This window comes from Abrus precatorius, unplaced genomic scaffold (genome assembly GCF_003935025.1).
Source record: "Abrus precatorius isolate BTA unplaced genomic scaffold, Abrus_2018 Scaffold2, whole genome shotgun sequence".
Lineage (NCBI taxonomy): Eukaryota > Viridiplantae > Streptophyta > Magnoliopsida > Fabales > Fabaceae > Abrus > Abrus precatorius.
In genome coordinates, this window is record NW_020874362.1 from 23,657,090 (window position 1) to 23,801,268 (window position 144,179).

At 29.7% G+C, this 144,179-nt stretch overlaps 7 protein-coding genes across 9 annotated transcripts; 2 read left to right on the forward strand and 5 right to left on the reverse strand.

Moving 5' to 3' along the window:
* Positions 1–5,830: 5,830 nt before the first annotated feature.
* Positions 5,831–7,952, reverse strand: LOC113858349 (protein PHYTOCHROME KINASE SUBSTRATE 1-like). Its single transcript, XM_027490959.1, has one exon. It carries the CDS (start codon positions 7,665–7,667, stop codon positions 6,201–6,203), a length of 1,467 nt encoding a protein of 488 aa, XP_027346760.1. The 5' UTR covers positions 7,668–7,952; the 3' UTR covers positions 5,831–6,200.
* A 19,682-nt stretch (positions 7,953–27,634) lies between these two features.
* LOC113858271 lies at positions 27,635–32,623 on the forward strand. 2 transcript variants are annotated; one of them, XM_027490820.1, is made up of 10 exons: positions 27,635–27,938; positions 28,067–28,158; positions 28,288–28,395; positions 29,033–29,115; positions 29,331–29,464; positions 29,953–30,002; positions 30,271–30,363; positions 31,712–31,803; positions 32,097–32,203; positions 32,328–32,623. In XM_027490820.1, the coding sequence occupies exons 1-10, from the start codon at positions 27,738–27,740 to the stop codon at positions 32,367–32,369; spliced, it is 1,002 nt and encodes a 333-aa protein (XP_027346621.1). In that variant the 5' UTR covers positions 27,635–27,737; the 3' UTR covers positions 32,370–32,623. The 2 variants fall into 2 exon arrangements, with proteins under 2 accessions (XP_027346621.1, XP_027346622.1); XM_027490821.1 differs by lacking the exon at positions 28,288–28,395 and having other exon boundaries at positions 27,660–27,938; positions 32,328–32,532.
* A 5,569-nt stretch (positions 32,624–38,192) lies between these two features.
* Positions 38,193–40,255, forward strand: LOC113859113 (putative NAC domain-containing protein 94). The gene is made up of 3 exons (XM_027491928.1): positions 38,193–38,373; positions 38,656–38,960; positions 39,524–40,255. The coding sequence occupies exons 1-3, from the start codon at positions 38,193–38,195 to the stop codon at positions 40,253–40,255; spliced, it is 1,218 nt and encodes a 405-aa protein (XP_027347729.1).
* A 17,221-nt stretch (positions 40,256–57,476) lies between these two features.
* LOC113858280 (TMV resistance protein N-like) lies at positions 57,477–69,138 on the reverse strand. Of its 2 annotated transcripts, none has more exons than XM_027490838.1 (6): positions 68,940–69,138; positions 67,658–68,243; positions 66,218–67,319; positions 60,601–60,879; positions 59,710–60,489; positions 57,477–58,655 (listed from the first exon to the last, which is right to left on the reverse strand). In XM_027490838.1, the coding sequence occupies exons 2-6, from the start codon at positions 68,149–68,151 to the stop codon at positions 57,609–57,611; spliced, it is 3,702 nt and encodes a 1,233-aa protein (XP_027346639.1). In that variant the 5' UTR covers positions 68,152–68,243; positions 68,940–69,138; the 3' UTR covers positions 57,477–57,608. The 2 variants fall into 2 exon arrangements, with proteins under 2 accessions (XP_027346639.1, XP_027346638.1); XM_027490837.1 differs by having other exon boundaries at positions 57,515–58,655; positions 68,905–69,020.
* Positions 69,139–79,153: 10,015 nt separating this feature from the next.
* LOC113858003 (60S ribosomal protein L34-like) lies at positions 79,154–81,595 on the reverse strand. The gene is made up of 4 exons (XM_027490392.1): positions 81,433–81,595; positions 81,263–81,342; positions 80,184–80,293; positions 79,154–80,087 (listed from the first exon to the last, which is right to left on the reverse strand). Exons 1-4 carry the CDS (start codon positions 81,509–81,511, stop codon positions 79,994–79,996), a joined length of 363 nt encoding a protein of 120 aa, XP_027346193.1. The 5' UTR covers positions 81,512–81,595; the 3' UTR covers positions 79,154–79,993.
* Positions 81,596–87,642: 6,047 nt separating this feature from the next.
* Positions 87,643–92,083, reverse strand: LOC113858218. The gene is made up of 5 exons (XM_027490744.1): positions 91,702–92,083; positions 90,251–91,599; positions 88,642–89,055; positions 88,156–88,382; positions 87,643–88,065 (listed from the first exon to the last, which is right to left on the reverse strand). The coding sequence occupies exons 1-5, from the start codon at positions 91,869–91,871 to the stop codon at positions 87,808–87,810; spliced, it is 2,418 nt and encodes an 805-aa protein (XP_027346545.1). The 5' UTR covers positions 91,872–92,083; the 3' UTR covers positions 87,643–87,807.
* A 26,968-nt stretch (positions 92,084–119,051) lies between these two features.
* LOC113858939 (zinc-finger homeodomain protein 11-like) lies at positions 119,052–120,484 on the reverse strand. The gene has a single exon (XM_027491747.1). The coding sequence runs from the start codon at positions 120,271–120,273 to the stop codon at positions 119,191–119,193; it is 1,083 nt and encodes a 360-aa protein (XP_027347548.1). The 5' UTR covers positions 120,274–120,484; the 3' UTR covers positions 119,052–119,190.
* Positions 120,485–144,179: the final 23,695 nt, after the last annotated feature.

The window sequence follows — 144,179 nt, forward strand, 5'->3', positions numbered from 1 at the left end:
TAATTGAATCTTGTATTAAATTCAATTGTAGAATTCATTGACTTAGTGAATACTAGTTTGTTTGATTAATATATTTTTGTGATTAGATTAAGGTTATTTTAAACTTGGGTTAAGGGTTAACTCAATTTCAAAAGTAAGTTGATAAGATGAAGATTTCTTTTAATCTTTATGTAAAATGTTGAATCTGATTCATGAAATACTAAAATAACTAGAGGTATGTAATTTATTTAGATGCAAATTCAGTTCTGTGACTAAACTGTGTAGTCAATATATTTTGCATCTTTACTTAAGTGAAATTTTTTTTATTTAAATGAGAGTGTAATATTTTATTTGACTGAACCATCCTGTCTAACGAGACTAGATCCGAATCCAATTCATTTTAGGTGTAATGATGAAATTTTCTTTGGACTCTGATGCGTCAGGTAAGATGCACCGAAGGTGTTGCTTTTAAGAACTATAATGGCGCCATATTCTCTATCTATTTTGAGTCAAAGTAGAATATCTTAATACATTCCTTCTTATCTCTAGAACTGGATATCTGAAGTTTGAAATCTGTAACGAGTGAATCAATATTCAAGTTAGATATTTATCAAATTTTTTTAGCTATAATACTTATTCAAGTTGAACATCCTAACAGGTGTAATATAAAAAATTCTACCTTGGTAGGTTGTAACATAAGTAAAGACACTTCAATCTAAGAACTGAAGTAAAGACCCAAAATGCTTGAAGCTATAAGTTGAAGTCCATACTAAAAAAAAAGTTTAAAAATTGAACTTGAAGGGAAATATTAAGATATATAAAGGTTATGTACTTACATATTTAACGGTAAATAAGCAATGGAACTTCAATATAAAATTGTTTAATTATTTTTGATAAAATGTCTTTCAAACTTATAATATAAACACTTTCCTTCGCTGTTAGATTGAACCCATATTAAAATCTTAAGTTTGAGCTGATTGAAACTTGCATTTTTTTTTAATTTTTTTATTAGTGTGAACTTGTAACTTCAAGTTTTTATTGGAATTTTTATCGCTTAAGTTTGAACACATTTTTTTAATGCTACAAGTCTATTTTTTTTTCAACTTTTTTTGTTCATTTGAGATTTTCATATTTTTTTGTTTTTAAATTTGAGCTTTGGTATCATATAATATTTTTAATATATACTCAATTTAATGGTGAGAAAGTGTCTTAACTTATCTTATGTTTTTCTTTTTCTTAGTATATTGCTTTAGCTTGAGAAACATCTTTGTCTAAAATGCTTTAAGTAATTTTAGAGTAAAATTTTTTATGTACTCTTTTACATGTTTGTAACCCACTGATGTAAAACTTTATATTTTAACAGTAAGTATTAACAATCAAAGTTTTTTAAATTAAAAGTAGAATTTTTTTTATTAAAACGTTTATTTTTGCTTAATTACTTAAAGTTAACTATAAGAATAGATGGTAGCAAAACCAAAAATCAAAATGATGCAGAGATAGCTTCTTTCTGGCTTTTGATAAAATATATTCATCACTCACTAAATATGTGGATAGTTTTATGTTTTATATTAGTACGTCAAAAATGTTTGAAAATTATGACTGCATATAGATGGTGAAATCTCAATTTGGTCCTTGGTATTGTATAAGTGACAGGTGGTGATAAGAAAAACACTACCAATCAGAATGTTTTTCATCCTCTTCTGCTTCAGCACTAAAATGGTTCATTGCCATATGGTTGTAGTGCCTTATTCTTTTTGGAGGATTCTTTTGAATTTCTCCAGAATAGCCCTACTGAGGGGTTTCTTCTTGGCAATGTCGGTGGGGCTAATTTGTCTTTCCATGCTTCTGCTATGACTCCACATGTCACAGTCTTCTTCTTCTCCTTCGCAACCATTAAAACTGTGGATGACTCCACAAGCCTTTCTATAAGAACACTGCTTAATTAATAACTATGATGTGCACCATCAGTTCCATGGCAGCAAGAACAGCTTCATATCGGATCCATTGTTAAGTACTTGCATGCCTCACCCTTGTCAAAATTCCATGGATGTTTAACTTTTTGTAAAGGAAAATACTTACATTGAATGTCTTCCATGTTTTTTATGTTCTTATTTAAATTGAAATTTCACATTCCTTAATTCTAACTTCTAATATGGATTTTTTATATTTATTACTGTAATAAAATTCTAATTTTATTGTTAAATAACATAAAAAATACATATATAATACATTATTATTCTTTTAAAAAAGGTTAATAACACATTTTATTATATATTTTTAATTAATTTTACAAATTTATGCATGTAAAACATTCACAATTTATTGAAAGATAAAATTTAAGTGTAATTCTTTATATATTTTGTATTACTTTTAATCAAAACTAAAATTTTATTCTAATAAAAATTTATATTTAAGATTGTTTGTACATTAGTCTAATTTTAATTAAAAAATAACATACTTAAAAAACTACACTTATATATATATATTTTTTCTTTTAGCGATTCTTTCACATAATTTTGGCCAATAATAAAAATTTGTTGAAAAAAATGTTTATAAATGTCATTATGACATTCTTTTTCACCTTTTAGTTTGACAATCTGTGTTTGCGCTAGTATTATTTTTCTTGTCAAGACTTGAGCTGTCGCGTGTTCGATATTTTTCTTTACCTTTTTTCCATACTATGTATGATTTTAGATTTTCAGAAATTGAGGAGTTGGCTATGTATCTACAATGGTGTCCTCTTACTCTCGCATTGCTGGCTTCTGATGGTACACATCTTGCATAGTTCTATTGTTTAGGTTGTGATTTTTACTTCCAAATTTTTCGATTGATATTGCATACTTTGTCTCAGGTTCATTTTGAGAAAGTTTAAATCATGTCCAAACAAAGGTTATGAAGATGGTTGTTGTACCTTTTTATCTTGGAGCCCACAACTAGTTATGATTCAAGGACATGGATGTATCCATTTACCATTTGTATTCTATTCCAGGCCCCTTGTTGATTATTGTGGTGGTTCATGTACGGAGAAAATGTCAAAATTGCAGGGGGGGGGGGCCCTGTATGCAGGATGTTCCCAACGACACTGACATGTATTTAGAAGACTGCACACAAAACAAAAATAGTTATTTATGAATGAAGATCTAGTTATAAGAGAGGAAAAAGAAAAAAGAAAATTTATAAACACATACACTTTCTAAAACAAATATTAAGTTTTTTATTTATTAAAAAAAGAAAATATACACTTTTTGGCTGTAGAAGAATATATACACTTTTTAAATTGGTTATAACGAAACCTTTTATATCAGTTGCTAACTGTAGTAAATTGTTTCTACTTACTATATCATTTATTTTTCATCGATTTTTAACTTACATGAAAACTTGTTTTTAATTGATGTAATAAGATAATAAGTTTTTTCAACTAAACTTTTAATTTAGTCTTTGAAAGAGTTTGAGTTTAATATTTTAATTTTTGATAAATTTAAAATGTCATGTTTAGTCTTCAACTTTCTTTTTCGTTATTTATTTTAGTCTCTAATCGAATATCATATTAAGAAATAGTAACAAAAAATTAACTTGGCACATTAAGTACCATGTTATAAGCTTATTTGACAAAAACAACGTTGTTTTGGTAACTAAACATGACAAAATATCTTTAATTGTCAAAAACGGCATCATTCTACAAAATTTTGATCTAAGCATCCCTTTGCCCAAATATATTAGCATATATGTTATAGGTTATGTGCCTCTAGTCTTCCAATGTTAAGGTTTTTGGTTGTCAACTAAGTTGAAAATGGCATTTGAAAAAATTGTAGAACTGAAGAAAGAAATTTTTTGCTACAAAATCTTGAACAATTAGAGGAGAAGACTGTCATGCTTAGGGCAAAATTGTTCATAGTAGTTAAGAAAAGAAAGGGGCTGGTTCAAGATAGGAACAATCTAAAAGGCCTTCTAAATGAAAAGAACTCAAAGATTAAATAGTTGAAAGTTGATTTGCAAAAATAAGATTCTACAGTTTCTGAATACATGGTGAGATCAATAGATTGTCTAGTGACTTGGTGGAAAGCATTCCTAAGCTAGAGGTTAATTTGTTGAAAATGAATATGTTATAGGTTGTTCATCATCCCAAAAAGTATAAAGTTAGGATTCATCGTTCTCAAAATAGAAAATGACTCACTAGGTGATTAAAATTTTTTGTTTTTACCAAATTCTCTATCTGGTTTTAATTCTTCCACTATAACAAACTTTAATTTCTAAATATTCCACTACCAAACATAACTTTGAAGATGAATTTAAGTGAGATTCTGCATATACACTTAGACTCCTAAAAATGATGTCGTTTCTGCCAACTAAGCTTTTGACATGACACTTAACGTGACAAGTTAGCTTTCTATTACTGTTTCTTAAAAGAGTTTGAGATTATAGACTAAAATGAATGACAAAGAAGAAAGTTAAAGACTAACGTAATATTTTAAATTTTTTAGAGATTAAAATGCTACATTCAAACTTTTTTAGGACTAAAATAAGGGTTTAGTCAAGTTTTTTTTCTGTAGCAGTAGTACTATTTAAGTAGTATAAAAGTAAAAAAAAAAATTACTAAGAAATAAATTAATCAATTTAATAATTAATTCTAATTAAATAATTACATTTTTTTTATAAAAATAAATAAATAAAGTGAAGATAATATTAAATATCTCGCCATTCATCTAAATCAACTGTCAAAACCCTTTAATGTATAGCAAGAATGTGTGGTTATACTTTTAATAGGTAGGACAAATATACCTTCATAAATTTCATGGCTCATAATGAAGATATTATATAATACTAGAATAAGACCCCACGGCAAACATTTCATGTCAGTATTTTTCAACTGTTGTACCATTGCCAGTTTAGAGGTTAGTTTAGCTCCACGGAAGGCTAAATCAGAGCTTAAATTAATGCCATCATCTCTAGTCAATATTCAACAATTATGCACATATTTCTAACAAGATGAACAATGTTAGCCTTGCAATGTCGGATACATAATTGGTACTATTAGGGTTATTGACTATGCCACGAAAAATAATATATTATTAGCTTGACGGGTACCACCTTATTTAAGAGGTGGTTTAGAATTTAATATAGTAGACAAAGTTCCTTGGTGCTCATATATCGGTGTCGCTATTGTTAGTTGCATGTCACTGTAACGACATTCTATTCTTGATGCATCAAGGTTCTCTATTGAACGGGTGTATGATCGATATGCTTATCATTTGTAGTCTTCATATTATCAATGGAAGACCAATAAACATATACTGCAACACCTTTTATCTGGATTTTTTAGAGCCGAATTTGAAAGAGTTCATGGAGAATTTGTGAAAATAATTTTTAATTTTCAAAAATTATTTTTAATATATTTAAATAACTTTTTCAGTATAATTCATTAAAAGAAGCTTTTCATAATTTATTTAATAAATTTTATAGTAAAAATAACGATAGAAATTTATGTAAAAATACTTAATTAAAATGTAAACAAAATGACTATTATGATCAGATAACTGAAATGAGCTCCTTGAATATATTGCGTTTCAGTTCAGCAGATTCAGAGCTAAAAATGAAAAATGCAAGTGCCTATGCCTTTTTCATGTAAATTTATAATTTCCTTTTGTCGTCTTTGTTGATTGGATGTACTATTTCAAATGGCCGACAAAACAGTGAGAAATTTGGCAAGGTATACTATTGTTTTACACGTGGATATAATATTTCAAAAGTGAAAAAGGAAAACTGTTGCAAATCCATGCTAAATGAACTATGACATGGTTCTCATCCCAGGATCAGATCCAGCAGAAGGCATACTAACAAAGCTATGCAATAATAGGCTTGTGTCCCAGGGAGTGGCATTTTTCTCATGTACGTGTTCACGGTACGAGGTCACTTTTCACATCCCTTTCTTTATATGAAATCAAATGCATCACTACAAAGCATCCATTTTCTTCCCATTATGATAAACCAGAAACTGCAAATACCGAATGGAAATATATATGATATCAAAGCCAACAGAAAAGTACAAGAAGATTACTATGAGCGATAGGTAGTAAGTAGTACACAAGAGACACCTTAACCTTACTTTTGAGATGGGATTTTGAAGCCGATGCTCCCTTTCCCTTTGACACTCCCGTTATCCTTATACATAACTGAACAAAATTCCCAAACCAAAAGAAAGAAACAAAAAAAATTTCATATTCCTAAATGTATAGTAGTTTTGAAGCATGTGGTGAGTGAGAGTGCTGCAGTGTTGGTGTGGCATAAGCATGATGTTGTCCATGCCTTGCACCAAAATTTCCAAGTTTTGTCTCTGAAGGAAACCTTGCCAACTGAGAGGAATTAGTCTTATTACGAAATTGTGGGGTTGAACTTGTTTTCTCATAGGTTATGAAGGCATCACCAGCAACTCTAACAGCTTTGTGGCTCTTGCAACCCAACAACACGCTAGGGCGCCTTCTCTGAACCTCTTTATTGGCTTTTGCTTTTACATTTGAGGGAGTGAATGATGTTTTTATTGGACTCCTTATGGTTTCCTCAGACATTTGATCTTCACAATCTGACATGACTGCAGCACTGGCTGTGGCCACACTCCACTCTATGCTTGCTTCACTTGGTGCATAATTTGTGGGGCTGACACAGCTTGAAGCTACATCTGATGCTTGCCTTGCAAGGAAAGGGTTGGTTTTTCCTTTGATGCTTTCAATCTCAAACAAGTCTGAACTTGCATCACTGGCAGCATCATTGTAGCATGCTTCAATCTCTTCCACTTTAGGTGCAGCATCTCTTACGGGCATTATCAACCTTTTATCAAAGCTCAAAGAATTTCTCTTGTTTCTCAATATTGGGGAGCCAAACACCTCTAGTGATTTCCTTGGTTGCTCTTCTTCCTCTGGTGTAAGTTGTTGCATTTTGACATGGTTTTGGTTTCCTAAGCCAGGACTCATGGTTGAGAATGCTATACTGTTTTTTTCTGTGTTCTCTTGCTTCTGGAAGTAAACATCTCTACTGATTTTCAAAAGTTCTGCATTAGGCTTACTTACTTTAATTGAATGAGAAGCATCTAGAGCAGCAATATCAATGAGCTTTCTTGGTGTTGTTTTGCCATGAACTGCACCATAAGAAGCAGTTTTGTTAAAACTGATTTCACCTGCATCAACAGAATCTTTATCAGAACAAGAGCACTTGAAACCAAGACCAGCTAGAACACTCTTGGCCTGTCCCTTCTCTTTTCTGCTCTTTAAAGAATTCCTCATTCCACCATGCAACAACACACTTTGGCTGTTGCAAGTTGTTGATTCAGATAGAATGCTTGGAGTTCCATACTGAATTGTGTGCTTTCTAGTTGCTACAACCATGTTTTCATCTCTCTGGTGAAGGTACCTTGTAGCAACTATGTTGGCAGCTCTTGGGGTGTTAACTTCTCCTCCATTGAAGTACTTTTCAGCCCCAAACACTCCAATTTCTCCATTTTCTTCCTTCTTTTCTGGATGGTTAAGTGGAGACTTTTTGTTGCTGTTAAAACGACCAAGTTTTTGGCTTGGTTCAGTCCCTTCTTTGTCATTTAAGTATAGTGAGAAAATGGCATCACTGAGGTGAGTTTTGCTCTCTGAGTTGAAAGTTCGCAACTCATGGAAGGTGCTGTTCGTGGAGGATGATATGGTAACCATAGTTGAATGATATTAAGTTGTAGGTAAATGACAGAGAAAATAAAACTTGTTTGTTAATAGAAGAATAGGCAAGAACAAAATGAAAAAAGAAAAAGAAAATGATGAAGACAAGACAGTACAATTCTTGAAAATAAAACAGTAGATGTTATTGAGAAGTTTGAGTATTGAAAGGGCTAGGAGAATAAGGAACAATTCCCTCTGTTTAAGGATCAAACATGAATTAAGGGAAAACTTTTTTTATGTGATGGAAAAGCTAAAGCTAGACAGAGGGAAGAGAGCATATGAATGGATGCCTTGCCAATTTAGGAGTCGGTCTATAAGTAGGCTAGTGGAATATGCAAAATGTCACATAGGTCGGGCCATGTGTTGTTAGCTTAATTGACGTTTCATCCATAGTTTTCAAGCTAAAATTACTTTGAATTACATTTCATCTATAGTTTTCATGTGAAAATTACTTTGAATTCAAAGCAATATGACAATTTTATTATTAGTTTTTTACTCTATTTTTATTTTACTTTTTATGTTTCTATGTTTTATCTTTATTTTATTCCTCATTCAAACTTACTCTAATAAATAAATAAATAAATTTGGTAATGTTAGCAGTAAATCGGGTAGTATTTCTCCCATACTCATATCTGTTTGTACTAGCAAATATTTATACAGAAAATAAGTATTTAAAAATATTTAACATTTTAAAAATCATAAAAAACTGTTGTATATTATTTATTAATTTAAATTTTTTATAAAATTAAAATAATATGTTAAATTTATTTATATATTTTTAAATAATTAATTTACGAAAAAATTATTATATAAATAATGATGATGGTAACTTTTATTGTGATGTGTTTATTTATTATAATTTCCTTTGTAAAATAATGAAAAATAACAATTTTATCTCATCTTAAAATAATAAAAATTTCATTACTATATTTAAATAAATAAATAAATTCTATAAATAGGCGAGTGTTTGCAAGTTAGGCATTATGATATCCATATTTATTTAATAAATATCAAACTCTCATCTTGTTGTGGATAATTTGTAAGAGTATCTATGAGTGGAAATATTTTTTATCATTCTTTCTTTCACGACATAAATAAAAAATACGTTGTTAAATTAACAATTTTTTATTTTGTTAAAATTATATTTCAGATAACATTTTTTTTAATCTTTTTTCCATCACATGAACCATTTTATTATATATTTTTCTTTCTTATCTTTTTATCTTTTTTTTACAATATAAACATTATACAAATATAATTTCCTTATCTCTTGTATATCGAAAAAAACCCTATGATTTGTCTCTTTTCAGGAGAAAATGTGACAACTACTAAATAGAAGCTGATAAATGTATTGACTTTTTTCCTCTTCATTGTTGCAGATAAGGCAGCGACTATTTCATCCTAGTTTAGTACACCTTAAGCAGACCAAATAATCAGAGGTGCTGGTGAGTTTTAATTGAGCAAAGTTCAAAGAATGTGTATAAGGTGCGGTCCACAAAAGAACCGATTGGTAAAGCTCCTTAAATTAAGTTCTTAGTGATTTTTTGGGTCATTATATGAATATAATTAAATACAAATCAATTTTTAAAATAAATCAAAATATACTAACTGAAATAAAGAGATAAAATTAACGAAAAAACAAACATAAAAATAAAAAAAAATATTCAATCTTAAAAATCACTTAATATCAAAAGAAGGTGAACTAATGCTTAAAATACTTTAGTTTGAAAATGCTTTTAAAAACAATATCGTTTAAAAATTTATATTTACAAATTATATGTAAAAATTTAATTGATAATTTTATACTACAAGAATTAATGTTAAAGTATTTTTAATTAATACAAAAGGATTTACACCGTAAACCAATTAAAATATATGATAAATAAAAGTTATATAATAATTCTAACCAGTATAAAAGTGCATTCTAATAAATTCACACAATTGTGCGTATGTATAAAAATTATCATTTGCATAGATTAAATAAAATAGGTGAATCATTCTTACACTTAAAAATTTAAATTGACTTTATATAATTTTTCTTTGTTGTTTAGTTACATGGTTAGTAAAATATTCTTACTAGGAATACACTCTCTGTTACACTTTTTTAATCATATTTTTTATTATTAATTAAAATTTATTAAAAATTATAAAAATTAAGTGAATTTTACTTTTTTTTCATTTTTAAAATAATTTTTTTCTCATTTTTTTTTGTTTTCAATACATTTAAATCAATAATAAAAATGTGTTAAAAATGTTTTTTTTCATATTTTTTAGTTTTTGATAAATTTTAATTAAAAATAAAAAGTGTATTAGAAATAATATATTATGTGAAAGTGTTTCTGAAAGAAAATATGGACAAAGTATGTAGTGTCAGCCCTACCCCATCTCATTTATTTGGATCGATGAATGGAATGGCGAAAACCACAAAATCCAGTTCTTTGCTATAATTAGAATATAGACAAAGCTTGAGGCTGGAAGCATTACACGATCTCATCAATTTTAATGTCTGGAATGCAAAAATAGAAAATAAAAAATAAATTACTTCACAACATGAGTACATATCCCTGCCTTAAAGAGTCAATTTTCGTCTTTTAATTTACTTTTTAAAAATATTTAGAGTATGTTTAGGAAGAAGTTTTTAAAGCGGAAGAGAAGAGAGAATATATTTTTTAATTTTAAATTAAAAAATATATTATTTATGATAACAAATATATTAAATTTTTTAATATATTTTTTTAAATATTAATTTTAAATATATTTATTTAAAATATAAATTTTGTTTTCTCTTTCCTCTCTCTTTCTCAAACAACTCCTTAATCAAGAAGATAAATTACTATTTTTAAGCCAAAAAAACTTCATTAAATAGAGTATTGGGAATGTCCTAACCCAAAACAAAGTTCAGAACACAATGCAAGAGTAGACAACAGCATGAGGGTACTATACTAATTGCCTAACACAAACCAATGGATTGTTTTTGCCAGGCACCACTTCCATCATCTGACTTTCTTTCAGCTCAGTGAAGTCACAAAGGAACTGTTTATAGTTAATTAATTCACCTATTTAAATATGTAAAATTATGTTAGCACTTAATTTTTTTTTTCCTTTTTAATAAAACTAGCACAAGAGACCTTGTTTAAAAAGAAAAGAAAAGAAAATGAAACTTCATCACTTAAATCCCTAAACATTGGTATCATCATGTTTATCTGATTAAGAAACATGCTGTCCACCCAAAGTTGACTGCTTTGACGTACATTAGGAACAAACATTTTCTTCTATAATAGAATTTAATTAATTTATTTGTAAATATAATTTAAATTATTATAATTAAGATTATATATTAGTTTGGATTTTTTTTTTTAAATTTTGATAATTGTTTATGTATATTCAACAAATTTATTGAAATACATCAATACAAATTTAAATTAATTCATCAAAATAAACATAACTTCAAACAAATTTACTAAGATATATATAAAAAAATTTAATTTCAAAATATAATTCTAAATTAATTTTGAACTTCATAATATATGTCTAAATTTAAGAGAACTAATTAAATAATAAAAAAAGAGTGTTTAACCTATTTAAATAAACCTTTTCTTACTAATACACATTAATTTTTCATTTTATTTTTTTAGTCCTTAAATTATAGATATTAATCTAACGAAAATGCTAATTATTATGAAAGTAATACTCACGAATTCTACGAATTCACATATGCTAGTTTCATTGAAATCAGTTTTATATTCTTAATTGAATAGTGTATAATTATCTTTCCACATTAACCATTAATTTATATATATACATGAGAATGATGTTTTTGTACTTAGTGTAAATCTAAATATTCTTACTCGCCGTACTCTAACAGCGAGTGAAGTAATAAATTATAATTTGTTAAATGTAAGTTAAATAAAAATGTCAAATTTAGTGTAAGAGTTTTTTACTTCCACCAGTATAAGAAAATTTTATCCATATATATATATATATATATACTATGCAGCAGTTCTGTTAATCTAATATCGTACATAATATAAAATTATATACACACAATTTCAAAATAATTAGATTAATTTTAAAATTTGAATTTGAAATTGATTAAATTTATTTTTATTTTTTATTTTTTCAACTCAATTTGTTTTGAATTTTGATTACATGTAGTTTGGTTTTGAAAATCCCTTAAAACGGTTATGTTCAATGCTAATGGCATTAAATTGGCCATGCACTTCAAGCATATAAGACTCAATAGCACATAAATATTGACTTAGACTCCATAGTGTTTTGTTTTACACCACATTATAATAAAAAATCAAATCAAGGGTGGATAAGAAAGGGGTTCTCTCAACTAGGTTTGGATGAGTTGGGTGGTGCTTTTTTTCTTTAGAACAAAGTATTTTGTATTTATTGCTAGAGGCAATCCTCCAAAAGTAAAATGAGTATAAATTAACAATATAAACACATCTATCAAATATTAATATACAATTTTAATATTCATATTAATATCTTTTGTCAATAAATAATTTCTTTTATCATTAAGACATGGTTCCAATCACTTTTTTCAAGTGGTGGATGAGGAAATGAATGTGATTTGAAGTGAGATAGAAATTAAGTTGATAACGAATGATAAATTTGGCACGCATGACACGATTTATCAGCCTAGCACATCAAACCGAAAAGCTCAGAGAGTATAAATTTAAGCTTAGTTGATTAAATATGAGTTGCATGTAAACTTTAAACTGAACGTAACTCGAATGAAGAATTAGTTTTTGTTTCCCCATTCATGTCTTATTAAGCATGTTATGACCTAGCCATGCCTAACGCGCGTGAATTGTAATTCCAATCACTTGATTCAAATGGTGGGTCATTTGTGAAGTAATGAATGCCATTTGATGTGAAATATCAAGTTGATAACAAATTGATGAACTTGGTACGCATAATACCATTCAAGACTCTTTAATTAATATCTTTAATTAAAATTTATGTTATCTATACGGTAAATTTTATGATAAAAATATATTACAATAATGTTTTAATAAAAACTTTTATTTTTAATTCTTTAATTAATACTCTTAAGACACTGGCTCATAAAGCCTAAAAGTATAGCCAGCTAATATAAGTTTAAGCCAAGTTCGTTAAACATCTTGTAAACTTAAAGCGACCTCGAATTAATCAAGATTTAGTAATGAATGTGATTTGATGTATGTGAGACAGAAATTAGGTTAATACAAATAAATTTGGTACCATGAGGTGATTTATCAGCCCAGTACATCAAACCTGATAACTCAACTAGTATAAATTCAAGTTTATTATTTTCTTAACGGGAGTGTTTTAAATAATTTATGAAAAATGATTTATTACTCTTATAAATTATTTTTAATTTTATTTTAATATGATTTTTTTTCCAGTCTACTACTTCATTTAAAGACAGTGAAAAATTCGTTCCCAAAACTCGTAATAGAGACTGCTTTTAGCTATTGTTCAAATTGAAAGATTGTTTGTTTGTGTTTGCTAAGAATTTAAAATTGTATCAAAGCTATAGACAACTGTTATTAGCGTGTTGATAGGATTAGACATAACTAGACAAAAGTTAAAATAGTAGGTATGAAGTTAGTTGCAAAGCACGTTAGCAACGAATATTTAATCCGTTGCTAAATTTATAAATTAGTGACTAATTATTTAATGATTAATGTTTTTTTTATTCAGTTGCTAATGTTAGTTGCAAATAGCATGATGGCAACGAAAATTCGTGACCAACTAGGTGATTGCAAATTTAGTTGCTAACAGGGATAGAAATAGGTCACAGGATCGGACGGGAGTATACGGCTTAACTCTTTCAAAGCTTAGTCTAACTTAATTTATTTAAGTAATAAATTTATTTAAAAGTTTAATTAATTAAATAGGTTAAATTTATTAGATTTATTAAAATTAGCTACTTAAAATATATAAAATTATTAATAATATATTAAATAATTTTATATTAAAATTATAATGTAATATTATATTAAATAAATTAAATTTTAAAATAAATAAAATCTTAAATTATAAATTCTAATTATTTTCATTGGAGTTAAATAATGTTCTTATTATATATTTTCTAAGAGAGAGTCTTATTTGTTAGAGTCTTTTAATCTAGTGTTGTTTGATCTGTTTTTTATGCATAATATTAATTTGCATTTGCACTATTTCAATTATGTATTTTGATAAAATAGAAATATATAATTTTATTATACATATTCAAAATGTTGAACTATTTTTTTATAATTTATTTAAATATAACATCTTATAGCATTTATAAAGATATACCTATTTATAAATAAGTTTAATAACCTGTAAAAGGTATCAATACAAAAATAAGTTTTTAAAAAGGCTAATAGATTAAAGCAGATTTAAAAAAAATGCTAAACTTAATAAAACAATATATGATAGATAATATGCTAGACCTAGACTTTAAAATTATTGAATAGGTTAGGTTTATTTTTGCAAAGTCTAACTTAGTTTAGCATATTTCCATCCCTAATTGCTAATTATTATAGACATATTGATAATAAATTTAGTTGTTAATTTTGTTCAAATCAGTGATTATTTCAGTTACTAACCATGTTAAAAGATTCGCTGCAAATTCAGTCACTGTTAAAAGTTTAGTTTTTAGTCACAAGTTTAGTTCCTAACATAGACGAATAATTTTAAAGTTTTTGTTTTACATCTTTATTTAACAAAACCTACTTATAATTTGAAAAAATAATGCTCCAAATTTCAATAATAATTAGAAATACATTAAAGCAATTTATCAAATTGAACTAATTTAATAATTAAGAGAAAAGTATCAACACTCAATCATTGAATCTAAAAATTGATAATATTCTAATTCGAGGGATTAAAACTTGAATATGAATGAAACCTCAATCCAAACTAGATTAATTGATGTCAATTTTATAATTACAATATTGTTGTGATATCTCTGTATTGTATTTGAAAAATTGAATAGACACTCACCCTTACACAATGTTGCAGCTAGTAAAGATGATGACACCTCTCGTGCGAATTAGTATAGTAGTTGTCCATGCTAGTAATAGATTAAATATGTTTTTAGATAATATAGACGTGCAATACATTTAAATTTTAGAGTGTATTTTGAGGAAGATCAAGAGTACACTTTAGAAGTGCTTTATAATTATGTAGTTCCTTTTGATTTCTCCACTAGTAGTCAAATTCATCAATCTCTTAGTTTTAATCTATACTAGAGGATGAAAAGGCCTTCTCAGATCATAAATAAAGTATTTACTTATCATGATCATGATTTGCTACGAAGGCCTAATAGCTATATATTTGAGAAATTCCTTAGTATAGAAATGGTGGCAGACTCTGGTGACATCTACTTTGGAGAGGATGATAAATTAACTGCTGAGGACTTAGCATAAATTGAGAGATAACATGATATAGATGAATAGTTTCATGTCTTTAGGAATGTAGGATGAGTATGAATTGTTGTATATTTTAAAATATATTAAATTGAAGGTTTGTAAATGTAATATTTTATTATGTAAATGAAATTTTGAGTATTTTAGTATAGATTTATAGTATATTTATGCAGTTATTTCTAATTTTTATGATTTCACACGTGATTTTAGTAATGTAAAGACTTCAATAAAAAAATTGATTATTTGGATGATGAAAGGTTAGTTATTTCTCATAACTCTTCATAAATTGACATATTTGAAATAAAAAAATATAGGGTGTTACAAGAAATATCATAAATGATAACCACCTAATCTCCTAGAACAAATTCTTAACTTGCTCCTTTACTTCAGCCTAGAATTTAAATTTGTTTGACTTCGTGATTTGAATATGAATTAAAGGCCTGGATGTTAGCTTTCAAATGTCACTAGAATAAGTTTAATTGGATATTTGTGGACTAAAATACGGCCCAAATATTGCATGCTAGTCAAGATCCATGTTTGCCTCCTTTCTCTTCTTGTTTAGGCTCAATTCTGGTTCTAGGCGTTAGGATTCAACATGTGATTCTTCATAAGAGTTGTAGACTCATATCTTAACTTTCCAACAAAATAAGAATAATATTAAAACAAAGTCTATATCCCAATTTTTACCTAAAATACTAAACAATATAAGAATATGCGCTATACTGAAATAATTAAATTAATGTCTAACTAAGACTAAAAAAATAAAAATAGTCCAAATTAATTCACTTATGTACCAAAGAAAGTTAATATACCAAATATGAGGGGAAATACATTCATATATATATATATATATATATAAATCCAATTCATCATTTATCCAAGTCAAATTATACAATCTCAATGTATGTGTCATCCACTAATTTTATATTAAGGTTAGTAATGATTCACTAATAGTTAAAACTAGAATCAAGTTTAGATTGCATACATTAAGAGGTTGAGGCCACAAACTCTTCACCTAATTCCTCTAATTAATAAACATGACCTTTCTTATTTTGTTCTCTAACAACTAAAACAAATGACATTGTCAGTAGGCACAAAATACTCACAAGAGGCATCCTTTTCATCATGATTGTCATCATCATATGTATAAGCTTTTGTTTGATGACAAAAAAATTTTCCTATAAAATAAAATTACATACTAGTCATTATTTATAATCAAAATAGATATAAAATTTGATATGAAAATTTGTCTTGAAAATGATATACATAATAACTTTTTGGCCCTGTTGTTCACCTATTATCTAGCCTTTTTCTTTATCTTTCTCACTATACTAAATTATGGGGGAATTTTCTTAGGGTCCAAACTCTACATAATTAATATTATAACTTTATATTTTTAATAATCAAAATTAAGAAAGGAAGAAAGAACATGTTGTAGATAATTATCATAACAATATAATACACAACAAAAGATACAAAGTTATTGGTGTATAAATATGGTCCACTATCCATAACTTGATTTTGTTTACCGATAATACTCTTGAAACTCTTCTCCAACCTAATGAATATCTAACTCCTTGTAACAACTGGACAGTCGCAACGGTACGACAAAAATATTTTTAAGAAAAATCAATAGAGTCACTACTAAAGTTTATTAAAGAAAACTTTGAAAAAACTTAAAATTTTGATCTTTGAAATCAAAAATAAATTCGAAAGTCATTTACGTGTAGAGAAGGTGTTAACACCCTATAACGTTCGTTTAAATAACTGTTACCTTAAATTAGTTGTGTAAATTTATTTTAATTTTAAAAAATATTTATTTAGCTCTTAAAAATAAATGTTGCTATTTTTATTTTAAAGAGGGAAAATTTATTTATTAGATTATTAAGTTATATCTTAGAAAAGAAAAGAAATATTTTTAAAAAGTGTTTTGACTCAAAGTCACGTAACTCTATATAAAAAATTATAGAATTATTTTATTAATTAGAAATTCATAAAATTTTAAAAGAGCTTGTTTTAAAATTAATTAGAAAATGAAATAAGAATCATTTATATATTTTAGGATACAAGATAGTACAACTACCCTACGATAAACAATATGAAAAGAGATGAAAAATTACACATTCATATTGTAAATCGTTGTAAAAAGTATAATAATTAAAATTAAATATTTTAATTTACAGCAAAGTATTTTTAATATATAATTTAATTCAAAAATTTTAATATTTGAAAAAATTTAAGATAGTATAAGCTATGCATAAATATCTCATGACTTATTCATGAATCGAAAGCAATGTAAATTGCATATTTATATTGCAAAATATTATATAATAAAATAGAGAAGTATACTTAAATAATCGAATATTAGGTTATTTAATTCATTAAAGTTAGAATCATGATTTAAAATTTTCAAACATGAAATTAATTGTATTTAATAAAAAATGTTTAAAGAGAATATATTAATATATTTAAATTAATTAGTAAAGATAGATGTTTAATTAAGGGAAGTTAAAATATATTTTTAATAAGTTTGTATTGTATGAGACTAAGATAATATTGGTATACAAAGGTCTCGATGATGTAAAATATACAAAGATAGAGATTCTACATAATGACGTTACAAACCACTAAACCAGATCAGTTAATAAATTAATTTCATAATTATTTATTGATTAAGAGCAGCAATTTTTTAAAAAAATATTTATTAATAAATCGATCATTTGCCGATTAAAATAAAAGTATTTGAAAGAATATAGTTTAAAAAGGTAAAATAATTAGTAAATATTATTTAACTTAACAAATTTATATTGCATGAAGTTAATGGTAATGTAGATACACATTAACTTCAATGATTTATAATGCATAAAGGTAGAGATGTTATACGTTAGTATTATAAATCATTGCATTAATTAAATAAATTAATTTTAATTTTATATAAAAATGATATATTTTGATTTACTAATAAGACGAGATAAATAATATATATATATATATATATATATACTTGAATTAATTAACAAATTATATAATTAAACACAGACACATGTTATTTTATTTTCAGAATAAATTTTTATATTATTTGATAATATGAGTGGAGAAGATTTCCAGGCATATACAAAATTAAATATTCATATAATTTATTAATTTTAGTAGTAAGATTTTTTAGATACATTAATAGTGTATACAATCTAAGATAATGTAAGTATACATAGGTCTTATCAATTTATAGTGTATGACAATAAAGAAGTTATACATCGTGTTATAAGTTAATGCAAATATTTCATTTATTTATTAATATGCAATTTTTAAATAAAATATAATTTACTAATCATAGAATAAAAAATTGGTATAAGAATTTATATTATATTTACTTTGTATATGATTAAAACAATAGTAACAATAAGAACATTAATAGATGAATAATCGGTGCATGATTGAATAATATAGCAACAATAAAAAATATTAGGCAAATTATAAAAAAAATTTAAAAATTTCACATTATTACTCTTTATTTGATTTAATTAATTTTTATTTACTATTTGTAAATCATAAAAATACCAAATCAATAAAGGACAAAAGAAAGAAATGAAAGAAAAAATAAAAGGTAAAAAAAAAAGAAAATCATGTATACATATATGAATGATAACAGTTTCATATAATAATGCTATGACAATATACTTACATATATATATATATATATATATAGTGTTATGACTAATATATAGGATTATGACAAATATGTATGGATGGCAACAGTGTTAAGATGTAACAACGCATATATGCAAAGCTATCTAACATGTTTTATATTATTATAAAAACAAAACTACAGTACATAGATGAAAAGTGTTAATGCATATTATTATAAAAGTAAAACTACGACATATAAGTAAAAAGGAAAGTATTGTAGAAGGTACCAGAGCTTCTTTGTAAACTAATTTAGAGGATATAGAGATGAAGAAATATATGATAAGGATGAGAAATTTGAGATACGGAGGCACGACGACATGATTGAAAATCTATTCGATATATTCTAACCCAACACCTTTCCAGGAACTTCCAAAACGAAGAAGAAGATCCTTTCTCCTTCTCCACTTGTAGATTTATTTCTCCCCCTTTTTCTTTCTCTGGTTGTTTTCCCTATTTCATTCTCTTACATTTCCAATATTCTTTCTCCGATTGCTCTGTATATATTTTTGTTGGTGCCTTTGCTCTTTCTTTGTTGCTCTCTTTTCTTCTTTTTTACCAATCTTTTTTGTTTTGGTGTCTCTCTATGTTTTTTGGTTGCTATATCTTCTCAATTACTCTCTTTTTCTCTTCTTTCCATCTCTTTTCCTGTTGTCTTCCTTTATGTTCTGTCATATGCTATTTTCACTTTCTGAATCACATCTCTTCTTCTTAGCTCAAACACTCCACTTCATTTCTTCTCAATTTCAAATCTGAACATATGTTTGCAGGTGACGGGAGCAGTTTGCGTGTTCCCTATGCTACAAATTCTCCATTTTTATTACATTTAATTAGGAAAAGAAAGAAAAATAAAAAATATGTATTCACACTCCTGCTTCATATTAGGAGTGATCTATAGGTTGTCTTTACCCTTGTAACTTACTTATTATGTTTTTTTAAAACAGAAAAGCTATGTACTAAAAAAAAATAGCTTTAATAGTAAGATTATGTTGAGAGAAATTTGTATGTTTTCTACACACATAAAATTATTCATAAAAAATAAAATATAATGTAAGTTACTTGAGAAATGATATAATTAAAATATGTATTTCAAATTCTTGAAACCACACATTCCTTATTTCCTATTGTACCTTGGTTCAAGTAGGCTAAGGACCATCAAACTTGGACTTGATTATTTTAAAAATAACCTTAGAAAAGTTAGGAGATAGATAACTATTGAAAAAAAATGATAAAATTAGATGATTATAAAAAAAATAATTTTATATAAAAAGTGTAAAAATAAATGAACTTATGTTTGACTTCTAAGATAAGATAAATCTTCCTTTTGTGGAATCTTTAGTTCCGGGCACCAATAATAATAGAAACGTACAATTATCATGTTGAGAGAGGTTGTGTGCTAGATGAAGGAGGTATGGGTAGTCATGGTAATGAAATTTTGAGGAGCAAATGAAATTGATTCACAATCTTCCATAGATGCTATTGAATCAATTGTTTCATTCATGTTTTACTAGTTAGTTGAAACTAGCAGTTGTATGGAAGATGTTAAACATAATCTCTACCATGACCTTGAAATCGACTTGAACTTATAGTTTTATTAGTGCTATTTGCCATTTGTTTGCTTGAAAATAACAAAGTTTTTATAAATACTATGCATATTAAAAAAGATGTCATATAATATAGAAATAATTACCTAAGGTCGCATGGTACAATTGAAGTTACTACCATCAACTTTGACACTACCATCACTAATATTTGCAAGACTATCATCCTAAAATATCAACATTAACATCAACATGCAAAATGACATGTAGCTTATGAATATCATGCACATCTTGATATGGACTTTCAATGTTGACTTGATCAAACAAGTTAGTATTTATTAAACTACATGGCTTACTCGTAATGATAACTAGTCAATCGTGATATCCTTTTAGATATAATGTGTAATAAACTTATTCAACTTGTTGTACAAAAATGAATAGGTTATACACTTTATTTCTCTGTGATTACCTGACATGAATAATTTCATATTGATTATCTACTTTTGCCCCTTTATTAAGAGTATTATCATACTAATCACAATTAAAAAGAACTAACTATTTCATGGGCATGTCTTCAATAATATCAATCAATATTTTGCAAAAGTCATTTTTTAATTGATCATGAGTGTTTCATATATATATATATATATATATATATATATATATATATATATATATATATATATATATATATATATGATGTAAATAGGCGATGATTCAACCATTCTTAATAGTCCTGCCAAAGAAATCAAGAGTTAATTTGAATGATTTTATGCATTTAGTACCCATTTATCAAATGTAAAATTATTAATTATTAAGAAAACATATAACTTAACTTGAATATTATATTACAAAAATATTTAACATACATATCTTTTGAAGTAATTAGGAAATTAAAAGGCAATCTCTTGGTCAATTTGATAGTTTGAAATGTTAGGTTTAAGCTTTTTTTAGGAATTCAATATAAATACTATAAATACAAAAAAAGGATAAGAAGAATAAATAAAAAATAGGTAAAATTAGTCTTTTTATCCCTTAACTTTAGGATAAAATTCGATTTCGTCCTCTAACTTTTTTTTTTATTTAATTTCATCCTCAAAGTATTGTTTTTTCTCACGTTAGTCCTTTCTATTAGCTCTGTTACATAATCTAACAGAGACGTACTATGTGATACTAAAATGACTTAACGTCATTTAGTTAATCTTATGTGGACCTTTTTTATTTAAAAAATTATTGAAAAATAGTAAAACTTTCCCTTTCCCCTCTCCTTCCTCCTTACATAGCTCCCCCACCCCCACCCTCTCCCCCTAACCCACTAGTCTTATCTCTCCCTCTCGCAGCCTCTTCTTTCCCTTTTCTACAACTTCTTCTCTGCTTCCACAACCCTAAACCCTTCATCCTCCTATGGGAATGCAAATGAGAGGAGAGAAGGAAGGCTTAAAAGAGTTGAAGGGGAACAAGAAAGGGAGGATGAAATGCAAGGCTTTGAGAGGAGAGGGGAAGTTGCAGGAAAGGGAAAAGAGGGGCTACGGGAATGAGAGATAGGGTTGGTGAGTTAGGGAAAGGGGTGGGGAGAGGAAGAAGAGGGAAAATGGAAAGCTTCACCATTTTTTAATAATTTTTTAAATAAAAAAAGTTCATGTAAGATTAAATAAATAGCGTTAAGCCACTTTAGCACCACATAGGACGTCTCTATTAGGTTATGTAACAGAGCTAAGAGAAAGGATTAACGTAAGAAAAAAATAATATTTTAAGAATAAAATTGAATAAAAAAAATTTAAAGCATAAAATCAAATTTTACTCTAAAGTTAAGGAACGAAAAGACTAATTTTGCTTATAAAATAAGTGACAATATCATACAATTAAAAAGTAAGATGTTCACCAACTTACTCTAAATATAGCTCCACTTCTTTCCAATTTTGTAGAATGTATAGATGAACAACTTTTAACTAACATTCCTCTAAGTAATATTGTTAAGATTTTGTCACAACTATATCTTGGATTATTAAAAATGTAGATAGGGAGACTAGATGAATAACTTTCCACTACACCATGTTATTTTATCACTTGATTAACTTCGGGACTAATATGATCCAAGATTATTTGCTCATGTTGGTTAAGTTGTTGTATTCACTCATTCTTACCATAATATGACTCTTCCACCATAGTACAAGGCGAGATGACACTCACTCAACATAATTTGTCTAATAGGAATAATTTGTCATGAATCCCTATTCACACAAATGTATCATTATATCATTCACATAATAGAACTTTCTACGTTGACACATTTCTTATAAAGACACCTTATTTTTAGATACTTTTAGAAGTTTTTTTTTTTACTAATTGCAAATTCATAAAATCATTAACTCTCTAAAAATTCAAGTTCCAAATGTCTATCATGATCCAACCTAGCATCTATCAATATTCAATTCTCAAGAATTTTCATTAATATTAACTATTATAGATGCAAAAGATTTGACATCATTAGAAAATCTAAATATTTTTAGTTTATAAGATGCATATAACCAGATAACATTTTGCGTAGTCTCTAACTGTTCACTTAGTTACCAAACCGTGAAAATATTTTTTCTTAAACTATCTAAGTTAGATAAATCAAGATTTTATACAATGATATGTTCACTCATTGTATTAAATCTCAAAATAGAAACTATAATTTCACTAAATTTGAATTTTTAAAAAAATATATGGGATCATAATCATAACCTTTATGTATGTTTTGCTAAGTATCATCAAACAACCATTATTTTACACATGCATAATCTAGTACATTATGATCTTCACACATGCTTTTACATATTCACATTAAGAAAACTAAGTTAATAAAAGATTGAGGAACTGAAAAGACATAAGATTATTAGAGCATATATATTGAAATATGCATGTGTAAAATCATGGTTGTTTGATGATACTTGGCAACAAAAAATAATTCAATGCATTAAACATGTGAATAATTATAAAGTACTCAACACAACTAGCATCTCACATCAACTTAAGTACAATCGCACTTTATTGATCATCGCTTCTTAATAACAAATACCAATTAATTATGTTAATTTTAAACTACTTAGCACATAGTAAGTACCTTGCATTAATTCGAGCAATATCACACTCAATAGAGCAATGTTCTCTGCTAACCAAAAAATAATTTAATATATCAAACAGAAACATAATCTTAAACTACTCAGTTATAACTAACATCCTATATTAATTTAAGTAAAACCACACTCTATTAACCTTTATTCTCCCCACTAATAAATAATAATGCAATACATCAAATACATGCATAATTATAAAGTACTCAACATATAATCAACATCGCACATAAACTTGTAAACCTTAAATTTAATTTTCAATAGATAATAAATTTTGCAAATTTTTGAAATAATAAAATTTCTATTTTAATTCAAGTTCATCAACCATTTCAAATAAAGAAAGGGGTTACAAATTATATCAAATAGACGTTACAGGACTTATTCTAATACAACAGTTTTCCAAAATAATGTCCTAAGTCCTATAGCAGTTCCATCCACCCCTTCACTGAGCCCGGTGCTGATCGTCTTAATTACCTGAAAAATGAATGTAAGGGTGAGTACTTTACACTACCCAAAACACATAGTCAACATAGAGTCTCATCTCCAGAACATTTCCAATACATTAACCAAGCACAAACACAAGCAATATTTCACATCCATAAGTGTAATTCATAAACCCAATGCATATGCACGCCAGCCACATTCATTGCAGCACTGTGATCACAGATTTACACCATGAATGGTCACCAGTTACCTCCACCTCACAGATACCACGTGGACAGTCACGGATCGCTTAGCAAAGGTAATAGTCAGAGGTCTAATCAAGAAGAGAGTGTGTGGCCCGTGGTGCACCCATTCCGCAGTCGGTGTCACCACCACTCCCTGTTTCCCAAGATATTTCTACCGTCCTCATCTTCCATACCTCCAGTGTATCGCTGAATCATTCACAGCACATTACAACGGCGCTAACACGCCCATTCACACATATTCTATTCACGCATGCAATAATCATGCCTACACACGGCACACAGCTCACATTACATTCAAATACACGGTACTAGGTGTACATTCATTTCACATTACACGACATATAGCCAACATTCATCTATATTACATGGCCCTCAGACCCACATTTATTCACACACTGCAATACATAGCAAAATTTCATCAACCACATATTCTCTCATCCATACACATAATATTCATATATCACTGCACATGGCCGACATCATATTTCACAGTAATTTCCTATCTTCTAATCAGCTACATCACAATATTCAACTAAATAACGATAAATCGCATGCAAAGAGTAGGGTAGAGTCTCCCCTTACCTCGAATTGATGTCCCACACGCTAAATCCACCAATAAGTACTCCCCCTCACAGATTTCGTCCTAAACACATAGAGAAACTCCATGAGAACCCAGGGAAACCACAGAAATAGAGAAAGGGGATGTAAAACTGAAACCATAACCATTAAAACTCACTTCCAAGTGTTCCCCACACAGATTCAACCTTTAATCAAGCTCCCGAACGGCTTTGGAGGTAATTTAATCGGTGAAAAGGGCTTTGGGCATGAGAGGATCAAAGGGAGAGGGAGAAATAACTCTTCCCGTATCTTAACCCCCTTTAAATCCTTTTTTGGTCGCGACATTCTCGCTACAACGAGATATTTTTGCTGTAGCGACACGCCCTCTCGTTACAGCGAAAAAATCAGAGAAAATTGCACTCTGGTTTCTACAAAATCTCGCTGCAGCGAGACCTTCTCGCTGCAGCGAGACTGCACCTAAAAATGCACTCCAAATTGTCGCTTTCTCGCTACAACGAGACGTCTCTCGCTACAGCGAGAAGGTGACAGTTTCAGTCCTTCCTCTCAGGGTCCTCTCGCTGCAGCGAGAACAGCTCAGTATCTCGCCATTTACTTAGGCACTTTGCCCATTTCAGCCCAACTAGTCATGCATACACACACACACACACACACATATATATATATATATATATATATATATACACACACACATACATATTCACAACATATATCTAAAAAAATACACACATAAATATATATTTATATTTATATAATTATCAATAATTAATATTACAAAATTCAGAGTGTTACAAAACTCAAATCAACTTAAGCATTATCACATATTATTACTCCTCACAAACAAATAACATATATAAATTTCTTGAATAATCAAATTATAAATAAATTATTGATAATCATAAAAAAATCAAACATTAAGGAAACACACACTGTAGATAATAAAAGTAGCAAAACCTGCAATTTAGGAAAGAAAAAAATTAGTTTACCGTAAAAAGTTTGTTTTTCTATTTACTACATAAACTTAACAACAAAGAAACAATTATATAAGTTAAAAATAGTTAAGTACAAAATAATTATTTACATAACTTCATTGTGAAACAAAAAATTGAACAACAAGTCACAAATAAATATTACTTTATTTTTTATTTGTAAATAAGTTTTTTCAAAGTGATTTAGAATTAAATGATTTAAAAGACGAGAGAGATTGTAGTAATAGGTGAAAGGTACTTAGTTTAATAAATAAAGTAAAATAACAAAGACTTTCCAAAAGAAGAACACGTTATGACCATGTTTCATGATATTCGATCATAAAATAAGTTATAAATAAATAAACTTTGAACTTGATTTTTTTACATCAAATAAGGTTTGCTCTACATGTAGTAATTTTTTTTCATTTAAAATATGGACTAATTAAGTTCGCTTGTTCAATGTTTTGGACATAACAACTAGGGTGCTATTGGCAGTTTTGTATATGATAGTTTAGCCTAGCCAAACACATTACTAAAAACATAGTTTTTTTTACCAGTTTATTTTTTGTGATTATGTTAATTGCCCCAAAATTATTAATTAGCATAGGTATTATCACTAATTATAATGTGACATTAGCAATTTACAAAAATTTACCGATGGTTCTAGAATATTGCACTAACAATATGAGCTTGTTTTTACAACAGTTTAGTCCATTAACATTTTAAAATGTAATCTCACATTTATTGAAATTTTTTTAAGAAAAGTTTAAGTATAATTTTTTAAGCATAAAAACTTCACTTTTATAAAGTAAAAATTATTTATTGAAAATTAGACCAATAAAAAAATCATGCATCTTAAAACAATTTTGTTTGTTTAAAGTTTTATGAAAGTTAATATATTTCAAGAGAACGAAAATATAACGAGACATTGTGTGCAAATGATGTCACAACAAAATAAAATAAAAAGTTATTAAAGAGAATGAAGACTTTTAATAATCATAGGATAGTCTTACAAGCGATAGATAGATGAGACATAAAATTGCCTAAAAAAATTAATCTTATAAACACATTTTCTTTTGTGTTATAAGTTGGTGAAAATATTAAAACTCAAGATAATATAACATATTATAAGAATATTTCAAGTAATAAGTCTATAAATTATATTACTACTATAAATAAAGAAAATAAGTTTTCATAAAAACTATGCTTGGGAGTTAGCTAATAAAACAATTCAAAGATTTGTAAAAATGTCTATAAAATAAAATAAAGGATCCCTTAAAACAAAAATGAATAAAAGTATTAAGATTTATTGTGAATCTAATTCACTTAATATAACTATTTTACATTATCTTTTCACTATAAATTATCGTGTATTCTAATTAGTTGAAAGTGATTTAATTGTAATATAAAATTTATAATATATTTAAATTAATTAATAATATAAAAAAATTATAGTAATAGTGCTATAAAATTGATCTTATTTATTATTCATTATTCATAAAAGTGTTAAAAAGTAAAATTACTTGAATTAATATAAATTTTAACAATTATTTTTAAAGAAATAAAAACTACTTTTATGACTTAAGGATAAACTAAATTATATATATATATATATATATATATATATATATTAATGCTATCTTAAGTAAAACTAAATTAAAGAGATAAAACTTTTAAAATTGAAGAAAAAATGATAGAAATAAAATTTTAAAATTAATACACATGATTTATTATGCATTTAATTTCTTTAATTTAGATTTTAATTTTTTAATAATTACATTTTTCAAATTTTAAAAATTATTGAATATTCTAAAAAACCTCACATGTTTAATAAAATTTTAAAAAAATATTAAAAATAGTCTTAAATTAGAGTAACGATTCAAATTTATATATATTACAAGTTAAAAAATGATTTTGTAGCATTTTTTGATAGATTTTGTTTTTGCTCTAAGGACACGAACTAATCCAAAACGGAGTGGAGTAAGCAGTGGCTACCAGCCTTATCCCCTGCTGCTTAGAGGGCACAGCAAAAACAGTGGCACTCACTAGTTTCTTCTTTTCCGAGTCGAACACATCACATAATGATTTCAAATTCAATGGTAGTGGCTTCTTCTCTGTTTTCCTCATCACCCTGCGCCCTCTTCACTTCCCATAAGCTTTCTCCTTCCTTCAAACAAAGGCATACACACTTGTCTCTCCCACGCTATTTCGTTTTCAGTTCCAAAAGGACTCTTTCTTCAGTTTGCTTCTCCAACGCTGGAGACAAATCTGACACCAACAAGGCACTCGCTTTTCATCACCTTTTTATTATTATTGTTCTATTGGTTTATTTCAGTCTTTAATTTTGTTTACAAGAAAATGTGAAAATAAATTGTATAAATTGCTTGCGTTGTTCTATTTATTATTTCAGGAATCTGGATTGCAATGGCCTATTCTCAGGCGATGGGAAGTGCCTTGGGAATGGCAAACAGTTTCGTTAACCTCTTTTGCTTGTGGATTGGGGTGTGTTTTGAATCATTTCGTATCATATAATGTTTCGTTTCAAACTTGTATTAATGCAAATAAACTTGGCAATATGTTATAGGTTTCTGATTGTGTTGTTTTTTGAGCCATTAATTTATTCCCAGGCAGTTTTGTGTTGACAGGTTTGGTTGAAGCAACTGCTCTACCGTATCTAGGGATTACACCTGATGTGCTAAGTATAGATGAGAAAGCAGAGATACTTTTTCTCGATCAGGGGTATGCAATTCCTTTCCACATTTTTCAGTATTACCCTTGTAATTCTGGAACATGGTTTGCATTTTCAGACTGTGAAGCAATTTCCATTTTTCAGTTCTGATTTGTCCTGCGTTGGCGGACGGGCCTGATTAAACCCATGAAAAAAAATAGATGTTGACTTTAAAATTTAGGTCAATTTTGAGTCCTTCTACCTAAACTATTTGAGCTTTTATTATTTGATTTGGGTCAGCCTGGTCTATTTTAGAGTGCATGGTATGCAATTCCATGCACTCATTTATATTGCAAGATCACAAGATGTTTGTGGCAGTGAATGATCGGCATTAAATTTTTAGGCGGTCATTTATTGCCTCATTTTCTGATTATTTTATTGCTCAAAACTCACATTCTTGTGAAATGTTTGAGTGCTTACTTTGTAGTATTTACTTTAAATTATAGGCCTCTGTCTTGTTAACTAGTTGCCTTGTGAGAATGGTAAGTATGGAGTCAACTAGATCCATCTAGAAACAATAAAGTATGAAACACCTTGGACCTTTCTACTTTTTGTACCTAATAATCATTCTAATTCTTTCTGGTATTAAAGTCAAATTACATACAGTTCTGGATGATACTCTTATTTTTCATATTATTGTTTTGGCAGCATCACAACTGCCGTTGTACTTGGAATCATATATCGTGTTGTCAACACTTTCGAGCCACTCCCTGAAGACTTCTTCAAATATGGTATTATCGTATAAGAACCTTTCGAGTATATGTAGGATAACGGCTAAAGGTTTCTATCATGAACAATACCTGTGTGAGGCTGTGAACATAGTCCTATAGACAACAAATCAGAAGCTTAAGATAGCATTAAAATAACTTCAGCACTGGTTTCAATACATATTTCATCACTATTCACTGATGCTTATTTCATTTAAATGTTAAAAACATTGCTGCAGATTGGAGGGAACCTTTCAATCTTCAAAAGGGTTGGCTTTTGTGGGCTGGAGTTGGACTTGTTGGTGCCCTAATTGCCATTGCTTTGTTGGGAGTTGCTGTGTCTTTCTTCAATGGAGAACCCCCACAAAGAGAGGTTTGTGATTTATTTTTCGAATTTCACAGGTAGATGAAGATGTATTTCTTAGCTTCTATATATTAAAACTATTTTCTTCATAGTGTTGGAGGAAGCAATTTGGATTTTGATTGAGTTCAATGACATTATGTAATTTATGAAGTCCACCTCACTTGTAGGATAAGGCTTAGTAGTTGTTGTTTGTGTTGGCCGAGGCAATTTAGGGTCACAGATTTTCAAATAGCATTAGTACTACTACTCAATCCACTGATCTTAGATTTACTACACTGCTGTTTGTAGTATGTTGCCAACTTGCCATCATGATACGGATCATCCTTTCTAATTAGAGGCGATCAGATTAGCTTTATCTAATGATGGATATGAATCAACTATCCTTATGTACCTTAGCAGAGCTAATCTGTCTTGATAAGTTCTACTTTGTTTTGTTTAAGATTACCTTTTATTTTCTTGTGGATATCTCTTACTAGCTTGTATAAACTGCTTTTCAGACTGATGCTCTTGTTCGTTTGCTTCCATTAATTGGATCTTCAAATCTCAGGTGCTTTAAGATATCCCATTCCGATATTTTAAATTGTCCTGCAGTACCAGTTATGCTTTGATTACAGAAATTGCAGTCAAATGTGGCTTGTGTGGTAAAATAGCAGTTAAAGATGTATCTAAACCACAATATTGTAATGAAAATTGTGGTTTTAGACTTCAATTTAAAATCATAGTTCCTCTACCAATGAAAAAAAAAACTGCTAAAAGTTTCCATCTAGGTTCTGCATCCCAGATTCTTTAGTAAGTGATTGATTGTTTCATTGTAGCACTGCATGCTTGGTGGGCATCACAGGTGTTCTAGCTCCACTCCTTGAGGAGAATGTATTTAGAGGGTTTTTTATGACTTCCCTGACTAAGTGGTACTGGTTGCTTTCATCTCCTTTCCTTTCTGTTTAATTCCCTGTGATTTGTTGATCAACCTTTTGTCATTCTTTCTTTTTTATTCCCTTGCAGTGTTTTTATTGTTTTCATATATCATATTGGTTTTTGACCCAACTCAATGGCATTTTGTGATCTATGTAGCTGACTCCACCTAGTAGGATAAAACTTAGTTGTTATATATATCATAATAAAATGTGTAAGATAAAGAAACTGTGGCTTGCCTTAAAAGTGAAACTTTTCTTTTTGAACTCGATATTCAATGGCTATGTAATTGAACATAGCAGGTTTCAGCAAGTGTAGCTTCTGTTATGCTGTAGTCAGCTTATCCTTTAATGAGAAGTTGATTAGGATGCATAATGAAGTTTGCCTTGTGCTAGCTAATATCAATTTTCCCTTCGAGTTGCATTTCTGAGCATATTAGTGTTTTTGGACTCAAAATTTAGGTGGTAATTTTTCAATAAGCTTGGTGAGGTTTGATATATGTAATTTTACCTTCAGGAGATTCTATATAGCTTATATGCTGAGGACTGGGGAGGGTAGGTCTTTAGATATTTTGTAAGGTCCAACTTGTAGTTTATACACAAACTTGAGCTTTTAAAATCCTGCTTACACAAAAGCATACATGGGTTTCTATGATGAGACTGTATTTGTATATTATTATAATAAAAATATGTTATCTGATGCTGGTCCAGAGATATAGAAAGAAACAGCGAGAATTGGAAAGAGAGAAGAGAAATAGCAATATGACATGTGAGAAAAGAAGAATTTGTAACCGATTGATGGTTTCACAATTTCACTGCATAGTGCATATTAAAATTTGATTAAATTTTACTTTGGATCTTCTTACTTCTTACATAGATGGCCTGACAAAGTCAAAGCCCAGTTAATAAATATATAAAAGGGATAGATACACCAGATATAATTAAATCCCAAATAAAATCACGTAGTTAATTATTTTCATATGTGCTTAAAATATGCTTTACATTCTTCATTGGATTTTCAATTGTGGCAAATTCAATACTTGTGTATAACTGTATATTATTGATTAGTGATTTTGAGGAAAAATTATTATGGATTCTGATCAGTTCAAAGAACAGTATTATGATAAGATTATGATTTTGGTTTTTTTTTAATTTGTAAACTAGTGGTGCTTTGGTCTGAGTTATTTGGACTAGTAATGTTAGGCTAGATCAGAACTTGAACGTCTCTTATTTTTTCATATCAGTAAATATGTGTTCAAAATTTGTAGATTTGGTTTGTCTGAGATGGATCATGGATGATTATAACTTATACAAATTCTCTTATGCGTGATTACTCTCACTGCAGGGTTCCTACACCAGTTGCTGTCATCATTAGCGCTGCTGTTTTTGCCCTTGCCCATCTCACTCCTGGAGAATTTCCACAGTTGTTTGTTCTAGGTATTGTGTAAATACATGATCATATGATCTTCAGAAGTGGCAATAACGAAGTTTCTTTCATTCAAATTTTTAACTTGAACAAAGGGGAGAAAATGAAAATCTTAGAGCCTGTGGTTTGAGAAAATGTTATAATCACAAGAAACATCACTGGTACTTTTGTAATTATTTTTGGAAAAAAAAATAAAAATGGAAAACATTTTCTCAAACCAAAGGGACCTCAATATTCTCTTGAAATCTGCATTTACCTCTCCATCTACTGTGAAGAAAAGAACGGAAATTTGTGACATATGTAGGTACTGCTTTGGGGTTTTCATATGCTCAAACGCACAACCTTCTCACCCCCATCACTATCCATGCTTTTTGGAATTCAGGAGTTATACTACTTCTTACTTTTCTCCAGGTATTAACTCCATCGATGCGTTTTCATAGTGTAGTTTATGGTACCCCTGTGCAAATCCTGTTAGTTTTTACAATAAACATTTTATTCAAGCCTAAGAATTCTTCTTCTGTTTGTTCATATATAGCTTGAAGGGTACGATGTCAAAGAATTCTTGCAGACAAATTGATGGAAAATTCTCTCCTTTACATGGATGTGGAGCTTGTACAGTATAGAGTACCGATCCATTTATTTGCATATCTATGCTCCCTTTCCCCCTTTCCCCGTTGGAAAATATAATCAGGTTCTTGTTTCAAACAGTGAAGTAGGAAATCATTGTTTGATCATGCAAGTTAGAAGGTTGCCAAGAAATAAGACTCTTTGATCATTCTATTGTTTAGATTTTTTTGGAAAGCTTACAAAGTAGAGTGAGTTATCAATTTATTATTTCTATCTTCTTTTTTTATATGTTAATAACAAGAAGACCGTTCTTTTCTATATCCTTGAAATTGGTAAGGTAGGGACGGGGTGGCAGCAACTGCCTAAGTAAGTCTTCTAGTCTTCTGAGAATAAGAAAAGGACCCAACAAGATCGAAGTCAAAGATGGAAAACGAGTAAAAGAAAAAATTGAGAGGAAGGAGAGGATATGTGGACACGAGCTGAAGATGAAAGTTGTGGAAGGAGATTGGTGGTGTAAAAAATGGCGAGTATTTCTATAATAATATTAAAAACAAAAGCAAAAAAACAAAAAGTGTTTTTAAAAGTAAAAATGGATGGTGTCAAAAGTAATTCGCAAGTACTACCAATTAGTAGGTTAGCTTGTGGCAATGATTACCAAATTTATTTATTTTTTAATATCATAAATTAAAATTTTATTTATTATCATTAAATAGATAAGATCTACTAAGTGAACATTTTATATTTAATTTTTATTTTTATAAAAATAAAAAATATTTCTATTTTATTTTAACATTTTTCAAATAATAATAATAATAAAATAATTGAAGTTAGAAACCTATAAGTTGACCTGGATTATTTTAACTTGGATTAGATAAGTCTAGTAAAAAAATATTTAAGTAACATATAGGTTAATTTTTATTTATTTTTTCTATAATTTGACTCACTCAAAATTTACCAAATTGGTTCATGAGTAGAAACTCACTTTAAATACTTAATTGACTCATGAGTTGGAACAACTCACATTAACTATTTGGAGTGGTCCAAAAATGCATTAGAACAAGGTTAAATAATAAGTTACTATTTTTTTCTTAGTTATAAAAATAATAATCTTATTTTTTAATTATTAATAGAATACTTATAAATTTATGCTATATAATTAAATTTTATTATTTTTGATGAATTAATTAATTGTTTTATAAAAAATATTAAAATATGTATTGTTAGCTTTTATCGTTTGACATTACCGCTCTTCACTCTTGTAACTTGGCTGGCAACTTGCTTTCACATGCTCCCCATAGAGGATATTATTATATGGAAGTGATGAGTATAGTGATGACTTGGCGTGCTCTTAAAGATACCTGCTTCATGTTCTTACTAACATTAAACAAATCAAGTTGAAAACTTGTTGAACTATCAATGCTCCTGAAAAATAATATTTTCAGTTATATTTATAAAAGATAATTATTAATATTTTTTATAATTATAAAAATAAAATTATTTTTAATACATTAATTATTAATATTTTATATTTTTATTTATTATAAGATTTATGTTAATTAGATATTAATTCATTATTTATATAAAGGGATATATTCATTTATTTAATATACAATTTTATTAACTTCAATTATTAAAATGAGTATAAAATTTTAAAACTAGTAATTTTTTATTAAAAATATATCATTTATTATAATTTTATATTTTTAAGTAATAAATATTTTTTTAATAATCATTTTTAATACATAAGAAAATAATTTAACTATCTAATAATATGAGAATTTTTAAAATAGAATAGAGATTTATATTACATAATAATTTTTAATAAAATAAATATTTATTTTTATAAATAAGACATGAAGTTTTAACGCTAAAATGGAACCATCCACACTTGTTATTAAATAAACATTAATATGTGTATTGGAACAAACAAAGTAACAGTACAAGTTACTAATTGAATTTTGTTTCTAGATTATTCTTTTCCCTTCATTTTCCCTCGTAAGCCCGAGTACTAGTTAAAGAATTAACAGAAAATTGTTAAAGGACTATTTTCTTTTAGAGAGAACTAAAAGATACGAACATATGAACTATTTTCTTTTCTGTAGCAAGTGTTAAAGGAAATTGTTTGAAGAATTAAAAATATTTTTTATTACTAAATTTAGTAATATAATTTTATTATGAGTTAATATATTTTTAAAATTTTATATGCTTTTTATGTTTGCCTATTCAGGGGAATAAAGTACGGATAATTTTTTTCATAAGGTATTTTTTAACTAAGTTAAAAAATTCAATAAAAATAATTCAATTAATTATTTTTTGAGTTTTAAAAATGTATTATATACAACATGTTAATTTTATTCTCATTTAATATAATTGAACTTAATCTGCTATCAATATTTTAATTTTGAAAATTTGTTCCTTTCTAATTTTAATTTATTAAGGATAAATAATAATAATAGTAATAATAATAATAATAATAATAAATATTTAATAATATTTTAAAATATTATATAATAAAGACCCCTAAAATCTTCTAGATATGATCCCATTAAAAAGGACTAGAGGAAATAATCAATTTCCGTTATGTTAAAATTAATTACCTTTAACTTTCTAATACTCATTACTATATTATTTTTCATATGTTTACATAAGTGTATAAATTATTTCGAAATTAAGTAGAGATAACGGCATAATTACAAAGTTATTAATTAGTATTGTCTCAAATTTTAAGAAAATAGATAAATAAAAATACTTTTTAAAAGTGAAATAAAAATGGAGTAAATTATTAAAATTAAAAAATCAAGAACAGAATTATGTTGAATAATACTAAATAAAGAAGAATCAAATCAGTAGGGTGTAAAATTAAAATGGACATAAGAGAAAGAAAAGTGAGAGTAGTTAATGGAAAGAGTTGGTGTTATGTGGCATAGAAAGAGGTATAGACTTTGGTTACACGCTTGGGAAGAAAACCTAAGGTCAAGAAACAGGCAAAGGGTAGGCTATATTTTTGGGAGATTCACTGAATTAGGAGTCCCAAGTTTGCAATTTGATTTCACATTAATTAGTGGTACGGCATTGCCATCCAACCCGTAGACAAATATTTGGCCATGCTAATTGCCAAAAATTAATGTGAGAAAATCTATGTTACAGTAAGCAGGGGACCACCAAGGAAATTAATGAAAAAATAATTTACATCCATTAAACGATCATAAATTTTGAAGCAAAGAGATAGATAAAATAACAAGAAAACAAAAGATGCGATAAAAATAAAACACTTAATGATGAAAAATATATGCATAAGAACGTAAATGTAAAAACATAATAGTTGGAAAATTAAAACCCATTTTCAATTCCATTGTTGAAACCTAGCATTTGGTTCCACTAAAAGCAAGAAATTCAGAAATGGTATATACAGTATCTTTTTACCATATAATCCTTGGATGTTATATGTCGAGCTTTTTAACTACATAATTTTAAAAAAAAAATTAGAACTCATTTGTTTTAGTGTGCAAAAATTAATTCTTGTATTTTTAATAAAATAATAAATATTTTAATAAAAATATATAGTTCAAATTAATTAATGCATATATGTCAATTATATTTAATGAATTAAAATAAATTGTTATTAAAACTAATTTTGCTCAACTTTAAATCAAATGAGCACTTGATTTGTGATATTAAATTTATCAGTAATTTATATGATTTTTTTCATAATTATCCTTGAATTATTTGAGCACTATTCTCTTAATTTTTTAATCTAATTAATTAATGCATCTCTACTTAAGTAATGACTTTTTGGCTACTTCCTCTATCCTCATAAAAAGAGAGAGACCATGAAATTAATATGCCACATTTATTAATTATTAGCCAAAAAATTTGTTAAGATAATTGAAGGTAACGTATATAGTGAGATGATTTCTTTCATGTGAGAGTGTGAGAAATAAACTTTGATAATCAAATTTCATAATGAATTGCCATGATTAAATCATATAAATTTTGTAAATTTTTAGAAAAACTTTATAATCTTTTTAAGTGATTATATGAACTTTCAAATCTTATAACATGATCATTTATATATGCTTGTATGATTTAGATTTGTGTTTTTCACTCTAACATGAAAAACTCCTTTTATGTATATATACAAGAAATGTTTTTAGTAAGAAAAGCTTTTTTTTATGTAAGAGTGAGAGATATAAATATAAAATCATACATGGATGTTCAAAATTAAAAGTTTCAAAAACTCATGTGATCACGAATGGTAAGACTAAATATGCATGGCCTATTTTATTTTATGTTTTTTTTAATGTGTGATCAAGGATATGTACAATATCAACATACTAATTAAAAAAAATTATTTTCTCAAATAACTTTTAAGAAGTTATGAACAAAAAATATTTGTGTTCAAAAATTGGTACAAAATTATTGCATCTTAATTGGTAATCTTGAATTTAGTCCTGAGCTATATAATTGCAGAATCGGAACAGATAAAGATCATAGCAACATAATTTGTTTTACTTTCTTTGGTTTAAAATTTAGCGACACAATATGCAGCCAAGAAAAAGGTAGAATTAAGAAGTATCAGTAGGCTTTTCAGATAGAAAAGAAAGGTGAAATAGGGTAAAATGTAAAATATAGTATAATGCCACATTTCTTAGTTTTGACAATAGAAATATCGGTGGCAAAAAACAAATGGTTTTTGTTAGGGCTAACAATACTTCCATGTAATGGTAAAAGCGGTCCCCTTAACAACATTAGACTTTGATCACACGTCCACTTGTTATCTGAAATTTGACATTAAAGAAATGCTTAAGACTATTAATTAAACCGTTTCAAGCTGACAAAACCAGTGGAATAGAAGCTCTGGGGAATGGAATAGAAACGGGATTTTCGGACTCTGAGGAGCCTTGAAACCAATTATATAATCCTAAGTTGCTCTAACTGGAATTTTCCGTTGAATTATATATTTGATCTGTGTTTTGGAATCTGCTTCAGGCCCACGTTTCCAAATCATATTTCAAAAGTTTCAAACACAACGCATAAAATATATCATTTCTTGGAACTTTGCTTTCTCTTGGCTTGTAGCGGATTTAATCCTAAACTTTCATGAGATTAATATGTTGAAAGGGTAATTGAATATAAGATCGTAATCCCTAGATGCTGCTACTTTGGTGGTTTATTGAGATTCCACCTTTTGGGTCATAAACAAATCACACACACAAAAATAAAATAAAATTGTAAACACCTACTAAGGTGCTTAAATTAGGAATGAAAAAGAAATAAAAAATTGATAAATGAAATAGAAAATACCATGTGATAAAATATAAAATAGAAAACATTGAATGAATTTAATACTGTTTGAATGCTTATGAATGATAATTATATAAAAAAAATTTCCTTAAATAAGAGTTAGTACTATGCTATGATAAAAATCACAAAATCTCCATTCTCTTAATGACTTGGATTTCTTTGTTGGCATAGTTGTTCTCTTTTTAAGAGCTTTTCCTTTGCTTCTTCCTCTGTGTCTAAGCCAAACCATACCTCGCAAAATACGAACTCCTTTAAACGTCACCACAAAAGGCGGCTGAACCTTCGGAGGCAGATCCCTTCTCAGGAAGCATATAATGGCTTCACACATTGAGTGAACTTCACACATTGCTTCAAAGCCTTAAACCATTTATCTTTTTGAAAAGCAGCTTCCACTACTCTCATTGTTTTTGTGGTTGTTTGGTCAAAATCTTGAGGAAACACAATTAGGGTCTATCTCTCTCTCTCTCTCATTGAATGTAACAAGATTAGGTTAGGTTTTGCTTGTAGGAGAAAATAGTTAGTTCAAGAAATGGAAGGGAAAAATGATGGTGAGAAACTTGATGAGATTATGCTACCGGGGTTCAGGTTTCATCCAACAGATGAGGAGCTTGTTGGGTTTTACCTAAAGAGAAAGATTCAGCAGCGACCTCTGTCTATTGAGCTCATCAAGCAACTAGATATCTATAAGTATGATCCTTGGGATCTTCCAAGTAAGACAAACACACACTTGCTCGGTTCATGTATAAACTACAGTACCATTGTTTGAAGTTCTCTACTGCATGGTATCTAACATATAATGTTTACATATTTCTGACTTCTATAAATTTACACAATATTTTTACCTTATTTTTCCTTTTATTTCTCAAATTTTCTCACCTTACATCACCTATCATATTTGTTATGTTTTCTCTCTTCCTTTTATGTGTTTTACTTGTTAAGTATATACCCCTTGTCAGTATATAACAACCATTTTATGGTTCTATTGTGTGTAGAGCTGGCTTCCACGGGGGAGAAAGAGTGGTATTTCTACTGTCCCAGAGACAGAAAGTACAGGAACAGTGCAAGGCCTAATAGGGTAACAGGAGCTGGGTTCTGGAAAGCTACTGGGACTGATCGCCCTATCTACTCCTCAGAGGGTTCTAAGTGTATTGGCCTGAAGAAATCTTTGGTGTTCTACAAAGGTAGAGCTGCCAAAGGGGTCAAAACTGATTGGATGATGCATGAGTTTAGACTACCTTCCCTCACAGACTCATCTTCATCCCCCAAGAAGTACATAGACAAAACCATTCCTGCTAATGTGAGTAAAATTTCTCAAAGCTATATTTTGCTCAGCCAAGTTTTCATTTTGAGAAGAAAAATGTTTGTCTCGGTTCAATTATTTTCGTGTTCCTGTGATACCTTTTAGACAATGTCATAATTTATACATGATGAAAGGAGATAGTAAAACAAACTCCTTTTATAACCCTTTTTTTTTACTTATTCTTTTTATCTTTTTTATACATATGTATTTTAAAAATACACTTCAAAATAAAAAAAAATAAGAAGAAGCTTTTAGTGATATATAAATTTTTTAATATTGAAAGGTGATGTAAAATAATAAAGATTTGGTTAGATTAAGATGTTAATGAATCAGTCCAAATAATTTAGATTCTAACATTTATCATGACGGTAGGAATCAAGACTATTTTATATCACTTGTTTTTTACTCCTTCTCTTACCCCTGTTGAGAAAAATAAACAAATAAAACCTCCTCTCTAATTTTTTTTTTCTTGTCTTTGTGATGTAAACCTAATTTTTTCCTCGTTGTATATAAATATCATTTATTGACTTACTAATCTTAGGTTGATTTTGAACTTGCAGGAATCTTGGGCAATTTGCAGGATATTCAAGAAAACCAATGCTACAGCTCAAAGAGCTCTCTCTCAACCTTGGGTCTCTCCCTTACCTGAAACGACCACTTCTGATCATATGCTAACCAATGATAGAGACAGTAACCAATTTTGTCAACAAAACATGCCATTGACTAAGAAAACTAGCTTAACCAGCCAGTTTTGTGATGTTGACCACAATGACACACAAAACATAGCCACTGGGAATAGTGCTCCTTGTCCTCTAGATGTTGCCTCTTATAATAAATCCATTATTAATCCATTATTGCTTTACAAGCCCTTAGATCGGTTACCCATTTCAAATGGAGACCTCAGCACTGGCTTTATATTTTCATCTCCTCTTGGAACATCTTCAACTGGTGCTAAATCTTCAATGGATGCTTCGTCCTTGCTATTGAGTATGTCAACTTCTGTGCTTGGAGATTTTAGTACTAAGACCTCTGAGGGAACAACCACAAATTTTGGGGGGTTACTGGAGCATAGTAGTGGCTACCAAACACCATTACTACGTGACATGCAAGGGACCATTGGCAACCAAGATGATAATGTATTGGTAAAGATTCCTAATGTTAATGTGCATCGTGTTGATGACCAACAACAATTGGAGACATTACGATCCATTGGGTTTCCATCTATGCCTTTCAATATTGGTGATGCATGGAAGCCAAATCTGCTTTGGGATACTTCCTCTTTGTCATTGTGATAATACACCCTCATGTTCTTCTACAACCAAGTGTTATACTTAGGGTAAGTGTACGTAGATTAACTTTTAAACACGTATTTGTATAAAAATAAAAAAGTAAAATATACTAAATTTCTCTCATAAATTAAAATTTACTTAAAATTAGTCTTTTATTTCTTTTAAGCATCTTTATTTTTTTTCAAAAACCTGAGATATATAAATTTTAATTTATGAGAATAATTTTATTTATTTTATTTCTTTATTTTTTATCCTATATATATTTTGGTAGAAGCTTATTTAAAGCGTGTCTTGTTCCAATTCACATTTTTATAGTTTCTAATGTGCAGGTACTAGAGTAAGCGGGGCCTTTACTTTTCTTTTCATTTTTAACTCGGATTTCAGTTCATTTTTATAGTTTCTAATATGCATTTAGAATCTTTCTGTTAGAATTCCCAAGTTTTTGTAACTTGAGACAGGATGTGAACTCTCAAATTGTAGAAAGAATTTTGGAGGCAATGTTGAGGTTTCAAAACAAAAATGAAAAGGTTTATCCCAAAAAGAAAAAAAATGAAAGAGAAAGCAAATGACGCCAATATTTGCAGAGAGAGCTCTATTTCTGCTTGTACACATGATGAGCACTCCCAGCCATTTTAAAGTATGTCGCACGTATCCAGTGATCTAGATCGCATGTCCAACCATGCATTTTAAAGTTTTAATTTTTAACATTTTGTATAATAATTGTTGTGTGAATTTTATCAAACATATCACTACTTTTAATAATTTAAGTAAGTTTCTTCTCTAATGATGTAATTCTAACAAATTTATTAAATAAGTCCAACAAATTAATTAACTCATGAATATTTTTATATCTCATAAACATTTATTTCTACTTCAACTTAAAATTATTATCATGGTTTTAAACTAACAGTTATCATTTATAAAAGTTTAAACCAACCGATATCATCTGTTACCAAAAGCTGATAGCACTCTAAATTATTATTTTTTTTAATGCTATTATGTTATTTAATAGATATAGGTTAGTTGCTTTTGATCTTATTTAATTTGATAAAATAAAGGGAAAATCACAAACTAAATTGTATTGACAAAGTCGTAGTAAAAAAACATGATAAAAACACCATTTTTATGTGTCGTATAACAACACGAAATATAAACTTGTTTTCTATCCATAACAAAAATTTAAATAAAATCAAATAAGCAATCAATTTCATTAGAAACAAGTTGTCCCTCTTAAGGCCTTCACATATCAGTTCTTTCCACAATCAATGACAAGATCAATATCTGCGCAAGACAGAGAAAATTAATGGTAAAATTATTATTAAATTTTAAAACCATAATACATTTTCGTGCTTGTTTATCTTTCAAAACAATATGTTGGAATAAAATATTAGTGTTTTTTAATTAAGGTTCATGTTTGTTGTGGTTTGGTTTTATTTTAAATACTTTCCTTATGTAATCTTTATAGTACTATTTTGGTCATCTTTAAATTTAATTAAATAAGTAAAGATTATCATTTTATCTCTTTGGTTGCAACAACATCATGTTACTTTAGAGGTCATAGCTGGAAATGTTGGAAGAAATTATTGAAGATAACTTACGAACTCAATAATTAAAGTTATTTAAACATGATTTTGGACATTATTTGACTCGTTGTTACTTTAGTATGTTACTAATAATGTGATTCTAAGCTTATTTTATGCAAATTTTAGTTTTAAACATTGATTAATTAATTATAACCTTATGGTTAATCTTCAAAGGATTTTAAGTGTTCTTAAAGGTATTAATTAATAAAGTCTGAAGATTTCATTTTTGGGTCTGAGTCTCAAAAGAACATAGATGAATAATTTGTTTTTTGTCCACGAGAATGAATATTTTTAAATAATAAATGAATATGTCTAAGACATTACTTTTTGAAAAATCAACCGGTCTAAGGCAAAATAGCCTTCGTACGTGTAGAGGCATGCGCACAAGCCCAAAGGTTAAGCTATTTGATCTAACTTTTAGTTTTAATTCATTTTAAAATGAGAATTATATTTGACTAAGGAGAGCTTTTTTTAACATATTGTTACATATTTACAATATCTTTGAGTGGAGAGAGGAAAGATGGATTTTTCAAGGTCAAACTCATCTAAAAAAATTCAAATCAAGAAGTTGAAAGGAAGTGGTTAGATTTATTTTTTTTATTTTAGTTTATCATATTGTTAAATAAATTTTATATAATATAAAATTAATTTAATTTATTATTATTAATAATAAATTTTAGTATAATTTAATTTTTTTTCTTTTATTCATCCAAGTACAGTAAATCTTTTTATTTATTTAAAGAATATATTTTTTTTATTTTTAAGACATTTGTATTGGATAATTGTTGATATCCAAAGATATGATATTTTGTTTTGAATTTGTAGCAACAATATATGAATTTATTTATTTAATTAATTTATATTTTTAAAAAATAAAAAATGCACGTTAAAATTTAAAAAATATATATATTCTTTCTAATTTAACAATTAATAATAGTAAAATTTTATTTAAAAATATTTTTTTTATTTATATAACTTTAATGCAATGGATGTAATTTTTTTAATAAAAATTTGTCTCTTTTTTATGTTTAAACTCAACTTTAAAGATTAAGATTAATAAAATTTACTTTTATAAAGTCCATTTTTAAGACTTTTAGTGGTTTTTATTATAAAATTATTTATAAAATTTAAATATTAATAATTAGTAAGTTTTGGAAAAAATTTATTTTATATTCTTATTTTTTTGTTATGTGTAATTTATATAGATCTAAGTTTTTAAATTGTGTAACGCGATATCCTATATTTATTAAATTATGTGAAAGAGTGAATATGTTACTGAAACATTTAATTTGATTGTTTTTTTTTTTTGTTGGACATTTAATTTGATTACTAACTCTTCACATGCTTCTCACATGTGTAATTTGTTGAATATAAGTACCCTCGTTTTGAAAAGGAAGAAAATATGTTTTACATCTATACTTTTGGTCTTGTGCAATTTAGATTCTGACTTTTTAAATTCTACAACACAAATGTTTATACTTACTAAATTGTTTGAAAAAACTTTTTCGTTATTAAGACATTTAATTTTAGTATTAAGTCTTCATGTACTTCTCATGTCATATATTGTTGGACAAAAGGAGTGTGTTGATTGTTTGTTTGTGAGCAAGTGTATCCATCAAAAATTAATAAAAGATTCTAAAATAAGTTTCTGAAATATCATCCTACAAAGATTATTTTTAAGTATCACGAATATCTCAATTCAATTGTTTGAACTTAAGGGATGTAAAATTAAATAAAATAAGGATTCAAATATAAAAGTAATTAAGATGAATTAAGATAGCACAAATTATAACAATAAACTAATTAAGATGAATTCTTGAGCATATAGTTTTACCTTTATAATTCTCTATGTTCACTTTTAGATTAATTCTAATTACCATTTTCTTATGGTTGCCAATCATTTGTACTAAATTTATTAATACCTAATAGTTAATGCTAATAGTATTTTTTCTAAGCTATTACCCTCAATGGTTATGCAAGGTAAAAGAAAGGAAAAGTATGAAAAGCTTACGAGGTGTTAATTTAATAGCAGTGAAAAAACTGAGTTTGGTCCATCTAATCTTTTGCCTCGTTTTACTCTATAGATTCATTAACTATATATGATATGGTTGTCTACAATATAATAAATTATAGTATGTTTAAGAGTGTCAATTCTGAACATACAAATACAGCATAATAAGATAAATATCAATCAAGAAAAGAAACTAAAATTATTATCAAGCATAAAGATCACATAGAGTCATGCAAAAAAATCTACCATAGTTCTAGCAATGGATTTTAGCTAGACATAATGTAATAGAAAACTAAAACAATAATAAATCAATTTATAATAATTTAAAAAGTAAATGCAAACTAAAGAAGTTGACAATTGAGAAAAGATAGAGAGAATTCTTGATGTAAACATATAATGACCTTTTTCTAAAGACAAAAATATCCAATTTTTTTTACCCAAACTAAATTTATTCTTATTCTTAGTGAGTTATTCTCATATAGTCTGTTATATGTATAGTCCAATAAAACAAACACACTTTTAGTTACAAGTAACTTGTTAGACTTTCCTCCTTAGTAGTCCTAGAGACTAACTTAACATTCAAACAAGGCATAAGGCGTCTCATACTACTTTATACCTTGTACTCCAAGGATCTAATGCGTCCCATATCACATTAGTTCACAAGATAAATGTTAAATCCCTAACAAGGTAATTTTGCAACCATGATTTGGCTGACACAACTATGTTTTTAGATGTAGCAATTTTGCTAACAGAATCTTGTTATAATTCTCGAGTATATCTGTACCCTTAGACACAACATCGATAATTTGCAAAACAAGAATAAAAGAAAGGGGTGAGACTTTTCAAATACTTATAGAAGTAGTTAGGACTTGAAAGGAAGGAAAGAAATAAGAGAAAGTATAAACTTATATAAAATATTGATTTTCAAAAATTAACTTAACCAATATAATATAAATAATTTCATTCATTCATAAGCAGACACCTCATACATTTCCAATTCAATGCCAGACTATAATGCATAGGACTTTACATATGTTAACTTTTGGTTTGACCTTAAATCATTTGTTACGCTTATATGACTCTTAGATCCATTCCTATCATTGAATGTTGTTGGGAGTTTCACTAGCCAGCCTACATTTCACATGTATGGTGTATGTATAGTGGGGACTTAAACCTCCACCGACTAATTTAGCTCGACCAACATGATAAGTCTTGGGAGAAGGTCAAGATAAAAGGAGCATTGCGTGGAGACTCCCAGCCAAAGTTCTGGGACCTAGGACACTCGTAGGGCTATTGGTAAGTCACCCAACTCCATTAAATCTCCTAAATGTTGAAGTTCTTCCTGTCTTTTACCAACAACAATTATAAAATAATCTCGTGACTTCCTTCACAGAGGAGAGACATCCACACCCATTGTCATCTGAATAATTTATTTTTCTTTGGAGCTCAATATCCATATCACACACACGAGTGCCAATTTAAATCAAGATTAATATCTCATCTCATTTCATATCACGCACTCAAGCGTTAGTTTAAATCTAGGATTAGCATTCCATGTTCAACTTCAGATGATTTCTACAAGATATTGACATATACTTATACCATTGCTTTCAAGCAAATCCACTAAGGGTCCCTAGCTTACTAGCCTTGTCTCTTTCTTTAATTCCCAATTTTATCCATCTAGTTAGTTTAGTATTTATGATTGAAAAGATGTTAGATTTTCACAAACATTTTCTTTCCTTAATTCAATTGTTAAGGTTCCATTATGATGTCTAGGTCTAAGACAAGCAAGTGGCTAGATTCAATAGCATGACTATACTTACATGTCAATTCTTTCTAAACATTCTCATTAACGCATACATACCCATTCAGGATCTCATAATCACAATAGGAGGCCTCAGTTTACCTGCCTATGCATTTCTACATGCTTTCAACTAACTATAGATCATTAATTCACATAAGTCAAATCAGACTTTAAAATCATGCAATCATCACATTCTAGGGGTGTGCATGGATTGGATTGGAACAAAATCAATCCAAATCCATTTCAAATTCAATTATATGGATTGAATTTTAAATCCATTTATTTTATTTTTAAAAAAACTGATTTAAAACCAGTTTTAAAATTTAGATTTGGTTTAAAATTGATTTTAAATCCACGTTTAATTAAAACTAGTTTTAAATTCAGTTTTAGTTAAAACTGGTTTTAAATCCAGTTTTAATCAAAACCATCTTTATTTTTCTGAGCTTTTTTTTTTTTAACACAAATACTCTCCCTCATCCTTGTACAGAGTTGCTAACCCATACTAATAAACTTGTTTAGTGCAATTGCATAAAAGGAACAATTTAATTCAATCATGAGCATGCATGAAGTAAGTTTACGAATAATGCTTTCAATTTTTGATTTTACAAGTACACAAACTGAGCAAAAGTATAAAACACAAATACTGAAAGGAACAATAAGTGTCCCACAGTTTAATTGATACATTTCTTGGGGTTCTACACATTTTCTATCTTAAAAAATGAAAGCAACTAATTCTGATACTCGTGCCGTAACGAGTTGGAGTTTTGGAAGAGGAAACGGCAACACAACATGCATTAGTCATTCATTTATACTGCAACATTGATTGACAGATACCATTAGTAATGATTCTTCTAAGAACAGAATCATACATGCTTTCTACTATGCACTCTATTGTCTTACACTTCTCAGCTACCACCAGATTAAAGATTCTCTACAAATATAAAAATAATACCATACAATATATTAATAAAAACAGCCTGGCACAATGAGAATTTACACACAAACAAAAATTAGAATAAAAAGCTTAGCCAAAGAGGATCAATAAGACAGAACAAAGCATTTTAAAAGAAATCATAATTCCACAAAACATTATCCATAACCAGGAAATTTAAACATCAACACATCTTAACAATTACTACAACACTACCATTTTAATCATTATCAAGTGGCATAAAAGCTATAAAAGCAGTATCTTGTTGAGAAGTTATTTCTGCAAAATAAAAATTATATATAATTAGTAATTATTTATTAACTTTTAATATAGTTAATAACAACATAATGAGGGTTCTTACCTTGCTCAAAATTTTCAAGCTCTTCAAACTCCTCATCTGAAAGTAATGGTGAACAATATCCCTTAAGCCAATCTTGGGTGCAAATAAGTGCTTCTACCATTTTAGGTGTTAAGGAAGTACGGTAAGAATCGAGTACCCTTCCTCCAGTACTAAAGACAGATTCAGAGGGTACAATGGAGACAGGTATTGCCAACACCTCTCTTGCAATGCTAACAAGGACTAGAAAAATCGACTTGAGTTTAACTTCCACTAATTCAAGATATCAAAATTTTTCGAGCTTTCTAAAGTTTCTTCCAAGTACTTACTCAATTCATAATTTTTACTTCCACTTGATCGAAAAAATTGACTATATCCATAACGATCATCATTGCTACCCTGAAAAAATTCACTATAGCCATAACGATCATCATTTAATATTGTTTCTTGTGAATCACCTTGAGATCCTGCTTCCCTACCTTTGAATTCTTCAAAAAAACACTTCAAACAATTTTCTAATTTCTCATTCAATATCATTGTTTCACTAACACCAAAAGTTTGAGAAATCAACCATTTTATGAATTTCAATTTGTATCTAGGGTCCAACACAACCGCAATAAACAATAACATATTTAGATTGTTTGGATTTCCCCAATACTTATCATATTTTTTCTTCATTCTTGTAGCCATTTCTTTCATTCTTGCATCTTTGGATTGATGACACATTTGATTGATCTTCTTTCCAATTCCAAGAACCTCTAACATATACATGTTACCTGTCACATAAGATGAACCAGAAATGCACATAGTAGCTTCATAAAAAATCTTCAAAAATGGTAATATTAAGCGAACATAGTCTCAATCTTCACTTGTAGGAAGACCCTTTCCCTTGTTTAACTCTTCAGTATACTTCCTATCTTGCATTTCAAGCTCTTCAAATGTCTTTTGATGTTTTAAAGCACCTTTTAACATAAAAAAAAAAGGTTGAATTCCACCTAGTTTCAACATCTAGGCAAACAAGACCTTTGTATTCAATTTCTCATTCAATACATGCCTTAAACTTTGTCAATCTAGAAGGAGAAGATCTTATGTATTTCACTCCAGTACAAATTTTTAAAACAGAGTCATCAATCTCCTTTAAACCTTCTTTTACAATCAAATTCAAAATATGTGCACAACAACGTATATGAATATATTCTCCATCCAAAACTAAACTGCTCCAAGACAATAGCCTTTTTCTTAGATACTGAATACCAACATCATTTGATAAAGCATTATCAACTGTCAAACTTAAAACGCAATTCAGCACCCACCCATCCAAGCACTTCTCTATAGTCTTAGCAATAGTTTCTCCTAAATGACTAGTAATTTGACAAAAATTTAGAATCTTTTTTTGTAGCTTTCAGTTATTGTCAATAAAGTATCCAGTCATGCAAAGATAACTAAGATTCTGACCAGAAGTCCATGTATCAGTGGTAAGACAAACCCTTTGACAATTTTGAGAAAGAAATTTTTTCAATTTGATCTTTTCTGTCTCCCACAGTCCCAAAACATCACGTGCTACTGTATTGCGTGAAATGACATGAAATTTTGGTTGTAAAACACTCCAAAACATTTGAAATGATTCGTGCTCTACACATCGAAAAGGAATTTCTATAGTTATAAACATCTTCACTAATTCTATCTGACACTTCTCTTGGTCAAATTTGGCAGTTGAAGGAGAAGAAACAGGTCTTTCTACGTTTGCCATTGATGATGAACTTGAATTGGGATTATTTTTACATTTCTTTGAATGAGCTAGCATGGAACTTGTCCCATTATCAAATTTCATCAAGCAACTATAATAGTTGCATCTAGCTTTTTTTTTTTGACAAAGGGTCTACAGTAAAGTGATTCCAAACTTCAGATCAATTTTTACGCCTATCAGATCAAGATTGTGACACATTAGCAATGTTAGAAACTGATGGTGGAGTAGTCAAATGCTTTGCTATCTCAGAAGTCATAAAATCATCTTGATCATCTATTGTGTCTATTATTTTGCATTAAAGATCAAAATAAAAATATTTAAAAAGTTATTAAAGATTAGACAAAATGATATGAAGAAGTCATCAATCAGTCACATTAAAGACAATAAGAGAATAGTATGGCTAAACAACAAATGCAACTATATAAATTATTTTATTATAACTTTTAATAAACATGATATATATAACGTTATTTTTAATAATTAAGGTCTCCATCATGCATGTTTCAAGCATAACTATCATATCTCTTCATAATTTTAATCTAACAGTCAAGATAAAATCATAGAAGTAAACAAAGCTAGAATGACATAACAAATATTAACAAGGGTCAAAATAAACAAATCTTCATAATATTTTAGATAATAATAATATTATATTATCAATTAGTACAATATATTTATTTATATATGCTTCTGCTTCCACTCTACAAAGCCCAGTTGTTCCAGAAGCTAGCAAGTCCTACACAACATTCTTTGGCACATTCAAGTTTAGGAAAAGAGAAGGTAAAGGGCATTGCCACTCTAACCGAGGAGTATTAGTGGCTGCAAAATTTAAACCTGAGCTTCTCTAGTGAAGTCTTTTGCTCCTTACCAGCTAAATCATTCCCCTATTGACCCTATAATTTGCTAGGTTGAGAAGGGGTAACGGTGATTGTCTTGTACTTCCTTGTAATAGGAAGTGTTAAAATATTACTTTTTTTTTCTGACAATAATAAGTGGTGCTGACTAGATACAACTATTTTTGAACATATTTTTGCTCATGATTTTTTAATGCGTACGTAATTATTTTATATTATTAGTACTTTTTTTATGTAGGTTTAAATTTTACAATTATTATCTATACTAAATATAAGAAATGCGACCCAACTTATTATTTTCTATATTTAGCACACTATTCATTGCCCAACATTTTAGCATGAGATAGATCCCAGAGCTGGAACAAAGTTGTTCGGTGACCGCGTCACTATTATTATTAGGAATTATATATGTCTCAGAAGGAAGGTGGTCTTGGGTTAACAATGCACACATATTGTTAGAGTTGAGTATTACAGACACAAATTGTTACAAATAAATAAATAGTACAAAATATAATTATGAATCCATTGCACACAAATATGCATTACAGCTGAGTATCTAAAACTATGTACACGTTAAAATTAGGGAAAAAATTGTAATTAACTAAGTAGCACAAATTGCAACAGATAAGAAAGTTGTTTGGATAGCTATTCAATTTTCTGGGCCAAACCAGAGATGGTTATAGCAGAGATTAAACAGAACAAAGACAAAGTACCTTGCAAAGAATAAAATCCCAACCCCCCCCCCCATTACACCATTCATTGTGTGCTATGTGGTGTGGTGTGTGCAAATGTACCTGTGAGAAAGGAGAATACGCTTTCCTTTAACATCTAAACAACAAAATAACAAAAGAGAGGAGGCAAGCAAGAAAGGAAAAATATACCTGCGAGGCAAATCAATCTACGAATCTCTATTGCTGGAACCAAATCAATATAATTTTTTCCAAGAAAGAAATTTAGGGTTTAGAAGAAAGAAGAATAATAAAAATGGTTTTGTAAAATCTGATTTGATTTTTATACATTAAAACCAATTTAAATCCAGACCTTTTTTTCACGGATTTAATTTTTTAATTTTTTAAAAAAACTGGATTTTTAAAATCGGTTGGGCTAAGTTTTGGATTGGACTTTTATAATTTGGTTTTTTTGTGCACTCCTATCACATTCATATTCAAATGTCACAATATGTGCAAGACTTATGCATATGCAAATAATAACATATTCAAAATCAAAATGCCTTAATCATCACCAGTAAAGGTGAATTTTATTCTCGTAGGCGTCCTACATTAGGTTTGTCTAAGTTTCCTTATGACAGTTCATTCAATCTTTTCATAAGACATTTTGATGTATACGAGGACTTTAAATTTTATTTTATTTTTTCTAAATTCATGGGTATAGTTAACGTGACGAGTATTTTATCAAACACAATCTAAGTCATTTTATTCCTATTCTATACCACATTCAATTAAATTTTCTAAAGGGTCAGATACTTAAATCAAGGCTTCATTTTTTCTTTCCTTTTTCATCCATTATTGGAGTATCTGCTAAACCTACCCAATTTCTTGCTTATTGCTTGTTTTAACTAAAATTATATATTAGGGTGATTAAACTTAGCATGACTTAAAGTCATAGGACTTGCCAATTCATTGGATTTTCTAAGCAACAATCTGATTAAGGGGTCATATCATTTTCTAAATTATCAAGAATCAAGTGCCTAAGTGTTTCTATCTAGCATAGTTTGGTTTGATTTTATTAGGTGATAGAATATACATGTCAATTTATAGCTTAGTTCATTCAACCAGTTTTGGTGTACTTAGTGTTATGCTGTAAAGGACAATTTTCATTCTCCTTGGTATTCATCAAGTTTAGAGTCTAGAACTTATCATGAAATTTTTCTTAACTTAGCATTCAATCACACATATATGTGCACCACAGTAACACAAGCAAACATATCAATCTTGATATCAAATACATGTCTATAAACTCAAGAGAGTGAGGAATTCTCAAGAGTTTTCAACGACACATAACATTCATAATTTCATGAAGTGTATTATTATCCATTCCCTCAACTACTAACTCGAGTCATATGAAAGTTTCCCCCCTCACCTTGTAAAATAACTCAACATGGTGAAGAAAGATGTTCCACTTCCAGCCTTGTTTAGGTTGTACTTGTATTTTTCTCAATAGTTTGCGATTGAGCTTGTAACTTAGGCATTTAATATCTGAATGAAGCATGCGAGATATCAACGCGTCTCTTATTCAAGGATACAAACATAAAGCTCATTAGAGGAGGCTTTTAACTAAGTCAAATAATTTTAGTTGCTAAAAATAGTATTGGTATAACACGGTGCTTAGTTCACAACTAGAATTTTAAGTTTCGATACACCTACCGAATTAAGGATAATTGAATGATATGATGTCCAAATTGAGCTCAAGATGACTCTTTGAAAAGGTAAAACTGTAAGGAATGATATCAATTAGTCACCATATAGCTATGGGATTCAGATTTACCCAGAAAAATGAATAAGGTGGCTGTGTCGCAGCAAAGTCCAAAACCAAAGCACTTAAAGTCATTAGGGTGTAAGTGGGTGAATTAGTATCCAAATTGGATCAAACAAGTTTCGTCTGAAAGCTAACATGCCAAGGATTTCAAAACTGTATTCATGAATTTTTTCTCATGTATAGATCAGTCCCAACATTCAAGTTTGCAGGTTGTCTGTAATGATTCAAAAAATAAGTTGCTGACTTATCCTTGTTCTTCAGGGAAACAAATGGAATCCAAATCAAACTTGGGATAGCTTATTAGAAAGCTTATATCATCTAGAATACAAAAATATGTTAGCAAATATTTTCCACATGTAGATTTTATCAAAAATTGAGAGAAAGTTGCTACCACATGCAATTTCAGAAAAAAAATTTATGCAGAATTTCACATTGGGCGACTTGTGAGTTTTGGACCAAAAACGGGGAAATAACCTCGAAATTGAGTTCTACAAAAGGGGTTTGAAAGCTAACATCCTAGAGATTATAGGTATGTGCTTAAAAATAATTTTCTTTTATGCATGAGGTGCAGAAAAATCATTTTGCAGAGCTGTTTTGTTAGTGTAACAATGTACATGGTAGATTTAGGTGTCTACTGTGGATGTTTTGGGGAGACCAAATAAATTCCAAATCATGCATGAGATAGCTGGATGGAAAGGTTATTTTATGAGAAATGCAAGGATGTAAATGAATATAAAAAAAATCATATGAAAGTGGTTTAAAAGGAAGACTTTTCCTGCTATCAGCAGGGAAAACATAATTATGAGACACCTTCACTGAAAATTGTATATCTCATTGATTTGTAATCCAAATCAAATCCAACTAATTTTGTTTGAAAGTTAAGACATTGAAGTTTCTAAAAATATGCTCATTCAAATTTTTGGAAGTACAAATTGGTCCCAACATTCACATTTATGCAGACTGTACCCGCTGATTTTTGAAATGAGGCCTCCTCTTGTTGTGACTTTTTGACTTGGCAAATGGGATCCAAAATGGACTTAAGATAACTTGTTGGAAAGATAAGATTACCTAGAATATATAGGTGAAATCATAAAAATCATCGCACATGCACATTCATTTCAGAAATTGAAGGAAAGTTGTTGTCATGACCAGATTTTCATAAATTGGTTCTGTAGAAGTTTAACATGCGCAATTTTTTAGTCTTGGGCCAAAAGCAGGGAAATTGATGTCCAAATCCAATTCCGTAAAAATGATTTGAAAGATAACATTTTAAGAGCTGTGGAAATGTGTTCAAAATAATTTTTCATGCATGTTTATGGTGCAGAATTAAAGTTTTGCAAAGTTGTAACTATGCTATCACAAAATGCATTACAGATTCAAGTAGCTCATTTTGTACATGCAATTGAATGATCAAACGAATTTCAAATCTTACTCCAAAAGTGGCTATGGAATGATAATGAAGTATATTATCGAAGGAATAAGGCCAATTTAAAATTGAGATGGTTTGGTAGATGAAATATGCAAAACATATTGCATGCATGGTAAAATACAGTTTTTTTTATGAAGTTTTGAATTTTGCACGCATCTCACTATTTTGTGCATATCTTGATCAATTGGAGTTAGATCAACAAGCCGCAAAGTGTGTTGAAAAGTTAAGACAACAAGTAATAAGATGGAAGGGTTGCATATCAGTTTCTCTACATGATATAAATTTTATAAATAATATCATAATTTATATTAATAATTTATATATATATATATATATATATATATATTCTAAATAACTGGTTAATGCTAATTATAATTAAATAATACAATGGGTTTGTAAAAAAAAAAATTTGCTATCTTACATTTTTTTATTTTAAAAACATTGCCTATATATATAACACAATTATCGTAAGAAAGTGCGTTGCTCGAGAGAAAACACACTGGGTTTGTACATTCATTTTGAAAACAACGGCTGGCTCGATAAATTTTTAATTAGTGTCATTTAAGATGCTTTTAAAAATCGCTACTTTTATTTAATATTATATATATATATATATATATATATATTAAATAAAAATATATTTAATTGTAACAGAAAATTTGGTTAATCATATTTAGAATTAATTACCTCAATTAAGTAATGAAAATCATTAATAAACATATTAAAATTTAAATATTATTTTATTATTTATTTCAAATTTTCGATTCAATTTGAATTAGTCAAATATTTAATATAATATCTAAATCCTACCTGTACCTATGATCCTAGATGAAACCACTGGAGTCCAGCAGTTTAGCCTATAAAAGTTAATGTACACTACATAGTATAGTTAAATATATTTAGTAAGTAGAATATTTGATTTTTTTTGCCCTATAAACTTGATAATACGACACTTATAGAAAAGAAACAGAACGATAAACTATAGATTACGTGTGTTTACAAGCTATGTAAATTTGTAATTTTTTTATAGTATTATTAAATGAAAATAATTTTTTAAATAAAATTCAAAATATATTATATAACTATTTTTTTAATTTAATAAATTTTTAAAAATAATAAAATATTAAAAACAACAATAAAATTATATTTTATTAATAGAGGACTATCTGAACCAGGTAATGCTTTTAACATTAAAAATTAAATTTTAAATGTTGAATGTAAGAAAAGTTCTACTTAGTCAGTAAATATTGTACGTTGTTGTAGTCTAGGGGTTGGCATCATGTAATAATCCGATCAAACTCGCACCGGGCTGAGAAGAAAAAATTGTACAATAGATTTCGAATTAATATTTTAAAAAGTTCAATTTATATGGAATTCAATTCAAATATGAAAGACACTTGTCCTACTATACAAGCATAGACAAAAGACACGTGAGAGAAGGAAAAAGACTTACAGTATTGGCATTTCAGTGCATTTATGGGATAATTTTAACGTAGTTTGAGGGGAATTAGGTGATTGATTATTTCTTCTTTGACCATAGAGCATACTCAAAAGGATTCAAACAACTAAGTCTGTATTAGGTCAAAATTTATAAGATTTGGCCTAAGTGAACAAATAGATGAAGTGCACACTCAATAAGATTCTGTGCGCGGTCGCACACTGAAATCTATGAAAATGATTTGACTATTAAAGAAAACAACTATAATAGTTCAAAAAATAAAATTGAAACTCTCCTATGGTCCATATTGGGTACACAAGTCAAACGATAACTGGCATGTTCACATTAAACTAGAAAAAAGTGTATAAACTAAAAAAAGAGTAGCTTGCTTGTGAAAATGTAACACTATTGTTTTCCAAGTTCCAATAATAAACTTAAAAAATCTCTGAAATCCATGGCTCCAAAAACGCGCCGCATCAAAGTCTCTGACCTGTGGCCTAACTCAGTGCCTGATCCTATCATTGATAATCAAAACGACAAGTCTTTGCATCGCTTGGTTAAGCGGATTCGGACTTGGACTGCATCCGAATCTGGGTGTTCTAAGTGTACACCTCCAGAGTCCTCCTCCATCGATCAGGGTTGCAAAGTTAATCTTCAAGAAGAGACCGGGTAAACCCAAATTACTCCTTTTTGCCTTTTTTATTTATGCCCAGAATCTTGATATTTCACTTTGAAACACAAATAATTGTTTATTTAATGAGTCATGACTTTTTACTTTTTAACGATTTTATTATTGAATTATTTTTAAAAGATTTAATATGTCCTCAATTGTTCATTTTTAATTTTATTATTATTATTATTTTAGTTTTTAATTTTATATCATTAAAAAATTAATTTGATGATAAATTAAATTTTTAAGAAGCTAATGTATAACAAATTCTTTTAGGGACTAGTATGGTGACGGTACAAATCCTCGAACAACTAATATAGTTAACTTTTATACGGGTGATGCACTTAACTTTGAAGAAATAAATTTCAGGGTTTATTCTTTTATTTCAAATACAAATTTTAGTAGCTGTGAAAATTAACTACTCAAAATAAAATTCATGGTATATTTGAAAAGAAAAATAGATATCCAACTTGTAAATTGTTTTCAATACAAATTCTTGGAACGATTTTTATTTGAAGATCTAATCCATAGCATAGCCACAGGTGGTCTCTGAATGCAGAAAGATTATCTGGATGGACAAACAATAATAAAGAGAACAATTGGCACAACAGAAAAAATAAATTAGCGGGCAAAAGAAAGATAGGTGATGTGAATGTGAACCTTGATGATAATTATTTAGAATGTTGGTGGCCTTTATTGACAGAAAGTTTGGACGAAGAAAAAAGTGATGATGATGATGATACATCAAATTCAGATTCAGATTCTGAGGCATACTCTGGACCCTCGTGATCTCAGTTTTTGATATTTCCCTTTTTCATTAAGCATGAGGGAATCAATGATAGCGAAATGTATATACACGGTCATGCATTAGTTCTTCTAAGCAACTTAAGAAAGCTTCTTCATGCGGTGTTACTTTTTTCATTAAACCAAAAAATGCCAATCTAAGCTCATGTATAGAGTAATTGAGTGTATTTTGTTTTTTACTTTGGTTAAATTCAACGTTGGTTTTTTATCAATTTTTGACAAATCATTGCAAGTAACATTAACATTTACTTTTAGACCATGGAAGATTTTGACAAAATTTTAATATATAATTTAAAAATTTCAATTAATAGTTAATTTTGATAAAATTTGACACAAATAATTTAAGAAATATATAATTATAATTCAACTGTTAAATTGATAAAAATTATTTAAGAATAAATGTAACTTACACCGATCTAATTTATATATATATATATATATATATATATATATATATATAAGTAATAGTTAATGATAAACTGTTATTAGTAATAAGCAAATAATGTAGTTTTTTTTTTTTTTTTGTCATTGGAAGGAGGAATGGGAGAGAAGATGTGGAAAATTACTAGAGACAGAATTTGAATCATGTCCTTCGTGCATATGTTATGCTGGCTCTCACCGTTAAACTATTACCTTAAAGACCACTTAAATAATAGTGTACACATTATTTTTTTTAACCCCGTAAGTTGAGCTAGACTGAGTAATACCATAATAGCCTTTGGTTGTAACAATCTTTTTCCGAAAAATAAAACTCTGGTTTTTTTAGTTTGCACCATTTATTATTTATTTTTTTAAGTACATTACCCTTTTATCAGAAATAAGATTTCAATATGTACTTTTAGTTTTCATAAATTAAATTCTAAAAGTCACTTTCAAAATTTATTTTTCAAAAGACGGTGAAAAAAGACATTCCGGACTCTTTTTTCAGGGACAGAAATTGCCGACTCGGGTGAGTTGAGTCCTAAGTTTTGAAGCTCAATATCCATTAATAAGCTCAGAATGTTATATAAGCAACGTTTTAAGAACCAAAGATGGGTCATTAAATCAGTAAAGAAAGTAGTTTACGGTTTTATACAAAGTGAAATTTGTATGTATTCAAAATCATAAATTTTGTGTCAGTCTTTTAAAAAGTTAAATAATTTTTAAAAAGTGAATTAAAAAGAAAAAAACGAGAACCATTCACATTGTGGGTTAAAAATTGTGTTAAACATATTGCTAGTATGTCTCTTCTTATTGTAAATATACAGACACCCTACCTTAAAATCAAAGGATTGACATGTTTGCCTTCAAGAACAAATTCATTCCTTCCCTTCCAAATAGCCCAACAAATATATACCACCAGACCAGAGATTTGGTTCGCATTTTCTGGATATACCCTTTTAATCTCCTCGAGTTTCTTGTAAAGCCAAAGTTGAAAGCTTTGAACTGAATTGACATCAATGCACCACTGGAAATCACTTCCAAACCAAAGGGGTCGTGTCCATGGGCAAAACAGGAATACATGCTCAAGAGTTTCAGGTTCTGTTTCACAAATGGGACACACTGGGCTATCTACAAGCTTCCTCTTGAACAGATATTCATATGTTGGCAAGGCATTTTGGCAAATGCTGAACATTAGGAGTTTAACTTCTAGAGGAGCTATAATGCTGTAAATTGCCAACCATAGTCTTTCTGATACACCCTGATAACTATTATTAGCTTGATGGTGGTCTATATGTGGTGACTCGCAAATTTCCATGCCTTGTGATCCACGACTTCTTTTGGGCGAAGGTCGAAAATTTTGGTTCAAATCTAGCTTGGAAAATTCGTCATATAATCTCTTCGGAGACTTTGGATTTGTGAACCGGACATCCTCCATGCTTGTTTTTTGCTTGTAAACATGAATTCCCATCCATTTTATGATTCCTTTCTTGGCTCTGTGGGTGGGCGGGAAAGCCCTCATACTTGGTCCCACGTATGAAACCTCAACATGATTCCACCCATCATCCCTATATACACTTTCTAATTCACCATTGTAGGATTTGAACAGTACATCAGACAAAAATATATGATACGTGACTAGTTTTGACTGTGCAGTAAAATGGCAATGCAGGTTTTGAATGCCATTAATAAGCAAGTGGAATACTGACTTGGGAAAACTGCCTTGCCTGTCCAAAACTCCAACAGCAGCTAGGGCTATCCTTGGAAATTTGTTGCGAAACCAGAAAGACAGGGATGGTCCCATAGTACAATGGTCGAACCATTCTGGTATCATTATTCCTGGAAGGGAAAAATCTGTTCCCCCACCCTCATGTAATCTCTGTTAGCCACAGTACAAAGAAAAAGTATCATGAACTATAACAGTTGACGGCATGTACTTGACAATTGTGTTTGTGAGATTAATACAAAATGAGGGCTATTGAAAATAACTTTGATGTACAAGATTACGAGTTATCAAAGTTGTTAATTTACATTCATGAACAAGATTAAGGTTGTATTTGGGTGAGGTAATTAAAAACTTTAGAAAATTGAAAATTTTAAGAAATTTAAATTATATCATTTAAATTTCTATCATTTTAAGATATTTTGTTTGAATAAAATAATTGAGTTTCTTACATTCTTAAAAAAAATAAAATCATCACTACATTTGATAAAATTAATTAAAAATATGAAAATTAAATTATTAAATTAACTATAAGTAAATAAAAATCTGAATGGGACACATAGTAAATGAAAAAAAAACAATTCCAAATTCAAGCTCTTTTGTTAGGAATTAAAAAAAATTATTTCAGTCTATTAAAAATTCCTACTAAAATTCTTAAATTTTTAAATTTTTTAAAATTAAAAATTCAAACAACAAATTTTAACCCGTAGAACTTTAAATTCTTTAAAAAAAATAAATTACTCACTTGAAATATCTCATTCATACACCATGTAAGAGTTATTAAAAAGGAAGCTAAAAAGTCACTCAACTAAAGAGCAAGAAAGTGTGAAATTTGCTTACATGGCTAATTGATGGATGTTTAAGAAGCTGAGATGGCGTCTTAAGAACTGGTGTCTCAGCTTTTATATATTACATTAGAGCAACTTGTTTACAATTTCGTATATGTTTTTAAAAGTAATACCAATGAAAAAAGTACGGGTTATTGAAAATGATATTGATGTATAAGATTAAGAGTTATCAAAGATTAATTTACATTCATTTATAAGATTAACAATTAAAAAGGAAGATAAAAAGTCACTTAACCTAGGAGCAAGAAAATGTGAAATTTGCTTACATGACTAATTGATAGATGTTTAAGAAGCTTAGATGGCATCTCAAGAACTCATGTCTCAGCTTTTATATATTATAATAGAAGTGAAAGTAACCTTACCTGATTCAATAACAAGCTTCGAGACTCATGAGTCAATGATGTACAGTTTATTGCCGAGAGATATTTTATCTTTGGGGGAACCCCTCTGATTTCTTGAAGCTCCTTGCAATTGTCCAAAACTAGATTCTTCAGAAAGTTACATTGACTGATGTATTCAGGAAGGACTTTGAAAGCAGTGCCAGTTAGGACTAGGAATTCTATATTGGGGAAGCAGCCAGGTGTCAAATCATGGTAGTTTAATGTAATATCCTTGAAAGATTCTGATGATCCCAATCCTTTTTGTTTTTCACTTTTACCAAGGACCAAATTTACATAGCGTCCACATTTTACAGCTGTCAATCTCTCAAGTTTTGGTAACACCAAAATAGTAATTGGGATCTGATTAAGCATCTTGCATTTATCCAGCACTAAATACTTAAGCCCAGTGAGATTCCTAAACGAAAATGGCAATTCTTCTATAGCAGTTCCACACAGATCAATATTTTTTACGTGTTTCATTTCTTCTAATACTTTTGGCAAAAGGCGGAGAGTTGAGCATTTTCTGAGAGACAGATATTCAAGTGATGTTAACTTGAAGCTGTGGGGAAGAATCTTTAGATTGGTGCATCCAATAGCAGTGAACCATGTAAGTTTATCAAGAAACCCAATGGAATCATCAACTTCTACTAAATTCTTGCAGTTATCAAGACACAGTTTCCTTAAATTTTGGGCTCCAGACATATCAGGTACACGTGTGATTTTGCTCCCCCTTAAAACCATTTCAGTCAATGACTTGAACTTCTGTTAACCAAAACCTAAAAGTAAATCTTAAGAATTTCTAAGTGCGGTGTTAAATATATAAGACAAAAAGAAAAAAAGAAACATTTGAAGAAAAATAGCAATTGTACAAACCATGAGTTGGAGTTGTTGTCCCAATATTTTGCAACTGAATGATAAGTCTAACGTAACAAGTCTCCTTGGATCAAATTCAGGTGGCAGAGATGGTGAAGGATATTCCCACCATTTTAATACTCTTAAACTACTTGGGAGATGTTCAGGGCCTCTAGAAAAGCAAGCATTTTCAATAGTTAGTATTTTGAGGTTTGTCATCTTCTTGAGCTCACTTCCATTCCACCAAACTTCCTTGTTCTTTGGGAAGCGTAGCATGATCACTTCAATTGCATCAGTTCCCTTTTAAGCCAAAAGAAAATAACCACAAGTTACACATTAGCTGCTAGGAATATCATGTACATATTTAGCGAAGTTCAAGTCATAAAGCAGATTATTCAATTGTTAACAAATTTTATAGAAACAATTTTAAAAGAGAAGCCAAGAATCATTTTTTCTAGAACTAGGAATGGAAACAGGACAAGCTGCCTGAACTATTTACAAAGTCTGTTAAGCCTAACAGGCTTGCATATATATATATAAAATTTAAAAATAGAGCTGTCTAAATATGTTTAAATAATAAAGTTATTTAATAATATATTTTTTATATTCTTAATTCTGTTATTATTAAATTAATCAATGTTATCAGTATTGCGATACTTGCGATGCGAATCATGCGAAGCGTCACAAATCATCAATTGCACAATACTGAATCGTTGCCAGAATCGTTTTGGGATTGAATCGCTGTCGAAATTGACCGAATCATAAGATTTGATTCTGAATCGCGATATTTGAGTGTGAGATGCGATTCTTTTACGAACCGGATCGCGCACCAGTCAGGTCGGGTCTACACAACCCGGTTCACAGAAAACCCTTAAAACCTTTTTTTTTATTTTTTTTGCAAAAATTGTTGTTCCCACCTATTAAAGCCTCTGCGAAATTGTCCCTACCAGACTCATTACATTACCTTGAAAAAAAAACCCTCGTTTCTCTATTACTCCAACCTTTGTTTCTCTATTCTACAATGTTCTTCTCTCCCCTTCTTTATTTTTCTTTTATTTTGGTGCTTTTCATTTCAGATTTTTGGTGGTCCCTTCATTTATTTGTTGTGGTCCCTCAAGTTATTACTCATTCCCACGTTCTGCCCAACCTCTTCAATGGTTCCTACTTATTTTATATTTGTCTTTCTCCAAATATTTTTGTTTGCTGTTTGACGAAGACAAATGGGTCCTACCAAAAAAAATAAAACAGAGTGATATCACGTGGAAACATTGTGAAAGTATCCCCCCACACAGACTGTTAGTAAAATGCAAGTACTGTTGTCATACTTGTTACGGTAGAGTTGCAAGGATGAAACATCATTTAGCTGGAACAAAGAAAAATTTAAGTGTCTGTCCAAGTGTTACAAATGAGGTAAAGGAGATATTCGTCAAACTATTGAAAGAGAAAAAAAAGAAGAAATATGAAAATAGCTTGAAGTATTTTGAGAAGCTGTTACCCAAGATGCAAGTGGTCAAAAGGGAAGAATGAATTTTTTTGTTAGCAAAGAAAAGGAAGGGACATCTAAGGCTCTAAAGCAAACAACAATAAATACAATGTTCAAAGATAGAGATGTTGTCATTCAAGAAATTTGCAAATGCATATATGCTAATGCTTTATCATTCAATTTGGTAAAGAGCCCTCATTTTATTCAAATGTTGAAAGCTGTTGGAGAATTTGGTAAAAATTTAAAACCTCCTACTTATCATGAAGTGAGAGTATCTTTTTTGAAAAAAGTAGTTGATAGTATCCATGAAAATTTAGAGAAATACAAGAGTGAATGGGAGAAGTGAGGCTGCACTTTAATGTGTGATGGATGGACAGATGCAAAAAGGAAGATCTCTTATTAATTTTCTTGTTAACAGTCCAAGTGGGACTGTTTTCTTAAAATCGGTTGATACTAGTAATGTTATCAAGGATATCAAACAAATGTTTGAATTATTGGATGGCATGATAGAAGAAATTGGGAAGGATAATGTAGTGCAAGTTGTGACAGATGGTGCTTCTAACCTTGTGGCAGGTGGAAAAATGCTAGAGGAGAAGAGGACAAAATTATTTTGGTCCCCTTGTGCAGCTCATTGTTTAAATTTGGTGCTTGAAGATATTGGACAACTTCCTGTATTCTTTTAACACAATTTCAAATGCAAAGAAAATTATAACTTACATATATAGGCATACATGGGTTCTTAACTTATATAGACAGCATTCTAAAGGAAGAGAATTAGCAAGACCAGCTGTAACAAGGTTTGCAACTTCTTATCTTACACTAAATTGCATTATGCAACAAAAGAATACTCTTAGATCTATGTTTGCTTCAGAAGAGTGGGCTGAAGGTTTTTATGTTAATAAAAATGAAGCTAAGCAAGTCATGAATTTAGTTTTGAGTGATTCTAGATTTTGGAAATCCATTCAGTATTGCTTAAAGTGTGTGATTCCTCTTGTAAAAGTATTAAGGCTTATAGATGGTGATTCAAAACCAGCCATACCATATATTTATGAAGTAATGGATAGAGCTAAAGAGCAAATTACTAAAATTTTCAAAATCAAGAGTCAAGATACAAAAAGGTGTGGAAGATTATTGATACTAGGTGGAATTTACAGCTACATAGGCCTCTTCATGCAGCTGCCTATTATCTCAATCCTAGATAAATAAAGTTATAATCAATCTCTTCATGCTTTTACACTTTTTTAAAGATTGGATAACTTAAGTTTTATGTCTTATGTCTTCTTTAATTAGGTTTCACTATGACAAAAAATTCACTCTGGATAGTGAGGTTTTATTACCATTAAAAGGATGGTTCCAGATAGAAAAACAAGATTTTCTATTGATCAACAACTTGAAAAATTCAAGACTGCTAAGGGACTTTTTGGAATGAACATGGCAAAAGATACTAGAGACAAGAAGCAACCTGATAGTTTTAAATTGGTTTTTTCATATTTAAAGTTCTTTTCATGACATACATCTTATTTTTGTTTTAATAGAACTTTAGTGGGAAAGTTATGATAGAGAGTGCAAAGAGCTAACAAAAGTAACTATAAAAATTTTAAGTCTCACACGTAGTGCCACGAGTTGTGGAAAAAACTAGAATACATTTGATCAAGTGCATATTAAGAGAAGAAATCGCTTGGAGCAACAAAGATTAAATACACTTGTTTTTGTCAAGTATAATCTTCAACTTGATATGAGACAAAAGACTAGAGAAGAGAAGGGAAAAACTTATGATCCTATATGCTTGTCTGATATTATTGAATCAGATGATGAGTGGAGTACTGCAAAAAAAAAAAAAAAAAAGACCCTTGCTTACCAATTGATGCTTCTTGGATGTATATACATGAGTGTTTCACTTTTGATTAAGGAGCTCTAAGCAAGAAAAAGAAAAGAGGTATTTGTTTAATGAAAAAATAGTATAATTATCAATCCAATTGATTCTTAATGCTTTTATTTTATTTTATAGGTCCAAAAAACTTAAATGCTAAGGTCAATAAGAAGAAAAAATCTATAGTTGGAGATGAAAGTCAAATTGAAGAAAATCAAGAGATATTTGAAGATGGAGAGGAAGGAGAAGAACAAGAAGAGCCTTTACCATTGAAAAATAAAAATGAACTAAGTGATATTGATCTTAAGGAGGATGACTAGATTATGTATTTAGAATTTAGACCTATTGAATATGTTTAGAGTCTAGAACTAAAAATAATAACTTACTATTAGTTACTATTATTTTTTGAAGGTAATATATGACTGATGCAGTCATAATCTTTTCTTTTTTTTATGTCATTGTAACTAATTTGAAGGTATATATATATATGGATGATTTATTCAGTTACAACTTTTGATATCATTGTAACTTATATGCCTTGAATATTTGTACTATATTTTATTCTATTAATTATACAATGAAGTATTTGATTATAAAGTGTCAATATATTTATGTATTTAATTTTTCTTTATATTATATTATTTTTTATTATAATTTTAATAATAGTCATGAATCTTACTATTCATGATACGATTCAATTCAAAATTCACAAAATTAACTTTTTAATTCATGATTAAAATTTAAATCTTAATTTAACTACCATAAAATTAATATAATATGTTATAATTTTTTTATTTATAATTATAATAAATAGAAATTATATTCTATTAAAAATTAAAAATATTTATAAACGATTATACTTATTAAATAATATTTAATAAATTATCGTTAAAGAGTGATTAAGTTTTAAACAAAAACAAGACACAATTAAAAAATAAAATAATATTTAAAAATAAAATAATAATTTTATATTAATATAATTTTATATTAATATATTTTTATATTTTTAATTTTATTATTATTAATATTTAATTATTATATTAATATAATATATTTAATTTTTTTTATAATAAATAAAATTATTTAAATATGAATTATATTTTATTTAAAAATATAAATATAAAAAAAATATAATAAAAAATTTAATATAATATATATAAATATATATATATAATAAAACTAAGTAATAAATGATATAAATAATATAATTTTAAATAAATTATATATAATAATATAAATTTATGTAACTTATTAGTTATTACTTCTTTTATTTTATTTTTTTTATAAGTTTTTTGAGAATAGTATCTTATAAAAAAATTTAGAATACCACAACATACACTTAAATATAAATATATAGAATTTTAAATAATTATTTTTAACAAATTTAACATAAATGTTGATAAATTTTTTATTAAAAAAATATAGTTATTAACATACATTTAAAATTTAATAATATACAAATATTTATATAAATAAAAAATTATTAGTTAATTTATCAATTTATATATAATATATAAATATATATTTTAATTTATTATATAAGTAATATTTTTTTATATTATATTAATGTTATAATAAAGTTATTAATTTAAAATAAATAAAATTAAATATTTTGTAATTATTTTTTAATTTAATAGTTATTATTATATATATATATATAATATTAAGTTTAAATTTATTTATTTTTTAAAGTATAATAATTTTTTTTTAGCTGATTCAACAAATTGTGTAGATATTTTTTTTTTATCAATTTTATGTTTACTATGACTTTATTTGTTGAATATAAAATATTTTTAAACAAACAAATTTATATTCCTAATAAAAAACTAAAATATTTAATACTTTAATATTTTTTAAACATAAATCAAGAAAATTAAAAATATAATTTTTTTAATATAAAATTTATAATTAATACTTAAATAATATTTTAAAAATTGTTTATAAAATTATATAAAAATTATTATAATTTTTTAATAATTATTAATAACACATGAAAATTAAAAAATATATAAACTAATTTAATAATAAAATATTTATATTTTTATTAATATTAAAAAAAAATTTGTAGCAGGCTTTGATAACAAGCTTCAGGTCAGGCCACTTAAATAGGTCAGGTCAAGCTAAAAATACAGCTTTTAATATATAATAAATCAAGCTCAGGCTTAATAATTACAGGTCAAGTCTGTTTAGAGTAAAGTATGACCTGACTTGTTTCCATCCCTATCTAGAACACACTCATCAAAACAGTTACATCTAACTGTAAAAAGAAAACATAATGCACGTACCTTGTCATTTTCTAAAACTTCAACAATATCCTCATAAAACCATAATCTACTTCGTTTGCCAGGTTCTGACCGTGATTCCTGCCGAACAATTTCTCGACCCATGTCCACTACCAAGTTATGCATTCTTACAAAACCATACTGATCGATCTTTATGAGAGATTTATCAATCAACACTCGAATAACATATTCTGGTGAGAAACCACGACCCTGGAGCAATAGACTTATGGCATCTTTTAAATTGTAACCTCTAAAGAAACAAGCCATGTCAAGGAAAACTTCCTTCTCATTTCTTTTCAAACCATCATAGCTTATTTCTAGTTTTTTCTGAATATCTTCATCTGGAATTCTTTCATAGGTATCTAATGCTGCTTTCCATTCAGACAATGTTTTACCATATAAGTTAGAACCTAAAATTTCCAAAGCCAAAGGAAGGCCATTGGAATAAAGTATTGCACGCTTTGAGATATCCGTGTAACTTGAACCTACCTCATTGTTTTTAAAAGCATGCCAACTAAACAACTCAAGGGCTTCTTTGTAATCTAATCCTTCTGCCTCGTATGTTCTTTCAACACCATGTATGTGTAGCAAATGCTTATTCCTTGTTGTGATAATGATTTTGCTGCCGTAACCAAACCAAGAAAGATCTCCAGCAAGCGCATTTAAATGCTCCAATTTATCAACGTCATCAAGGATCAAAAGAACTTTCTTTCGTTGAAGCTTGCTTTTCAACACTGCCATTCCCCTATTAATGCTCCCCAACTTGATACTCTTCTCCCCAACTATTTCAGAAAGTATTGTCTCCTGAAGATGTACCAAGCCATACTTCATTGAATTTTCTCTAATGTCAGCAAGAAAACACTGACCTTCAAAATGATCAGCAATGAAATTATACACTGCACATGCGATTGTGGTTTTACCTATTCCCCCAACTCCATAAATCCCTACAATGCTTACTCCTTGATTGGATCCAACATTCAAAAGTGAGTTTACCTCTTGTACTCTAGAGTCCAATCCAACTGGATAATTAGCTACATGTAAAGGGCTACATTTTATCTTTTTGGACACCCCTTCAACAATCGTCTGAATAAATTTATATTCATACCTACCAAAATACAAAATATATATGACATCAACTCAAATGCATCAGATTCATGCCCAGTTTCATTCACAAATTCAAATGTGAGTATATCTTTGTCAAGGTGTCTTATGACTAAGGAAATTTTTTCCCTGGTGTTTTTTCAATTTTTGTTGAAATGCACAACAACTAAATCTTATCCCACTAGGTGAGGTCAGTTAAATATCATACAATGTCATTGAACTTAGTTAAAACTTAAGTTTTTAGAATTTTTTTGGTTGAAATATATATATATATATATATATATATATATATATTAAAAAAAAAAAAAACAGAATCAATACATGTAAAAGACAGGTCAGTACCCATGTTTGGTTTTGAAATCCCAACCAGATAAATTAGCCGCTTCTTGGAGGGCTAGCTTCCACTTTTGCACCCTCTCCTTGTCATTCTTGAATCTTTCTTCAAGCTTAGCGAATGCTTTTCCATAAGAACCTTTTTGATGCCTCACATAAGATGGACTCACTCCGTAAAAAATTGGCCAAACCAATCGACCCTTTTTCATTATGCACTCAAGGATTATGACAAGTTCTTCAAGACAATAAGTTGAGGAAGCATAGTTTTTAGAGAAAACAACAATGGCAATTCTAGATTGCTCAATTGCCTTAAAAAGAGCTGGCCTAATCTCTTCCCCCCTTGTAACCTCCTCATCATCTAGGAAGGTTTTGATTCCCCTGTCACAAAGAGATTTATAAAGGTTGCCAGTGAAGCCACTTCGAGTGTCATTGCCTCTAAAACTGAGGAAGACATCAAAAGCCCAGCCATGATTGGAAGAAGAGGAACTCATTCGCTGTATCATGAAAACTACTGTAACAACCTTGATGGGGAGCTTGTAGTTTCAGAAAAACGCAAAGAAACAAGTTGTGAAGCTTATGAAAGTGTTGGTAGGTGCTGCAATGAGTCAAAGCATTAAGTGAAGACCACAAGTTGATGATAGCATGCAATAGAACCAGTTACATGGGGAAAAAACTAAAGTAGACCTAAATAGTATTAGGAATATGCCAGACATTTTCGCCAATAATGTAATATTCATGAAGTTTCATTGCAGAGTGAACATGTAGTTGAAATATGCCATAAGTTTCATTGCTTCTATTACTTCAAAAAATTATTAAATAATTATTATGTTTTTAACATAATAAATATTATTTAATTATACTATAAAATCGACTGCCACTCTCTAAAATGCCTGCTCAACAAGAACCACTGAAGGAGAAAAGCACACACAAGTCAAAAGACCCATTAATTCAAGATAAGGCGCCGAAGTGAAGTAAGACAGCGCCAACAGCAAAACTCATTGAATCCGAATTCCAAATCTATGAAATGAAATCATCTACGAAATCGTGAGAACCCACACTAGCGAGTATGCTAATTGAAGAAAATATACTATATTTTCATGCTTCCGATCAGATTTGATAATAATAACGAAACTAAAAATTATTGAACACCTTTTCCCTAACTTTGAAATGATATGGAGTGGGTCCATATGGCAGCAAGTGAAAGTGATAATAATGATGAAAATATGGAGGAAATTGGTGTTAGAAGAAATGCTAATAATGGAGTATCTGAGTGAGAAGAGGGTGAACATGCCTGCACACAGCGATGAAATTCCAGAATCTTCACGTGTAGGATATATTTGACGTTAATGGACCTTTCCAGACGCCTTTTCCAGAACAAATTGGGAAAGCCCTAAACCAAGACCACGAACTGCGTCGCTTAAGAACAATGGTATGTACTACAGATAATAATAAACTCAGCTCAAACCTATCGGATGAATCAGTTCGCTCCCAAACCGGACAAATATTTAATAAATCATTTTTAAATTGTATCAGTATTTAATAAATTATTTTTAAATTGTATCAATATTACAATAATAATATTAAATATTATACTTTTTCCATAAATATTTTATTTTCATTTTTTATCATTTGATTTTTAAAAAAAAACTTATTAAAGAAAATTATCTTAAAGTACAACCTCTTTATTCTTTTTTATTCGTGTCATTTTTAGAATTTGAAAAATATTTTCTTAATTTTCTAATTATTTCATTATCTTGAAAAGGTGATTATTATTTTTTTAATTAACAAAAAAAATAAGTATGAACAAAATAAACTAAGGACGTGTTGAGAAATTTAAACACAAATTAACATGTTGATTATAATTTTTTTAATTTGTATATGAAAAATCTAAATGATCGATAAAAAAAATAAATTAAAGTAGCCGTTTCTTCACCCTCTTAGATAGCATTTGATAACAATACCAAACTGGTAAAATAATTTTTATATACGAGTATATTTTAAAATTTTTCACATAAAATAAAAATTTATAAAATATATAAATTATTTTTACAAACCCATCTAAAAATATCATAAATATTTTAAACATAACATAATATATTATGATAGTAAATATATATATATATATATATATATATATATATATAAAGAGAAAGAATGACTAAAGAAAATCTAAGTTTTAAGATTTTACTTAAAATATTATTTTATTTTTTAAATTTTCATATAAATAATAAACAGTTAAAAGTAATAACTAGTAACATAGACAAAAAATCATTAAAAAAAATTGAATGATCTCCCGTTATAACAAAATCTAAATTTTCAGTGGTATTATTTTGCTTAAGTAAATTTAGAGAAAAATATTGAAACAAGACTAAACACTCTTTAAATCTCTAAGAGATTTTGACTTTGCCATTTTTGTCCTTAAAAAATTAAAAATATCATGTTGATTCTAAACTCTCATCTCTGTCATTCATTTTAATCCTTGAATATAGATTCTGTTAACAATCAGTAACACAAAATTGACATGTCACGTTAAGTGCCATTTCAGAAGTCCAGTTAACTGAAACCATGTCATTTTAAAGGGATCTGAAAGTAAAGGTGACAAAACACTTGTAATAAGGTAACAATGAAGTTAGGATTTTTTCCTTAATTTGAAAATTTTAATTGTTCAATTTCGTCAGCAAACACCTCTTAACACTGTGTTTCTTTAATTTGTAGTAAAGCTTTGTTCTTGCATGAAAAAAATTGTAACTTTCTTATTTTTCCCTTATCTATAACAAGATTTGTTTGAAATTTGTAATAAAGAAAGCTTTTTTCTAGTTTGGTGATTGAAGCTATGATGGAGGAAGAGTGTTCAGATGCAATGAACCTTGATTTGAATCTAGGTCCAGGCCCAGAGCTACCAATGACAAGTTTCTAACATAGAGCCTTCTAACATAACATAGAGCCTTCTAACATTGTTTGAGTCTAAAACCTTTTGCTCTTCTTATTCTTGTAAGTTTTCAAAGGTTTCTAGGAAGAAGCTATAGTGGCCATTGAAAAAGAGAGAGAGAGAAAAGGTTATGGTTTCAGAAGTGAGAATTGAATGTAATTAGGAGCATTTGTTCAATTTCTTCCAACGACATTATTTTTGCTAATTACAAGTGTTTTGCCATGTTCATTTTCAGAACTGAACTGCTCAAAATGATGCTATTTCAGTCAACTGGATTTTTGACATGACACTTAATATAACATATTAGCTTTTCGTTACTATTTATTAATAGAGTCTACTTTTAAAGACTAAAATAAACTACAGAGATAAAAGTTAAAGACTAACATGATATTTTTTATTTTTCAAAAACTAAAATGTCAAACTCAAAATCTTTTGGGGACCAAAATGAGGATTTATTCTTGAAACAAAATCTGCAATCTTTGTTTAAGCAATAATAGCATAAAGGGGTTCCGTGCATGCAAATATACATGATTACATAGGCAGACTCTAGGTTATGAACACTCTTGAATACCCGTTAGAACCGATAAATAAAATTCTAGAAATTATTGAACCCAAGAACAGAGAGCTTGGACTTGATTGCAAGTAGCTCTGCCCTTGTCTCTTCTACTTTTGCTTAGCTTTATTAGGCTATCAAAGTACAAATCTGGCTTGATTTATTGGGAGTAGGACTGGTTGGTTAAAATACATTTGATGTTTCTCTGAACAAGTGAACAAATGAATATCAATTCTTCTACTTCCTTTCTTGGGTTTCGCTCACATTAGATGGACAGTGAGAGTTTAAAGCCTTGAAGGTTTGTTTGTTAGAGTTGCAAAGCTATTTAACGTGCCATGATGGTTTTAAGTTTTAACGTGGAGCCCCCTCTTATCCTTTACTTCTTATACTCAATGAGCAACCCATGTTTGATAAAGCAACAAAAGCTACTTGGCGAAACTGTATATATAGTTGAGATTCATCAAGTGTATGATTTAAAATCACGTGACTATAAATTTTCTAAAATGAATTTCAAGTGGCAGAGGAGGAGGTAAGGAATGTTGAAAGGAAGGGATTTTAGCAATCATAAAATTATTAGGCTGACTTCTTAAGGCGTGAAGGTTTCTTTGTTTGGCATTGAATCATGTTTAGACAATGTGAATGAAACTATGGAAGTGTGTAGGTATTTATATTTTGCTGATGTACAAAATACTGAAAAATGGGGTTGAAGAAGGAGAAGTATATGAAACTTTCCAATTTTTTCCTCGAGAGAAACCAATGTTGCTCAAGCAAATTTGAAACGGAGGTTTAGTTCTCGCCAGAGAGAATCTAAATAAAAAATATACATCATTTTTTTGCTTAAAAAAATAAAAATAAAATATCATTTGTAACTAGTAAACTTATTTCTATATATATAAATATAAAACTTTATGAATACTTTTAACCAGAATTGTTTTACATAATAATTATTTATAAACATTAAATTTTATTGATCTGTATGTTAAATTAAAAGTAAGAGGCGGTAAGCATTTGGACAAATTATGTTAGTAATATTTGTCGGACTTTGCATAAAGTTTGAGAAAAGTTATTCTTCTATTTTAACAAGAAAGTTTTTTATAATATAATTAAAAATACGCAAACGCATGAACTCATATCATAAATTTAACATTTTATTTATTCTTTTACGAGTATATCTTATTAAAATTATTCTTGTATATCATATTTTTATTTAAATTTTATATACAAAAATTAACTCTATTTAAAAAAAGTGAAAAAAATAATAAAATGATTTATTTATCATTATTTAACTAAATTAAAATAAAAGTGTTAAAAATCAAATTATTCAATTTAATTTAAACTATATTTTATTGGATCAAATTAAATTAGATTCTATTTTTCCTTTAAATTAATCCAAACTGAATACTATTATAATTTTATGATTGAATCAAATAACATCGATTCAATCCAATATGTAAACACCTTACATCCAAGAGATTTTCAGAGATACATAAAGCAACATTTTTTCTCTCTTTTAATCTTCCGTCTAAATATAAAAATATTCTAAAGCAATGATTTTTATACAAGAATTTATAACAGAGAAATGGATGAAATTTGGGAATAAAAAAGTGTGCCATTTTTCATTTTTAGACCATTATTAGAGAGAAAATGAAAAAGATGTATACTATTGAATTACCTAACGGCTCTAAGCGTGAAGATGGTGAAATTCTGAAAGTCAAGCTGAAAATTAAGTCTTTCCTATCTCACAAGGTATGAAACCTTACAAAGTACTTGACTTCGATAAATTTTAAGTAATTAAGTGATTCTTTTAGCCTTATTATAATTATGTCAAATTGCTTCGTTTATCTCCTTTGGAGAGATTTATTTCAAGGAAATCTTATTTCACTTTACCAAACTATTTTTTGTGAGAAAAAACTAGTGCTTGCCTTGAATAAGGAAGTTTCAAGTAAAAATATGACTTCATATGAATACTACAATACAAAAAATGAGTTTCACATCTATTTTTTTCTAGATGATGTTTTCTTCCCAAAGGTAAGAACTTTTTCGTGAAGATTATCTTTAATGTTTTGGTTAAATTTTGCAAGGCTTCAGAATTGAATGTGAATCTTCCGAAATCTAAAGCTTTGAACTTCAAAAATTATTTCCAAAAAAAAAATAAAATCAAATGTCATCTATCTTTTTCACTTCTTGCATTGAGCAATCTTTTAGATTTTACTGTTGACAAAATTTACAAGAGACTTGTGGGATGGAAAAGAAATACTCTTCATAAAACTAGGAGATTGATGTTGGCATCCTCTTCCGTTGCTTCCATTCTAAAATCAGAAACTGTGAAGGAAAAATTTTAGACAAGACATCAAACCCTTCAAGCTTACACATTACCATAAGATGTTAGACATTATGATATGCTCATGATCTGTGTGGTATATGTCTAAATGGTCTAAACATGTTAAAGACATGCATATATGCAAAAGTAAAATTAAAATCAAAACAAAAAAGCTTACTCCTAGTTATTATTAATCAACTCACATCCCTCTCTGACCAGTACGGTTTCAATTTTTCTAAATGCTCACTCACTTAAACGTGATATTGTTGTTTTTTGAAGAGAGAAGCATATTTAGTGACCTGTAATAGAGATATTTATAGAGCTTTATCTATTATAAAGTTCAAAACATGGAAACTTTGTGGAGAACCGCAAAATCTACACAAAATTAAAACGTGGATAAAGAGATTGAATATAACATGAAAAATGGACCATGTACACAAACTACATTCCTGAAAAATAAGAAACCAAATAAATATTCTCCCACTTAGTCCATTCATCGCATTATCAATCCTAACAAGAAACTAAATATATAAATAATGGTGGCAAGCCATCTAATAGTAAATATTATATCACATGTATTATAATATATCATGTCTCTCAACACTAACTTTTAACTTAATGAACAAACCACAAGTCTTATTCGTGCTATATGATCCTTAAAATTTTTTAGTAGAATGTCTTTAATCAGAAGGTCAACAATCATCAATTCAATTCTAATGTGCTCAAAAACTTCTTTCTTTATCTTAATACGTTTTTTTATGGCTAAATATTTAACATCAATGTACTTACTTTGACTTCCACTCTTATTATTAGCCATGAAAATTGCAATAGAAAAGATATCACAATACAACATCAACAACTAGAAATAAAGTACACAATTCTTAGCCCATATAGAAAACTCTTCAACCATACATCATGTAAGATAGTCTCAAGATAAGAAATGAAACTTAGCCTCTATAGTAGAAGTAACAGTCAAGGTCAAACTTAGCCTCTATAATAGAAGTAACAGTCAAGGTCTAGATACAACTCCACAAGCTAACATAAAAATATAGATTTTCTAATATCAATGCAGTCAGTCAGTAAAGTCTAAATCAAAATAGTCTATCACCTCCAAACCACCAGTTCTTTTGTACATGAACATATAATCCTTTGCAATATTATCAATGGCTGATAGTGGGTCATGGCGGAAAACAAAAAAACTGCTATAAAATTATGGCAGATGCCATGGCAGGTTATGGCGGTCATATATATATATATATTGCAAAATGTGATATAAACTAAAAAACTAACTACATATAAAAAGGTTGAGAAAAAAAGAATAAAATGGTTGTACAATAGTGAAAAAAAACTGAAGTTATAATAGGAAAGTAGATAATTAAAATAAATATGGAGAAGGAAATTTGGAAGTGAAAACAGAAAAATAGAATCAAAGAAAACAAAATAATAAGGAAAAACGAAAAAAATGGGAGTAAAACAGAATGGGAGAGGGAAAAACAAAACTTAAAAAAAAATGAGAGGGAAAAACTAAGAAAGAGGGAATAAAATGCTGAAGTTATAACAGAAAAGTAGAGAATTAAAATAAATATGGAGAAGGAAACTTGGAAGTGAAAACAGAAAAATAGAATCAAGAAAACAAAATAATAAGAAAAAACAAAAAAAATGGGAGTAAAATAGGGTGGGAGAGGGAAAAACAGAACTGAAAAAAAAAAAAATAGGAGAGGAAAAAACTAAGAAAGAGGGGCAGAGCCCAGAGACACAATAGAAAATGGACATCGGAAAATAGGGCCTTCCACTCAGTTGCCGGAAAATAGCCGAAAAGAATGTCTTCTCCGACAAAAATGGTGAAGGAGATGAAGGAGAAATTGGCTTTAGAGAAGAAGGAAGAAAAACAGTGTAGAGAACCCTAAATATTTTACCCTTCAGAAAATTTACCGCTTGAGAAGAGAAGGTAAAAATTTTAAGTGGAAAAAGTCTATTTTTCCCTTAAAAAACCCTAAAATACATAAAGCAAGGGCAAGATTGGAATTTTCGCTATCTATTTTGCCCTTAAAAAACCCTAAAATACATAAAACAAGGGCAACATTAGAATTTTGCTCTCTTTCTCTATTACACTTTAACACCCACACCAAGACACTACACCTAGGGCTTAACCTCTGCGAAGAAATACTTCACAGCAGCAGCAGGTGGCAGACTGCTGCTCCACAGCAGCACAATAGCCTGCCGACGCTCCACAATGGCACAACAACAATGAAGAAAGGAAGAAAATGTGATTTAGGGTTTGGGCTCATGAATTATCTTTTTGGAGCAGGTCCAATCAATGGCCCAACTCAATTTTTCCCACAAAAACGCCATTGTTTTACATTTTCCGCCATGGCAGTGGCGGTAACGGCTGCCATGGCGCCACCATTAAAAAATGCCAGAAAACGGTAACGCTGTAACGGTGGGGTCAAAAACTGCCACCGAATTCTGCCATGGCCGCCATTTAACAACACTGATCCTTTGTTCTTTAAAGATATCATTACCTTCTTTGTAACTTTTAAATGATCAACACTTGAATTAATTTGATATCTTTCCAAAACTTCAACTACAAATGCAATGTCAAGTTTAGTACAAACTTAAGCATACAAGAAAATTCTAACAACTAAAGTATATGGAATATTTTTCATATGTTTTTGCTCAAAGTCATTTTTCGGACATTAACTCAATTCAAGTTTACCACCCTTCACAATGGGAGCTACATTTGATAAATAGTCTTTTATGTTAAACCTTTTTAAAATCTTATTGATATAGGTCTCTTGAGACAAATCCAAAATGTCTCAAGATATTTCTCTATAAATCTTAATGTCTATGCAATAATATGTCTCATCATATCATTCATATCAAAGTTCTTTAAAAGAAATTGTTTCACCTCATATAACATACATTTATCATTAGCTACAAGCAAAATATTATCCATGTACAAAACAAAAAAACAAATGTTACCCCTTATAGCCTTTAGATATATACATTGATCCATAAAATTTTCTTTAAAACCAAATAAAGATATAACTTCATGAAATTTTAAATATTATTGACGGAAAACTTGTTTTAATCCTTGTTTTAATCTATATACAAATTTATTAAGCCTACAGACTAAATGCCCACCATCACTAGAGAAAGATCCTTCAAATTGTCTCATGTAAACCTCTTCTTTTAGACCACAATTGAAGAATGTTTTCATATTCATTTGATGTAACTCAAGATCAAAATGAGCTATTAATGTCATAATTACTCGAAGAGAATTTTTCTTAGACACAGAAGAAAATGTCTCCTTATAATTAATTTCTTTTCTCTCTCTCACTTTTTTTTTCCTATTATTAATTTCTTCTATTTGAGTGAACTATTTGGCAACAAGTCTTGTCTTATGTCTTTTAATATTACCTTGGGTATCTTTCTTTATTTTAAAGACCTATCTACATCCAATAGCCTTTACACCATTAGGAAATTCAATGGAATTTCAAACTTTGTTAGATGTCATAGAATTCATCTCATCTTTCATAACATTGTACCATAAATTCAATTACTTAAAACTTATGACATGTAAAAACATTTTAGGATCATTTTCAACTCTAACATTATAGTCTACTTGTAGTTACACTACATAATCACTAGAAATTGCTAACTTTCTCATTCTAATAAATCTCCTTAATATTGTTTCATTATCTTGATGAATAACTTGTAAAACAGAGAACAGAGGAGAGCTGAGTGGAGAGCTGTAGAAAGAGTTGAGATGTAACTTGAGGGAGGCTAAAGTTTTGTATAAGGAAGAAGAAGATGCAGAAATAAAAAGGAGGCAAAATTCCAAGATTGCCCCCCGGGCCCAACGGTAACAAAGGGCAGAATCAAATTTTAGATGGCATAGCAGCCACTCCAGCCGCTATTTCCACAATTTTTGGCCGCGATTTGCAGCGCTACCGCTGCTATAGTAAAACACGACGCTACAGGGTCGCCGTGCCACCGCGATAGTGGCTGCTATAGGCACTATTGACTACTATAAATATAATCACACTCCTCTAATCCAAACGAGTTTCATGAATGAAAATTACATTACAAGAATACTAGGAAAGGATTTGTCAAATGTAGTGAATCGCTCATCTATAGCCTTCAATAAATCTATAACATTATCTAGTTAATCGATAAAACAGCAAAAACATTAGTCTTTTTTAAAGTCTAAGGCACATAAAATGAATTAAATCTCTCTCACTTTTCATAAAGATCAACTTCATTGCCAGTGATTCTTTCTTTCTAATAGCATAATCAATATTCATCTAACTCAAATGAAGAATTCTTTCTTTCCAAATCTTATGATTCTCACCCTTTAACTCAAGAACACCACACTTAATATCAAAATTATTCATAAATTGGAAAACTAAGTTCAAAATACATGTTTATCACCATAATTTAAAGTTAAAATAAATGTCATACTTTGATAATGCAAACATGTCTTAATTTATAAATATTTGCCTCTAGACTAAAGTCTTACTCGAACTTATCATATGACAAAACTATAACATTATGATTCTTTTCTTAATTCCTATAAGTAAATTAAGAAATATAATTCAATATTTATTCTTAATTAATAATACAAATGTAATAAAATTATTGTGAATAAATTTTATCACATTATATATAATTAATTACAACTAATATTTTCAATATAACCTTAAAATTATATATGATTCTAATCAATTAAAGATATAACTACTCTCTAATTTATTAAAATTATATTTGTTACTAAACATTAATTTTCTCTAAAAAACCAAATGTTTGCGTTAACATCAAACAAAATAGGTAATAATACATAAAATTGCATCAATATATCCAAAATAATAAAATAAATATACAATTTTATGTTAAGTAGATCATACAAAAGTCTCATACAAGAAAAACTAGTAAACACATTATATATGACTTTAAAAGAGAATAATCTACAAAGCAAAAGAATATAGCCTCATCATGTAAAACATGAAGGTTCGAAACTGCGTCGTGTTATATATAAAACACAACTAACCACTGCAACACTCTTAATTGATGCCCAACTATAAATTTGACACTGCAACACTCTTAATTGATGTCCAATTATATAAATTGTCAGATGCGTCAATACTTGAAACCCAATTTGTTTTAGCACATATTGAACACAAAATAACACTATTCATTAGCAGGGTCAAATCACACAAGATTCACGTTCTAAAAAAACAAAAAAATTTAAACTCTCCAATCAAAAGGAACAAGCAAAGCACAGGCATATTGAAGGTTTGGATTCCAAATGTGTTGTCTAACCATTCTAAACATGTAACAAGACATGCTTATGCATATATGCGAAAGAAAAATTAAAATCAAAACAAAAATGCTAATCTCTAGTCATTGCAAATCAGAACATAGATAATGGGATTGAATGTAGCATGAAAAATGGACTACATACACAAACTCAGTTCCTAAAAAGTAGGAAACAAAATTGCCAATATGATCAACAAGGTAATTTTCCTTTAAAATGACAAATTTACAGTATGAAAATTCTTTCATTAGTAAAATACGTGACCAGTCACCTAATCAGAATACATCTTAGGTTTTTATCTCTGCCACGTGATGAACCTAATAAAATTGGAGATACTGATTTAATGGCAGTATACAAGTATACAACTACTTGACAAATAAAATAGTCCACAAAACAGTAACATATCCATAGTCGTGGAATTTTTTATACCACTGTTGATCAGAAAATTAAACATACTCAAATAGATTGCTTCATAAAATATTTTAAAAGTCAGGAGTGATTGAACCAGTGAAACCTCCGGGTTATGGTTCCGGCTGCTTAAAACCAGCGGAATCTTGTATAGAGAGATGATTACACAAAATAACTTTTAAACCATAAGCATACCCACTTTGGGTACGGCTGATTCAACCAACCAAATCACTAACGGTAAATAATATTTAATGGGTATAGCAGAAAAAGAAAACTATTGAGCAGAAGATGCAGTAGATTTCAAACAAATGTCACTTTAATACCAGTGGTTTCTTCATCCAAAAGGTTGGCTCCCAACACAGAATGACTTGATTCATTCCCTCAACAAAATTAATCATTCTTATGCCACAAAATCTGCTTATCTAAAGTGGTCCAAACAAGCCATGACGTTAGCTCTTGGGCTTCTCAAAAACCAATACTATTCAACAGCTTGCTTGTCCTTTCTAGCTACAAAACCAATGCTCCTTCAGTAAAACTGCATTGAGAAAGTAGAGATATTCCAACTGCAACAAGATCATGAGCAAAGTACAAATACACCGACAGTGAAAATTAATAATCCAGCATGAGAGAATCAACACACAAAACTGTATCATAATGGAGTTGTCGACAAAGTTAACAGTTGCACTAGAAGATTTTAAAGAAGCCAAATAAACACAAAATTAACATGACATGGAAACAGCTCTAACAAATTTCGTGCTTTACTAAAATCACTCAAACCTAAAATCTCCCAAAAAGTTCTTTATCCCTTTTCTCAAAACTCAGCCCTTCAAAGCTTGTTTTTCCTCTGCCTTTTGGATCTTCAAGACCTTTTTGACAATCTTTTGCTCTTCAACCAAGAAAGCTCGAATAATTCTACAGAACCAGAGACAAAATTAAACAAGGTCCTCCATCTATTTACACAATGAAAATTATACGTCATGTAGACCAAGAAAGTTGAGAAAAACAAACCTTTCTCTAACAGCTCCTCCAGACAACACTCCACCATATGCACGATTCACAGTCCTTCGGTTCCTGGGTAACCTAGATCTCTTGTATTCAGCTGGCCTTAAATGTGGAATCTGTAAATTAAGAACCACTGATAAATCTCAAATCATTCATACAGTGGAATCTTCCAACACAGCAATAGGGACAACAAAATGCAAAAGTAACAACTGGTGCAGAAACATTAACAAATTCAAATAGAACAATCACTGACGGACATGATTTAGGATAGAAAACAGGGTAGTCAAAGGCACCAAAAGCTATGCCTAAGGCTCAAAGGCACCAGAGAGGTAGTGTCTCTTGTGGCACATAAGAAAGTCCTTTTTCTGATAACAGTAATATAACCTCCGAAATACCATCTCGCTTGCTTCCTGCGATGCTATCATGCCAAAGGGCGTGACATAGTCACATTGTTAAGAAAAACTATTTGTCGTTCTTTGGGAGTCTTAACAGTAAGCAGCTTAGAGCTTTGCAAATTGAGCATTGTAATCGTTAACTTTTACAATGAATTAATGTGGGTCTTATTTTGTACGAAAAAGCAACACAGAATAATCAAGGGATCGCTTGGTGTGAGAAAAGTTTCCTAATTTCACTTTTAACTATAAAAAAGACAACTTATTTTCACTTTATTTAATGTTTTCAAACATTTGCATAGAGAAAGAGCAGAAAATTTTTTTCATTACTCTCACTAGTATTTCTTGTACAAAACAAAATGAAAATAAAGTGAAAATTTTCTATTTAAAATGAAATATATATTCTCAAACCAAACCATCCCCAGACACTTGATGTTTTCTTCTTCTAATGCTAGCACCATTCATTACTAAATCACGCACCTTCTGACACGCACATTAACAATTTTAAACTCGATTACAATAAAGAAAGACACAAGACCAAACCAAACTCTCACAAACATATTTACTTTCTAAATATTATTCCTAATTAACTCAAATGTTGTGCCGCTGGCACAACAGCTTAAAAAGAAAAATAATTATAAAAACCAAATTGAAAAAATACAAATAAAAATGAGAAGAAAATGCAATGCATACCCCTTGAATCCTCTTTCCAGTAACAGGGCATTTGGGTCCACTAGCTCTCTTCTTAGTACTCTGATAAACGAGCTTGCCACCTGCATTCAATAAAAAAACACCCCACATTACAAAACGACGAGTCGTAGTGGTTAATAAACGACAGCATGAAGCATGGGGAGAGAGTTTACCGGGGGTTTTAACGACCCTGTGCTGGTTGGATTTAGTGGCATAGCTATGGCGCTTGCGGTAAGTGAGACGCTGCACCATGTTTTTCCGAACAGCTTCTGAAGACTAGGGTTACTTTTCCACGACAAATAAACAGAGAAGAAGAAAAACCTAAATGTTTGGCTGATGTATATATATATATTATATATATGTGTAAAAGGAGAGATTCAGCAAGCCCTAAATCAGAGGGCACTTACAACATCATCGCCATCGCCTTCGCCTTCATTGGCATTGGACGGTTATAAATGTGACACGTGCACTGCAGAGTTAAAGGGCAGGTTATAATTCTCCATTAATCTTTCTACTGGAACAAGTATATTATGAACTCGCTTAATTTAATTTAGATTAATTCAAAAGCAATATTAAAATTAAATTAATTTTTTATAGTTTTGGTTAGATTAATTATTTCAATTCCTTAATAGAAAATATTTAATGATTATTTTTTATTAAATATTTAAAGTGATTTTAATTTTTCTTAAAATATAAGAATTAAATAATTTTTTTAAGTTAGTGTTCATGTAAGGACAAAATGAGAAAATTAACATAAATTTCATGTTTCCAGTTCATTTTGATTTTTAACATAATAAAATTAATTAAATCAAGCCGTATAATTTTTTTAAATTTTGGTTAGTATTTTATTCATTTATTTTTTAAAAAATTAATTTATCATTTTAGAATAATTTAAATCATTTTTTCAGCACCCCTAAATTCATTTTAAATTATGAAAAAAGAACTTTTCAACTAATAGTATTATTTAACACTAAGCATATATAATATAAATTGTAAAATTCATTCATTAACTTAAAAAATATCTAACTAGATAATGAGATATGCTACTATAAATATCATTCACGACATAATCTTCTTATAGGATTTTTACATAAATAAAATAAATTCAATGACATATTATGTATATGTCTTAAATTAAAAATATTTACATAAATATCCTAACATAAATTATATAGAAATCAATTTTAGTTTATTTTTGTGTAAATAAGAAGTCAATTAATTTTAATCGACTTTTATTAGTGATATCACTGAATCACCTATTATGCTGCTTATTATTATATGTACATTATAAAAGTCAATTTTAATCGACTTTGCTATTACATACTGCTGTGTGTATCATAAGAATTTATTAAAATAGATTATGCTTTATGAGTTTTTTGCGCATACTACTACAAAACCTGCAAATATAAATGGATTGTAAAATTACAGATAGGCTAGAACTGTCTGTAATATTTTTCAGTTTTAATAAAATCTTGTTTCTATACAATTTTCTCTCTTCTCTCTCTTAGTTAGTTCTGTTCGGATTACAGTCGTCCAGCTTTCTTCTCTTCTCCTTCTACTAGATCTGTGTTGGTTCTACAGTCGTTCTAGTTTTTAATGTTTTAAATTGCTGCATTTATATTTTCTACATTTAAAATAGTAGTTCTACTTCTGTCTACTTTCCTTTCAGTCTTTATTTTCCTTCCTTGATCCACTTCGAGTTCTCTAATATCAGAGCTTGATAGGAAAGTAGCAATATATATGTTGGATCTTATATAACTATGTTCATCTAGATCTGGATTTTCAATTTATGATGTACAATTTAATTTTTTCAAAATATCATTACTGGAAGCATAACAATTCTTAGTTTCTTTTGAATAGGACTACAGCAGTAAGTCTCGTGTGTGTGTTAATGGCAGTAAGGTTAATTCGATGATGTTGTATTCAAAAGGAAAAAAAAAGAATGTAAGAAGTTGGTGGCTATGGTAAAAATATTTCAATCTTTGTAAATTTGTGTTTTTAAAAAAAAAAACTCCACAAATAATCAGATCTAAAAGAAAAAGTTATAAAAGATCTAACAATATATGTTTTTATGGAACCATATGAGGGTGATGAACAAGAGGTTTATTTTTATGATGTCTAAACTTCTTCGCTCCTTCTCCCGAATCTCTCTTCGCTCCGGCTTCAGCTCTTCATCCTCCTCTCCAACAAAAAAAACCTTATCTTCAATTATCAAGAGAAACAGTCTCCTGAAATTACCCCAAAACATAATCTCTTCGATGAAAAAGTTCGCTTCAAAGAGATCAATCAAAGCATGGATGACCAGACTATTTTAGAAATTCCTCGGGATACATTATATGTTCCTGAAGAACAAACCAAAAGAAACAGTTCTGATTACATTATCAAGACTGTTGAAAATAATATTCCCCTAGGTCAAGACATAGGAGAGGAATTTCACCTCCTGTCGAAACATTCGATCAATGACCACAAAAGAAAATACAAATATCTCCATATAGGATGTGTTCAAGTTGCAATTAAACATTTAATAGACATAGATATAGATGTCGCTGTCTTAATATGTATCAGAGATGTTCATCACAATAAGTTTGAAGATTCTCTTATAGGAACAGTAAAAACCAATCTAGGCCAAGGACCGATCTATTTCAACTGTTTTCATAACAAGACAATGAGTCTCATGGATGTTAACATCCTAGACTCTTTGTTTCTCAATATTTGCTTTTATGGTTTAAACATGAAAGAGGGATCTATTGTCGCAGCTCTTATCTATAGGATCCAGTATAAGGTCATGGATTTTTGTGCATCCAGAGTCCTTCCCAAGTCTCAGAAAGGAGAGACTATTTTGTTTATCACTGATATGACAATGGCTAATGTCTCTCTTCCTAGAATCATCAAATGAGATGAAGTTATTCTCTCTGAGAAGTGGGTTATGGACAAGGCTACGCCCTGTATTCCTAGGCCTGCCCCTCAAATTCAATATATTTCTCAGGATAATTCAGGAAAAGTCGAGATAACTTTCAATAGAAGAAACTCTTTATCCTCTAGGATTGATACTTTTAGCAAATAATATGATTTTGCATCTGTGAGGAGATCCTTCTCTTCCAGATCTCAAACCTTTAGATCTGAGATACCTAGATCTGTTGCTCATGAACCATCTCACATAAACCTACAAGGTTTAGATACTTCTTCCAATATTTCTAGAACTGTTTACCAAACCTCCGATAAGGAAGAAGAAAATCAGAGTATCTAATCTCCAACTTATTCCTCCCTTAATGAGTCTTATGATATTGTCTTATAAGTTTGTTATAGATAAGGAAACCCTTAGGAAAGATTTTTATTATGAGGAATGGAAACCTTAGAAAGAATGGTTTTTCCAGAATTACAAGGATAGTAATAGATCCAATATCTAAAAGAAATTTGTAATTTTACAAATTTCTCGAAAAAGTTAAACAAAGCATTTATTTCTTTGATTGGTTTCATGTTTATACCATTTAAAACAATCTAGATTATCCTTGGCAAGAAGATATTATTAGTACATCCTCTGCTAATGTGATTTCCTGGTAGATCAAAGATGGACAAATTGTTCAAAGTGATCTTTCTCCTTCAACCCAATTCAAGTTGCCTAAATTGAGAGACTATAGTGGCAATCCTGTAATTGCAACGCCATTTAAAACCAAAAATACAGATGAACCTATCACTTCTAGTGATATTCAGGGCCTCATAGAACAGGCCAACTATGCTAATAAGTACCTTCAAGTCTTAGGATACAAGATCAGTAGAGATAAGATCCCTGCTAGCAATCCGAAAGAAGAAGAAACATCTTCTTCTGCTCCTCTAGAAAAATCACTTTTCAAACCTTTCAAGATTAGCGCCAAAACCAAATAGAAAATCTTAGAGCTTAGGCACAAAAAAAAGTCAAAAGCCTTAGAAGACAATTAGAACGAGTTACTTAGTAAAATCACTAGTATGCTTACTACCGTTCCTTAAGCTTCTAAAGAGTCTAGTGTTAGACCAAAAACTATGTCTCTCTCTAAGACTGTCAATGTCATTTGCAAAGCTGATTCAGAATAATTTTCTAAAACAGATTATATCTTAAATATCAATCTAGTGAATACAAATAGTAAGAACTGAAATCTTCTTCTAAACTTTATTACACTAAAGCCACTGCTCCTGATCTATTATTAGAAGAAGGTCATGATCATAATATCCAAAGTTTTAATTTAAATGACATCTATGTTTGGAACATAGATGGTAAGTTAGAGTGTAACATTGTTTCTACTTTGCAACACATGTCTATTGTTGTCATGGGCTATTATACCAACCATGATTATTCTGGAGATACTATTGTCCATATCTTAGTTGCAAGATTTTCTAGTCAACTCAAAGGATAATGGGATAATTATCTCACTGAAACTAATAGAGAAAATATCCTCTCTGTAGTTAAAATCGACGATAAGGGAAAAGTCATTGTTAATAATGATGAGCAGCTTCCTAATGCAGCGTATACCCTCCTATACACTATATTCCAACATTTCCTAGGAGATCCATCTTTATGGAGAGACAGATCTGCTGAGTTATTATCCAACTTTAAGTGTAGAACCTTAGATAACTATAAATGGTATAAAGATATCTTTTTTTCCAAAGTCTATACTACAGAAGACCGCCAACAACCTTTTTGGAAAGAAAAATTCTTAATTGGTCTTCCTAAATCTTTCGGAGATTTGGTTAGAAGCAAACTCAGAAATCAATCTGTCAATGGAGAAATTCCTTATGATAGTCTTAGTTATGGTTAACTCTATACTATTATCACAAAAATAGCTCTAAAAGTTTGTCAAGAGGATAAGATTCAGAGACAACTAGCCAAGGAGAGAGTCATGAATAAAAAAGATTTAGGGTCTTTCTGTAAACAATTCGGTCTACTCCCTTGTTCAACCAAAAAGAAAAAACAAACTCCTAAGAAGGAAGCTGTAGAAGCCAGTAAGAAACCTTACAAAAGGAAGTATAATAGAAAACCCTCTAAAAAAATAGGGAAAGAAGTCATCCCCAAAAATGTTTCTAGAAAACCGAGAACAGGTGTAACATGTTACAACTGTAGTAAAGTGGTAAACCCGACCATATCAGTAAATACTGTAGGCTCAAAAAGAAAATTAGTAATATCTAGTTATCTACCTTGATCCTTCCATAGAGGATTAAATCAATAATCTTCTTATTGAATCCTCTGATGATGATTCTGTGAAAGAATCAAGTGAAGATATCAATCAAATTTAACAAGATGACCAAATGTCTTCTTCTGATTGTGATAAAATTTCAAAAATCAATGTTTTAACAAAAGAACAATATCTTCTTTTTGAAGCTATCAATTCTATTTCTGATCCTCAAGAAAGAAAAAACTTTCTTAATAAATTCAAAGACGTTTTGGAAACAAAACAGAAACCAAAAGAACTTTTCACATCAAATAAGTTTGATATGACTAATATCTTCAAAAGATTAGAAAATAATTATAATATAAAACAAACCACTATTCAAGATCTTTAGATTGAGATTAACAATTTCAAAAGGAAGATTCGTAAAATCAAAGAACAACAACAAATTTATCAAGTTATTCTTTCTCAACTTGAAGATAATGATGAATATGAAGTTGCAAAAGAACAACTCTATGAGAAAAAAGATTTTGAGAAAATTGATTTTGATAACCCAGAAGAAATTTTCATGAATTTGATTAACAAGGTCAAAAATAAAATTTTTTATATCTATATCAGAATTATTATAGATGATTTTTTTCTTGACACTTTGGCACTTTTTGATATAGGTGCTGATTCAAATTGTATTTTAGAAGGATTAATTCCTACTAAATATTTTGAGAAAACTTTTAAAAAATTCAAAACTGCGAGTGGTTTAAAACTTAAAATTAATTATAAATTATCTAAAGCTATTATCAAAAGTCAAGGTTTTAAGGTAAAAACAAACTTTCTCCTTGTTAAAAAATTTGAAAAATAATTTTTTTAGGAACACCTTTTATTAAAATTCTTTTCCCGCTTCAAATTTCAAAAGACAGAATTTCAACTTATCATTTAGGTAAGAAAATAACATTTAAATTTTTTAGCAAACCTTATACTAGAAATAATAATCCAGAAATTTCGGAATCATTATGCACAACTTTTGGTCATAACTAGGTAATTTTATAATTAATATTTATTTACATTTTAAAATATATTTATGTCAAAATAAAATTATACAATGAAATATCATCAATTTTTAAAATTATGCAAAATTTTATAACCTTAACATATGTAATGAGAAGTTATAATTTAATTTAACGCCCATAAAATTAAAAAAAAGAAGAAGCATAAGCTCTTAAAGTAAATTCATCCTGGCTGCCATCTCTCAACACAAACTAAAATGTAAACATATTTGATCCCAAAAATTTGAATTAGCATTCCATCAATGTGTTAACTTTAATTTGATGTATTCCGGTATGACTTTTTGTAACGAGCATGGCTTTTGTGTATGCTACTACGTAATTTTCCGAGGAAATAACAAGTATCTCTACATCAACAAGGAAAAAGCAAAAAAGAAGACTCCACATGGATCTTCCTACCAACAAATTTGATTTGGTTCAATTTTTCATCACACCATAGTAGTTGTTCCTTCCTCAATTTTTTCATTTGTACCAACCTTGAAACCAGTTTCAATCCCACTTGAGCTAGCAATTGCTCATGACCAAGTTGAATATGATCCTCATGGTGCTTTTGAAACTTCCTTACTAGGCAATTCCCGCTCCTCACTATGTCCTTGAGCTTTCTCTCCTTCTGCAACATTTAACCCAAGATTGTAAATCGTAATGATCTAAGTAACAGTGTAACCATAATAAAAATGTGTCAGTTTTTCTATAAAGAAACCTTTTGTAGGTGAGTTCGAACATTCCCAAGAAGATCTAAAATTGCTGGGTCCTTGACATCAATTTCAGTACGATGAGATTTAAGGATCATGTTCCCATAATCTTTATCTGCTTTAACGAACTCCCAGAACACTCTCATGGATTCCTTGATGATCTCTGTCAACCTTTCACTATCAATTGCATCCTCTTCACCCCACTTAATTATTTTCTTATCCTTCGTATTATCATCTGTGCAAAACAATCAGAACAAAGTTAATTATAGCTATTGTATAAATCTCACTTTAGGTCAATGCTATGTGTACAAGAACAAAATTATGGTTATTTGTTTTAGGAGAATATTAATATTAATCGCTAGAACTGATTTTAAGCACTTAAAACTAATAAATTTTATTAAAAATAAATATTTATTAGACGAAAAACTATTACTTTTGTATGCTTAAAATTAACTTTAAAAGGTGATGATAGTAAAATTAATATTTTTGTTCACCTTTAATGGCGGGAACTTGGAGCAAATTGCGTATGACACAACGATTCTTGACATAATTCTGAATCCTTGGACCTTGGAATGGCTCATCCTCTAAAAACCGTTGCATGAGGACTTGAAAAAGTTGAAATTCACCAGCCACTAGATTATACCTACGAGGCCATTGCGAATCATATTGTTTTAACTCTTCAACCTTTTTGTGTTGCCAACACAGGATTTCCCAAGAAAGGCAAACCTGCCCAACATACACCAATTCCAAATCTCTATGCAGTTCATCGACAATCTTCAAGATTGGGTCAGATATGTGCTTTGGTGCTTTGCGTGGCCACAAATTTTGAGATATTTGAGGCTTCGCACTTTGGACGGTATATTTTGGCACTAACATTAAGTTTAGAGGGTCTTTTAGTTGAAGAAGACCTACATAACACTCCACAGTAAAGTAGATGATTTAGTCAATGACAAATGGAAAACAAGATTGTCGCTAAAGGAATAAATGCTTCTATTTTTCATAACCATTCTTCTAATGTGTTAAAAAACATACAATAAAAATTTAGAACAGTGCTAAATAGTACAAAACTTTTCGGTGGAAATTCAACGAAAACTACGTTCTTATCACAAATAGTTTAAACAGTATATTAAAAAATACAAAATAATTTTTTGTATGCTGTTTTCTTTAAATATATATATATATATGTAGTAATTTTTTATTAAAAATTATAAGATATTACATAATTTGATGTATTGGTAATAGTATAATTTTTTAATAAAAAATATTATGTATTAGTTTCTTATTATGTGTCATAATTTACATATTAAAAAACTGTTTAAAACTTTTCTTTGGTCAGAGTATGATATTCGCAACCAATAAAGTCAAAGTAGAAAAGTAATATTGGAAGGTTTCAACATCTTGATTAAATACTTTACACTATAGAAAATGGAAGAACCGATCCCAATCACTGATTTTTTAAGGACGTAAATGTGTAAGGTAGACTTATGAAACAAATGAAAAAGACTGGTAGAGAATAGAATTGAAAACTTTTTTATGCAAACTTGCCACTCTTCGTGGCATTGTGATTGCAAGAATAAACAAGATACGCATAGCATTAGCAAAATATGATGGGCTTTGAAAAGGTAATGGCCCACCATTTAAACATATATGTATCCAAGAATCATGAGAAAATAATATTTAAATCTTCCAATCTTACGCGGCAAAAGTTCAGAAAAAAATTGTACGTGACAAAATATTATGAAATTATTATCGAAGAAACTTCATCAGGTATTGTGAAATGTGAGGCTAAGTACATCACTTCTGATTTATAGAAGTTATTACTACTTCTTTCATATAAATACAAAAATTAATTATTTAATAAATAGTACTAAATTTATTTGTTAAAACGAAAACTAATGGAGTCAACACTCTAGAGGAGGTCTTGTAAAAGTATCAAAACAAATTTCTCAAAATAATCTTATAAAAAAGCAAAGGAAGTATTTAGGTGAGGATCTCTGGATAACATGCTTAAAACACGACCATAACATTAAAATTGTCCTAATCCAAGATGAAATGAATGCAAGTATTAAGCATAGAAATGAAGTGAATTTACTTGGTTCTCACCTATTGCATGCATGGTCTGGTAATTCAAGACATCCAGCTTCCTTATTTTCTCAGCATAGCTCCTATAAACCTTTTGAATTTCAAGAATGTGATCCTTGTATTTGATCTTCTCCTCAAATATTAGTGGCTTTAGATCCTCAACAACTTTTGGAGACCCTAACTCCTCGTCTTCTTCCTCTAAAATTGTTGCAAGTCCTCCTTGTCTTGCATTTTTAAGCTCCAATTTCAGTTGTTCCACTAACTCATCATGCTCCCACTCATAGTCATCTTCATCTTCTTCATCAAATTCTGATTCATCTGAGTTATCTTCCCACGTGGTTTCTTTAGTTTCCTCCAAGTTGAACCCTTCTTCCTCTTCACCACCATTGTCCACATCGAGATGAAAATTGAGACTGTGTGAGACTTCACTATCACATGAAAATTGAGTTTCCTCTGTGTCTTCAACTCTTTCATCTTTAATTGTCTTAAGACTTTCAGAATCAAACCCTTCACTAGAATGTTTAGAACCCCGAATTTGACGTGTTACCGAATCATCAAAGTTTGTGTTAAATGATTCTGACCCTAGGTCAGATGACAATGAATTATCATATAGAAAATAATTATCATCAGATAAACCACTTCCACCAAAAGTTGAACTGGATGTGGAAGTTCTCTGTTCTTGAACAGAGTGCTCTTCCTCTTCTTCTCGTTGAGACACAAGGCCTTGCTCCAAATTATGCTCTGAAAGTTCCCTTTTGCAAATATTTTCAGTGCTGGAAAATGCATCATCAGAAACATTTGCAACTTTATAATTTTGTAGGAAAGTGAAAATCATGGTCCTTGGTTCTTCTACCAAACCACTTGTTGCATCAGAGTGAGTATCTGTGAAAAAAGAATCTTCTATCTTTTCTTCTTCTTCTAACTTCTTCTTGTCATCGTGGAGAAAATAGGAATCATCGTCCAAGAAAACAGAACTATCTGCTTCATCTTTATCTATTTTCTCAATATCTTCACCATCCTTTAGGATATTCTCTGTGAAAACAGACTCCTCTGTTTCTCCTCTTTTTTTACCTTCTTCGTGCTCTTCATAGTCTTTCTCCTCTAAAACAGAGCAATCTGTTTCTTCTTCTCTTTTCTTAGCATGTTGATGATTATCAGATTGAGAGTCAATTTCCACTGAATCCGAGAACTCTGTTTCTCCTTCTCTTTCTTCACTTGCTACAAGAAAATTTTCACTGGTGAGAAATAGCAAATTACCCAGCTCTTGTGTGAGTCCATCAACATCAGAATCTTCAGATTGATTCCTCTTTGTTTGATCACCTGTAGCTAGAAGAACAAGACGCTCATGTTTCCTATCTTCTACTTGAAACCTGAAATTTAAAAAAAAATCATTATTCATTTTTTCTATGCATACATAGCCAAAAGAAAAATAAAATTAACACCAATTACCCAAACGAGAAAAATCATCGAACCTGAAGATGTATCTGAGTATCAACCCCAAGGAATAGAGCACATAATTGCAGAAGAGAACCCAAAGAGAAGTCAAGACCCAAAGCACGTTTTCATAAACAAAAACATTAGGAAAACATAAATTGATTGAATCAATATGTGTTTTGAGCATGACAAGGTTTCTGGTACCCATCAATGCTCAACCTCCCAAGTTTTAGTTCTTATTTCCACAAGATATAAAACCATGCCACATGAAGGAGAATAAAGAGGCGGAAGATTTCCGAATCACAGATTCATTATGAGACAGTGAACTCTCCTCACTAGTGCATAGCGAAATCAGTGGCAGAATAATATCTGGGCTGAATTTGATTTTTGGACCAAGAAATGCGAGAATAGGCATATATTTTGTACCAGGAAAGAAAACAACGTGACGATTTGGCACAATAAATTGGTATCGTAGTACGACCGGTCTGTAGTTTATGTAACAGTTCTGTGGTACATTTGTACACTATTTGCTTGACACGTTTCAGATGCTGGGATTTGCGAGAGTGAAGTGTGGTTTGGTTCCAAGGCTATTTGTGTGCCTTATTTGCTTTTCTTAATTTGGACTCAGTCGGTGGTCTTTAGATTCAGTGGGTCAATGTTTAGGAAGCTTTGGCAAAGGTGAAAGTTTCTTCTTTTTGGGTTTGGATCAACTTGTTTGGAGAAGCAGTATGAGAATGCCCCTATGTGAAATTAGGTCCAAAATTTTCTCCCATTGCCATGAATTTGAGGTCAAAAACCAACCCCACCTGCGAGGAAAAAACAATGAATAATGAATGATGAATCGATGTAAGAAGAAAAATGTTACTCACTGGCTTAGACGCATTCTCCACATTTTTTTTAATTTCAGTAAAATGGTAAACTTTAAAATTTACTAATTGACATAAACCAATTTGAGAATTAGAAGGATACATTTTGGTTGAAATCAGATCAAAAGCAAAGCAAAGTAGGAAATATTTTAATATTCACAAAGTAGACAATGAAAATTGCTCTTTTTCAATTCAATCGTCCTTCCACAGTGGAAAGTGGGAGGAAGCAATCCCTTGAAACCAAGCACCATATACAATTTTGATACAGCTTATGAACTTTTTCTTATCCCGCCTATATACAATTTGAAGAGTCACGGTACCCAATTACTCAACAACAAATTTACTCGAAGAAAAATGAAATTAAAAGGGAAATTATCTGAAAAAGAAGGAAAAATATATGGAGGTTTGAGGTTTCATGTCAGAAGCTTAAGTCCCACTTGCTAATATTTGAATCACAATAATTCATGCCATGAAGCTGAGATTGCTGGTGTCATTGTAGGCACCAAAACCAAGAGACTAGACGAGAGCAAATTAGGCCTTATATATGAACGAGTAAAGTTGCCCATATTCATGCCAGATCTATGTTGAAGTGTTATCTAGAGAAAGCAAAAACATAGATATTAATATTATATTTACAATCACACTGACAAACCAAAACCTGACGAAGAATGAAAATATTTGGAGTCTAGCGGCGTCTCTACCAATAGGGAAAAAGTTAGCTTCAAATTCCATTAACAAACACGCATGCTTAATTTTGTAAACCAAGTTACCAAGACATGAAAGAACAAGACATGTTTATGGTTTTTATTTTTTGGTTGGAGCATAGAATTGTAATACTTTTCTTATGTCCGAAAGGGGAAACTAGTTCATTATCATTGATCTGGGCCACTACATGTTTCATTTTATTCAATTAATTGCCAAGCGTAGAGTTCTTACTTGGAGGATGTGACACTACATTTGATAAAAAAAAATTGCCTCTTTGTGACGTAACGAAATAAAATGGCAGCTAATTAAAAACTGTGATGAGTATGTGCCACCTATATACAATATACAGATCAACTAAGCTTGATATCTTGTTTTAATGTTTTCATTGTACACTCAATTTGATGCGAACGTATAAATACTGTGCCGAGCTAGGAATTGTTTTATTAGACCTCGTTGCCAATTTATGGCTTAAGAATTTGAATCCTCTCCTCGTGTATGACCTACTAATTAAATTTAATAAAAATTATATCCTTTTTCTATTTAATATAATCATTTCGTGTTACTTTGTTACTTAATAATATAAGAGAGTCAAAATTTATCATATAATTAGTATTCTTATTGACTATTTATTACATAATTAGTATTGAATAATGATACCCACATACTACATTTTTATAACAAATTTTCAATTTTTCTCATCACATCATTTATTTTATGTATGACTTCTCTCCCTTATAATTTTTGGTCTCTTTCTTAAATTATAAATTTATTTTATAAACATTTGGTGTAAGAGTATTAGTCATTAGTATTCTTAGGATGCCGGCTTTTCTCATCTGAACTTGGACAGTTTATTTTGGGGGGTGGTGCATGTCATTTTCATTCCATTGTATCTATGCCATTAACAATCATTAAATTCTGAAAAGAAAAATTTCCTTGTAGCAATAGCTGAGCAAGATGAATGCAAATGACAGATAGTGTGACGTTATCATAAGGGCTGTTTAATGCCATGAATGTTTATCAAAATTATCATGAAACTTGAGCTACTAAATGTTACATCCTGTAGTACCTCACGTTGCCGCTTTGTGCATGTATATCATAATTGTCACTTTAGATAGATATATGTTAAACATATTTGAAATGTTCTAGCTAAATATTCTCAGTATCTTTAATCGAGATATTTTATTTATGACTTGAAGATTCTCATGATAATAGTCAAGCTTGTAAAATCTCAAAATTCAAAAAGTAAATGGTTTTTTATTGCAATTATTTTGACGAATGATGTGCATTAAATATAGGTAAATGTTATTTGCTATATTAAATAGTGATATATTTAGTTGATCTCAAATTTCAATGTAGTTAATTTGTTTAGCCATATCAATGAGATTAAAAAATAATTATTTTCTTAAACAGTGAAATATTGTTATTGATGCTATAATAGTGAAGTACTTTGCGCCAGAAGTCGTGTCTCATCCCCAACCTCAAAGGGTACGCGACACGATAGGATAGACGGCGAAACTTGATCAACTAATGCTGTTAATTTGCTTACGAGAGAAATGGAAGTAAAATATTTTTTAATATACTCTTAATTATTAAATTTAGTTAAAATTTATTAAAAACTATATAAATTTAATGGTTTTTATTTTAAATTAAATATTTTTTATTGTTTATATTTTTAATAAATTTTAATTAATAACTAAAGTGTATTAAATAATATGTCTAATAGTCCTCTTATTCAGGGTGATCCAAATTTTTGGGTAGAACGAAGCAAAACTAGGGCCAATGTGGTCTCAACCCTTGGCGTGTTTGAAGGGATAGTGGTGATGAAGTCAATGGAAGAAATTTAGTTACGATTCCATGCAACGGTTCGGTAGAGTTTTGATAAAATGAGAATTAAATAAACGAGAAAACGATTTCTAGTTAGATTACCTTTTCCATGTCGTCAATAACATTTTGTTGGAAAGAGAGAAAAAATCTAGAAACTAAGATCAACGGAATAGGCGTCAACGGAAGAATTCATCCAAGCTAGCATCGCTTTACCAAGGCTGTTCGCTAATTTGAATAAACTTTTAAATTTAATTTAATTAAAAATAATTTAGATTTTATTTTTAATGTTATATTTAATTTATTTAAACAACAAATAAATCTTATTTATTATCTCTAACATAAACCATTTTTAATTATAACTTCATTTTTATGTAAAATTTATGCAGTAAAAAAAGAAACAAAAATAATTTTAAATTCATAAACTTATAAACACATGAAAATAATAAAATGCATCGTTAAAAAATAATAAAAAATATAATCCTATATATATATATAATTTTCAATTTTTAAAATTAACTCTATTCATCTTCTTTTATTTTTTCGATTTCCACTGAATTAAATTGTATGATGAACACATGCGTATTGTAAATTGGCGGATAGTAACGTGATCTTTGAGTAAGTACACGCGAAAAAGGTTAAATTAGAGCGATTCCTTCCCAAGGCCGACTCTCTAGAAGCGGGACTACCGACCTAAAGTTGTAGAGGAATAGTAAGAAAGAAAGTGAATAAGACCATTTGACAGCTTTTTCTCTTCACATGTATCAAAATTTATAATCTCTAGCGCACTTTTTTATATTCATACTTTTACTTTTATTTATTAATTAAAAATTATTAAAAGTTATAAAAATATAAATAAAAATTATTAAATTAAAAATAAAATGTATATAATTTTTAATAATAATAATCATAAAAGATGTATCGAAAAAGTGTATTAAAAAAAGTATGTCATTAAATAACAAAATAAGTTTTTATATATTTTTTCTTCTATTTCTTTTGGAAATTTTTTTTAAATTAAACTATTAATTTGATCTGGATCATTTCTAAAATTTATTAAAATAGTTTATAAATTAAGTAAAAAATCATTTTAGTTTCTAATATACATAATTATAATTTAGTTATTATAATTTCAAAAAATTATCAAAATAGTCTATAATTTAAATAAAATATTATTTTAGCATTTAACACATGTATTTATCAATCATTTTAATCTCTAATATATATAATTATCAATCATTTATCTTTATTATTACTTAAATATTATTCTAATAACTAAAATTATTTAACTTTTAAGTATTATATAGACATAATATGTAGTATTTAATTATAATGTAAAAATATTTAATCAATTAATTTAGTTTTTATGAAATTTTAAATTTAAAAATTGTTTATTAACTAAATTAATTAATTTTAAGAAAAATAAATTTTATAACATATCACTCATCATATTATCATTAAATATTTAATGACATAATTAACTAATATTTAATGTATTAATTATTTTTTGCTCTGTAGCAATGAATATTTAAGGATTTTAAAAATAATAAAGATCAAATTGATATATAATTTACTAGTAAAACTTATTTTCTCTCTTATCATTTTGAGACAACTCTTTTATAAAAATAGGATTCGGATCCCTTTATGTTCGATTTCAAACATAACAGTTATGTTCGTGTATTTTTATATATTCACTTAAGCAAGTAAAATTTCACTTAAGCGAATGTACAAAAATATACGATCATGACAGTTATGTTCAATTTCAAACATGAAGAGATCCTGGCGCGTAAAAATATCGAATGTTCAACTAAGGTCCTAAATAGTTTTTGAGCATTAATGATCACTATACACTGAACATTAAATTATAAATTTGTAGTCCAAGAAAAAAAAATGATTAGATCACTACACTGTCAAACCTCTTTACCTACAGAAAAGAAAAACAACTACACTGTCAAACCTCCGTTGAAGCCTTGTCTGCAACACCTCACTTTGACGAAAGTGCCCTTTTTTTAACTCTATCCCATGATTGCTAGTCTCTTCCAATCAACCACTCTACCATTATCTCCCAAAACCCACTCCAAACGTACTTCCTAGGTGTACAGACTTTCTCAAGTGCTTTAGCTCTTAGGTTTCATGGCTGCGTTAATTGGTTTAACCAATGGTTGATGTGTGCATATTGTCTTCCTAAAATAGATTCTGCAATTTCTTTCCAGTGTTTGCATAAAAGGGAGGAAATGATCTGGATTACTGAGACCATATTTTACTTATCACAAAAAGATATTTTTAGAAAAAAATATTAAGAAAGTAGTAAAAAAAAAGAAAACTAAATTATGCACATCAATGCCCTAGAGATGTTAAGTCTACGTCTCACTCGCCACGTAACTTATTACTGTCTATTTTTTTTAAGCCCTAGAAGAATAAAAACATTATTTAAAAATCAGAGAGGTCATTTTCAAAGTTTATTTTAAAAAAAATTGAGAATTTTTTTTTAAAATAATATGATTTTTGAAATAAAAAATAAGTTTAGAGTCATTTAGGTGTAACAAAAGTACTGTATTACCACCCTACAACATCTATTTAAAAAATAATTATTTTAAATTAATTGTATAAATTTATTTTAATTTTAAAAAATATTTATTTAACCCTTAAATAATAAGTGTTGCTATTTTTATTTTTAAAGAAAGAAAAAATTATTTCTTAAAATATTAATTGGTATTTTAGAGAAGAGAAAAATTATTTTACAAATAGTTTTAATTTCGACGGGTCAATTCTTATATCTTCAGGTGTAATGGTGAACAGGTGAAGGTAGTTGATTAAAATTAAGTTTAGTAAAAAAAATTTATTTTGAGATTAAAATTATTTTGATAAAATTATTACATTTATAATATAAAATAATGCAGTAATACATGCATCTTACAGTAAACAATATAGATCACACAACTATATTGTAAATCGTTAAAAAAATATTTTTATTTGTAAATGAAATATTTGAATTTATATTTGAATTATGATTTATGTTGAAAGAGAATATAAGATAGCCACTACCAAAAAACAACAGATGAATTTTTCAAAGTTTATAAATGGATTTATAGACAAAATCGACTCTTTTGTAATTTTCTTGTAAGTAAATTAATATAAACAAATTTTTAAATTTGCCTATAAATTACAAATGAAAAAAAAATCCTTCTCCAACATTACATATATATTTTCTATCTATAATATTTATTTATTTTCTTTTACTTGTATAACTATTCCTCATTATTCCTAATTATCATAATAATTTGTAAGCATAAAGAAAATTATTTTAAAAATATTAAATTAAAATGTCATTACAATTAAAGAAGTAAACATTTAATAATATAAAAAATAAAATAATAATGTCTATCATGAGTATTTAGCGTGATGAGGGCAACATCATCATCAATAGAGGAGAAGAATGAATGTCACATCATCCCAAATACTAATAGTGCTAGAGCTAGTAGAGGAGGAGGAAGAGGTGTAGAGTTGCTTACTCTCATGAGCTCGAAGTATGCATGCATTTGTTGCATCTGCACATGTTGCTGCTGCATTTGTTGCTGCACCTTTTTTTGCATACTTGATGCCACATTTTTCTCTATCTTCTTACTCATTTTGCTTTTGAAGTTCTTCGTTAAGAGCATGGACTTGAGTGCAAACCATGTCCCTCCATCACCTCAAACGTAAGAGAAAGGGCATCTTTGGTGACAGATGCAGGCGACATTAAGTCTACAAAGCAGCTTCCCATGCCATAAATGTGGCCTTTATAAAGGCCGCCCACTGCCTCTCACAACATTGTATCCTCGTCAATGGACTCTGGGTTCTCAGTAGATGCAACCTTTAGCATCTGAATATAGTCATCTTACAATTTAGTGTAGATAATTAAATATTAGCCTCGAAAAATATTTTTTAAATATTTAATAAATAATATAATGTTAGTAATTATACTTACATATGTAGCCTAAAATCATGTATTAACCTACTCAGTTTTGTCTCCTTTGCGAGTATGTGTCTCCTTGAACACCTTATCAGCCAAAGTCGTAGAGCCACCAATATGCAGTAATTTACGAAGATATTTTTAAACCCATTCATATGCCAATACTCTTGCAAGACATGAAGGAAGTGTGGTGCTATCCAATCTGCAGATAATGGGTCTTGACGGCCTCAATGTACATCTGTCTTAATCGTTTTGAAGTGCAAATAATATATTATATTAAAATATATTATTTTATATATTAATAAATAAATTATAAACATACACATCACAATCCTAAAACAATTCTAGAGCGCATCCCCTTATAACTCTACAACATGTATATTCTACAATCTCCGCAACACAAATAGTCCCATAACAAACAATAATCAAGTTCAAAAAATGAGCTATATGTCCATCCTCCAATCATATAATCTTCAATCTTACAACTCTATCTTAAAAATCATAAGTTTCTATTCTACATTAAAAATTAAAAAAATTAAACTGATTAAAAGTTAAAGTATTATACTAAGAATATAATAATGCAATTTGTTTTCTAAATAGATGTTTTAACCAGTCATGTTGAGCAAAGAACTGAAAATAGTAGAGTGAGAGAGGGAGATGAGAGAGACAAGAAAAAATGGAAACTGAAGAGAAAAAAGAAGAGAATGTGCGATTTTGATTGTGGAGAGAATTTATTGTTAATATTAGATTGAAATAAATTTAATAAATAAAAATACAACTGAAGTAAATAAAAATTGTCATTATTTGGTGTAATTTAGACTACTTACTACCAAAAAGAGAAAGGAAATAAAATTTTAGGATTAAAAAGAATTGATTTTTACTATAAAAAAGAGTAAAAAGATCCAAATTTTAAAAATTTCATAATTGAGTTGGAGACAAGTTTGATGGAAGCTATGATTGGAGTGATGAGTTAAGAAGGAGAAACTTTTATGATTGAGGATAATGGGTTGAGGGAGAAAATTTTTCATGATTGGAGATGTGGGTTGAGGGAAAGCAAGAAGAAAGGTGAAGAGGAAAGTATTTGTTCATAGTTAATGAGTTAAGAAAAAGGAAAGGAAGTGATGGAGAAAAAAAAAGAGAATTTTGTTGTATGAAACTTACATTCATGGTGTAAATATACTTGAATATACATGAAAAATTCATAAAATGTATAAGAGACTTGCTTGAAATTTGTAAACATCTTTTCTTACTTTCCTTTGCTTTCTCTTTCTCTTCATCTCTTTCTTTTTTTCTCTAAAAAATATCCCCTCTCAAAATTTCTAATCTCTCTTTAATGCCTCCCCTCTTCCATAGTTCTTTTTTTCTTTTATGTTGGTATGGTTTTTGTTTTTAGAGTTTTTACAAAAAAACAAAAATTCTAAAATTTTTCCTTCTTTACTTATAAAACAAGCATTACTTTATAGGTTTGATTATTTGCAATGTTTCTTTTTCTAATTTTGAAGTAAAATTTAAATTTTTTCATTTTGTTAAAGCAAACTCTAATATTCTTAAAATATTTTGTTTTTATTCCTTTTTTATAAAAATAAATTAAAAATTAAAAAAAAAACAAAACTTAAGAATTTTTAAATAAAATTTAGGTATCCACTAATAAATATTATGTTATTTTTTTTAGTAAAAGACACATTTTTTAATCATTTTTATTAAATTATTTTATTTAAAATTAATTAAAATTATATTTTAAATATAAAAAATAAAAATATCTATCAAGTTAAGTTATTTTACTTAAAAATAAGTTTTATCAAATTAAAATAAGTCAAAATTTAAATTTACAAAAATTCACTAGTTTTTACTAAGTTCACAAATTACTTTTTTACATTTATAATTTTTAAATATTAAATATCATATGTCTATAATTCTCATTATAACGGTGTTACATTTTTTAGATATATTAAATTTTACTTAAATAAATTATTTCAAACATTTTAGACGTAAATGACTTAACAAATTTAACTAGTTTTACTTTTTATTGGCAGTTTTGTATTTCAATTGTGAATTAAAAAATATTTATTAAATATATGATATTTTTAATAATTTTATAAATAATAAAAATATAAAAATATTAAAACTAATTTTTTTTATAATTAATATTTAAATAAAATTATAAATGAACATACTAAAAAATTATTTATAAAATTATATGAATAAAAATTGTTATTATGGTCTCATAATTATCAATAATAATGACAAAATTTAAATAAATATATAACTTAATTTAATAATAAATTACTATATTTTATTTAAGATGATTTAATAATTATTCATTTTAAATATTTAATATTATACAAATTTAATTATTCTTCATCTATTTTTTAAGTAATGTTATTTATTTATAAATTTATAATAAAAATTATGTATTATATAAAATAAATATTTTTATTAAATTATAATAATTTATTGAAAGATAAAATCATGAGTTAACTTTAACTAATTTATTTTTATGAATTTTTTTTTGCTAGTAAAAAGAGCTCAAAAGTTTAAAATAGAATGCAACCTAGGTACAATGCTTAAGACAATCCTGAAACCTAAAGTCCAAAGTCAAGAAAAGTAAAAGAAGGGAAATGAGAACCTTAAATTGAGAATAAGAAACTAAAAAATCTACACTTAATTTAATTAAAGAGTATGCATATTGATTCGCTTTTCTATATATATATAAACGAATCTAATAAATTTTAAAGTATTTCTAATACTATAAAGTAAAGAAAAGAGAAAGTAAGAGTAATTACTTTCTTAGAATCACTCTCAATTTAGATTACTTGAATTTTATAAATTTTTTAACTTTAGCTCACTTAATTTTATGAATTTTTTTAACTTTAGCTTATATAGATTAGAGCTAAACTAGTTACAGCTAACTCATTTGACCCGTCTAGATGCTTTTTGGTCCATAATTCTACTTAATTTCTCTTTAACATATACCCAGTCCCTTTTTTTTTTTGTCAATAATATATAGCAGTCCTACGAGGCTGAATTAAACTTTGGGTTAAGCCCAAGTACATTCTGGCTCGGCAACTAGCAGAGTTACTTTTAATACCACGACAAATATTGGGCCACGGTCCATACAAATTTTAATCTGAAGTTAATTTTTAGTCACGACAAAAAAAAAATAAAAAATTTAGATTTTCAGGTAACTGCGAGTTATGCGATCAACGAACCATTTTTATATTTTATTTTTATGGATTGGAATCACTTTAGCGGATTGACTAAAAAATGTAAAATCACTTTACAGTGACACCAAATGTGTTTGCAAGAATAGAAAAATAAAATAAAATTGAAGAATCAATCCTATCGTGTTCTAGGGAGGCTGTGCATCAAAGTATTTATTCTCCTGCTACACCCAAACAAAAAGGATCTATCTATATATATTTTTTCGTTTGAATTTTCTAGAAAAATCTCATAAATTCTTTTGTATTATTTGCTCAATAATTTATGAAAGAACAAAAGGCAAAGCGCGTTCTCTTGAGACATCAATGTACACCGTTAAGAATGTCCAAGCAGGAAAGTCAGTACATTAGACGTGAAATGTTATATGATTATTTAAAAGATTTACGTAACTTTATATTTTAAGCTCGACTATTAATAATACAATTTGATTATCGGGGTTTATTTTTTTATTCTAAAAAATTTAATACTAAATACATTCTTTTTAACTAAACATCTCATTTTAGTTCTTAAAATAGTTAAAATGTTTCATTTTATTTCTTAAAATAACAAACGTTGAATATTTTATTTTTTAAAATTTTAAAATATTATATTAATATTTGACTTACTTTGTCTATTATTTTAGTTTTTTAGTCATATACCGAAAATATTTAGTAACAAAATGCTAACGTATTATGTTAAGTGATATGTATTATTAATTGTGTGGCAAAAATGATATCGTATATAATCTGATATATATTTTTATTTTATTTTAATTCTTGAGATTATTGCCATTGAACATTTTAGTCTCTAAAATTATAATCTATTAGGCATTTTAGTCATTGATTCTTAAAACATTTCATTTGTCTATTCATCCTTCTCCTTGTTCATTTTTATCATTGTTGAAAACTACTATTGACAGCCCACACGAATTCCTCTAACATAGGTTGTATATAAAAATATTTTGGCTGATAGTTGATATTATATATCATCAATGTCAGGTATAAAAAGTGGAGGCTTTTCCTTTACTTTGTATGTGGCTAGTAATTATACATGAGAATTGTTGGAGATCTTCATCTCCAACACTATAAAAGATTGAGGAACCATTAAGGAGTGAATATGGTCTTTTGTATTTGAGGAATTTGAGCCATGGATACAAAAGATTGAGTAGAGCTTATTGTTAACCTACATCAAGGTCTTTATTTTGTGTGTTTGTGGAAATAACATATCCTTTGAGACTCCTTTTAGGGCTTATACTAAGCACTTCAGAGATGGAGCTGGTGTTGATTTGGGTGGTGATGGGGGGTTGTTGTCAATGGTTGCGTGGGTGCTCTTCTTGAGACTTGTACTAAGCACTTCAACCCTTGAAGTTCTCATTTCCAAAACTCCAACACCCTTATCCTCACCTCCTTCTCCTCTCCACTTAGGCTTGCACTTAGACTAGTCTGAGGTGATTGCCTAAATTCAATTTTTTCTTTTGTTCTATTGCAAGTTCTAACATTGACATGCCAAGATCCCAATTGGTAACTACATTCAAAAAGTGTCAACAAATAATGTAGACACTTAAGGTGGCCGCCAATGATGGTGGTTTCCAGTAATAATAAAAATAAAGAAGAAAAATGATATATAGCTTAAATGTTTTAAGAACAAGAAACTAAAATGTTAACATATGATAATCTCTAGGAATAAAATATTTATTAGTGACAATATCAAAAATTAAAATAAAATTAAAACATATATGATACCATATATGCTTTTTTTATCACGCAATTAATTATGTGATATTTTTATAATTTCAAAGATTAAAATGACCAACACTTAATATTTTAAGAACTAAAATGAGAGTTTAATTTGTTATATATATATATATATATATATATATTAAATTTTATATTAAACTAATAATTTTATTATTAAACAAACATAAAAATACTTATGATAAAATCTTTATATATTTTGTTTGAATTATGAACATATTTTTTTCTTTTGTTAGCATATATTTAGATAACTGTTTATTATTCACTTATTCAATAAGTTATTTAAAAGAATGACTTATATAATAAATTTAGTAATGAAACTTATTGAGATAAGTTGAAAATATCTTATTTCAATAAGGTATACATTTAATTTGAAAAAACTTCCAGAGAAGTTGTAATTTAATGTGTTTTACAAAATTTATAATTTTAGTTAAAAAAGTTTTAAGATAAAAGTATTCATTTTTACTTCAATAAAATCAATTATCTCTAAATGCATGTTTGCTTTGTTTTTTTTAAAGATGGAATTTTTCAATACTTTGAATTATAAGGTAAAATCTATTGTACCTCCTATGATTAAGAGGGTTTGGTATCCTCTCTTACATGTGAAATAATTATTATCGTTAATTTTATATTAATAGATAGTAGGGTTTGTGGTTTAGTTAAAAAGACATTAATAATCTATACTCTTTAAGATATTAGAGAAATACAACCATTAATCTAAAGATAGTATATAATACCCTCTCAAGTTTACAAGTACCACGCACATTATTTAAAATCCCCTTAATTATATTTGATTTGCAAACATAACACATACAAGCCAAGGTAGTGTAGTGGTGTAAGTGCTTGTCCGTTAGTTTAGACTTGGAGGTTTTAGGCTCAATAAAGCAAAGGTTTTTGCACTCTTTCTCCTCCAAAATCTCAAACCGTGAGCCAAACACTTTCTAATCTCTTTTTTTCTATATTTTCACCGATCAAATCAAGGAGGCAAGGTTCTTGCACTTCCTCCATGAAAATCTTAAAACCTTATTCATAATAACCACTGGGTGAGACACTTTTGACCCTCTAAATGTGTTTTTTTGCACCCAATGACTCCATATTTGAATTTTTCAGTAGAAAAGCTTTCAAACACAAGTAATTTCACTCAGAACAGACATCAAATTCACAAGTTGTGGTGAAAATGGTAAGATTTCTTCCTTGTTCTGTGTTTTCTACGTTTCAGTAGTAAAGGAGACAACTTTTTTTTTTTTGCTTCTGTGGTCTCTAAACTTGACATGCAAATACTTATGCGTATTTTTTTTTTTTGCAGAAATACCTTTCTAATAGTGTATCTTGAACCTTAATCCAACATTGTTTGCCCCCCCTAAATCTCTTAGAGTACGTAACTACAAAAACAGAGTAAAGAAGTATTTTTTTTTCACCCTATGTATTAATCTGTTTTAACCTGAAATTTTAATTTTTATAAACTACATGAAGATAGCTTTCCAATGCACCATCTCAAGCTTGATTCAAAGTCCTTTTCACTACTTAGCGACTTAATCCTATAAGTATGATCCAAGTTGAATTTTGCTAGTTCTAACAGCCACTGTTCTTAAGCTTTTGGGAAATATTCATGCAAAGAAACTAACATGTAAACATTCCATCTTGTTCCTTATTTTCTTATCTTTCCGATGCATTTTGCGAGTCGTTGATCATACTCCAATTAATCAAAATATGCGCAAAATGGTGAGACACATGCAAAGTTCAAAACTTCATAGAAAAAGTTTGCATTTTTCACCATGTATGCAATTTGTTATGCATATTTCATCCGCTAAACTTCTCATTTTTAACTTTTCTTTATTTCTTCATATAGTACACTTCATTAGTTTTCCATAGTCAATTTCAGAGTACGATTTTGAGCAAAGATCAAGGAGAAAAATAATTTTTACTAAGCTATATTAGATTTTGAAAATTTCTAAAAATAGTGAAAAATGCATTTTGAAATCACTTTTCATTAAACTTTATGAACATGCATGAGTACTTCTGAAATTTTTGTAATGAGATCTTTGCATCAAGCTATCATATGAACAATTTGTATCTCATTTGATTATTTAATTGTATGCACAAAGTGAGCCACTTAAAGCTGTCATGCATTCTGTAATATCATAGTTCAATTCTGTAAAAATGTGATTTTACACCATACACATTCATGAAAAATTATTTTAAACATACTTCCACAACCCTTAAGATGTTATCTTTCAAACCCTTTTTACAGAATTGGATTTAGACATCAATTTCCCTAGTTTTGACCCAAAACTGAAAAATTACACAAGTTAAAATTTTATAGAACCCATCTCTGAAAAGACTTGACATGACAACAACTTTCCCTCAAATTCTGGATGAATTTGTATATTGAATGACTTTTTATAGTTTCACTAATGTATTTTAAGTAATCTTAACTTTCCAACAAGCTATCTTAAGCCCATTTTGGATCCTACTTGCTAAGTCAAAAAGTCAAGATAAGTAGAAGTAGGGATAGAAATTGACTAGGCTAGGCTAGGTATTACATAAATAGGCTTGACCTATTTAATAATTTTGAAGCCTAAACCTGACTTATTCCTTGCTATAGGCTTTTTATTAAGCCTGACCTGACTTTTTTAAAAGTCTGATTTGATTTATTAGTCTTTTTAATGACCTACTTCATATTGAGACATTCAATAGGTCATTAAGCTTCTTTATAAATAGACTGTTAAACCATCTAAATAGGTATGTCTTTTTAAAAGTCATATATCTAAATAAACTATTAAAATAATAATTCAACACTTTAAATATGTATAATAAAAATACATACTCTTATTTATCACTTTCAAATCACATATTTAATTTAAATAAGCAAATCACTACATATATAAAGAATATAATAAAATGAACATCAATTTATAAATCATTAGGCAAATCCAGTAGCATAAAGACTTCCACATTAAATCAACAAGTACAATATAACTAAATAAGTTTTAGACCTAAAATTAGCAAACGTAACAAATAAAAATCTAAAATGCACAAATAACAATATTTTTTTCATAGTAAATGAGAAGCAACAAATATGTTCTCAGATCTTCAAGGAGATCTTCTCGGGTTGTTTATCAACCTTTAAAATAAAGAAAAATATTATTAGAAGAAAAATACTTTAAAAATAGTGAGTACAACTATTTCTTAAAAATATTTTCAGAAGTTATTACCTTTGATTTTTTCGTCAAATTATACTTGTGACGAAACTAATCTCCAACATAAATTAATGCTTTAATAGACTCATCCTTTATATCAGAGCGATATTCATCAATAACTCTAACTCTAACACTAAATGTAAACTTTGATGCCACGATTGATATTTAATATATTATTATATAATAATCTTTATATAAAATTATTTAATATGGTTTTATAAATTTTAAACAAGTCATTCTAATAGGTCTAATAAGCTTTTTCTTAAGCTCAAACCTGACTTATTTAATCAATTAAGCTTTTTAAAAAGCCTAAATTAAGCTTATTAATTAAATAGGTTAGGCCGAGTTAGGCTTTAAAAAGATTAAGTTGTAGCCCCTATCGAACAGTCTGGCCTATTTTCATCCCTAAATAGAGGTCTCATTTAAAAAATTAGCAGACATGGTATGCATAAATGTGGATTGGGACCAATCTGCTCTTTAAAAAATTTCAATGAGAACATTTTTAGAAACCCCAATGTCTTAGCTTTCAAATAAAATTGGTTAAACTTGATTTAGATCACAAATAAATGGGATATGCAAATTTTAATGAAGTTGTTTTAGAAACATATTTTTCTCTGCAACAGTAGCAAAAGTCCTCTTTTTGAACCACTTGAATATGCTTTTATTGACCTGCATCCACATATTTCTATTATCTTTTGTTCAATTTGGAAGTCATTTCTCCTGCCTTTGGTAAAAAACTCACAAGCTAACTAATGCAAAATTCTCCAAAAAAACATTTTTTTGTAATTGCATGCAGCAACAACTTTCTCTCAATTTATGAAAAAAAATATATGTGTAAAACTTTTCCTAATCATTTTTATATATTCTAGGTAATATTAGCTTTCTCACAAGCCATTACAAGCTTGTTTTGGACTTCAATTGCACCTTCATAAAACTGAACTAAGTAAGTACTCCTTTCTTACAATCCTGACTAGACCATATCTGTATAATTGAGTACTTGGAATAATTTGAGCATGAATATTTACATGCATACACATTTTTTGAATCCTTAATGACTTGACTTTCAAACAAAATTGGTTTAACTTAATTTGGATATTGATCCATCAACTTACCCTTCAATCATGTAAGTGCTTTGGTTATGGACTTTGTTGTAGCACAACAACTTTATCCTTGTTCTTTGGAAAACTATGAGTCCTCTAACTGCATAGTAGCTAATTAAAATTATTTCTTGTCGTACTAGCTTTAGAAAGATCTATCTTAATCTCAATTTGGACACTGTATCACTCAATTGCACCCAACTTGGAACATGTTAGTACTTCACATGCTTTAGTCAAATTCGAAGCGCTTGAGTTACAAGACCAGTGAATGAATGCAGTAATTGATCAAAATAATGAGAAATTAAATGTAGTAACTAGGTTAGCTAACCTAGGTCGTGTTCCTAAGGACCATTGGATTACGATTGAATATCGAACACTTTCCATGTATTATATTCAGAAACAGGAGGGAGTTTTCAAGTTGATTTAGTAGAGCAAAAGTAAAAGTCAAATTGAATAAAATTTAAGCAAGTAATTGATCAATTCACTGATTAACAATTTAATCTATAGTTCCTCATTAGATTCAAATTATGCTTCTCAATTATCAAACCCAGTCTCAATGTGATTATTGCTGAATTAGCACTCTGAATTCAATGTTAAACCTAGATCAAACAATTAAGCAATTCTTGAAGGAAGATTAACATTTCAAGCATGGAGTCACATGAACTCTCTCTCAATTTAATTTAAATCTTATGAGATAAGCACTTAATAAAATTTGAATTACATGTAATCAAGAATCTCAAGCAAAATTCAATTAGAGATTCAATTAAACAATTAAACTTCAATCAATCAAAATTATGCACAAAATTAGGAGAAAAAGAGGAATATGTCAAAGAATTAGAACAATTCAAGAACAATATCTCAGATCCCTATGATTAGAATGTCAATTCAGTGAATTAATCTCAAGGTTTAGCCTTCCATTGCAATAGAATTCATAAATATAGAGAAAAGCATAACAAAAATGCAAAGACATGTAGGAGAAGAAGTATTAAGAAGTGAAAATCCTATGATTGAGCCTTGGAAATCACACTCAAAGCTCTCTTTCTCTCTACCTTTCTAAGAGTCTAAAAAGAAAAATAAAATGAGAAAGGGTCCTTTTAATTTTGAGTTTCTAGCTATTTATAAATTTTATGTATTTCTAGCATAATCATTTTTGGTGCCAAAAGTGATTACGTATATGACTTACTACAGAACACAACTTTTGAACCTTTACTCTTAGCCCAAAAAGTAATCACGCGTAGCATGATTTCCACATATAGGCTTACGCGTAGCTACTCTTGGCCCTGAAAGTAACCACGCGCAGCCCTTTCTCTTACAAAGCTCTCTAGAACACTCACTCTTGGCATTGAAAGTAGCCACATGCAGCATGATTCCCACTAACCACTTTTAGCCTTGAAAGTAACCATGTGTATCAGCATTCCTCCTAAAAGCCTCTAGAACATTCACTTTTTGCTCTGAAAGTGGTTATGCGCATGGGATTCTGGAAATTTAGGCACTGGAACATTTACTCTTGATGGCAAGGGTGATTACGCACAATCACCACTCATCAATTTACTTCCAAAGTGATTGCTTTCACTCTTGAAAGTGATCACGCGCAATATGAGCTCTATTAGGAAGCCTTCAAAGATCACTTTTGATGAGGAAAGTGATCACGTGCACTATGATCTATGATTTCACTTAATGTCTCTGGAAACATCACTTTTTGCACCAAAAGTACTTATGCTCCTCTCAATTGACCTCTTAGCCTCTGGAATGAATACTTTCTAAACTAAAAGTAATTATTTTCTATTAGCAAATAAGAACCAACTTAAAATGCTTATAACTTCTAAGTTTAAAATCCAAAATTCATAAATGATATATCAAATTAAAGATCTATGAATCAACTTTCTATAGAAATATGAATTTCCTAAAAAATTTTACCTTAAGGAATAGATATTATAGAAATAATGAACTAAGATCATAATATTCAAAATAATAAAATTAAAGAGATTTTTCTAATAAAGCTCAATCAAAGAAGTTTGAATTAAAATAGCTAAAATTAATCAATTAAGCATAATTAGAAGCATATTGACTCACAGAAAAGCTTAAAGCATGGGCTAAAAATATTGCTCATCAACTAGTTGTAAGAACTGTTTGACAGAGGTGATTATTAGCCTCGTTAAGAGAGATGCAAGTACAAATCAAACGAGACTGGCAGTGTAGCGTCTTTTTTTCATTAAACTAAGTTACTTCCTAAGGTATGGGGAGGGGGGAACTTTCATATGACTTGGGTTAGGAGTTGAGAGAATGGATAGGAATATACTTGGCAAAACTGTGAATGTTGTATATCGTTGAAAGCTCTCGAGAATTCCTCACTTTCTTGAGTTTATAGACATGTAATTGAATTGAGATTGATATGTTTACTTGTATTGTTGTCATGTACATATGTGTGTGAAATTATGTGATTGAATGCAAATTCAAGTGAAATTTTAGGGTAAGATTTAGACTCTTAAACTTGATAAATACTAAAGAATTTGAAAATTATCTTTTACAACATAGTACTAAGTACACCAAAATTAGTTAAATGAACTAAGCTATAAATTGACATGTAAATTTTATCACATAGGAAAATCAAACCAAACTATGATATAAACACTTAGGCACTTGGTTCTAGATAATTTAGAAAAAGATATGACCCCTTGATCAGACTATTGCTTTGGAAATCAATGAACCAGCAAGTCCCATGACTTTAAATCATGCTAAGTTTAATTACCTTAATTTACAACTTTAGTTAAAAACAAGCAATTGATAATAAGCAAGAAATTGGACAAGTTTAACATATACACCAATAATTGATGAAAAAGGAAATAGAAAATGAAGCATTGACTTAGACATCTAACCCCTTAAAAAATATAATTGAATGTGATATATAATAAGGACAAAATGACTTAGGTGTGTTTGAGAAAATACTAGGCATATTAAGTATACTCATGGATTTAGAAAAAAAAAAAATCTAAAGTTCTCATATACATCAAAGTGTCTAATAAGAAAATTGAATGAATTGTTATAAGGAGACTTAGGCAAATCTAACGTAGGACACCTGTGAGAATAATATTAACCTATACTGCTGATGTTTGATGTCATTGTGAATTTGAATATCTGATTATTTGCATATGCATAAGTATTGCATGCATTATGACATTTGAATGTGAATTGTGATCGGTGAATGATTTTCAAGTTTGGTTTAACACATATGAATTGATGACTCATAAATGGTTGAAATTATGCATAAATGCATAGGCAGGGGGATTGAGGGCATCATTGTTATTATGAGACCCTAAAGAAGTGTGTATGCATGAGTGAGAATGCTTTGAGAAAATTGGCATGTAAGTATAATTGCATTATTGAGTCTAGCCACTTTCTTGTCAAATTCATAATCAAACCTTAATGATTGAATAACGAAAGCAAATGTTTGCAAAATTCTAACATCTTTTTAATCATGAGTAGTAAACTAACTAGGTGGATAAAATTAGGAATTTAAAGAAAGAGACAAGCTAGTAATTAACCCTTAGTGGATGTGCTTGAAGGCATTGGTATAAGTATATGTCAATTTATTGTAGAAATTATATAAATAGTTGAACATGAGATGTTGATCATGGATTTAAGTCAATGCTTGAGTGCATGATGTGAAACAAGATGGGATATTGATCCCTGTTGCAACCATGCGGTCAAAACAGTACGACAAAAAATATTTTTAAGAAATTCAGTTAAGTCGCCACCAACGTTTATAAAAAAAAACCTCGAAAAAGCTTAAAATTGATATTTGAAATCAAAAATAGATTCAGGAGTCATTTACGTGTAAGAAAGTTGTTAACACCCTATAATGTCTGTTTAAATAATAGTTACCTTAAATTAATTATGCAAATTTATTATAATTTTAAATAATATTTATTTAAACCCTTAAAAAATAAATGTTGCTATTTTTAGTTTAAATAAGGAAAATTTATTTATTAAAATATTAAGTTATATCTTAGAAAAAAATAAAAAATTAAAAAAAAATTGTTTTGACTTGACGAGTCTGATTCTCGCTCCTACGAATCCTCGAGTGCAATGAAAAACTCTAAGTCACTAGTTCTACGAAAAAATTATAGAAATTTATAAGGTTTTAAACGAGCTTGTTTTGAAAATAATTTTATTATTTTTTTTAAAAATAAAATAAGAATTATTTATATATTTTAGGATACAAGATAGCGCAGCTATACATGTTACCCTACGGTAAACAATACAAAAGGTAAAGGAAAATCGCACATCCATATTATAAGTCGTTATAAAAAAATATGGTAATTAAAATCAAATATTTTAATTTACAAAAAAATTATTTTTAATATATAATTTAATTCAAAAATTTTGATATTTAAAGAAATTTAAGATAACGTAAGTTATAAATAAATATCTCATGACTTATTCGTCTATCGAATAACATATCTATGTCGCAAAATATTATATAATAAAATGAAGAAGTATACTTAAATAATCAAATGTTTGATTATTTAATTTATTAAAGTTGGGAACATGATTTAAAATTTTTATATATAAAATTAATTGTATTTAATGAAAAATATTTAAAGATAATAGATGAATATATTTAAATTGATTAGTAAAGATATAAGTTTAAATAAGGAAAGTTAAAATATATTTTTAACAAGTTTGTATTGCGCAAGACCAAGATAATGTTGATATACAAAGTTCTCAATGATTTAAAACGTACAAAGATAGAGATGTTACACAATAACGTTACAGACTATTGAATTAAATCAATTAATAAATTAATTTCTTAATTATTAATTGATTATGAGCAAAACTTTTTAAAAGAAATGTTTAAATTAATCAATTCATAAATTAGTGTATCAACGAGATCATTATTATCATTATGTGTTTATACTTTATTCTATGATCATTTTCTCCTTCTCCTTCTTTTGTTTTGCAAACTTTTTTTTTCTCTATTTTCTCTAGAGCTCTCTCTTCTCTATTATTTCATTTTTTGCTCTCTCTCTCTCTCTAGTTGCTATCCCCTTTCTCCCTTCCGTTACCTCTTTTTTTCATACACGTTATTCCTATTTTGTGTAATTTCAATTCTAGCTAGATGTTTGCAGGCGGTGAGAACTTTCTTGTTCCTCCTTTCACGGAGCCTACCTTTCTTTTTGCATTATTTAATTGAAATAAGAGAAACAAAAATATGTATTCACAATCCTGATTTGAATTGGCACCTTTGGGTGTGATATGGAGATTAAGCTTCAAAGAGAAATGAATTATTCAGATGGCAATGAGTGAATGCCTCTCCTCGTTGAAGAATGTCACAAGGTTATTTTATAACTGTTGTTGGTGAAAGATAGGGAAAACCTCAACGTCTAGAAGTTTAATGGAGTTGGGTAACTTACTAATAGCCCTATGAGTATCCTTGGCTCCGAAACTCTAGTTGAGAGTTTCCACGCGATGCTCCTTTTATCCTAACCTTCTCCTAAAACTTATCATGTTGGTTGAACTAGATCAGTCAGTGAAGGTTTGAGTTCTCACCTTATGTATGTAATATTTGGTTGGCTAGTGAAACTTCCAACAACTTGTGATGATAGGAATGAATCCAAAAGTCACATCAAATGATTTTAGGCAAAACCAAAAGTCATCATATGCAAAAGTCTCATGCATCTTGCATTGAATTGGAAATGTATGAGGTGCGAGCTTATGAATGCATGAATGAAACTTATTATATTATATTGACTAAGTTGAATTTTAAGAATATCAAGGTTTTATATAAATTTATACTTTATTCTATTTATTTCTTTCATTCCTTTCAAGTCCTAACTGTTTTTATGAGTATTTGAAAAGTCTTGTCCCTCTCTTTAGTTCTTATTTTACAAATCTTTGATGTTGTATCCAGAGGTGTAGGTACACTCGAGGATTATAATAAGATTCCATTAGTACGATTGCTACATTCAGAAATATAGTTTCGTCGTCAAATCATGGTTGCACAAAGGGATTCCTATACACATGGAATTCCGTAGGTTTTATTAGGTAATTAGAGTTAATGGCTGAATAATTCTTCAATGTTAGATTTTACTAAATTTATATGATACTAGTTAAGTAATTAACATTTACCTTGTGAACTAATATGGTATGAGACACATTAGATTCTTAGAGTAGAAGGTATGAAGTGGTATAACACCTTATGCTTTATCCAATTGTTAAGTTAATCTAGGGCTATTAAAGAAGAAAATCCGACAAGTTGCTTGTAATTGAAAATGTATTTACTTGATTAAACTATACATATAACAAACTCATAAACTATAAATAACTTATAAAAAATGAATAAAGTTTTGAAAAGTTCTTTCATTTATTTTTTATAAAATTTGAAAAGATAAATTATTTTTCATTTATGAGAAAAATTATATTCATTTTTTATACTAATTTTTTTCTATAAAAACTTCTCTAAAGTTCACCAAAATTATGTTTAAGTAACTCATTGAAAGAAGTTAAAAACATCTTAGTTGAGTAATAAGTATTTTTTATAAGTTATTTATAAACTCTTTTAAACAAATTCATATATAAGTTTTATTTTTATATTTTTATTTCTTTGTTTATTTTCATTATTTTTTTATTATTCATTTATTTTTTGTTTTGAATTGTTTTATCTATTGAAGTATATTTTATTTTGTAATTTATATTGTAAATTTGTATTTATTGTTACACTAACTCCAAGCATTAAACCTTTTTATATATTTATTCTTCTATAGTCTCCTTGTAAAAATAAAAACTAAATGTTTAGAACATGTTTGCTTTTTTAAAAAAACAGTTTTTTATTTTTAAAAATAAAATTTGAAAGTATATTAAGAAAAAATCAAAAGAAATGTTTGCATCGAGTTTTCATACTTTTAAATTGATTTATTAAAAATTCTCTTGTTTAGTAACTGCCAATTGAAATATCATCTATTAAAATAAACAATAAGAATGAGTTATTGTAAAGTGAACAATGTTTTTACTAATAACATTGTTATTGTTATATAATTTTTATTCTTTTAAAACAATTAATAATATTATGCCTTTTTTTATTAAATTTATCTCTTTTAAATGAGGAAATGTAGATTTTTTTAATTTAAAAAGGAGTTAAATTTGTAAATTATTTAAATTTAATAAAAATATACTTCTATTTCTTTATAATTTTGCACACATTTTTATTTTTAAGTTTAAACAATAAAGTATTATTTTATCACTTTATTCATAAAGTCAAAAGTGTTATAAGAATCAATATGATATTTTAACAAATCTCTAATGTAGTAAGAAGTTGAACATGCTCTCTAAGGTTAACATGACAATGTGATAGATTACACTCAAAGTTAAGGCTAAACACGTTGGAGCTTCGTAATATAATGCTTAAGATTAAAAAAAAAAAGGATGAAGAGAGAATTTAATATGTAATTGAACTAAGGCAAAACTTAGGGGTATGAAAGTGGCGTAACTCGCTTAGCTTACTAAAATTAGTAGGCTAGGCTGGATATTTTGTACCCGCTTCGCCAATCTTGTTTTACTCGATCAAAATGGAGACTCTGATGAATTATCCTGTTGGGCCCATTTTTAATTTTTAAAAAATAAAATATATTTTATTAGTTTTTATTATTTTTGTAATTTTTTTATTTTGATGTTAATTTTAGGTGGACTGTCCCATTAACCCGTTGACCCATCAACATTTTTTATTTTATTTTTTGGTCTTTGACAGACTGATCCATTAGTGTGTTAGTCCACCCTTAAATATGTTAAAGATCTAAAACTTAACATATTTTCTAAAATGAAACAAGGCGAGCCAGCCTATTTTATGGTGGGCTTTTGGCGAGGTAAGCTAACCGCTTTGACATCTTAGTAAAACTAATAAAAAAGAGCAAGTATCTGAAGAGTTACGACAATCGTTTTGTTTGAACTAAAACTAGGGTTACTTTTGAACCAAACAAGAAAAATAAACATAATCAATTGTTCTTAAGGCATGTTTCCAAGAGTAACAAAATGATAACATCTCACTAATTTTAAATTTTTTAAATTGTTAATATTAAAAAAATATTTTTTCTTTATATCACGTATATGCACATTACGTTGCCTTACGATACAAATGTGTTTTTAAACATAGGGTGTGTTTGGGTGCAGAGCATAAGACCTTCTAAGAATTTATCTATTAGCTTAAGTATTTTTACAACTTAAAGTATTGTTTAGATAATTTGTTGAAATAACTTATGTAAAAGTTCTAAAAGTTAGGATGAGAAAGGTTTTTAAGAAAAGTGCTTTTGGATTGTAAGTTTTTAGGAAGTCACCCCTAGAAAGAAACTAGACAAAAATATGCTATCAAATTTTTAAAATTTTGATCTATGACCATTTTGAAAAATACAGAAGCCTAGATTTAAGAGTTCTCTATAGTTAAAGTGTTGATGAAGTTATATTTAAACTAATATTTTATTTTATTTTAATATATTTTTGGAATTAATTTATTAATATTATTAAAAAATTGTAAATTAAGTTCAAGTGTTATTTTTATTCAAATTATTAAATTATAATTTTAAAAAAGTTATTATAAATTTAATTAATTTATGCTTTTTCTACTTTACAGGACAAATTAAAGTAAAAATATCTTAAAAAAAGAATAAATTACAAAATCTAAAAGTTTGACGGAAGAATGCAAATTGAAACATATATTCTCTTATAATAGTTTGTACTTAAACTGAAATAACTAATACTAACATAATTATTTTCAACTTGTATATGTAAAAAGGACTTATTTTTATTTTGATATGTTTCTATTGGCATATGTTTTTAAATTTTTTTTATTATTTAAAACATAAAAAGTTTATAATTTAATTACAATATCTTGTCAATGTAATTCTTTTTACTATCATTCAGTTATGAATTGCTATATAATCTAAAAATCATGATCGTTATGTATAATCATTTTAAAAGTCATTTTTAAGATATGTTTTAATTAATTGAAAGCAAAAAAATTTACACCGATAATATATTAAAATTCAACAAAAATAATAATATTATATATAACATCATATAAAATTATCTCTATTTACATTTAACTTTTTTTGTGTGTATATGCATATAAGGATATGCTCCAAAATCAAGTAACAATATTTAGTTGTTTAATTAAAATTTGAGTTCAGAAAAACATATTTCAACTTCTTTTTCACCGCAACACATTATTTAACCGGTAGTAAAATTTGGCATTTTGTCTGGGCTAAGATTTGGTTCCAGTAAAATTCTAAAATAAAAAAGAAGAAACGAAGAATAAAGGTCCACTGCTGCAGCAACACAGCTTCCAAAATGGCATTAATTCCTGTGGTCCATTCTCTGGAAAAGCTGTGATCTTATACTAAGAAAAACTCACTAAGGGTACTTTCGTCCCCACAATCGTAAAACTATAAACTTGAAAAGAAAGAAAACCACGTGGCAGCTTAAAAAGTATAATAATATTTTTTTAATCCAAATGAAGCTTTCAACTGAATACATCAATTATTAATTAAGCATTTTGCTTTTTTGATTATCTTACATGGGTAATCATTGCACGTTAACAATATGAAGTACAAGGATAACTTCTTTGGGCAAGACTTGAAGTCAAATACAAGGATTCCTCGTTTATAGGTGATTTCTATGTAAGTTGTCACAAAAATTATAGATTTACACTAATCTTAATATAAAATCTTCCTCCCATCTTAAACTTGTTAACTTAAATAAATACAATGAACCAAACAAAAACAACACTTGCCGCCTCATTGAACCAACCTAATATGTAAAGGTGGCAGATTAAGTAATCAGCACTGCCCCCATTACTCTCCATTAATTAATTAACCACAGCATCCGCTTGCCTTCTAAGCATAGACAAAGAAAAGATTATGGTAATCAGATAATAATAATAATAATAATAATAGTAATAATAATAAAATAATAAACACCACAATTGACAATTTGCATTTACAAATGTCATCTAATATTCCAAAATAAGGTAATTCTACTCCTCCTACCCTTGGGTGGATATTATCATTTCTATTTGAATAATTTTAGTTTGAAATACTATTTTTTTCCTATCATGTAATCGTAACAATAAAAACATTTTACATCAATAACACTTGAATAAAAATAAAAATAAACACATAAAAGTAAGAACTCCCTCTAATATATATCCTACTCTCCTGCTTGTTCCTTTTTATGCCAAAAGAAAATGATTGGAACTCTAATTAGATTAGAAGATAAGACCACATAAGCAAATAGCATGGACTAATGATCTTTTTACATTTTCTTCCTTTGGAGATAACTTAGCTAGGACCACTTACACCCAAACACGATAAACCATTAAAGAAATTAATAGGAAGATTAGATTTACAAGTATGGTCGTGCAATGTTTCACCAGACGAATCAATAGCATTATCTCCGAGATAAAAAAAATCCTGTAAAAGTAGGAGATCTCCATAAATGAACAAGGACAAAATTGAAGATAGCTTCCACCCCAGAATTGATAAAGCTCGTGTGTGTTGGACAAATAAGTATGGGCATTTTGGGAGGTGGATGTCTCAAAGAAAGTAGATGAATAATTAATATCAACCTTTCAAAGTAAATATCATAAAAATGTATAGACCTGTACTCAAAAAAAGAAAAGAAAAATCGTGACTGTAACAAGACCCATCAGCTGAAGAAGGTGAAACATGTCCGGATGATACTAATTTCAGAGTCTATGAACATAAATAAACATAATATAATATGACATTTTAATAGAAACTAAGACAACTGGATTTTCCTATAGCCTTAGCTGATTAAAAAAGAAAAACTAAAAACATGGTAATAAACAAAAATGATTACTGATCATGGCCCCCAAATTTCGACCAGCTTCATTCCCATCTATCTAACATCCCTGACAAAGGAAAATTAATCTAAGCCGACAACTCATTAAGAGAGACATGAACATTGGCACAGCTATCATTTTCATTCATGTGAATGTCATTGTTATTGCTATTTGGGTTGTAGGGGTTGTTGATATCACTATCAAATCCTCCTCCTCCACCACCACCGCCACCCCCACCAACGGCATTGCCATCATCATGATCCCCATTGATCTTTTCAGTTTGAAGAGCATTTCCCACTTCCGATCTCTTCCTAAAAGTGTTCTTGTTGTTGTGCATCCATACCTTGAAGATCCCTCTAGAGACCCCAATGTCATTGCAGAATTCCTGGACCAACCCATCATCCCCCTTTTGCATTCTCCACCCCAATTTCTCAGAAAAACTATACATCTTCTCCTTCTGCTCCTTGCTGAACTTAGTTCTATACCTCTTCTTCCCACTTGGGTTCTCACTCTTCACATTCAAAAAGCTGAGACTTTTATGATGGTGATGATCATCAGAAGAGGGTGCAGAATAGGCAGTGCCAAGGGCTAAGAGCATGTGGGGTGCTGAAGTGTGGTATGAAGGTGGCAAGTGTGAGAGTGGTGGTGGTGAAGGGCTTGACATTGGGCTTGGACTATGGCTCGGGCTTGAACTCAGGCTTGGACTTGTGCTTTGGCTTATGGCTCGGTGAGGTAGCGGGGGTGGAGCTGAAGGGGCGTAGATGCAGTTGAGAAAGGTGGGGTTGTTGTTGTTGCTGTTGTTATTGCTGTTGGTGGTGGTATTGTTGTGTTCTTGAGGGTCACGGCGGTGGAAGTTGCGGTGGCAGCCACATGCTGCACATTTGAGAGATCGTGGATCAGTGAGGTTGGTGGAGGAAGAAGGCATGAACTCACCACAACCGTCAAGTGCATGGCCACCAATGGTGGCAGCATGGTTTTTGAGGCATTCTTTGTAAGAAACCACCATGGGGGGTGGTTGTATCAGTGGGGCAGTGATTGTCGAGTGGCGCTTTAGTGTGCCGTTGGTGAAAGATTGAGACTTTGAGGTTTGAGCGTTGGTGGGTTGGGTTGTTGGTGTGGGTTTAGTATCTGCATCTAAGGTTTGGGTAGTACTGCTGTTTGTTAAGTCCATGTCTGTCTCTTCAAGGGTGATAATAATATAACAGGAAGGACAGAGAAAAGAGAGAGAGAGAAAAGAGGGATTAGGGTTTTTGTCAAGTTTAAAGCATTCTTCTAAGGGGGAATTGTAGGCCTGGATGGGGAAAGGAAACAAAACAAACCAAAACAAAGATAAAACAAGGGAAAGGGGTTAATGGTTTGGAAGAAAGAGGGTGATGATGATGCAGGTAGAAACGGTGATGATGATGGTTATAATGAGAAGTGATGACAAAATCTGAGGTTTAAATGGGGTTGTGAGAAGATAGAGGGATAGAGGGATACAGCAATACAATAGGGTCCCAAAATCTCAACCACTAATGATTTGAGAAGAGAATACAAACAAAACCATGAAAAAAAAAATTAACAAGAATTACTGTATAGTGTTTGGGAAAAGGGGGGGTAAGTTTACCGGCGATGAAAAAGTTAGTGGGATGAGATATTACAATAGTAACTAGTAGTAGTAATAGATGCTTTTAAAATATTGAATGATATCGTAAATTGCATCATAATTAGAAATAATAAAAATTTGTACAGATTGTGTAAGTGTAACTCATCTGGGTTTAATATATTTGTGTGTGTGTGTGTGATTTCTTTAACAATCACATGTGTTAGTTGGGGGTAATAAATTTGTCTGAAAATATTAGGCAAGAATATATTCGTTGAGGTCACTGATTCACACAAGAGTCAGTGTCTCCTGCAGATGAGTCTTAAAGGGTGGTGCGTACGTGGCTATTGTCCAGGTGGTGATAACTTGTTGCATAGTACCAAAGGACATTTCAGCCACAGCTGGGCCAGCTCATTCCCCTGCCAATGCAAACACATCAATTCTGGTTTTCATTTCTTTCTCTCATAAACTTACCACTTTGCTGCTCCTTCCCAACAAAAGCTTACCTCATATTTTCAAATGCTCACGCTAAAACCGTTTCACTTGGTATACTTCAGACACATTCCGACCATAGAAGAATGTATTTTTGAATTTTCAATTTAATTAAGGTTTAGTTGAAAATTATTGGTATAAAAACCAAATTATGCTCATTTTTAATGAAATTGGATGAAATTACCTAATCTACATTTGTTTTAAAGATTAAATTTACGGGTCTTATTTTTCTGGTACGCGTAATATAGACCATGAATTACAATTTAGTGATTTCCTCACCTACAAGACATATCTATCTATATACACAAGCTGTAAACAATAAGTCAAGAACCCAGTAACAACAAATTAAATTTATGTCTAAATAAATTAATTTATAAAATAATAACTAAATTTTAATAATTTTAAAAAAATAAAACTAATTTATTAAATAAAATCTCATTCAAACATACACTAAGAAAGAAAAAAGAAAGAAAGGAAAAAGGGAGACAAAAAAAACATGCCCTCATGTATATCGTCCACTATGTAAACCAAGGTCATGCGATCTGCATCTCTTTGCCAAATGATGGAGCACTAGTGAATTAGGACCTCACTTCTTCATCAATTGGGCATTTTCCTCACTCTTCTTTTGGCCGACAATGTGTAGAGGCGAAAAGGACTTGTTTGGAAATGTACCCACTTTTAATTCTGAAGAGCACACTATCTTACAATGCTCAGGTTTTGTCATAGCTCTTTGAGTTACTAAACCTTAACAAAAACTAATAGAAGGTCATACATTTCGTTTATTTTCTAACAAACTCCTTAACACCTTAATTGCATAGGATGAGGAGCTTAAAGTGGCTTCCACAAGCTTTCTTGGATGGGTTAGTCTCTTTGGCTTCCCCAGGTATTGATAAACTCATTAATTCAATACAAATCACAAAAGTTAATTAAACTAAATTTATGTTAATGTATATAATTTTATTTACAAAAGTGAAATATCTGGTTTTCTTTCACAAATTCACTATCAAAGCTCTTTCTGCTGCTGTTATTATTATTATTATTATTATTATTAATAATAATAATAACTGATCTACTTGATTTAATAATTGAATTTATTTCAAAATTTTGTTTAAATTAATTTAAACCGAAATATAATATATTTTTATGATCAGATTGAATGACATTTTACTTAAAAGCTTATTTCAAATACAGTGGTCGTGAACAAAATCAACTTTAGGGCAACTAGTGTTTTTAATTTTAAACTTTATAATAAATAAAAATATTTTAAAAAGAAGTGAAGGTTTTAATTCTTCAATAGATAACAAATTGTTTTATATGTGAAACTTATAAAACATTTATATTTACAATTTAAAAGTAATTTTAATTTATAATCCAAGCAAACATAAATTAATTATTTTAAAAGTGTTTGTTTTAATATGTCTGTTTTAGTAGTTGATGATCCGCAAATTTAAGTTGGAATAAAAGGAAATTTTATTACTTCCGTGTGACATGTTAGGGAATTATGTCAAAAATAATATTGACCACACGTTTTACTTCGTATCATTTCTATTTAAGTGTCCGGGTAGGACTTTTTTCCCATTTGCAGCCATTTCTATATAAAAGAAACACACAAAGAAACAAAAAAAAATCTTTGAAAATCGACTCTTCCTCTAGAAGTGGGATTAGGTTGTTTCAATCTGTATTTTTTTTCTTCTATTAAATTATCATGTTAGGAGAACATATCAGATGGCACATTTTGAACCCTAGGCAGTCTCCCATAAAAGAATTTTAAAGTCTGGCTTCTAGTGAACTTATTTGCCTCTAAAAAGTTGATAATTGGTTTCTAAATTCTAATTTTAAAGTTTGTCAATATATAATTCATAAGAATTTTGAGTTACATAGAATATTAAATTTATTTATATGATTTAGTCGTAACTATTAATAAAGATTTTTCTAATATTGAAATCCCTCCTTTGCCTACAATTCAATTCATAAGCCAAGTTCAACATATAATCTTCAAGAAATGATCGGTCTGTGCAGTGCGCCATACTTGCCACAAGTTTGATTTTGTCTTCATTATTATAGGGAGGAACAAGAGGCATTCATTTAATTAATAGCCGTCTCCTGATGACATGTAAGAGTAAATGCTCCTTAGAGTAAGAACCCCCTTTTCCTAAGTCCAAAAACTATGCAACATATATATCCTGCCAAAATACCAAGTCTAGCCACAAATCTTAGTTAGTCATGTGTGAAGGCTACACTAGAAATGTTAATAGAACAAAGGAAAATAATTGTGAAAGATTTCCCTGTTACATTAAACTTATGCACAATGGCTATGAGTGGCTAGGAGAATGGTGATAAAAGATTGATAATATAAGTTGGTGTGTTAAATTAAATTAAGGAATTGGTAATCGTGTCTTGTGTTACGGAGAAGAAACACTAGAAGCCTTCATGCTGATTGGAGGGTCTAAAACAGTACACAGGGAGCCTGGGGCACCAAGCTTTTTCATGATTAATTGGAAGAAATATTGGACTTTTCTGTTCATAGTATTCCGTTTTATTTGACATTATCGAGGATTTCTTCTTTCTGGATCATAATTGTATATTGTTTTAAACAAATGTGAAATAAACAGAACTGTCAAGATGTTGTCAATAACAGGCCTTTTACCTTTAGGGTGTGTTTGAACATTTAAGAGACAATTGTTCTGAGAAAAAAATTAGGAGAACAGATATTTTTTAATTTTAAATTAAGATAAATTATACATTGTTATGATAAAAATTATACAATTAATATATTAAATTTACGTTAATATATCAGTTTATATCTTTTATTTTAAAAATAATATTAATATTAAATTTATTTATTTAAAATAAAAATTTACCTATCTCTTCTTAAATAAAAGCTTTATAATTACTTTGATAACTGAAAGATTAGAGAATTCTGAATAACAATGCAGAGAAAAATGATAGTTGCTTGATATAAACTTTTTATTTTGACATTACAGTAAGAATTATTCAAAGTAGATAATAACATTGTTTTGACATTACGTGTTTAGATCTTAGAACATTTTAACGTCATTTAAGATTTAAGTTGTGTTTGTTTAGAGCAGATTATCTTATATTCTTCTAATTTATATCTTATAGTGCTTAGTTATATTATTTTTTGAAATTTAAAATCTCTTGTGGTAAGTGCTATATGACTAACCTTTCAGCTTTAATCAAATTATTTTGACCAAAAACAAAAGCTATTGTTGTGCATTTAAGGGTCGGAATCAATTATGTTTTTTCTTTTCTTTTAAATGGATATTCGCATCGTTTCACTTCCTTGTGGCCACCACCTTCAAGCACAAAGCCCACTTTAGGCATATAACACAAGTCGCATGCATATGTAGTAGCCTAGGTTGTTGGGTAGAGTTACTATCCTCAAGACATTGAATCCTATGCTACAAGGTCTAATTATAGAATGTCACTGCAAACATTTTGGATTGCAAATGACTCAAGTTTAGAGACAAACATTCCAAAATGTTATTTATAAGAAAAATATAGTGAAAATGTAACACTCAAATGGACAAGAAAAAGAATAAAGAGAATAGATGCAAAACATATAAATTTGCCTTTATGCTACATGATTTTACAAATAATTTTGTACCAAATTAAAAGGAATCATTAATTATTATCTACCATGGTTATTAAAACCAAGCTAAATTGGCCGGTTCGAACAAAAAATGGGTTAATGAATTTCAGCTACCCAACCAATTAATGAAGTAAAAATATTTCAAAAACCAATCAAATCAGTTAAAATCGAATAAAAATCACTGCACATAATTGCAAATCATTTTGAACTAATTACTTCGTAAAACTTATTATTTTTCTGTTTTTTTATTTATAAACACTCATATATAATATCTATTTATAAATTATTATTATTATTCAATAATTTATTACAATTCTTTTGTCTTATAAAATATGTAATATGATATTTAATTTATTCTATTTTAAATTTTTATTTAACTTAATTTTTATAATTTTATATTAATTTTTTTACTTATTATATTATATAATATTTAAAACATGTATTTCATTATTATCAATTTAACCATAATTTAATTATAATTAAAATAATAAATTATGAATTAATACTTTTACTAATTTAATTATTGATCCAATTTTAAAAATATTATTATCCACTTATGTATCACTCTAAGAAAATTAATCATTCACCATTAACAACCGATTGTAAAACTGATATGGCAATGTGTAGAATGAAACTTAATACAAATGTTATTACCTTTATTTTTATGTTTTCTTATTATTTTATTTTCTTTGAATAGGGTTCAGATGAATAAAGTTTTCAATAAATACTTATAAAAATAAAAAAATTAATAAAATGAATTAAACTTTTTCTTATAAGTTAAAATAAAATTGTTTTTCTATATTTTAGAAACTTTTTCATTTAAATTATCTAAAATTTAAAGAAATAAGTAGTTTTTAACTTACGTAAAAATTTTAATTCGTTGTTATACTAATTTTCTTTTTTTACAAGGACTTTTTTAAAAATTTATCCGGTAGCATATAACGTGCTTTTGTATATCCTGCATTAGACATTCTTAACAGTTGATCATTGTAATTTTGTTTCTTAAAAGTCAAAACAAACATGCCCCTAGTGTTTTATTTTTCAGAGTTAAAAGTGATTCCTTTTAGTCTTCTAAAATAATTCAACTTTGTAGGATAGTAATGGTATAATCAAAAGATTGATGGGAATATATTGAATTGGAATTTTTTGTTTTCAAGAATCTTATGCTTTTCAATCAGAAGATTTTCTCAAGTAGGATGAGAATTCCACACTTGTTCCTAAAGAAACTATCAATTATAAATCAAAGAATATTTTGTTATTTGTCCAAGTAATTATGATCAGTAACTTTTAACATCACTAAGAAGCTAAACTTTTTTATGATGGCAAATTGAGAGCTCTTTTAGGTTCACGCATGATTTTGGGCGAATAAGAACAGCTGCTTATAAAAGTAAGGTTGGTCATAATAAACTAAAATACAAATTGGAAATCTTAATTAGGGGCCACCCTCATTGCATAGCAAGCAGTTTTGATGTTTCACCACGTGTTGTATAACCGTTGCAATGAAATCAGGCCATAAGCATGCATACAACGAAGTGCTAATTTCAAGGGATTTCTTTTCTTTACCTTTTAACTTTTAAAATTATTAAAAATATAATTTTTAAATAATGAATATAAAAAATATTATTACTTTTTTATTTTTAATAATAATTTTTTATTTTTGACTAGTTAAACTTAAAAATCGTTGTCTTTTAGTGTGAAACACGTGGTACGTAACCCCCTAAGTTATGATCGATCAATAAATTTATTACATATAAGTTAAATGATAATAAGTGCTTTTTTTTTTTCTAGAAAGATAATAAGTCCTTTAACTGATTGCTTTATAATTTTTTTTATTTGAAATTGAAATAAATATGGAATGAAAATCACAATAGATATACATTTAACAGTATTTTTAATAAAAAAAAATTCTTAATTAATGCCTTACAACATTAACAACCAAATCATATGTTAGTATAAAGTTAAGTGAAGTTTCTTAATAAGTATCGTAAATATATTAATTAGCATTTTTCTTATATTTATATTAAGATCTTCTAGTTTCTTTTTTCTTTATGAAATAAATGGCACGGGACTGTGGCATGTATCTTGTGGGTCAGGCGGGGAAATCTAGGCCTTGTTTTTAAGATATAAATAGGGTAGGAAAAAAAAAAAAGATAGAGTGAAAATGAAAAATTTTATTCATTTGATGCATTATAAAAGTGAAGAGAGATTTTTTGTTTGTTTGTTTGCGATTTATAGAATTTTTTTTAGAGATTTTTTTTTTCTTTTTCGTGAAAGGTCTGTATAAAAAATAAGGTATTTCTTATTTTAATGTTTCATTTCTTCTTTCGTATAGGTAAAATTTTTTAATGTTTTTAAGTATAATTGTTTAGTTTTTACTCAATATTTCTTCCATCCGAACAAATAATAAGATTATTATTATTTTCATTTATATATATATATTTAAACAATGAATACTTTCACTTCTCTTTATTAATCTTTTTATCTAATTTTTTCTTTCTTAGTTTTCTTTATCAACCAAACAAAGAGAGGGAAAATACTCATGGGAATTATATTCTGTTAATATCCATATTCATTCTGTCAAGAACTCAAGATCAATATGTTTGTTCTCAATTTCAGCAATACTAATAGACCAGAGAGCTATTTATCACCAAAAAATATTTAACGATTATCAAAAGATATAGAGTATGCTTCATCTAATGTCGATTAATGGTCACATAACAATTAGTGCTCATTAACATTAATTCAAACTTCCTCTACAAAATAACCCCCAATCAGTGATAATACGCGAACAATATTTATCTGTCTTTATACATGCAATTTATATTACGTTACTATTGAATCGTCTGATGAAGAATTTTATCATTAATTTTATTATTTGAATACAAAAAGTCAATACTATACATAACTTATATCTATATTTTTCACTCATTTTTATTTTTTTTCAAACAAGAATATAAAAAGTATACCAAAGAATAACTTTTATTATCTAACTTGATTGTTCAAAAGACATTACTTTTCTTTATCATAGTGGTATGTCAATGTCTTTTTAATCATAATCATATGGTGATTAATCTTCTCTTTCTCTCTCAGCCTAGCTACTCCTCTATCATGCATGCTACACTAGACTCCAAGAAAACAGAAATGCATGCTTTCATGGGTGGGCTTGGGCTAGTGATATACGCTCTAGGCATTGATAAGACATGTTAAGATTAAGGCGTGCCTAATTTGCTTGGATTACTGAAGGGTGAAGAGAAGGATAGCTAATTGGCAATCTAATCACCTACCAGATGAGGACTGATTTTATTGTATGGTGTGAGGCTGAGAGCACTCTAAGCCATAAAATTCGGCTTTTTCATGGCTCTCATGGTCAAAAAACTCCTCAATGAAAGAAGCAGTACTCTGACAATTTTGTCATCATCAATGGGGCATGCGTGTTGTGACACAAAGTACTAGACACAGACATCACAATTTGACCCAACGAATTTTCCTCAACATATAGCTAACTTGTGCACTTATATTTTCCCCTCTTATCAATCTTATGCCCCAAAAATGGGAAAATTGAAGCATGAAACTTTAGCAAGAGATCAAGTCTCTTGGTTCCATGGATGAAGGGTACAATTGTTTAGCTAAATTTGCATATGTAGGGAGAAAAGAGAAAATGGTAAAGGAGACAACCAACGTGGATTAGTGCAATAATTGCAGTTATGGTTAGGGTTAAAAGAAAAAAAATAGTAAAGGAGACAACTAACATGGCTTTAGTCCAATAATTGAAGTTATGGTAAGGGAAGCATGCCGTTACCATATACTGCCAAGTCTTCACATTTGTTAGGGACTCGCTGACATAGCCCAAATGCAATACTTTGAAGCATGCATTGATTGGAAGGGAGAGAGGGGGGGTGCACCATGCTTTTCATTAACCGAACCTGATTCCTTGGGTCAAATGCATGCAATTTAAGGATTGTGGACCCAAAATTAACACACCCATTGCCTTATTCTTTTAAAAACAAACAAATAATTTGAAGAGAAAATGTGCAGCAAAGTAAATTAGAAATGTGGGTGGATCAGCATCCACCTAAAGCCATTTATCATTTTTCGTAGAATATTTTACAGATGTAGATATCTTCTGACAAAAGCCATTTTTAACTTTTAATAAAAGATAAGATTTACCCGGTTATTATTGAGTACACGACACTGCATAATCTCATACTTTGTTTTGGATACATCACTTTGATTCTTTTGTTTAAAATAACCTTTTTTTAACTACATGACCCAGGTCAACTGCCAATTGTGTACTTCTAAACTGTACTTCAACATGATTTCTCCTCTTATTATGTTACTGTAACAATGGAATATACAAGATGATTGTTATGTATCTCAAATTTTATAAAATAATACTTTTAATAAATTTTATTAATTTCATTATTAGATTGGAAGTTATTATATAATAATTTAAGTTTGTAAAATTTAAATAATTTAAATTTTTTATCGTATCATTTTATTACGTATAATTAAATATTTGTTATAAAATTATATAGTATAAATATCTAATTTTTAAAAATTTATAATATATGATTATGAAGATAATATTACATAATTTAATAATATATTAAAACATTTAAATTTAATAGAAAGTTATAAAAAATATTAATTCTCAAAATTTGACGTTTAATATCAGTTAATCCCGTTTCTATATATGGTAGGATGAGATAACCGGGGATGCTTTTCTTTCAAATAATATGCCCTTTTTAAGATATAAATGTCAACATTTTATTGACCATTGATTGACATAAAGTCAATCCGGTAAAATCACCGAATGTCGATACCAAGTATTAGGCTTAGCTTCAATATGGTGATTAAAAAAATATTTCCAAATCAATATTATATTAATTAATTTAAATAAACTAATTTATGAATTTCCTAGTTATGCTCAAACATTATTAAATTTCCTTGCACATCTTCTTTTGTTTATTTGTTTTGGTGGAGCAACAAGAGAACTTTTGATGTAAAAAAATGCAAACATTGATAATTTATATTCATTAGCGTGAGAATATTGTCATCTGAATTCAGATTTGATAATTTAACCTGTTTCTGATCTGAGTTGATTTAAAAAAATAATTTTTTTTAATAGTTTAAATAACAAACTAGACATTCAATTTAACATCTTCAAACGTGTTCTTATTAAGTATATAATTAAGGGTGAAAATAAGGAAAGTGTTATCCTAAATAAGCTTAGATAATATTTTAAATTTAAAACTTAAGTATAATATATTTATTTAATATATATTTTAAAATATATTTAATATTTACAATTGATATTCATTTATGAATTGATTTTTATAATTAAAAATTTTCTATTTTATTTCTTATATAAATGTTTTATTACATATTAATTTGAATTGTTATAACAACATTAATGATAGAGACTGAAATATAACAAAATATTTATATAATATTTAAGCTTAAAGACTATTCATAAACAAATGTTAAGTTTAAAAATTAAATATGTATTTTAATTAAAAAAACTGATAAAACTTATTAAAAAATTAAAAATGAGGTATCAAATTAAAATTAATAAATTTTAAGATAATAAAATTTTACATATTTAAGTTAAATATCATTATTTATAGTATAATGGTATACACATTAATAGAACTCTTATTAATTTTTAGAATAAAAAATTAAATTAAATTAAAAAATATAATTATAATTAATAAAATAGTTAAAATATAACAAATACTTTTTCTTGTAATTGAAAAATAATTACGTATGCTAAATATTCTTTTGATAGAAAAATATTATAAAAATTAATTAACAAAATTATGATACAATAATTTTTTTTTACTTAAATCATGATAATTTATTTTTTTAGCATGGTAATTATTTGGTCTATTTTCAAATGCTAAAGAAAAATCGCCCTTTTTTAAAAAAAATCTATTGCCTATTAGCTAGGCTACAGTGTCTATGATGATTTGTTTATTTTTGAATAACAATATGATTTGTTTATTTTATTCAATTTTTCGCTGTTATTGATGACTTTAGTTAAATAAAGAGTAAATTACACAAACTATGCCTTTTTAGTTTTATATTCTCTTAGATTTTTTTAAAAAACTTTCATTTGTTACTTAACCCTTTTTACTTTGGATCAATGAATTGTTAATTTTTCATCAAAATTAATGTTAATAATCAGTTGTGCCACTTAACGTATTATACTTTAAACTAAAGTGAAGGTGTAAAGTTATAATCAGTTACTCAAAAATCTTGATTCTTGATAGACAATAGTTTTCATGGGCACCAATTTATATATATAAAAATGTTATTTAAGAACTTGAAAAATCAAATTTACAGAATTTTCTGTGTGGAAATTAATAATTTGTTAATAAATGTGCACAAATAATTAGAGTAGTTTCCAATGTATTTAAAACCTTTTATAGAAAGTTACCTATGTACTCATGGACTCATGAATAGTGGTAGAAACGACGTTGACACCTAGTCGGAGATATAATTTGTCTTTTGCGTGAATTGATTGACTACATAAGTTTTCTTCTCTTCAAAATTGTATCGCTTGTCTACATTGTGGCATGAATTGGCTTCTTAAACATTCAATGAGTTATTTTATGCATATAATTTTTTTTTATATATCACAATTATTTCATACTATTCAAATATTTATAATCGTGAAATTTTTTTAAACTATGAAATAATTACAATTTTTCAATTAAATATGATTTATTTAAAGTAATTATTAAAAAGTCAAGAATTTATAAACATATACCAATCATACAATTTTTTAAAAAACTTCATAAAAGAAAATGTATTCACTCAATCACAATTCAAAAATTTTTATATTGTAAATCAACTGTAAACACAATTCTAAAAATTATATACAATATTTTTTTATTTATAATTAATAATAATTTTTAAATATAATTTTATATGAAATAATTTCGTATATATAATTATAAGTAAAATTTATAATCTTTATTAATTTCTAAATTTAATAATCATCGTATTATTGTTTAGCTAATTTTAAACTAGTAATATATCACTTTTATATTTCTTATTAATATTTTTCTATATACAAAAATAATTATTTCATAACTTAATAGTAATAAACTATCTAAAATATATACATTTTCTAAATAACAATTATATGTATTTAAATATGACAAACTTTTAATTTAACAATTATATATCTAAAACTATTAACTATATTTTAAATACAAAAAATAAATTATATATAACGTATCAACTTATTTAATAAATATTTATTTGTATTTAATCATTTATTTATTTTATATTTTAAAAATTATAATATATTTATTATTCAATCTATATTTATTTATTAGAATATAATTACTAGAAAAATTTATTTATTTTTACAATTATTATATTTAAATACACAATTAATAAATAAAAATAGATAGTTAGGAAGACCAGAAATATTAATTATAATTTTTAATTACAATAATAATATAAATAACTAATATTAGGATGACCAAATAAATTAGGATGAAGGAAAGTTGGGAACTGCCGACGGAAGAAATGGAAGCAACGATAATAGTGACGACGATACCAATGAGGGAAAAAGTTACGACAATGGATAAAATTAGTATATACATGGCCAAAAAACTTCCAACATGTGAATTGTGTTTAAAAGTAATATTTTAATAATGTATTTTTAAAAATATTAAAGAAATAAAAAAGTCAAGTACAGAACTCAATGGTAGGAGAATGGGAAAAGTCTTTCATAATTTTTTATTCCACAAAATTAAAATATACATAATTATAGTTCTAATGTAATTCAACACTCTTGTTTACTTTTCACAAACTTTTAATATACTTGTTTTATTTTATAATTTTTTACTAAAAAAATACAAACTCTCTCACCTATACTTTTCAGAAGTGTAAATATGCAAACTTTTTTTTTTACACTGATTGATCAAATTCTTACATACTTAAAGTTTTACATTTCTAAGTAAATGAAAATTTTAAAAATAACCTATATGTCATGCACATAAAAATATATATATAAACTTTTTTAATGGATTCTAAACATACACAATTATAAGTAAAAGAAGAAAATTATACATTTAAAGTGTTAAAGAAACAAGACAATACAAATTTTATTTTAAAACACATAAGTAAACAAAAATTATAATAAAACTAAATTATAAAACAAAAATAGTAGTGTACAGGATAGGGAAATTGATGGACCCTACATATAGAAGAAAGGAAACTGAATACCTAGTCTAAATCAGTACCTCTAAGTTTCAAAGATAAATGATAATTAGAATTTTATCTAAACCATGAAAAGGGTTAAAAGTTAGAGTTGACTCAGGCCCATTAGCCCATTACAGTGTCTATAAAAGAAAGGTAGAAAGAGCAGGTAAAGGGTTGACTCTTTATTATTGAATATCATTTATTGCTCTGAGCCGAATCCTAACTTCAACATCGGAGTGCCTTTTGCAGGTACCCTCCTACATCAGCAATTGTCAGAAGGACACCAGAGCGAAGGTTGAAGACAGTCGTTTCTCAAGAAGGAACATTTTGGCGCCCACCGTGGGGCCAAATTGACTTCATTCATCAGGATTAAGCATGGTAATGACGAGAAGCCAGCAAGAAGGAACCTCTCGGCAACAAATGGAGGACATCACGCCAGAGGAACCAGTACCTGAAGTGGTGATGCAGGGAGGTACGGAGGAAAGCATTCTAGCTGCACTGAGGCAGCTTAAGGCAGAAATGATGGAGATGAAGAAGGAACGCGAAAGAGATGCACTGAAGCTCTCGGCCCTAAGGAGGGAAAATGCTGGCTTAAGGGAAGAAATAAGGACACACATCCCTTCCCAAACGACGCCTTTCATCCAAGATCAAGGGGAATCCTCAGCACTGCAAGACAAATCAAGGCAAGTCTATCAATCGGCAACCAGAGATGACCGGGACGACCTTGTGAACCGGAGCCCGTTCATTCACCGCATTCTGGAAGCCAAGCTGCCCGATAATTGGAGAGGGTTGGCAATAGACAAATACGATGGCACATCCGACCCCGGAGAACACGTGGATATCTTTACAACGCAGGTCGGTCTGTACACAGAAAGCGATGCCTTATGGTGCAGAATTTTTCCTACTTCACTCCGAGGACCTGCGCTCAGTTGGTTCACCCGAATCCCCCCTCTCTCCATCGACTCGTTTACAACTTGCAGTTCGCCACAAGCCGGCCTCATCCCCTAACATCCTTGGCCCTAGTCAATATTTGCCAAGAGAAAGGAGAATCACTTAGAGCGTTCATGGAACGCTTTGGCAAAGTGACTCTCTCAATTCATAACTTGGAACCAGCAGTAGTTATGCACCACCTCACAACAGCATTAAAGCCGGGACCCTTTGTTAATAGCCTCTGCAAAAAGCCCCCGATCGACCTAGATGAGTTAAAGGGGTCGGGCTGCGAAGTACATGCAAATGGAAGAATTATCCGAATATCGGAGCAAGGTACGGATGGACCAAGGATCTAACTCAAAAGATATAGAAGGAAAGGAAGCCTTTAAAGCAAGGCGGGGGAACGACAGAGGAAATGAACTTGAGCGACCACCTCGGCGACCGAAGTATCCGTCCTACACGACGCTCAACACTAATCAGGCCAGAATACTTGATCAAGCGTTGGCCACAGAAATATTGAGAATGCCTAGACGCGCTAACACTCCACCTCGGGCAGATAAAAGCAAGTCTTGCCGATACCATCAGAACAGGGGTCACACAACTGAAGAGTGTACGGCACTAAGAGATAAAATTGAAGAATTGATTAAAGGTGGATACCTAAAAGATTTTGTACAGACAGATCCCACAAAGCAATCTAACAGAGGAAGAGATCGTCACCCTGATTCACCAAAGAGATTCGACCACAAAAAAATTGAACGACACAGGAGCAGGTCCAGAGAGCCCCCAGCTAGAAGATTTGAAGAAAAGTACCCGAAAAGGGTCATTAACACCATAGCCGGAGGGTTCGCTGGTGGGGGACCTACCCATTCGGCTAGAAAAAGGCATCTTCGGCATGTCCGTTCGGTCAATAATGTTTCATTGGGCAGCAGAATTCGGATCCCGCCTATTACGTTCATTGACGACGACTTTCAGGGAGTCGATCCGGTGCAGGATGATCCCATGGTAATTAGTGTAGACATTCTTAACTGCACTGTTCGAAAAACACTAATCGACCAGGGGAGCTCGGCCGATATCCTATACTGGAATACATTCAAGCAATTAGGCATCGCAGAACAAGAGCTCAAGGAATACCATGAACCATTGGTTGGGTTTTCCGGGGAACGAGTAGAGACCAAGGGATGTATTGACTTGTACACCACGTTTGGATCAGAACATGAGGGCAAACGCATAAGAGTCACTTATCTTGTAGTACACGCAAACACATCTTATAATATACTACTCGGCAGACCATCCCTGAACAAATTGAAGGCCATAGTGTCCACTCCGCACTTGGCCATGAAATTTCCGTCGGAAAGAGGCCGAATTGTTACTGTCCATGCTGATCAAAAAACAGTCAGGGAATGTTACTTTGCAAGTTTACGCCTTAAACCATTTCATGGGAATAACCGGGATGTCAACATTGTATTCCCTCGGTTGGAAGAAGAGTTGGATGTTGAACTGGATCCTAGAATGGATGCGGAATATCGTGTCGAGCCCAATGAAAACAAACAATCCTTTCAACTAGGAGCAAAGCCAGAACAAGTTGCGTATTTAGGGATCGGTTTGAACGAACAAGAAAAAGCCGTCCTCCAAAAGATGCTAGTAAATAACGCAGATTTGTTTGCTTGGACAGCCTCGGATATGCCTGGCATTGATCCAGCATTTCTTTGTCACCACTTATCGGTCTATAAAGGAGCCAAGCCGGTAGCTCAAAAGAGGAGAAAAATTGGTGGTGATAGAGCAAAGGCAGTAAAAGAAGAAACCAGCAAACTAATACAAGCTGGCTTTATCCGAGAGGTCAGGTATTCAACATGGTTAGCCAACATTGTCATGGTTAAAAAAGCTAGTGGCAAATGGCGAATGTGCACGGACTTCACGGACCTCAATAAAGCATGCCCAAAGGACGCATACCCACTACCAAACATTGATACCTTGGTCGATGGTGCAGCCGGTCACAAAATACTGAGCTTTTTGGATGCTTATTCTGGGTATAATCAAATACGAATGTACCCCCCGGATGAGGAAAAAACAGCGTTCATCACAAATTCTGCAAATTTTTGTTATCGAGTGATGCCGTTCGGTCTGAAGAATGCAGGAGCAACATACCAGCGACTCATGAACAAAATTTTTGAAAAACAAGTGGGTAAATGCATGGAGGTGTATGTAGACGACATGGTGATTAAATCCCTCGCATTGAAGCAACATCTTGACCACTTAGATGAGGTATTCGGAGAAGCCAGAAAGCATGGTATGAGATTCAATCCTGAAAAATGTACGTTTGGTGTAGCTGGCGGTAAATTTTTGGGCTTCATGTTGTCGGAAAGGGGGATTGAGGCAAACCCCGACAAATGTAGAGCCATCATTGACATGGCCAGTCCTCGCAATGTCAGGGACGTGCAACGACTCACCGGGCGGATCGCAGCCCTTGCTTGATTCTTGCTAGTAATGGCAGAAAGGTCTCGGCCTTTCATCGAATTGTTAAAAAAATCTCAAAAATTTGCTTGGTCCAAGGAGTGTGAGGACGCCTTTGTACAATACAAGCATATGCTGGCGGCACCACCAGTATTGATTAAACCGACACCAAATCAGGAAATGATTGTTTATTTGGCTGTATCCGATCACACCGTCAGTTCGGTTCTACTTCAAGAAACACCTGAACCGAACCCCGTATATTTTGTTAGCAGGACACTCCAAGGTCCTGAATCTCGGTACCAGTTAATGGAGAAAGTGGTACTTGCCCTGGTCCATACAGCTCGTCGGTTAAGACACTACTTTCAGAGCCATCGGATGGTGGTACGTACAGATTGTCCGATGGCCAAAATATTGAGGAAACCAGAATTGGCTGGTCGGTTGGTGGCATGGACAATTGAATTATCTCAGTTTGATATCCATTTCGAGAACCGACGCCCCCTTAAAGCCCAAGTGTTAGCCGACTTCATCAATGAGTTCACTACACAACATGATACCATTTCAGACATGTGGAATGTGCATGTTGATGGATCATCAAATCAATTACGCAGTGGAGCGGGGGTCATTCTTGAAGGACCGAATGCGTTCGCCATTGAACAGTCTATCCGGTTCGGATTTAAGGCATCCAACAATCAAGCCGAATATGAAGCTTTACTAGCCGGTCTCAGACTAGCCAGGGAAATGGGGGTTAAACGCATTACTGCTTGGAGTGATTCAAAAGTTGTAACCGAACAAGTGAATGATACCTATTAGATCAGGGACTCGGTCATGCTTAAATATTACTAGGAGGTTAAGAGAATAAAAATCGAGTTTGAGGAGGTATGCATTCGGTACACACCCCGAAACATGAACGCACGAGCCGACAGGCTAGCTAGGCTGGCTAGCCAACGGAAACCAGGGCAGCTGCAGAGCATGGTTCACCAACAAGTCCTCCAACCTAGTATCACCAAGCAAGAATGTATGGACATAGAAAATTCATCTCATAATTGGATGACCCCCCTGGCCCAATACCTCACTGATGGCAGTCTCCCGCAGGACGCAGCAGCAGCTAGGAAAATTAAAGCACATGCAGCCAAATACCTTCTTCTCGGCAAAGAATTGTATCGAAGAGGAATTTCCACCCCCATGCTTAAATGCCTAGAAGACGACCAAGCTAAGTACGTGATGAGAGAAATCTATGAAGGTATCTGTGGAACCCATTCGGGCGGACGAACTATGGCAGCCAAAGTGCTCAGGGCCGGATATTACTGGCCAACAATAACTCAAGACTGTCAGTTGTTTGTAAAAAGATGCATTCCCTGTCAACAACACGGCCCTCACCTGCGCCAACACGTCGATACCCTTCGGCACATTAGCGCTCCTTGGCCCTTCGCTATTTGGGGAATGGACCTCCTCGGTCCATTTCCCTTGGCAAAAGGGCAATGTAAATTCCTCCTCGTCGCCGTGGACTACTTTACCAAATGGATTGAGGCCGAACCCCTAGCATCAATCACGGCCCATAACGTACAAAAATTCACTTGGAAAAACATCATAACACGGTTCGGTCTCCCTCATGCACTAATTACAGATAATGGGCTTCAGTTTGCAAATCGGCAATTCAACGAGTTCTTGGCAGGCCTGCATATCAAACATAGGGTTACATATGTTGAACACCCGCAGACAAATGGCCAAGCCGAGGCTGCCAACAAAGTGATCTTGCATGAATTAAAAAGGAGGTTGGGTTCGGCAAAGGGAGAATGGGCAGAGAAGCTGCCTGAGATTTTATGGGCCTATCGGTGCACGCCGCAGACCACAACAAAAGAAACCCCCTTTCGGCTTACCTATGGTACTGATGCCAGGGTACCGGTAGAAATTGGAGAGCCGTCATTCAGGAGAGAGAATTTCAAGGAATCGGCCAATGAAGAGGCTCTGGCCGTCAACCTGGACTTGATAGATGAGATCCGTGACTACGCTGCCATCATGACTGAGGCTAGTAAAAGAATGATGGCTAGAAAATTCAACTCCAAAATAAGTCCTCGACAATTCTACAAAAACGACCTGGTATGGCGAGTAACCGGGGACGCGCGCAAGGATCGACAAGAAGGGAAGTTGGCAGCCAATTGGGAAGGCCCCTTTCGGGTAGCAGCAAGATTAAATAATGGAGCATACAAATTGGAAACCCTGGCAGGAAAATTAATACCAAGAACCTGGAATGTCACTCATTTAAAGCATTATTATAGTTAAAACCTTGTAATACGTGCACAGGTGCACTCTTTTCCTATCCCAGGTTTTATCCTCTTAAAAGAAAGTGAAAAGGAGTTTTCCTGAGAAGGTTTTTAACGAGGCACCTAATCAATAAAATTTCTCTTTCTTCACCTATACGGTTTTTTACGCATTACATACCTTTCAAGCACCATTCCCTCCCAAGTTTCACTTGGCCAAGGTTGAATTGTTTCCCTTCCGAGTACCCCGCTCGGTCAAGGATGAATTAATTCCCTTCCGAGTACCCCCACTCGGTTAAGGACGAATCAGCTATTTCCCTTCCGAGTACCTCACTCGGTCAAGGATGAATTAATTCCCTCCCGAGTACCCCCACTCGGTTAAGGACGAATCTACTATTTCCCTCCCAAGTATGACTTGGCTAAGGATGAATTAATTCCCTCCCGAGTACCCCCACTCGGTTAAGGACGAATCTACTATTTCCCTCCCAAGTATGACTTGGCTAAGGATGAATTAATTCCCTCCCGAGTACCCCCACTCTGTTAACGACGAATCTACTATTTCCCTCAAGTATGACTTGGCTAAGGATGAATTAATTCCCTCCCGAGTACCCCCACTCGGTTAAGGACGAATCAGCTATTTCCCTCCCAAGTATGACTTGGCTGAGGATGAATTAATTCCCTCTCGAGTACCCCACTCGGTTAAGGATGAATTAACTATTCTACGTCCCGAATACCGCACTCGGTTAAAAAATGAATTTTTTCCTGCAAACTACCTCCACTCGGTTAGGGTGAATCAGTTATATTTCCATTCAAGGTTAAACTTTCCCGGACCAATTACCCTTACTCGAATAAGAATGGAACTTTAATGATATTTTAAATGGCACCTAGTCGATTAAAATTATTTATCTACCCCTGCTCAGTTTAACGAAGAAGCTATTTAGAATAAATACTTTTATGTAGAAGGAAAAATGGTCAACTTCTTTAGCAAAAAGTGAACACCAGTGAGAATTTCTATTTATGTTAAAAAGATTACAAAAAATGGGGCACTTCGGCCCATGAATAGAACAGAAATTAAACTAATTCTCTGGGCGAGAGGTATCAGGACCGGCCGCCTCTACATCAGGGGCTGTAGCATCGTCGCTTATATTTCTTCTTGGAGGGGCTTCGGCATCAGGCTCTAAATCTTCATCCACGTCATTATATGCTAGGAACCGACCGCCGAAAAAATCTCTAGTAAGATCGAACTGGAAGCCAGGAGGCACTTGGCAAAAACCATAACACTGGCGAACGGCATGATTAAAACTCGACTCGTGTTCAATAGCCACTTGAGCTGAACACTTGTCGGCAAAAGCTTTCATTTCATCATCCGCCCTGTGCCTCTCAGCAGCCACGACCTCCTCCATTTCAGCAGATTTGGCCCTCAAGGACTCCTCCAATCCTACAGACTTTACCCTCCAAGCCTCAATCTCCTTTTCCCTCGCCTTCAATGCTTGTTCAGCAGCTTGGAGCCGGTTTTCCACTATATGATAATGTTCTTTATATTGGATAACCTCAGCTTCCAAAGCTTTATTGGTTTCGGCCAGATTTTGCCGAATCTCCTCATTTTCTGCAAGGGTTTGTTGGGCGGCAACATACTCGTTTTGAACCTTTCTCAGCTCCCGTGTGGGCTCCAGAGCCAATCGTCGGAGCATCATCATAGCTCGGATTTGAAACTCCGAGAAGTATTTCCACACGGACTCAATCTCAAGATTGCTAACCGCCTCCTTTCCTGCATCCGACAGCAGGTCAGGCGCAACTGCTCGGCCAGCATGAACACCATTGTTGAAGAAGGCGTCGGTCAGAAAGAAAGAAGGAAAGACGCCATTAGAGGAACTGGCAGCGCCGGAGGCCAGCTCACCCCGGCCCTGATGACGGCTACCATCCGAGCCACTCGACCTTCCTGAATGAGAGTGCTTTCTTTTCTTCTCTCTCTCCGCCTCTTTGCCCTTCTCTTTCTCCTTCCCCTTGTCTTTTCGTTTTTTCGGTTGGTTTTCGGCAATAACAAGGTCTCGGGGAGGAGGTTGCGGCTCGGTCGCAACAGGAATCTGGTCCAGTTGAGGATGTCGGTGCTCTTCGGTGGGCGTGTTCTCAGGGGCCCTAGCTTTCAAAGTTTCCGATATGTCGGCACATGAACCCCCCGTTGAGCCATTAAACCTACAATAAAAAGCAGCCGGTCAAATTAATATCGTTTAACCCAAAAATAAAAACCACAATCACATAACATACCATCCATGTCCAGGCGAGGTTGAGGAGATTTTAATACTAAAAGTATATGTCGGGCAGGAAGGTCTCGGGGAAGAGACTTTAAATATTCCAATGCCGCTAACTCCCTAGCCGACAACATATCCTCGGGAATCCAGTCGTACCGGCGAGGCACCCGGGTCCAATGGAAAGGAAAAAGAGGATTATTTTCACTATCAAAGAAAAAATTTCTACCTACAGGATGGATGGTTACTTTGAAGAAACAAGTTTTAAAACCCTTAAAAGACGAGGCATAAGGCTTGAACAAAGGCAAATCTGGTTGCCTTATTAACGATACCCATCTGGCAAGGTCCGATGGACGAGTACAAAAAAAATGAAGAAACAATCCTACGCTAGGTTCAATATAATGAAATTTACAAAGTACTCTAAAAGCCTGGATAGCCGCCCACCCATTCGGGTGGAGTTGTGTCGGCGCTACATTTAAAACTCGCAACACCCCAGTTGAAAATCATTAAAAGGCAATTTTATACTCAGCTCCCTAAACATATACTCGTACATGAAGAAGGTGTCGGCCATATCGGCACCCCCTCGAAAAACAAGCTCAGGGTCTTCGGTTTCGTCCCCGCGACAAGGATTAATGAATATAGGATAGGGATCGGACGGCTCCCACAATGAAATGTCCACATGGTCAACAAAAGATTGGAGATCTTTATTTCTCCTATACCGAGAAAAGTAGGCAGCTACCTCACCGTGCACCCACTCGTATCCAGGAATAGTACAAGGGGGAAGTACTGGTCTCTCCCTAGGGGGCTCATGCTCGGTAGGGGTTCAGAAGAATCAGAATTGGTGGACTCTGACGATTCGGCTTCGTCATTGCACTCCCTAACGCAAATTTCTACGCCTTCATCGTCCCTACTAGGTCCTGAACCAAGTGCTACCCCCCTCCAGTTTTCCCGGCATGTTGACTATCAACACTACTCGGCATGGAAGACTCGGACAACGAGTCTTCCCATTCTAAGGATCCGGCCATGATAAAAAAGGGAAAGAATGAAGCGTACCTCACAGAAGTCGGTTTGAAAAAGAAAGATTGAATACCCTTCGGTTTGGAGCAACAGCATATACTTCTCGGTATAGAGACAAAGTAGAGAACAAAACACCTGGACCACCGCATATTTATAGAGGGCCCTCGGATATACGAAAGGTCACATCCCTCTCCAACCGACAGATCCGTCCCAGATCGAGCGGTGAGGATCGACTCCCCTTTCATTTCACGCACACATATCGAGGAAACCCTAAAAAAGTACTTGACATTCTAGAAGAATTCGTTTCCATTTTGTATTATATGAACATTTATTATTATTCATTTATTAAATTCCTTGGATTACATTGACTTTATTAAAAATCCGAATACCCCCTAGGTAACCGAATACCCCCCAGGTACTCTTGATCACTGATTGAACCGAATACCCCCTAGGTATTCTTGATCACTGATTGAACCGAATACCCCCCAGGTATTCTTGATCACTGATTGAACCGAATACCCCCCAGGTATTCTGGATCACTGATCGGACCGAATACCTCATACGGTATTCCCTTCCGTTCATCAAACCGAATACCATCCTTTGCTTGGTGATACTATGCAAAAATCCCTCCTCGTCCGACCGTACCTCTAATTTAAAGCCCTCAAATCGTACCTCTTCGGGCTTGGGGGACTAGTGTACAGGATAGGGAAATTGATGGACCCTACATATAGAAGAAAGGAAACTGAATACCTAGTCTAAATCAGTACCTCTAAGTTTCAAAGATAAATGATAATTAGAATTTTATCTAAACCATGAAAAGGGTTAAAAGTCAGAGTTGACTCAGGCCCATTAACCCATTACAGTGTCTATAAAAGAAAGGTAGAAAGAGCAGGTAAAGGGTTGACTCTTTATTATTGAATATCATTTATTGCTCTGAGCCGAATCCTAACTTCAACATCGGAGTGCCTTTTGCAGGTACCCTCCTACATCAGCAATTGTCAGAAGGACACCAGAGCGAAGGTTGAAGACAGTCGTTTCTCAAGAAGGAACAAGTAGAAACCTCTTAAGATATACATTCCAACTCTCAAATGTTTAGGTTTGTATTACACTCAAATGCACATAAAGAAAATAGACACTATTATAGACTTGACAAGTTTCTAATTTTCTCTATCTAGAACATATTCATGTAAAGATCAAAAGAACTTCTATTAAAGATGTAATAAGGTTTAGGGATAGATGGATAAATAGAAGAATTCTAACTAAGAACTAAAGAGAATAAAGAAAGAATGGGAAACAAATTTAAATAATCATTCTTACTCTAAAGAAAAGTATATACTATGGAAAGGAAAACAAATAAAGGATAAATAAATAGAAAGCAAGAGCATCATAAAATTATAAGTTCTGTCACCTATACTACTTGGACGTGCAAGTATGCAAACTCTTAAATGACATACAACTATGAAAGTTTCCCTGTAACTAAAGACTACAAAAACAAAAATACAGAATACAATTATTTCACGTAGTACCTAAATAAATAACTTATTGTAGCCTAACATATGAATACAGTTTTTTCACGTATGACCTAAATAAATAACCTATTATAGCCTAACATATCCTCATCTTTGTATTCTTTATATTAGAAATCACTCACATAAAGAAAATAAAAAAAACAAAAAAAAGCACAAATTTAACATGGTTCAACACATTTTCCCTACAAATAAAAACTCTTAATATAATTTTATATTTTAAATTTTTTACTAAATAAAATTTTAAACCTTCTTAACTACAATTTTTTTTTTTAAAAATTACAAAATTTTACCTAATACAATTACCTAAGTTCCCAAAATGCCCAAAAGAGTATGTTGACGTAGTAAGAAAACACAAATAAATGTTTGTATTTATAATATTCTTGTATCTATTCCATCATCAAAAGTTTTAATGTAAAACTTAAATAAATAATCATTTTAGTCCAAAACTCAATGGATGTAATAATAAGAAATGAAACTTGATTTTTGTGATCTATATTTTTTCTTCCACCCTTTTTTTTATAAAATCACACATTTTTTTTATAATTATTGAATTTTTGCTTATGTTTAATTAATTAATTTATTTATTCTTAAGTTGTTTATTCTTTAGCATTTTCTTTACTATTTTGTATAAATTTAGAATATTGATATAATTTAATTTTATATTTGTATGTTGTTCTTATTTATTTAATGAATATCAAATAATTTTTTTAATTTATTTTATTTTATGATAAATGAATAA

Excerpts from the sequence above, each read along its gene's own strand:
- LOC113858349 (XM_027490959.1), bottom strand. The coding sequence starts at position 7,667 with ATGGTTACCATATCATCCTCCACGAACAGCACCTTCCATGAGTTGCGA.
- LOC113858271 (XM_027490820.1), top strand. The coding sequence starts at position 27,738 with ATGATTTCAAATTCAATGGTAGTGGCTTCTTCTCTGTTTTCCTCATCA. Across the intron at positions 29,116-29,330 it reads TGAAGACTTCTTCAAATATG|ATTGGAGGGAACCTTTCAAT; the intron begins GTATTATCGTAT and ends ACATTGCTGCAG. Across the intron at positions 29,465-29,952 it reads GAGAACCCCCACAAAGAGAG|ACTGATGCTCTTGTTCGTTT; the intron begins GTTTGTGATTTA and ends ACTGCTTTTCAG.
- LOC113859113 (XM_027491928.1), top strand. The coding sequence starts at position 38,193 with ATGGAAGGGAAAAATGATGGTGAGAAACTTGATGAGATTATGCTACCG. Across the intron at positions 38,374-38,655 it reads TGATCCTTGGGATCTTCCAA|AGCTGGCTTCCACGGGGGAG; the intron begins GTAAGACAAACA and ends TATTGTGTGTAG. Across the intron at positions 38,961-39,523 it reads ACAAAACCATTCCTGCTAAT|GAATCTTGGGCAATTTGCAG; the intron begins GTGAGTAAAATT and ends TTGAACTTGCAG.
- LOC113858280 (XM_027490838.1), bottom strand. The coding sequence starts at position 68,151 with ATGATACAGCGAATGAGTTCCTCTTCTTCCAATCATGGCTGGGCTTTT. Across the intron at positions 60,490-60,600 it reads GACAACAACTCCAACTCATG|AAGTTCAAGTCATTGACTGA; the intron begins GTTTGTACAATT and ends TTTGGTTAACAG. Across the intron at positions 58,656-59,709 it reads GAAGCTTGTTATTGAATCAG|AGATTACATGAGGGTGGGGG; the intron begins GTAAGGTTACTT and ends TGTGGCTAACAG.
- LOC113858003 (XM_027490392.1), bottom strand. The coding sequence starts at position 81,511 with ATGGTGCAGCGTCTCACTTACCGCAAGCGCCATAGCTATGCCACTAAA. Across the intron at positions 81,343-81,432 it reads CAGGGTCGTTAAAACCCCCG|GTGGCAAGCTCGTTTATCAG; the intron begins GTAAACTCTCTC and ends TATTGAATGCAG. Across the intron at positions 80,088-80,183 it reads GGAGGAGCTGTTAGAGAAAG|AATTATTCGAGCTTTCTTGG; the intron begins GTTTGTTTTTCT and ends CTGGTTCTGTAG.
- LOC113858218 (XM_027490744.1), bottom strand. The coding sequence starts at position 91,871 with ATGGGTACCAGAAACCTTGTCATGCTCAAAACACATATTGATTCAATC. Across the intron at positions 91,600-91,701 it reads ATACTCAGATACATCTTCAG|GTTTCAAGTAGAAGATAGGA; the intron begins GTTCGATGATTT and ends TTTAAATTTCAG. Across the intron at positions 88,066-88,155 it reads TTCGAACTCACCTACAAAAG|AAGGAGAGAAAGCTCAAGGA; the intron begins GTTTCTTTATAG and ends TAAATGTTGCAG.
- LOC113858939 (XM_027491747.1), bottom strand. The coding sequence starts at position 120,273 with ATGGACTTAACAAACAGCAGTACTACCCAAACCTTAGATGCAGATACT.